The sequence below is a fragment of the Tachypleus tridentatus genome, chromosome 2, assembly GCF_004210375.1.
Source record: "Tachypleus tridentatus isolate NWPU-2018 chromosome 2, ASM421037v1, whole genome shotgun sequence".
NCBI lineage: Eukaryota > Metazoa > Arthropoda > Merostomata > Xiphosura > Limulidae > Tachypleus > Tachypleus tridentatus.
The window spans coordinates 112,582,941-112,727,119 of record NC_134826.1 but is presented as its reverse complement, the minus strand read 5'-3'; the positions used below and the strand labels follow the sequence as shown (position 1 = coordinate 112,727,119).

The 144,179-nt window shown below is 32.7% G+C and overlaps 3 protein-coding genes across 6 annotated transcripts in view; all 3 read left to right on the top strand.

Moving 5' to 3' along the window:
- The window catches only part of LOC143236356 (uncharacterized), a 14,090-nt gene extending 6,103 nt beyond the window's left edge, over positions 1–7,987 (top strand). Inside the window, exons 2-3 of the mRNA XM_076474630.1 lie at positions 5,253–5,475; positions 7,302–7,987. Of these exons, the coding sequence (XP_076330745.1) occupies positions 5,253–5,475; positions 7,302–7,620 (542 nt within the window). The 3' untranslated portion in view covers positions 7,621–7,987. The remainder of the gene's footprint in view (positions 1–5,252; positions 5,476–7,301) is intronic.
- A 36,962-nt stretch (positions 7,988–44,949) lies between these two features.
- On the top strand, positions 44,950–112,640 carry LOC143244864 (uncharacterized). Of its 3 annotated transcripts, none has more exons than XM_076490290.1 (18): positions 44,950–45,377; positions 53,485–53,555; positions 58,536–58,636; positions 61,457–61,590; positions 64,105–64,203; positions 80,271–80,393; positions 82,810–82,901; positions 83,724–84,729; positions 86,441–86,644; positions 87,364–87,560; positions 88,277–88,338; positions 94,434–94,714; positions 97,745–98,245; positions 100,035–100,264; positions 103,302–103,363; positions 104,652–104,851; positions 107,140–107,178; positions 111,863–112,640. In XM_076490290.1, the coding sequence occupies exons 1-18, from the start codon at positions 45,218–45,220 to the stop codon at positions 112,072–112,074; spliced, it is 3,774 nt and encodes a 1,257-aa protein (XP_076346405.1). In that variant the 5' UTR covers positions 44,950–45,217; the 3' UTR covers positions 112,075–112,640. The 3 variants fall into 3 exon arrangements, with proteins under 3 accessions (XP_076346405.1, XP_076346406.1, XP_076346404.1); XM_076490291.1 differs by having other exon boundaries at positions 44,951–45,377; positions 94,434–94,708; positions 100,032–100,264; XM_076490289.1 differs by having other exon boundaries at positions 44,951–45,377; positions 100,032–100,264.
- Positions 112,641–118,853: 6,213 nt separating this feature from the next.
- NdufV3 (NADH:ubiquinone oxidoreductase subunit V3) lies at positions 118,854–136,305 on the top strand. 2 transcript variants are annotated; one of them, XM_076490288.1, is made up of 3 exons: positions 118,854–119,294; positions 129,302–129,371; positions 133,760–135,960. In XM_076490288.1, the coding sequence occupies exons 1-3, from the start codon at positions 119,238–119,240 to the stop codon at positions 133,909–133,911; spliced, it is 279 nt and encodes a 92-aa protein (XP_076346403.1). In that variant the 5' UTR covers positions 118,854–119,237; the 3' UTR covers positions 133,912–135,960. The 2 variants fall into 2 exon arrangements, with proteins under 2 accessions (XP_076346403.1, XP_076346402.1); XM_076490287.1 differs by lacking the exon at positions 133,760–135,960 and adding an exon at positions 135,971–136,305 and having other exon boundaries at positions 119,146–119,294.
- Positions 136,306–144,179: the final 7,874 nt, after the last annotated feature.

Genomic DNA, 144,179 nt, shown 5'->3' with positions numbered 1-144,179 from the left:
TACGTGATCATGTATTGGTTGATTTGCTGATATTTAAGCTATCGAGTAGTACTAAGTCTCTGGGACGTTATACCAATATGCCTAACATTTTGTAATTATGTAAACATTATGTAAACTGCATGTTTTATTCACATTTTCACATTCACGTTTTATAGCAGAGGATTGTGAAAATAACATTTAAGATAACTATCTTTTGTTTCCCACAAGTCACTATGCAAGATAGCTTTTAGAACTTTTTATCCAAGTCCCCAACCCATTGATACACATCCCCAGCAACCAATTAGCAACCCTTACAGAATTCATTACCACCAAAACTAACTTTATGTTCAATAACCAAAACCACCTACGAATAAATGGCATAAATATGGGGAATCCTGGGTCACTTGTTCTAACCAACATTTTTATGACACAAACTGAATATAAAGCGATCACTTCAGCCTTACACTCACCACTATATCGGTACAGGTATGCTGAAGATACAATTGCCGGATTCACATCCAGAGAACACACACTTAGTTTTTTCAACCACGTTAACTCGATACACCCTAACATTAAGTTCACCTGTTAACATGAGAAAATAAACAAACTAACCAAATAGCATTTCTCAACCTCAAGATCACAATAACTAATACACAATTCCAAACAGAAATCCACGGAAAAGTCACCCATACTGGACTATACATTCCCTGACACTCAGCACATGAAACAAAACAAAAATTCGACATATTAAGAAACCAAATAAACACACCAATAAAACCACGTTCAACTGATAAAACTAACTATGAAATCAACAAAATAAAACACTTTATCAACATCAACAAGTTTCCTCTGAAAACCGTGGAACGTGGAAAACTTTATACGCACATACCAAGACCAACAACAATTAATCCCAAGATACAACAAACTACAAAATCTTACACTGTTCCATACCACATGTTTTCGACATCAGCGAAAAAATAACCAACATTTGGAAAAAAAAATTATAACAAACACAACATTCCAGTAAACACCAAATTTATTCAAAAACCAGGAACAAATCTAAAAGTCCATACTATGTAAAAACTACACTGACAAACATAACACCAACATAATTTGTAAAACACAATGTAACAATTGCCACGAATTCTACATTGGAAAAACAAGCACAAAAAATGGAAACTAGAACAAAAAAACAACAACACCTTCACATGTTTTTGAACACTGCAAGTCATATAAACATAACATAACCATAGAAAATACCCAGATATTAAGTAGGGAAACAAATATAAACAAACGCAAAATAAAAAAAAGCCCTACTTATTCAACAACTGAAACTAAAATTAAACTAATATAAAGGAATACCTTTATACCTATACTAATTAATAACTCAACATCAAACTGCAACGCCCCACACAATCCCGTACCTATTTATACTCTCGTCCCTAAGACATGTTCCCGGCAACAGTCAGTTGCAAATTGTCTCTTTGTTAATCTGAAGATGACCTTCTAGGAAGGCCGAAACGTTCTTTTCTGCTTGTCAATAAAGGTGTTAATACCCATATCAGTCGTTCTGAGATACAAATTAATAAAGTCTTTAACATAAGGAATGGCTTTCTCGGGTGGAGAATGAATATTATCATATAGTAAATTGAAAAGGATTTCGTGACCGTGAAATGCGCAGTTGGTGATTAATTTAGTGAACAGAAGATGTAACGATAAGATAATGTGCATGAATAAATACAAGCATGGATATCTTTGGTGGGTCAAGACAACTTAATATGAAATGTTAACCAAAGTACATAGTATTCCAATACCAGAAATTGATCCTAGTAGTATGAAGATGCAGAAATTCAAGCTGTGTGTCCCTTGAGTTTTTATTGAAGTTTTATTCCAGCTCTTCGGTCAAGAGATGTGACGAAACAGAAAATTTATTACATAAAATGGACGTGTAAGTATATCAGTTCATGAAGCCTTGTGTTTAAATGAAGTTATGATTTGTGAAAGAAGTTGACATGTGCTTCAAAAAAGTAGAACAAATTGTAGAAAAGCAGAAAAAATCATTCAGTCATCTAGATAAGTTATAGCTATATATTGTTTGCATAGGAATATTTACATGATCATGTATTGGAAGTAACATAATATACAAATTTAAGAAGTTGTGAGCTTAAAGCAAAAGTTTCCTCGGACGACGAACATTCTGGCTGAACACTCCATAAAACATTGCTTTGCATATTTCATGGAACATTTATGAAGATGTAAAAATACGAAAAATATTAGTATAAAGTTCCTTTGTAGGCCTAGAAAGTGTAGTGTTAAAAGCTATCCTTAAGTATTTTGTTCAAAATCCGCAAAGGAAATACAGAATTAAGGAGAAGCAAATATCCAAGCAGTGTAACAACATGTGATACAAAGTCGAACGAAGAACTTTAGTGTATAAAAGAGGGGTTAATTTCAACCCCAGAATGTTCCTATTAGATATGGCAAGAGACGGAGTTGTTGCGTGCCTTTGTGATTGAAAGCCATCATCTGGATTTTCGAAGTCAGATGTTTATCAAAAATGTCATTAGGATTATTAACTGTGTCAGCGAGTTGGACAGGAACGTTGTTAGTGTTGACATTAAAGAACAAATGGCTGCAACACAGACATTTTTTTTTTATTTAGGAGCAAACAGAATCACCTTGTTTTTGTGACGTTAAGGATAAAATACCAATGAAGACTAAGAAAGAAAAAAGTATTGAACGCGGTCCTGAAGAACTGAGAGTAAACATGTAATCTTACAGGTGCCCACAAGAGCAGTATCATCGGTGTATCACTATCAACGAATAGATTAAATCGATTTAGGTATCTCAGCAACAACAAAAAATATACAGAAACGGTAATAAAACGGAACATTGAGGAACTCTAGCACAAAGACTGAAAGATTGAGAAAGAATTATTTTAAAAGAGATAGCTGCACGTCTATCATGTATAAATGAATAAATAAGTTGGTTCTGTCAAGTTTGCGGTTTGTAAATTAAACCAGGGTGCTAAACAGTCAAAAGCTTGTTTAAAATCAAAAAGTAACATACAGGAAGGTTTAATAGTGCTAAAATGACTGGAGGTAGTCTAATAACATTGGAACTTAATCTGTCATTGTTCGATGTGGACGAAATCCAGTTCCGGTACACGGCAAAAATTGATGATCTGCAATAAATCTATGGAGATTTTCAACTAAAACGTTCTAGACTTTCATTGAAGACACTGGTTTAAGACTCTTTAGGCTTTAGGAAAGGTAAAATAGAATTATTCCATTAAGATTAAAATCGAGAAAAGAAGATAGCTATGAAATGTTGAAAACACAAGAGAAGGAGTTGTATTACACCTACTCTTCATTACGTGGTGGATAGCCTGTGCTGTTAGGTGTGTGTTCATATAACTATCATCCAGCATATGTGCTTTACTGTGAGTAAGTTCAAGAAGTGAATTATCAATCCATTCATGAATTTCTCTTGTAAGTTCTAAGACGGAAAGATGCTGTTTCGGGAATGTAAAGTAATTTTCATGGAACAAAAATATTAGACTTTATGAATGTTAAAATACCTTTTTATATAAATCTTAAAAGTTAAGATTTAAATACCTAAGCTGTCAAAGAAGTAAAAACGTAAAAGGTGTGATGGAAATATTGTAAATTAAAGATGTTTATTCGTTTTAATTTTCTTCTTAATTTGTCCATTTCGGATTATAAGTTACAGGTGTGTAAAACTGGCGTTTCGTTTAATGCCAGAACTTTTCAATATCACACTGTACCTGTAAATATCTTTATACACTAAGAGTGAGAATAAGTTGTAGTGCTTAAAAATATGTACTTAATCCAATTGCATTATGATGAATATAGATTATTATAATCACGCTTCTCCACCCAAAGCGTTCATACCATTGAAACTGAGCTGTGTAGTCGCTGCATGTGTTAGTTTAAAATATCATAATACCAAGTAACTCAAGGTATAAATCAACTACGTAATTATTGGATCATTATATATTGTACACGATTAGTATATATATTATCCAGTAATATTAGAAACAGTTATTTAAATATCATTTAAATGTGTATTATATACAATAATCATTATATGTATATTTTATACTTCTAGCATACTTCTGGTTCAATTAAAATATGAAAAAAAATTAGCAATTTTACGATAATTATGTATACTGCTTACAGCTAACACGACTGTCTGAAAGCCAAACGATGGAAATATAATCACTAATACGTATTGTTATTGTATTTGTGTTATACACACACACACACACACACACACACATATATAGCAGTACATTTATCCGAAACTCAACAGATAAAATATAAAAATTGCTAATTAGTGTGCATTTAATGCATATGCACTACACAGGACTACTATTTCTGCAGGTGACGCGCAAAAAACAGGTTATACTCGTATAGACACTTGATAATAAGGGCAGCAACAGAAGATATAAGTGACAATCATTAGGTATTTATAGTACTTAATGCATTAGTTCGTGTATTAAAGCGTAAGTTAAAAAATTGTAAGTCATTTATGTAATCGTTGTGTACATACTTAAAATTGTCAGACTGAAAAATTGTGAACTTGGTTTGGGATACTGCATAGGAGCTGCAATATATCCAACAGTGAAACATTAAAGTTGGTTTGTATCATTAATATCCTTCACATGATTCATAAAAACCTTATGGTCGGTTGGTCTCCTTACCATCCTCCTTCTAATGCATTAAAAAAACCTTAATGTCCATTGAACTACTTATTATCCTCTCTTTAAGTAACCATAACACAAGGAAATTGTTCAAGAAATACACTTATTTTTATTCTGGCTTTCAGTATTGCCTACCTATAGGCTACTGTTCGTAATTTTGAGTTATATTATAATGTATAATAATGCTGTTTCATTAATGCTTTGAGGACGAAATTAGTTATAAAAATTTGTGCCATAAGTTGCAACAATTTGACCAACCCTGATACACAAGTTCTGAACACGTAATTATTCTACACTTAGCTTTTGAACTACTACTGTTAGCCATGAAATAGCTTCCAATAGTGAGTGAACAGATTTTGTCTGCATGAAAGGTTACTTAAAACAGTAAACATCTGCTAAGGATATAGATGAGTAGAGCAATTATTCACAAGAGAACAATCATAATATTAACTAAATAATTTAGCTTAAAGAGGACTATAGATTAGCACTGGCTCGTCGGTAAACATAGTCATTTCTGGTTTCTGATTTTATTTTTTTTTTCTTTTAGATGCTAATGACAACATAAAAGCAGGAGAGACAAAATATTTGCCTAGTATTTTCAAGAACAAAAAAGAAAGGAAACCTAGAACAGCCTTCTCTGATTATCAAATACAAACTTTAGAAAAAAGGTTTCAAACACAAAAATACCTGAGTGTTCAAGATCGAATGGAAATCGCTTCGAAATTAAACTTAACTGACACACATGTGAAGACATGGTACCAAAACAGAAGGTTGGTGCTAGTATATATCTATTGTAGTTTTCATTACTAACAATGTAATTAAAATCAGATGTTCTAGTTCTTGTTTATAAAAGGTAACCGGAATAGATGTCTTGATACATCTAATATGAGAACAGCTATAATGAAAAAAAAATTATTTCCTACATTCTGTATATCGATATACTATGGTCAAAGAATAAAATTATTAAGTTAATATCCATCCTTTACAGAATTTTTTCCTGAAGAAAATATTAAAATATTGAGAATTTCAAATGGACAATCCTCCCCTATCTCACGTATATTTCTGAACTAATTCCTATAATTTTTACCGTTTTGATATTTTCAAAGACTGTCTTTAAGGACAACAGTACCAGACGTTTTAAAAGCAACGTTATTAAACTGGAGTTTTAACACATGTATTTAACTTATTAGTGTGAAGAAGCTCATTGAATAATGAGTTAAAAGATAACAATAAATATCAATTTAATTCGCAAATTATGTATTTTTGCTCATTTACCCAACATGATTAATGTACAATTATTAATTGTTGCTTGAAACGTCTTGCCTACAGGAAATAAAATTGCGCATTCTTTCGAGCACATTGCGTGAATATGTCCTTATTACTAAACACACATTCTTCTGAACACATTGAGTGCATAATAATAAGTTGCCCTTGTTATTAGTACATAAAAATAAATAAATTTAAGCTTTCTCCGTTACTGTTTCGGATAATTTATCATTACAAAAGCTTGGTAGATAATATCTATATTTATTGATTGCTTGAGTGTATGATAAACTTTATTTTATTTCAATAAATATCGGTATGAAAATTGTGGTCGTCTTTAATTTTAGATTTTTGCATATGTTACTTTAAATTTTACAGAAACAAACAAGAATCAAACTGGAGATATTTAATTTCTTAAAAAAAACAGTCTGATGCGTATAATGCTGTCTTAACTCCGTCTCTCCATAACATTCTCTTCTACTTAAAGAAGAACCAATTAACCAATTAAACCAATTGCTAGGAATGTGCTATAATTGTAATTTTCGTCTTTTCTTGTAACTTCTATCATATATTGCTTATAAAATAAATATGAACGAAAGACGATATTTCCAACTGGTTTAGATGTTGTTCTTTTTATGTTTTATCTGTCGCATTACACAATAGTGTATTTTTAATGTTCAGATAAAACAGCATACTAGAATAGGAGCAAGTTTAAGAATTTCTATTGTGTCAGTTTTGGTAAAAGAAATAATACCCACATCTTCAATGTGCCAAATATTTGGTTTTATAGTATATTTTGTTAAAGAACGTGTACTGTATTGTAGGGTATTCTAAAATTCTTGATGTGAAAAATATTGCCAGACAGGACTTGAAAGTAGAGCATGTTACTAATAATTATTTGTCTATGTTTGACAGAAAAAGCTGAAGAATACTTAGAATAATGAAACGTGTCTTTATAGATTTAAAATTATTTTTGAAGACGTACTATTGTTCATTTCTTATATATTGTTGATTTTAGCAAGATTAGATGTAAAGTAGAATATTTTGCTGTGTTTCCTTATGTCAGTGTAGATTTAGTAATCCTCAAAATATGAAAGTGTGATAGATAATAAACAGGGTCACAGTAGCCACTGTGCATTTATTGTTTTTCAGAGTAAATTGAAAAAAATATTTAAAGTGGCAAAATATTGACTGATAAGACTTAAACGTAAAGTATAACAATTTATACTGTTATCTCTTTGAAGTGATAGGTACTTTGTTGGGTTAGAGTTTTGAGTAGACACACGGCCGATAAAAACTGAATTTTGTTTTACGATATGCATGGCTATCACAGGACAAAGTGGAAAAGACAGACTGCTGTTGGATTGGAGCTACTTGCCGAGGCTGGAAACGTTGGAGCTCTTCACAGCACGATGCATACAACACCTTACTGGCTTCCTAGGCTCATGCCATCGCCTTCACAAGGTCTTATCACATGCCAAGAGTACTGCTTCAGGCACCCGACTTCTAGACTTTTTAAACCTTTTCCTTTTCGTTTAAACTCAACCGATGAGAAAAAACTATTATTGCCAAGCTCAATGAATTCCTCTTTTGTGATGTCACAAGGAAATTCCGAAAATCCAATTAATTCATTAGCAAAATCACATTCCTAAGCCAGTGCAAAAAAAATAACAAAACATCCTGGTGTTTTATTTAATAACATGTGAAAACAATGGTATTTCTGTGATAGTAATTCTGTAAAAAGTTACGAAAAACAAGACTATTATAAAAATCACTAATTTGAAATGGGTATATAAAAATGTTTTCTTGATGACGATTACTTTTATTGGTGCATAAGGAAAAACTCGTAGGTTTTTTGTTGTCTTTTTACTGCTGTTGTTTTTTTTAAATAATCTACAATGTTGGAGAAACGAATTCGTTCATTATAAGTAGATTTATATAGGGACGCAACGATTGTGGTTCATAAGAAGTGTTGCTTTCACAAGTGTATCATGAGAGCGAAATAAACGTAACTTGAATAATTAATAAACCGCCTTGGATTCTTTAATAACCTAGCATGGCTGAGAACTTCAACATAACATAAATTCAATATGAATCATACTTAACATTATTATGTGACTGGTATTAACAATGATCTCCTGGCACATGTTGCATTAACCAATCCATCCGTTAAATTACTGCACAGACATATGCACTATTGTGTACAGTTACAAACTAAACACAGAATTGTCTCTACATTGCACTATGTATTCTCACTTAAAAGGTTCATGACGTTGCATATCATGTAAAAGTATATTAATACACAGTTATGTATTTCTGTACATAATTCTAAATGTTTTACTTGTTGGAAAGCATATATAGCACGTTTTTTTTCAAACTATGCTCCGCGGAGTCCTTGGGCTCCGCCATAGTTATCTGAGGCTTCGCGAGGAAATTTTAGAATATTAATATTTTTTTCCTAAAACTATAAAATTGAATCAGAATACGCTGCACAAAAAAGTAAAATATATCTTTAATATAATACGTTTATCGCGTATTAGGCCTTTTAATATTTTATTATGCCTAACACCAGACAATTTTATTTAGGTTAAGAAAAGTTTCCGCGGTGAAAGTGTTAATACAATCTCAATTAACTTCGACAGTGGCACCACTGGTTGCTGGAAGATCTGGCACCATCTCAATATCGTATTCACCATTAGAGATGCAAGCTAGCCTAGTAATTTTCGAATGAAACATCTGTTAACCCTGGGTAGTGATGCCAACTGTCTTTTAAAAGCCAAATTTGGATTAGCGGCTAAATCTCGAACGAAATGAAACATGATGTCATAGCTAAAACTTGTCCAAATTTGAAATATTGTGATACAATTAGATGCGGCATCAATTGTTCCAATTTCAAAGTATATTTATATGAAGTATAATTGTGTATAATTATATTTATGACAAGTATAATTGGTAATTGATAAGTTAGGCTAGATTCGTTGCAAATTAATTAAATAAACATGGTACCAATGAGTTCTATGACATCATACACTCGCATGGCGTCATGTTCATTTCGTTCGAGATTTAGACGCACAACAGATCTGGTTTAACATTTTTTAATTTGGCTTAAATATTTCTGCTAAAAAACAAAAACATTGTTAAAATAATAGGTTACCCTTTCATTTAGAAAAATATATTATTTTTCCACAAATCTTTATTTCTGACTTCGTTATGGTAACATGTCATTGTATGATGATAAAACTCAAGTACTTGAACGAGTTTTCATTAAGAAGTTATTTTGTGTCCGTGAAAATATTTTTAAGTGCCAAAGATATAATAATATAATAATTACTTATCACCCTTATTGTCACTAATGAATAAGTGGCTGAATATCAGTAATAAATCAGATACGAGTAAAAATCTTCCTAGGCCTAATACGAATTCATTGGCGTTATAGTCGTGTGCATGCATTTCAACTCAGGATGATGCAAGAAGTACCGAAGCAAGAAAGAAAAAAAAGTACGATGAAAGTTTTATTGAATATGGTTTTGTATGGACAGGTAATGAATATAGATCAAGTGGGTTCTGTGTTGAATGTGGAACAGTGTTGAGTAACAGTAGCAGCAAAGTAAAAACGGCATCTAGAAACCACATACTACCAATTAAAAATTCAATTACCGAGTATTTCAAAAAAAGTGTTTGCAATTAAATGCAAGAAAAGCTACATTTCGTTCGTTTGTCCATCAGGACAACAAAGGTGCTCTTATCGTTTGCATAAAAATTTGCTGCTTCATACTGAAGTCCGATGGCTTTCTCGGGGAAAAGTGTTTGCTCGCATTTACGAACTGAGTGAAGCGATAGGTTTAATTTTTATCTGAATGTCATTTTGAACTTGCATACAAGTTAAGGAATAAATGCTGGATATAGAAAGTGGCTTACCTTTTGGACGTATTCGCATATCTAAATGAAGTGAATGCTACAATGCAGGGTACCAGGGTAATGTACTTCAAAGCTCAGAGTAAAAAGAAAGCGCTTCAGCGTAAGCGAAAACTTTGGGATGAATGTATACTTATGGAAGAACTTGATTGCTTCGAAAATCTCAATGGTTCTTTATTTATGAATGAAATTTCCTTAAGTGGATATGCAAAAGTTTCAGTCTTGCAGCGCATGTCTGACTTGTGTACAACTATTGGGGAATACTTATTGTGAATTCAAAATCCCTTTGTTGACTCTGCAAATACATACGATTTGCCTTTGAAAGAGGAAGAACAGTTTATAGAAATTTCAACTGATTACACTCCAAAAACAAAATTTCAGTAGGAAGAAATTACACAATTTCTTTACCAACAACATATCTTCGTGAGCAAACGTTTTCACTGCATACAACTATAAAGACCAAATTTAAAAACAAGCTAAATACTGGAGATGGCGCTTACAGGTAACAATTATAACTCCAAATATTGAACTACTTTGTGAACAAAAGCAAGCCCACCCGAGCCACAAATAAATAAAGCACACTACTATTACAGATATAAATTTTGCAAACAGAAACTTTTGAACAAATATGTAAAAGTAAACATTTTCTTTAAATATTGACATTTTAAATAAATTTATATTCTAGAAGATTGAAGTAAACTTGATCTGGTGCTAGTGGCCGATTATTTCTATTTTTAGTGTATTTTTTTTATTAAAGCTCCGAAATGTTTCTTCTTTCTCATGTGAAGCTCCGTAAATCTAAAAAGTTTGGGAACCCCTGATATAGAGCGTTAAAAAGTATATAATTAACTGAAAAATAGCTAGTGAACCGAGACTGAAAAGCTTGAGCAATCTACTATGTATGATTATCTATGTAAACACGTTCAGTACTCTGTACAGTTCCAAATTAATCAGAGAATTGCTTCCACAACTAACTACGAATGCTCTCACATAAAAGGTTCACGCCACTCTTTCCCTGTATTCTATTTTTACGTATTCGTGGATGATGTTAACGAAATAACCAAGGAAGTAAACTCCCAAACCAATCAAAACAAGCATCTTTCTTTCTTTCATATTAAAAAGTATAAAAATATAGAAATTTTCTAAAATATACAAACAAGTACATTAATCCATGATGCATGGCATTTATTTAACCATATTAAATATACAAATTTAGAGTTTTAATAAAAATAAATATTTACTTTCAAATCCGAATGATCCCCAATCGCACAGCAGTTTGTCTGGGGACTTACAACTCTAGAAATCGGCTCTCGATAATAGTGGCGAGCAGAGCACAGGTAGTGAGTGTATTTTATAGCTTTATTCTTAACTTCAAACAACAACAAACATGATTATCTTTGTATTTTCTTTCATAAAATTCCACGTTTTCAATAAAAATATAAGTTGATAAGGCTCTACTCTACAGTCAGCGAATTCCATTATTATTAAGTACGTGATATGTTTTGTTATACCCGAGCCACATCAGCGTCTCTGTTGAGTCTACCGAGGGGAATCGAACCTCCTGATTTTAGCGTTGTAAATCTAGACTTACCGCTGTACCAGCGGGGGACTATTACAAAGTGAAGCTGTACAAAAATATACACCCATTCCTTACACGTGTAATGTGTAATATTAATGCTGCATTTGGTGTTCTGTTACTCAAGGGCTATTTCGGCAGACTGTTTAAACAGAAAAAGTTAGCATATATAACTAGAATAAACATTTTATGTAAAGAATGCGAAGACAACAAGATCAAATGTCTACGGAGTGCTTAGTATAAGTTCTTATGTTCAGTGTATGCGGCGAAGTTTTTTGAAAAATGCGCTGTTGGAAAAGACGTGGAAAAATGTTATTAGAAATATGGACAGGTGGTTAAGGCACTCGGCTCGTAATCTGAGGAACACGGGTTCGAATCTCCATTACACCAAAAATGTTCGCCCTTTCAGCCGTGGGAGCATTATAATATTATTGTCAATCCCACTATTCGTTGTTAAAGAGAAGCCCAAGAGTTGGCGGTGGGCGGTAATGACTAGCAACCTGTCCTATAATTTTACACTGCTAAATTAGGGACGGCTAGCGCAGATAGCCCATGTGTAGCTTTCGTGAAATTCAGAACAAACCAAACAAGAGATATTGTAAAAAGCTAAAGCACACGTCTATCACAAAAAACTTTCTTCTGTCAGCTGAGTTTCGGGCACGCGCTCCTCGTCAAACTTAGCTGTTAAAATTATCAAATGTAATTCTAACAGCTTAGCTTTACGAAGGGCATATACATGAATTTAGCTAATAAAGATACATTTTTATGATAAGACATGTGATTTTGATGACAAAATCTCTTACAATGTCATATGATTGTTACCCAAACTTTCATTTAGAATCACACTGGTAGATACTTACTTATCTTTGTATAACAGTATGGTAAAATAACAATCATTATGCTTTACTTCTGATAACATATAAATGTATACACACTCTAGAGGTAATTTATATCATCTTCTTGATTAATTTTATTCTATAGATATTTTTAATAATCGAATTAATCAACTATAGAATACGAAGGACAATATCGCCTCATTTCTGTCGGTTTACAAGGAAAAATTTTGAATAAGTGAATAAACCTCTTACGCTTCCCTCTAGTACAGCGATAAATCTCTTCATTTACAATGCTAAAATCAGGGGTTCGATTCCCCTTCGTGTACACGGCAGACAGCCCGCTGTGGTTTAGCTGTAAGAAAAACACAAGCACAAACCTGTTATACAAAGTTATATTACTAATAAAGCAATACTTATAAATATACGTAGTTATAAAGGTTGTAAGAGCATAGGTTGGCTCAGTAAGAATTCACGCTAGAAGTGTAGCAACTTTTGCTGGGTATTTTTAAACACTCAAATATTGACATTCAAGCGCTCTTAATGCAAGTATACTTTCCGATTTTCATACGCTTAGTATGTTTTTTATTTATTGATTTAATTTCATTATATTTTTCAGAATATACTTGAACAGGAAACATACGTTGTTAACAATGTTTGTTTTCTGGTCTCTCTCTCTTTTAGTTAAACATAAGGACACTGTTGTTTCAAAACAAATGATTCGAGAACCATAAAGAGGATTTCTAGAGTATTGTTTATTGTACTGGACGATGTTTTGGGGTTAGTCATTCAAATAACATTTCTTCATAGTACTTTATACACCAGGATTTTAGTTACGAAATAGTAGTTAAAGGTAACTGATACATAATATATATATTCCACATAGACTTTATAATAAAGTGGCTTCATATTTCTATGTAGAGGCAACTTTTAGTATGTAAATTTTGTGTTTACTATCAATAGAAGGATTTTAATTTCAATATAATGTTTTAATTGCACTAAGTAAAAGATGTTCAGTAGAGTAGATAAACAGGCAAATCAGTAAATCAAAATATTACATGATGTTTTAACTCTGAAAATACAAGCATTGAAAAGTCACATGTTCTTGAAGTAAGAAATAAATCACTTTTTTATTTGGTAATCATAGAGTATATGTTCTATTTTTAAAACATCAAAACGTTATTGGTATATGGACTTGTATTTTCTCTACCATATACGTTATAAAAAACAACAACATCTTCATAAACGTATAGAAAAACAAATCTGTACTACAAAAGCAAGTTAATATAGCGTCAAAAATTAAATATCCAAACACAGGAAATGTGTTTTTGTTACGATTAAGTAATACTTTAAAATACTACCTCTAGCACATTACTAGACAAAATGAAAGTCTCTTTCAACTGAAAACTACTATTGCATGTCATTTACATTCTAAAGTGATTTAGAGGGGTAACTCATTTATAACGATTGTATTCCAAGTGAGATTCTCTAGCATGAGTGTCTGTTACATTAGTGGGGAGTTAAATTAAAGTTAGTATTGCAAAGTAAAAGAATCAACCATTATCACCACCCTTTTGAAGAAACATAAGCAGTAAATTAACTGACATCGTTCTGTACCTCTAGAAGATGTGAGTGATAACTAACAACACAAATTAACTGACATCGTTCTGTACCTCTAGAAGATGTGAGTGATAACTAACAACACAAATTAACTGACATCGTTCTGTACCTCTAGAAGATGTGAGTGATAACTAACAACACAAATTAACTGAGATCGTTCTGTACCTCCAGAAGATGTGAGTGATAACTAATAACACAAATTAACTGACATCGTTCTGTACCTCTAGAAGATGTGAGTGATAACTAACAACACAAATTAACTGACATCGTTCTGTACCTCTAGAAGATGTGAGTGATAACTAACAACACAAATTAACTGACATCGTTCTGTACCTCTAGAAGATGTGAGTGATAACTAACAACACAAATTAACTGAGATCGTTCTGTACCTCCAGAAGATGTGAGTGATAACTAATAACACAAATTAACTGACATCGTTCTGTACCTCTAGAAGATGTGAGTGATAACTAACAACACAAATTAACTGACATCGTTCTGCACCTCTAGAAGATGTGAGTGATAACTAACAACACAGGTTTTTGTCGAAACAAACATTTTCTACTACAAACTGACATCAATTAAGCCGGTTCCAAACCCCTAAAGCGTGTGGTAACGCTTTTCACCGGTGTGTGGCAATTTAAGGGCTAAATCACAAGTATTTTACTTCAGGACACAAAGCTTCTTCCAATTCTGCCTTTTTCAGGGTCAACACTCTTAATCAAAGAACGCGTGTAGTTTTCTTCGAAAAACAAATCTAAAAAGGTCTTGTTGAATGCCCATTTTCCATGAAATATTTAAGTCAATTTAAAGACGTCATTTTTATAAAAAGTGGTAGCGCGTTAAACGACTAGTACACTTACGTCTCTGACCTTCGTTTAAAACTGGTTTCTTGTGAAAGTTTATAATTATCTTCACCATTATGTTACCGTCACTCTTAACATGACATAAGTTTTGTTTTTTAAATATGAAATATTGTTAAAATTTATCCAAACAAATGCATATATGTAAATATGCTTATACATTAAACAAGAGGAAAATCCTCAGTAACCACGGTACTTGAAATTATTTTAAGCAGAATTAATCTACGAGGCCTTTGTTTCTTTTTTATTAGCTATATTTTTGTGTACCAGCAATAACAAGGGTGGAACAAGAGTATACTAATTCGATTTTATTACCCATCATCATCTCTACCACCCTACCCTCAAATTAAAATTCATTTAGGGAAAATTAGAGTGAACTAACCTATGAGAACTAGAAATCCAAAACCGTAATTAGATCTGAAATCGTTCAAGTGATGACGGAGCTATGAGATAAAAGTTTACACTTGGAAAAAAAAAAATGTTTCTATCACACTTTAAGACTGCTACTGTGCATAATACAAACATTCAATGTAATGAAACTATGTAAATAAGTTTAATTTTCTCTCGTTCAAACCTTGTTAATAAGTGAGAAATGATAAAATGTACCACTTTCTCATTAATCACCCAAGAAAATTCCCAATAAATATTAAGTTACTACCACTCACGTATAAAAAATGTGTAACAGTTGTATCTAGTTCGCCATTATTCGCTGTTACCCGGTCATAACTTTAAGTGCTAAACATTAAATTTCAGGATTCATTCCGTATGTTGTATACAGCTCAACTAATTTATTTTGTAGCTTTCTATGCTCATTCTTATCGAAATGTAACTACTGTAGCTTGTTGCTTGGCGTTGCCAATAACAAGAACTTGTTCTGGTATAATTTATATTTGTTTGTCTTTTTTAATTTGGCGCAAAGCTACTCGAGGGCTATATACGCTAGCCGTCACTAATTTAGCAATGTAAGACTAGAGGAAAGGCAGCTTAGCTAGTAATCAGCATGAATCCTCCACAAGATATCAAGGGAGTTCTGGATCAGATAGAAGAGTAAATATTATTTTTTAGTTTGTAAAACATTTCTATAGACATCATAATAACTTTGTAATAATCGTTATTATAAACTGAAGTATTATTTGTAACTTAAAACATATATCTACTAAGAAATAAAACTCTATGTATGAATGTTGTTGTAAATATCATAAATTCAATATATGGACTCTTAGTTCCAGGTTATGTGAAACAGTGATATATGTACCATGTATATATTTCATAGTAAATTGGGAGACCAAATTCGATTCACATTAAAATTCAAAGCATAATCTAATTTATATTTATCATTGTTAACAAGATTTGATATGTCTGATTATCAAGATCTTTTAATCGCCCTGTCTTGAACGATTGGAAAGGTTTAACGAAAGTGAATTGCTTAAAAATGCAAACGTTTTAGAACTGAAAGAGAATAAATGAATGAGAAAAATTGTCTAAAAAGCGCATTAATGAAATTCTAATTGATGGATTGTTGTATCAGGAAGCATTAGAGGAATAATCTAGTGTTTCCACTAGCCAATCACTAGCTCGTATCGAAGCTGAAAGAGAAAATAAACATCTCAAGGCCGAACAGGCTCGTATTGAATCCGAAAGAAAACGATCTCATATCGAAGCCGAAAAAGAGCAAACTCGTATCAAAACTGAAAGAGAAAGTGAATGTTTCGAGAAAGAACTAGGTCTTATCAAAGCCAAACAAATAGTCTGAAAGAAACTGAAATTAGACTCAACTGTGATCGGACAAGGAAAAGTGACAACTTTGAACGTCATCAATATGTTAAATTACGACCATACAATAAAAATACAGTTGAAAAATATTTCCAACGTTTTGAGAAATTTGTCTAAACCATAGAATAGCCCACTAAAAAAATATCATTATTATTAAAAAGTGTTTAGCTGGCAAAACAGAAGTTTATGCTACTCTCACTCTATTCTAAAGTATGCGAGTTAGTAACAAACACTGAAGTTATCTCAAGCAATACAATCAAACTTATATGGAATTCGCCCAAATAAAAGAGGTTGCTTTTGATCGCTGCTGTCATTCTATGTATATTGGCAGTAGTTTCGACAAACTAAGACAATTATATGTCAGTGAGAAATTTAAATGTTCTACAAGTAACGACCTCAAAACTTACTTGGATGTAAAGAAAAATGAAACACTACAGGAAGCAGCTGCTTTTCCAAGGATTACACTTTAACACATAATACCTCTTTTCACGAAGAAAATTGTTCAATCCACTAAAATTGAGGATTTGTCTAAAAAATACAGTTCTTCTAGTCAGGAAAATATACATCAAAATCATTTGAAGTTATCTGAAGCTAAAATGAAAAATGTAGACACAGGTGATGCTTCTCATGTGGGATAACTTTTCTACCGTGTAAATCCAATCAAGACCACTAAGATATGTAAAGAAAAATCTTATAATCTAGAAAATGGCATTATGGAGAACAGCAAAAACGACTAGTTTTTCACATTGTGTACTGGTTTCTAAACCTGATGGTTCACTTAGATTCTGTATAGACTTTCGCAAAGTAAATGTTTTGAAAAACAATCATATTCCTTTCTCACTCCAAAAATATGGGAATGTATTGATTGCCACGTACTAGCCGCATGAGCGTCCGATTTAATATGTTACATATTACGACTTCAAGTAGCCTAAAACTGAGTTAATTGTAATTGAGATTTAAAGTTAATTAAATATCTATACGTATTAAACTTATGATATTTGCTCACAAGGTTGATACACAGTTTTTTTTAGTAAAAATATATTTTGTTTTCCAACTGTAAAAATTGCAATAATGATTATTACAAATAATTATTTATATACAAAAGTTTTATAAATAATATTGAATCTTCTATTCGATCCAGAATTTCCTTGATATCTCGTCAAGGGTTCACGAAGAGCGAATTAATTCTGTGTTAATATAGATGTAATTCACTTTACAGGGAACTGTTTAGCTTTTCGCTGATCATACACGAGTTTTTCACTGTTGAAGCTATGTAAAGTTTTCGTAAAAATACTAACGTCTGACGTTAACTGCTGAAGTTAAAAGGTTTGTAATGTTAGAAAATCTAGTAACGTTCCTAGCCAAATGCCCATAGTTCCCCATTAATAAGTGTTTATCATGATTATAGCTTCCGAGGTTTATAGTTATATCAACTGCAACAATATAAACTGTATTTTGGCATGTCACGTTGGTTTATATATAAGCTTGAGAGGAGAAGTTCTAAAAATTTCAGTTACGACAACAATGATGGTATTTACATACATATAATTGTTGGTTCTTGCACTCGAGAAACTTCTACAAATTTAGTATACATGCTGATAGGTATTATAATTTATTTCAGACGAGTCTCTGCCTTATTATGTTATGTGTAGTACGTAATATCTCAAATAATCAGAATTTAATTTGAGCTTAGTAGTTAATTAAATGTTAATATGTATCAAATTTATGTTACTTGCCAACAAGACTGATACACACAATTTCCTTTTTTAACACAAATATATTGTAATATACAAATATAAAAAATAATACAATTTAAAATAACGGTTATTACTGATAATTATTACAAATGACAGTTTATATTCAAGAGTTTTACAAACTATACTGAGTCTTATTCTTTTTCATCACATATTAACTTTAGCCATCAAGGAAGAGAAACGATTTATATGATGTGATTTGTTGCAAATCGCAAAAAATAGACAAAGGATCATAAGGGACTGTAATTTCTCAGGAAAAGCACAGTTTTGAAACATTTCCCTAGTAAGCTGTCAGCAAAAATTCATGTCCCAAGATAGAAAGAAAAAGAAAATGATGAATGATCTTTATAAATGCTGTAGGACTTAAGTGTTTTGTAAATAAAACTGTATTCATTATTTCTTTAATATTAGTTTTACGAACAGTATTTTTCGTTTATTGTATACATTTATTTATTATGGAATTATTGTGCACTTTTACTTTAGTATATGAATTTAGAACGAAGCTAAATCATTTACGTTAGTCGAACTTCATGAAATATTATGGAGACCACAGCTATATGTATTACAGAGATGAGAGGTCCAAGTGATTTATCGAATTCTAACCATCATCAGTTTAAGTTGTATATTGCTTCACACTGTTAGTAAAACAAGTATGTCAAATTTTCTGTATTATTTATCAGGTTATTTTTATTATTTCTGTTCTAAGTAAGACATCTTGTGTATAGCGTGTGCACAAACATATCTTTGTGTACTAACAATATGTGTACAAGTTGGTTGAGCTTTATCATCACTTGTAAACTGTAATAGACTGAAAAGAGCCGATATTGTTATTACGCAAATAAACACACTATATTCTTTATATAAAACACACATACAAAACACTGATATATTTGCACGGATACTTTATACATCTGTCTATATTCACCTCACGACAATTTTACGTGATAAAGTTGATAACTAGCCCGAATATTTAACATGTTTCCATTCCTTACAAATGCATCATTGACGCATGGCAATGCATGAGGTTTTATGCAAATTGTGAGAATAAGAAATGTAAGAATAGTTTGTCATTATGATGTTAATTGACATCGTCATTAACATTTAGTTCTTTTTACACCGATTATTATGATGTAATATTGGGTCGTTTCAAAACTAGAAAATTTGAACGGTTTGCGACGTTCAATAACATTTTCCTTTTATAAATTATTTTGAGTGATGGTGAATGTGTACACAAGGCTTCTGCATTTCTTACGCAGCAAACACAAATGACAGTTGGAAGCTAGAATAATTTATTTTTGGTTATCTCTATTGTACCCACAATGGGTATTGTGAACCCAATTTTAAACGTAATAAGCCCTCAAACTTACCGCTCAGCCAGAAGGCAATATTTGGTATACAATTTTTTTTTTTTTTCAAATCAGCTTCCTAATATGTCTAATAACAAGACAAAGTTAGCAAAACACACAGTTATATATATTCTAAAAATAAAAGATAAAATTGAGAAGTTGTAGGAAAAGAAATTAAAATTTCGAATAAACATTTGTATTATTTGTAGCTTTGAGATAAAAATCATTAACGAAATCTGTGTTTTCAGAAAAACATTTTGCATAAGATATCGAAGCAGTAACAGGAAAAAAAAACTTAACGAACGATAATCAAGATGACAGAGTCCATTTGGAGAGCCCATATAAACCAAGGTTTTTGAATTGGTTTGATATAAAAAATGAAAGCGAATTTATACGGTTATGTAAAGCGTTTCTAGAGCTTCGAGGAACAAAATGCGTTCGTTTATAATATGATAAATATTTAGAACAAAGTTCCCCAGAAAACAATATTATAAAGTAGATAATGCATAAAAGTGACAGTTTTTAAACTTATGAATGAACGTCATTCATATATTTTAAAATAAAAGTGTAATTCAAGAAATGCATCTCTTTTAGATAGTTACAAACCTTCCTTTACTATAAACCGCTAAGAAATTGTACCACATTATAATGTCTATAATTATGTGCATAAAATTGGAAGAAATAATCCAGTTTATCATCAGATTAGTGTATTAACTAATGAGCCGAAGATATAGAAGATAATTTAAAATCAGACAAAATTTAAAGTTGGTAACATGTATCAGTCAATGGGCCGAAGAGATACAAGACTGAGTTTACTCAACTTTAAAATTTGTAGTAACATAAGGTCTACATGTTGAGGAACATGTAAGAAAAACATAAAGTAGGGTCTATCTCAAGGTTTAAACTATAATAAAAACAAATTTACTCTTTACTTACGTTCAACATTATACAAATGATATGATTATAGATAATATTAAAAGTATTTGATTTTGTTGTTGTTGCATTGTCCGCTGGTTAGTCTCTCACAAAACCGTCATGTATTTGTGTTTTGGTCAATCTTTTGGCACATTCTATAAAACAAACACTTAGATGTGTATTGCTCAGTTTTGCATAATTCTGGGATCAATATGTAATGTTGAGAAATCAGAGAGAATTCAGAATCAAAGAGGAATCACAGTAAGATCAAGTATATACACATTACTCTTAAATGTCCATTTAGCTGGTGTGATGTTTGGTAAATTATCACCAATATGTTGGTTATGTTCCATCAAACATTCTTACCCCTATAAAAACTGTTTTTATAACTTCGATATATTCTTTAACATATAATATTTATTAAAAACTAAATATATTGTACAAATATATGAATCATGTGGAAAATCTTATTTGGGTAATATCTATTTGAACTCATATCGTAACGAAGTTATACTGCCTCTTAACATCGTGCCGAAAGAGTAAACGTTACACTCTCTCTTAACATGCAATTGCAACTGAGTTGATTTACTTCGATTTTCAAACAGTTTATTGTTAAACAAGGGGCTATTGCAAATATATGCTACAACTTCTCTACAGACGCTTATGTATGAAGTAAACGCCTCCAGCTGAGGGTGCAAAATATAAGCGTTGAAAAATAAAATTTTAATACTTGTAATTCAAGACATATTTGCGCTTATTAACTATAACGTGTTTTATTTTTTCAATCTGTATAGCATCTTTCTGTGAAGGGAGAAAAAGCACTTCACAAAATAATTTAGAATATTTAATAAAATGAAGCAATTGAAATTAGTATAACTCAAACTTCAACGAATATGGTGTACATGAACACTCAATTTTTGAAACCACTGTTTACAATTTTGACGTTTACAATCATAGTTTTAAAAGTTGAAGCTTGACTCATCGGATATCTAGTTTGATGAGGAAAGATATTTAAGGCCTTACTGTCTTATGCGGTGAGAAACAATATATCATTGGGTTAAAATATGAGCTTGGAAGTTCATTTCGTACATTTGTATATTGACTATTTCCCTGAAGTTCTCGGTGCAGTCAGCGAAGAGCAAGTTAGAAGGTTTTTTTTGTTTGTTTGTTTTGAATTTCGTACTAGCCGTCCTTAATTTACCAGTGTAAGACCAGAGGGAAAACAGCTAGTCATCACCACCCATTACCAACTCTTGGGCCATTCTTTTACTAGTAAATAATTGAACTGCCCATCATAATATAACGCAACCATAGATGAAAGGGCGAACATGTTTGATAAGACGGAAATTTAAACCCCCGACCCTGAGATTACGAGTCGAGCGCTACAACCACCAGGGTAAAAGGTTTCGTCAATACATCAAGCATATGGAAAGGATGTGTCAGGGAAGGTGGAATGTCAGTAAAAAGGCTTATTACTGCTGGTCGTTAAAGCAAGATGCTCTAGATGTAATACAAAAGAAAGACCAATATGTATAACTTTCATAAAAAAAATGAAAATGAATATTCGATTGACATCGATGTTCTTTTTTTCTTCAGTTTGTTTGTATTGTTCTTAATAAACTTAATAATAAAAAATGCTCGTTGTGGTAAACGATATAATAATTTCATCTAAATAAGTTTTTTCTTCCCGATTTGTAAAAAAGTCCTTACTTGATAGAAATAAAAATATTATTTTCGAATTCAGCGTAGTTGAATTATAGAAAATTCGTTATTAAAAGTAAAATTTTTATGAAGTTTAATTCACAGACCCTGTGTAATTCAATTACAGAAGATTTGGAGAATAACAGATCACTAAGATAGTGTCTCACTTTAAGAGTGTCCCCTCTTTAGCTGTACACATCAAGATGGTTAACTGGAGGCTGATGGAAACTATTATTTTCACGGCCACTAGTCCTAGTCTATCTGTCGCCATTAGTCATATAAATGACCTGAATATTTATTTCAGTGAAAATATTCTCTGAGATTAATGTGAGAAAAGGACGATGTTAGAAGAAACTTGTTGTTAACAATACGAAGTGTCTTTCTTAGGCAATAACCTCGTTTACTATAGTTTGCTTGAGGCACAAGCGTACAATTGCAAACAACATAGAGTGTCGATACGTTTATTAACATCTTAGCTCACAGCTTCAGCTAATAGGGGGCAGCAGGTGCTCAGTTCAACAAGTATTTATCTGTTGTTAAACAATGCATACCTTTATTGTGACTGCATGTTTTAAAATATGAATATAAACATATTCAACAGCAGTAACGGACTGTCTATCACAAATTACCAGGTAGTCGTACGTTTTACGTTTTTATTCTGAGTATTGCTTTCCCAACGATTGTTACTAAGTGCAATAGTACTTAATAATAGGGATCGATAAGATTTCCAAATAATTCACGTGCCGAAAAACCACCCATTTTAATTTATAAGCGACAAAACATGCCATTCAAAGTATTGGTTACAATATATTAAGCACATATAATAATAATAAGTTAAAAAGATCTCTAACATTTCAAGTATAAAAATTCAAAATTTTCTAAAACAGTAAAATTTTCTTCGTCTATGACCTAATACCCTACTTGATAATGTCAGCGTGGCTAACCCCTAGAACTATCACTGCAAGATTTCTCCAGGTTATTTGACTGGTTTGTGAATATACCCTTTTGATATTCCGATAAATGTATACATTTTTTTTAAATAAATGCAAAACATATCATTAACATACTTAAATATATTTTAAACTCAATTCAATATTAAACAAGTGACACTGCATATTGATGGATAGACACGCGAGAGTTTGAAAAGGTAAAATATATACTTTAGAGATGCAACATAAAAAGTAAACAAATCAAGAATATTACATTTTATGAATTTTAAAACAAAGTAGGATCCTGCTACAAAAAAAAACAACGTAATAGCATAAGAATTAAAGCCATACTAAAAATTTAACAGTTTTATACACTTATCTGTAGGCAGAAGTAAAGAGTACATTTCATAAATTTGTGACTGTGATTTTAATTCTTGTTTCATTACATTTTCTAGCAGGATCCCTATTTTATTTTCCAATTCATAACTTTTAGTACTCTTGTTAACATAAGAGAAACTTTCGACAAGAGATCAGTCGTAGACATCAACTGCATTTCAAATCACTACTGTTACGTGTTATAATTTATCTTGGACAAGTCTTCGACCTACGTTATGTACGTTACGTATTAGGATATAAAATAGCAGGAAAGTTTAATTTTAACTTAAAGTTAATTAAATATTGACATGTATTGAATTTTGATATTTGCCAACAAGATTGACACACTTAATTTTCTTTCTCAACACAAATATATTTCAATATATTTGTGTTATTACAAGTAACAATTTATATACAAAAGTTTTACAAACACAAACAAACTAAATATTTTATCGATGGTCAGGTAGCAAATTATTTGAGTTAACACATTGTACACTTCTCTTGACGGATAGTTAGCTTGAAGCACATGTTATGTTTTTCACCGACAACAATATCTAATGCCCTCGTAGAAATACTAACACCCGAAGTTAATTCAAAGAAGTTAAACAGTGTGTCAGGTTCGAAATTTATAAACGTTCCTGGTCAAGTAACTGTAACTTCCGATTAATAAAGAGTTTATCACAGTACTAGATTTCGGAGTTATACCATACTAACTGTTTGTTTGTTTGTTTTGGAATTTCGCACAAAGCTACTCGAGGGCTGTCTGTGCTAGCCGTTCCTAATTTAGCAGTGTAAGACTAGAGGGAAGGCAGCTAGTCATCACCACCCACCGCCAACTCTTGGGCTACTCTTTTACCAACGAAAAAGTGGGATTGACCATCACATTATAACGCTCCCACGGCTGGGAGGGCGAGCATGTTTGGCGCGACGCGGGCGCGAACCCGCGACCCTCGGATTACGAGTCGCGCGCCCTATACTAACTGTATCAAACTTGCAATAATATTAAATTGTCTTACGATAGCTACCTTTTATCCTCATTTAGCGAGATTCTCAAAATTCACTTGGAAACAATATTCAAGATACGCTGATACTTTCGTAAAACATATACTGTTGATTCTTACACTCGACCCTGTCATACTAAACATGCTCGCCCTTTTAGATGTGGGGCGTTATAATGTGACAGTCAATCTCACTTGTCGTTGGTAAAATAGTAGCCCAAGAATTGATGGTGGGTGGTGATGAATAGCTGCCTTCCCTCTAGTCTTACACTGCAAAATTAGGGACGGCTAGCGTAGACAGTCCTCGCGTAGCTTTGCGCGAAATTAGAAACAAATCAAACCAACCTTACACTCGAGAACCTTTACCAACTTTAGAGAATAGGTGGGAATTGCGTAATTCACATAGGTAAATTGTTACCACAAGTTGTGAACAACTTTCTTTATGCTTGAAGATTCCTCTCTTTTACACTTTACGAATGTCTTTATAGTGTTTTACAACAGTCTAACACGAGATGGTCGAAAGTAGTAAAGATAAACACTATTTCTGTGGTAGCGATATATACTGAACGGCATTAAAAAGGCAACAATTAATAAAATGAGTTGTTTCACATAAAACTCATGTTTAACCTAGCGTTATTAAAATTGTTTAACTATATGTACGTTGTTGCGTTTTTAATGCCTTTCAGTATATATAAAATGACATTATTAAGGCGAATATAACTGGTCATATCATTTCTTGATCACCATATTAGCTTTTCCTTTCACCTCAGAAAATTCAGACATATTTAAGAAGAAACTGACACAATGAATCATAAGGTACCTGAAACAACTATTGTGACTGACCCCTGGAATCCAGAAAGTGGACGACTGGCTTTAATACAGCCTTGAAATTAATAAACTCGTAAGAGCTCGTAATTAATGCTCGTAAGAGCATTTTTCACAATGATGGTGATATTGACAATTTCTCCAGAACAATATGAAGAGCGTTCAATGCCCACATTCACAAGCTGAATTACCCGAAGCAAGCTCTCCTTGATACTACTTAGGCATAATTTATAAGCTAATCTTCTCTTTTATACATTCATCTAAGATTTTCTGATTACGGCATACAGTTTAATATTTACTTGCTGCCGGACACTGTTTTCATTTTCAGTACATTTTTATGATTCAAATGACTGTTGTTTATTTCAGTTTCTTCAGCTACGACCACCAACTTTGATTTTCTACGTCCAAATCGAGCGAATAAAACGTTACTAACCAGGTTCGCCGAAGGCTTTCGTTCAATAAAATATAACTCACTAAGTCTTTTCAATTTCGCCCGACATAAGATACTATACAACGAGGTGTTAAATGACTATGTACACATGGAATAGTGTTCAGGCTATCTCCCATGATTTGGTTCAGTTTTTAGCTTCACACACAATAAGGTGATTTTTGTGTGTGCTTTTCTCAAATCCGTTAGGCGACTATGTATAGAGAATACGTACTCGTATATTGATTGTTATGCAGCCAGAATTTTATGAGTTACTTAGGCTGTTAAACTTTCATAGAATGATACGAGGTCTGATCAAAAAGTTCTAAGACATTTTTTTTGTTACAGGTGCCAGTGCAGAGGCAGTGAGCTTCACTGAGGTATGTACGAAGTACAAATAGTGATCTACCCCACGAACAAGCCATATCTTCAGACCTGAAACCTGTGTTGCAAAAAACGTATCCAAAGACAGAAAAGAACGCACCTTCACAAACTGCTGTAGCGATTCAAGAATTTATGGCAGAAAAAACATTTTTGTGATACCACACATCCCGTATTCTTGCGATCTTGCTCCGAGTGATCTTTTTCTGTTTCTAAAAATCAAATTAAGTCGAAAGGAGAGAGATTTGATGACATTCCAACCATCCATAATAATGTGACAGCAGAACTTAGTCACATAACAGTTGAAGACTTCCAGCATTGCTTCCGAAAATGGCAGGAACGTGAGAACAAATGTGTATCAGCTAGGGGAGATTACTTTGAATGGGGTAGTATATAATACCGATGTATGTACATTATTATTCGGAATAAAAGTGAAGTCTTAGAACTTTTTGATCACATCTCATATATCCCATATTTGTGTGGAATTTGTCGTGAACATTTACGCACATCTAGTTTTCTATGAGATTGACATATAACAATTAGAAAAAAAAAAGAATTGTAGAAAACATTAGCGTCTTAAAAGATTTCAACATATGTAAGTAAAACAATGAGTTATTTCAACACTACTTATAGACAACCAAATTGTCTCTGCTTCTGTAACATTATATACCCATCCTAAATGTCACAGACATAACATTTTATACTGCCAGATTAGTACACTTTCTTTGATGTTATTAATAATTATGTAATTTTTCGTATTTGTTTCTAATCTATACCTTTGGTGTTATGTAATATTATAGAACATCGATAATATTGTGTTTCGGTCACTGCACAATATATGATAAGGAAGAAAATAATCATCTCAATACAGGTGAAGACAGTAATTATACGTTCAAATTGTACAACCTATAAATATGTGTTTACCAGATAAGACAATCATCCTTATTTGCTAGTAATTAAACTATCTTTATCTTCCTAAAGAAAAAATAACACTTTTTAAAAAGACTTTCTTAGCAAATATACATATTTTGCACAAAATAATAATAATACTAACGCCTGACAAATATTTAGTGCTAATCAAAACATACTAATCGGTCTGATAAATTCCAAATACCTGAGAGAAATGTACTTTCTCATTTTAGATGACAATATCACACAATAAACTTTATAGCTAATTCTTGTCTATACGTCTGGCTTTTGAGTTTACAAGAAGGAAGAACTGAAAAACCGTTAACCACTTATAACCAGCTACTCCATGCATGACACTGTTTCACTCAGAACCTTTCATGTGTTTATACTTGCGGCCCTCACAACGGATCACAAATTCTGAAACTCAGTTCGTTGACAATGCGAATAGTAGTAGATCTCATACTAATAATGCGTCTACAATTCTAGGTGATACTAGAAATGCAAGATCGTACATCTAGACTAATTGTTTTGGTCGGATTAAGTTACAAAGGTGTATAAAACGTGTGATTTTTGTGAACTTCACGTAATGAAATACTTGATGTACAACAGAAAAGTCATATTTTTTAAAATTATTTCTAATCTTCTCACGAAACATCTTAGATTTTCAAGACTGGAACAAGGAATCGCATATAACACATAAAATTCTATCTAATCCGAACCAATTTGGCTTGTTTTTTACAGACACTGCAATTTTTCATTTTTTGTCGCAAAAGAATACTTTATTTAATATGTATTAAAATAGCATAGATAATTATCATCTCACAAAATAACATTAAGTGGTTGACTAAGATCGTGTTAAGACAGAAATAATTGTTATAACTAATCGTTATGATCTGCATACACATAAAGGTCGTTCGATTTCAAAAACGAGAAGAGGGCAACAATTACATCTGACATTTGCAGCTTTCTTGTAATCATTTTCAAATTGTCTTTGACTTTTATTACATTCTTTTAAAGTTGCTGAACTTTGAAGATTTTTTTTTTCAAATTCGTAGTCACCCTCAAGAATAAGACAAACTGGATAATGATGTGTCTCTGTATGAGGAAAATGAAAGTTTTAATAATTTCACAATTACCATAAACACTAATGCTAATTTTTCTGAATTAACTGACTTAAAAAAAAAAACAATTCCGTCATTGTAAGTTACAAAAGTGATTACTTAAAACAACATAATGAATTAAATCGAGCATGAATCATAATTTCCTCCCCAATTCTATAGTTCTTCACGGCCCACATCAACTTTTTAATTCAAGATTCCTGGGAATCTCCAGTCCATTTTCTAATGTCATCGAGTCAAGTAAGACTTTGTCTGCCCATCGCTATTTTCTTTCGATCTTACCTATCAGAACATCTGCTAACAACTCCTCAGCTCTAGTAATATGCAGTGTATCATTTTCCTACATATATCAAGTTGTCTGCGCATTCCGATATATCCTCATGAGTATCATTTAAATACTGAAACACCCGGCATAGCCATGTAGTTAAGGGCATTAGACTCGTAATTTGAGGGTCGCAGGTTCGAATCCTCGCCATACTAAACATGCTCGCTTTTTCGGCCTTGGGGGCGTTATAATGTGACGGTCAATTCCACTATTCATTGGTAAAATAGTAACTCAAGAGTTGGCGGTGGGTGGTGATGACTAGATGCCTTCCCTGTAGTGTTACACTGCTAAATTCGGGACGGCTAGCGCAGACAGTCCTTGTGTAGCTTTGCGCGAAATTCAGAACAAAGACACAAAGAGATATTGAAGTATACCAATTAAAGTTCGAGTTCCTTTAAACACACATAACTTTGTGCTAAAACAACAAATAGGCTTTTACCCAAAGAAACAAAACCCAATTATTTTGGAATAATGGCCATTTTCTGTACTTTTACAACATAAGCAATTAATAAACAACACATACTATCCGGGAACAAAATTTGTGTTATATAGTGTAATCATAACGTTTATACCATACAGATAAAAATTTCATATCTTAATATCATGCTCTTATTCTTGCTCTGTCACTCAATAATAAGTTTCTGCTTTCCCTAACTGTCTACTCTGATGTGTCGTGGAATGTTTCTTTACATTTTCATTTAATTGGTATAATACTGCACCTGCAGCATAACCTGAAGTGTTTGTTCCTACGCTAAGTTCTTGACTAAAATCAAAATAACTCAAAATTGTGCCCATAAAATTAATCACATAAATTTTCAAGTGTTTCTAGTTTTTGTGTGCTCACTGAAACGCTATATTTTTCTTAATTAACTCAGTTAAAGGTCTCGCTAACATTGCAAAATTTAAGATAAATCACCTATCAATTCCTACAAACCCTAAAATGCATCAGTACCTTATACTGTTTTTGGCACTGAATAAGTTCTGCATCTCTAGTATCTTTATACCTTTCGTGGTTACTACATGACTTGAATATTCTACTTCTTTTCTTGGAAGACGAATCTAGGCTTAACTTTTAAATTTACTTTTCATAATCTGTCAAATACGTGTCTTAATATCAGTAAGTGTTCTTTAAAGCTCGCAGCAAATAATATGACGTTATCTACCTAACAGAAACATTCTGAATCATGTAACCTCTATAATATGACATCAATTAACCTCTAGAATGTCGAAAAAACATTATATTACCCAAATGGAATTATATTAAGCTGGTAATAACCTGAGTTTTAAATCCATCTTCCTCTATCTCTACCTGCCAATACACATTTTGCAAGTACATACTGTTATATAGTATATGTAGTGTGTTCTCGATATTAGACAATTGGATGTGACTTTATAGGTGACTCTTATTTATCTTCCTAAAATCAATAGAGAATCTTAATCAACCTTCCTTTCTTGTAACAAGTACATTTGGAGATGCGTATGGAGTACTTCTCGTTCAAGCATTTCCTCTACACATTCTTTTAATTCTAACCTGTGCTTCCCTGACACTCTATAGGGTCTCCGTATAGTCTACGAGGGCTGTTCAAAAAATACGCGGACTAACGTCATAAAACAAAATGTACTTTATTTAGAAGTTACAGGTCTGGGACCCCTTCAAAGTACTCTCCTCCCCAACGCACACACTTATCCCAACGGTCTTTCCACTTGTTGAAACAGTCCTGGTACGCTTCTTTTGTAATGTCCTCCAGCTCCTTCGTCGCATTTGCCTTAATCTAGGGAATCGTCTCAAATCTTTTCCTTTCAAGGGTCTTTTGAGTTTGGGGAACAAGAAAATATCTCAAGGAGCAAGGTCAGGTGAGTAGGGGTGGGGGTGGGGAAGAACAGTTATCAAGTGTTTGGTCAAAAACTCACGAGTTCTGAGGCACAAATTTCGCAGCAACGCGGTGCATCTTCAATTTTTCTGTCAAAATCTCGTAACAAGATCCAACTGATATCCCATACTCTTGAGCAAGCTCCTGACAGTCAGACGTCGATTTGCCCGCACCAGGGTGTTGATTTTGTCGACGTGTGGGTCGTCAGTTGACGTGGAAGGACGTCCAGGACGCTCATCATCTTCAATGGACTGTCGACCATCCTTAAAACGTTCATGCCACTTGAAACATGCCGTACGCTTCATAGCAACATCACCGTAAGCCGTGTTAAGCATAGCAAAAGTTTCAGTCGCAGAGTTTCCAAGTTTAACACAAAATTTCACAGTGAGTCGTTGCTCCTTCAGGTCATTCATTCTGAAATCCGACAAACTAAAAAATCGCACTTCACTTAAAACCGCGTAGCTAATACACAAATGAAGATATCTGCAATCGGGAAATGGCGTCGTAATCAGCTGATCTGTGCGAACCTAGCAACACCAAGCGGATTTCCCTGGAACCAACTGGAGCCGCGCAATTCAAACAGTCCGCGTATTTTTTGAACAGCCCTCGTATTTCCCCTAACGGCATCGTGGTATGTCTGTCATTCAACACTTTATTATGCTTTAACCCATTTGTACAGCCATTAAGATCATCATCTCCTACAAATATACTTCTGTACTCCTCTAATAAACTTACTAACCCTTGTTTATGAATTTTTTATGTTTGTTCTCTACCTTGCCTAAGATTCAATTCCAATTTATTTTCATTATTTTGAGCCTACTTTTTACAATTCGGAACATTATACTGTCCCACTGTAGCTATTTTTTCTCTTCTCTTGGCCTTGCCTAATACTATATGCTTAGACAGTATTACTTTATTCTAATTTATATTTAACACTTAAATGGGCATTGTATATCTTTGAGACATTTTATAAATACAAGAAGCTGTATGAACTCAAATTTCTTCTTTTTTACGGACTCAATTACTACTTTTCAATTACGCTTAAAGTCATCTACTTTAGTCTCTTAGGCATTTTAGTTACTCTAGCCAATCTTACATGTACTTGTAACAGATTTACCGTTGCACATTTGTTTTAGTGCCTACACTTTCTTCTGTATAGTTTTCGTTTTTGCATGTGACATATATTCTTGACCGTGTATTGCTCAAGTCCCGCCTATTCTCGAAATTTGTAGAGAATTTTTGGAAGTATGAAGCAACAATATTTATTTAATAAAATGCGTTAGATAATTCTTGCCAAACGAACTTTGGTGGAGGTTTTAGAGGCTCGCGTGATTTGTATAAAAGTAACGCGCCAAGAATGTTATTGGACAGCTACAGTTGATACCCTATAGACCTAGAAAGCTATACTTGTGATAAACGTCTATCAATCGGAAAACTGCAGAACTTGACCAATAACGATATAGATTTCGAACATTACAAACAGTTCAAATTCAGTGAATTACTTTGGCCGTTATTATTCCTGCTAGGGCATTAAATATTTTCCCTAGAAGGAATCAACTTGTAAAGGTGTGAGGCTAGAAAGACATCGTTAGCTTAGGCGAGATGCAACAATATCAACTCAGAATTAATTTGCTCAACGTGGATTTGGATTGTCGATGGAATATTTAGTTTTAGACTGGATATAAGACTCAGTATTGTCTGTAAGTTTGTAAAACCGTTGTATATAAACAATCATTTGTAATAACTATTAGAAACCACTGTTATTATAAATTGTTTTGTTCTTATGTTTTTATATTAAAATATATTTGTATTAAAAAGGAAATTGTGTATATTAATAACGTTGGCAAATAACATAAATTTAATATAAAACATTTAATTAACTGCTAAGCTCAACTTAAAATTCTGGTTATTTGAAATACCAATGCGTAGCAAACATAAGATAATAAATCGGAAACTTGTCTGAAATAAAATTACAACATGTAACTTGTCTTTCTCTCGGATCCACTTGTTGGGATGTTGCTTACGTCAGTCATAAATGTAGAGTCTTCTGAGGGGCTTCTTTATTTACTCACCTTTTCCAATTTTTCTTGTTTTACTTTGTCGTGTCTTACTATTATTCATTTGATTTCTTCACTTTCACTACTACTACTACTGCAATCAGTACCACTAATGGTACTCTTTCTGGGCTTAGGGCTTTTGTTTACTTCACTTGTTTGGATTTCTCTTTGAATATTTATTCCTATTATCATGCCAACTTTGCCATGTATTGCCATGCTTAGGAATATCAGTCCTTTAATGTTTGATTGTTGATTCTTAACCTCGCTAATGCCAGTCAAAGGCACTGAACTGTTAGGCTTAGTCAGCTAGAAGGTATCTTTTGTTGCAAATGTTGCATATACGTCTGAAGGTATAATACTCTCAAAACTTATATTCTTCATTTCTGTGTACAAATTTTCTCTGGTAAGGGATATTCCAGCGTCATGATTCCACAAGAAATCTTGCTCTAAAACACCATCTGTTTCTCGTGGGCGCCTACAGTCCATAGTCATGTGGCCTTTTAGTCCAAAGTTAAAATATTCTGTCTGCTCATTTTTTTTTTTTTTTTAACTAGCTCTTGTGCAGATTTGTGAGAAAGTAAAAAAAAGAAAGTTGTCACTCGTTCTTTAATATGGATGCAGATATCAGAACCCACGAACTAGAATGTATGGATACGAAACGATTAACTTCGGTCTTTTTTGGATATATTTTCCACTTTTAGCCTCCTGTTAAAATTCCCGTTTTTTCATTTTTCATAAGACTTTTTCCTCTAGCTATGGCGTCTAGTATAATGATAATTCATCGCTTACTTGCAATGGAATCGCATCTGTTTGACGCTGAAAAGAAGAACCACGAGTTTTCACTTTCAGGTTACAAAATGGAATGAATGTTTAATTAACTCTAGGGTTTTACTTTTAGGATTTTGTATCCTTATCACACGTAACTATTAGCATTAAGCAGTTTCAATACCTTATTTATTCAACCGTTCTTCTTTAAATTTCTATTATGTATTCGCTGCCACCCGCTAGTACAGCAGGATTTATAAAGCTAAAATCAGGGATCCGATTCCCCTCGGTGGGCTCAGCAGATAGCCCAATTTGACTTTGCTATGAAAAAAACACGCAAACACATGTATTTGCTATTATGTATTTCTTTACTCTTGTGTATATCTATTTTTCCAAAACTTCCAACATTTCTAAGTTAGCAAATGATTCAATACGGGAAAAGGTTTGCTTCTTGAGGATATTTTGTTAATAATTTATTCATATTCAATTTTATTTCTTTCGATTTACACTGGAAACTTTGCGCTTTTTTTTGTAACTGTACTATGCTTTTATCACACACCTTGAAGTATTTTGAGCACTCAGTCGTATTTGGTTCATTTGCATAATCTGTTGACAATACATGTTCTGCGATGATACCGTGTTTCTCCCGAAAATAAGACAGGGCTTATATTAATTTTCACTCCAAAATATGACACTAGGGCTTATTTTCGGGGGATGTCTTATTTTGATATATTAAAAAAATGAAGTTACAAAGTAAAACTATTAAACTAACCATTTAAAATAAACTATTATTAAACTATTAAACTAACTGATTAATACTTAAACAAACTAATTAACTAACTATTAAACTAGTTAATAAATTAATTTTTTTTATTTCTTTCCTCTTCCTGCCACTCTTAACTAGGGCTTATTTTAAGGGTAGGGCTTATATTAAAACTATCCCCAAAAATCACACTAGGTCTTATTTTATGGGTAGCTCTTATTATCGGAGAAACACGGTACCTTTCAAGTGGCACTGCTGTATGTCCAAGGACTTACAACTCTAGAAATCGGGTTTTGACACTCATAATGGGCAGAGCACAGATGGTCCATTGTATAACTTTGGATTAAAATTCAAACAAATTAAACAAGCTGAAATAGTAAGCCAGTTCGAAGTTTAAGGTCATCAAACAACGTTAAAAAACTGACAGAGTAATGCTGGTTTATAGTCGTTTTATACTTTCAAAACAATTATGTTCTAATGTTTTTTCAAAAGTCGTAAGTAGATCAAGGTAAATTTCCATTCCACAAGCCATGACATAAGTTAACACCAAGCGGGTTGTGAACTCACGAATCACCTATATTTTTATCCTGGTATGTTGTGGTTGAGAAAAACGTTCAAGTACACTCTCAAATGAATAATTTGAAATCGTCCTTGTACTCTGTTTTGCATGCATATTCTTTTCTGAAACTACAGCCGGTTTATTAACGCACCTGCATTTCACGCATGTATTAGCTGGATAGAAAAATAACTTCACCAATTCTTGTAGGCCTGGCATGGCCAAGCGCGTAAGGCGTGCGACTCCTACTCCGAGGGTTGCGAATTCGCGCCCGCGTCGCGCCAAACATGCTCTCTCTCTCAGTCCGTGGGGCGTTATAATGTGACAGTCAATCCCACTATTCGTTGGTAAAAGAGTAGGCTAAGAGTTGGCGGTGGGTGGTGATGACTAGCTGCCTTCCCTCTAGTCTTACACTGCTAAATTAGGGACGGCTAGTACAGATAGCTCTCGAGTAGCTTTGTCCGAAATTCAAAAACAAACAAACAAACCAATTCTTGTAACTCGTACGTGCGTTCTTACACACCTCAATGTAATATCTTATAGTTTCAGTGCATAAGCGGCAAGTCAAGTTCGAGATATATAAAGAACTAACAGGAATATCTTACAGGTCTAGAAGTAGTTTACAAATGAGTGCTTGATTGTAAATCAGACGCTACCGCACAAGCAGCATTGAAATGTAAGATAAACTAGTAACGGCTAATTAACTTTCGTCGCATTAATTTTTGTGGAAATTCTTAAAGGTCTGTTGTCAATAAAATAATAGTTTATTATTTTACAGTCAATATTCTCGCTAAACTATTTTCGTCAAGTCTCAAATGTAGCAGCATTTCTTTGCTATTTTTATCACGTTTATTTAAATACATTAAGCTTATAAATATACATATCCACCAACCCCTATGTGTTTACAAAATGTAGCCTACACTCTTGGCAAATAAAAAGAAAGTGATCATAACTTCAGGGAACATTTAAAGAAGTAAAGATTAATTTGAATGATCTTAGCATGCAAAACGGAATCATGATCACATCGGTCTTCTCCTTTGCAAGATTGCAAAATAGTCATACATGTAAAATATGTTACCACCAATCTCACGTTTTCACGAAAACAACAAGTACTTGCAAATTTAACATACAAGCTTGAATTTGGAGCCTAAATCACCGTTTAATTATAATTTGTAATTCTGAGCAAAATTCCACAAACTCTTATGAAATTGTAATCTATAACAGTATTGTCTTTGTGGTTTTTTTCAACCAATAATATTATGACAGATTGTATTTGCTTTGAAGTTTTCTACTGGCAAACCCTCGAAAACTAAGAGCTGTATTCATTGAATAGATGAGCAATTTTTAAAGTTTTAGAAAGATGACTGATTTGTGTGTACTACGTTCTATAATTTATAGCCTGTAAATCAACTAATATTTCTTCCAGACTGAGCTTAATATTTATTTTCTATTTATTAACTATTAAAAGGAACTGTGGTTTTAAATTTTTTCACTTTTCTTTATTTGGTTCACAACGTTCACCAGGTTTATCTCTCATCACCAGGTGAGATACAAAATAAAGGCCAACAGAAACTAATTTTAAGAAAAATAAACTAGTATAGTTACGTTATAAAACACTTTCAAAGTTAATAAAGTAATTTATCAGTGAACTATCAAATTTAGGAACATATAAATAAAGCTTTTAAGCCTGAGTATAAGTAATGAAATTCGAACTATATATAATCGGAGAAGGGCGCAATTGAAATAAATATATATGAGCTTCATTACATTTGTTAATAATAGGGTTGTATTTTTTTATTAACTGGGCTTTTTCAATTTTTTATTTATTTATGTTGTCTTCCCTGCTGAGGATTTTTATGTTAGAAGAATCAAAAGAATGATTTTTCCTAAACATGTGTTCAAAAATATGGAATAGAGATTTTAAATGTTTACGCAAATGAATAGAAAATTACCTGCTTGTGTCGCCAATATAAAAGCTTTTTGAAATTATACATTCAATTGTTAAGGCGTTCCACTCATAATACGAAGGTCACGGGTTCGAATCCCGGTCGCGCCAAACTTGCTCGCCCTTTCAGCCGTGGGGGCGTTATAATGTGACGGTCAATCCCACTATTCGTTGGTAAAAGATTAGCTCAAGAGTTAGCAGTGAGTGGTGATGATTAGCTGCCTTCCCTCTAATCTTACACTGCTAAATGTGTCAAAGCCCTCGCGTAGCTTTGCGCGAAATTCAAAACAAACAAGCCGATGCATTTCTTTAAGCATCTTTATTAATATACTTGAAAAATCTAGATCAACTGCTACCCAAAAAAACCGGCCAACCACCCTGTTAGAAAAATAAAGCTGTATTAGCTGAAGATAACTCATTTCCTGTCAAAATTTATATTCGTGTCCCATAGTCATATATTTTCACTATTAAATACTAAAAAAAAAAAGTTCCATTTTACAGCATTAATAACAGAAGTCCAAATAGATTTAATTACGGCAAGTTGTACAATAAAAATTTAAATAGAAATTATGATTAATACTTAAAATGAGTAATACAATTTTATTTGGTTGATGATCAAAATTGAAAGGCTCTACTTGTTTTGGTAGCTTTATGCTACCATTATCGGGAGTTAAAACCCATAGGACTAGTAAGCAGTTTTATAGAGGAGGTTTAACACACAGTAATCTATGACGGTGTTATGATTACTGTATATAAGAAGTCAATATTTTTTATTATCACCAGCTATTATCCACCTCTATATAGCGAAGAATTATTTAATTTGCAGCACAAATTATCTGTTAATTCTCTATTACTCATTTAACTTTGAATATTAGGTTCTTATGAAATTATTGTTTCGTGCTATTGTATTGAATGACCTGTTTCAACAGTGTTCAGCAAGAAGAGAAATTAGCATCTTATTATTACGTACATCACCTTTACGTTTATCGAAACAAAATTTCAATCTTCGTTCTGTTTGACCATTATATTCTTGTTGCACTCACACATAGTGTGATATATACGTTTTTATTTGAAATATATTTTCTATATTTGGTGATAGAAAGTATTGTTGTAATTTTGCCAGACTTTGAGAAGATGTGTGAATTAATCTTTGATGTGGCAGCACAGACTGAAAATGGTTTCAGATAAACAGGTGTTAAAATAGTTCCATTGTTTTTATTTTTTTAAAAAGTGCATCTGAAAACACTAAACAATAATCTTGTTAAATTTCATACATAAACTGAATAGGTTCAGAATGACCAACGTTGTTTAGATAATCAGCAAATGTTTTTAACTCATTATCTCGCATCTTACAAACTGCGAGCGTTCAACTCTTACACTGTTCTTAACCATTTTAGCATAGGAATAAAGAATACTAAACAAAATAGCCTAATGACGACTTTCATGGAGTTAAAAATATTACGATATTTTACCAATGCTTTATATTTTTAACAAAAGTAATTTAATCTATTTTTAAAATGAGATGTGTCAAATAATTAGTTTTTAGATTACATTAATGTAATGATAGAATTTATTTTGTTTCTTTCATAACTTAACAGTAACTGAATAATTTTACATTATACCTGAAGTGGCGTTTCACTCGTTGAGCCAAATTCTAGATTAAACATTATTAAACTGTTTATAAGCGTAATACAAAATCCTCTGCTAATAAATACTTCTACCGTTAATTACCAATGTCAGTACCGCAGCCATAGTCATAATGCATAATACGTTTCTAGTTACAAGCAACTAAATAATTTAAACAATTTATTATTCTATCAACTCTGAATTAGTTGTCAAATGGAAGTAGTTACTTCACTTTTAAGTTAAGCCAATTACTACTATTTATATTTCGTTTACATTGGTGAAAACTCTTTATTTCAATGTAATATTTACTTGTATTATCCTATTACCCAATACTAGTGGTAGTACAATACCAAAGAAAAAATATCTAACAATGTGGTATTAAGCCTAAATGTTATAGCTTTACATTTAGCTGTACCTGTAATAGTAAAACCTAAAGTGTCCAATCCAAACTAACTAAAACACACTAAAATTATAACTCTAGGTTTTAAAAATATTGGAATAACATTTATTTTCTCCCTTAGAATGTTATAATCTACAGCTACAATTATTTCTTCGTCTCAGAGTTCAAATTTCCTGTCATTTCTTATCCATAGCTTTTTCTACGTTTTTGGAAGTTAAAAACGTCGAAAGAAGCATTGATACATTAATCATTGCATAAAAAAGGATCTTCTAAGTGATTCAAACTACAGAATACTATGATAACTAATATTTCAAATTATGCCTTAACTAAGTTACACATTATCTATTACGTCTGATTAAAAATACTTGTAAACACTCTTCAGTGATGGAAATCTTACTGTTATAATCTTTATTTTTAAGTTAGCGGGTGGCTGATATATGATCAGAATTCATAAATTATTTTAGAGGTTACATCATGATGCGCAGTACAGTAAATACAGTTTATTTAAATGAGGACTTATAATGCTAAAAATCGGATTATATACTCGCGGTAGAAGAATAAAGACTACTGGGTATCTTTCAGTTTAATAACAAACAAAATAAAGAAAAATAGGTACTGTTTTTTTAAAAAAATTTCCTGCTTTCAACATTTTCCTTGTTTGTTTGTTATTAACCATAAAATTACACAGTGGGCAGTTTCTACTGTGTTTACTAAAGAGATCTGACATTAATATTTAATCGTTATTAAATTTCGAACTTTCTGCCAAGCGACTTTTACTGTCTTTCGACAAAAAATCTATTATTTGTGAAACATTCTGTTCATTTTTGTCAGCAATGTTATAGTTTTGGTATATACTATCTATTACCCATACAAAATGTAATAAAGTAGGAAGTAGACGAGTATTAATAATATTTTTTTTCAAATGTTCTCAGACATACTTTGGAATAAATCCAAAGCAATCTATCATGGTACCCAATCGTTCCTGTGAGCTAATTTTCTAGATATTTCTGTTTGTTACGCGGTCGATCAGCTATTACTGTAATCTCATTTACTTAGAGACTATACTAGTTATTTTTTTGTGATGGTCTGATTTCTAGAGTATTGGTAGATTGATTCATGAGAATAAAATCGGCCTTCTAATGATGTTTTCAGCTAAAGAAAACAACACACTATTTCTTCTGGAGCTTTGTTGACTTTAAAATTATCTAATAGTTTCGAAAAATAAACAAATAAGATTTCAAATATCAACTGACAGTCTTGTGTTGGAAGGGAAGCATTTTCCCATAAGATCAGTCGAAGTGAAATTTACTTCATGAGATTAAAATCCACCTTCTTACGATGCTGTTAATTAAGGGAAATAATACTTTTTATGTTTTGCTAGCTTCTAAACCGAAAGGTTGAAATGCCGGCTGACAATAGTGTTTTGAATGTGGAATATCTACTCATTAGGAAGTTTGAATTCTGATGTAAACTGAAAATACTTTTTAAAATCCACCGTTTTCTTTTATTTTTTGTGTAAACTCTCCAATTTACAAATTATCGAAAATTTTATGCAAATAAGATGTTATGGAAAACAACAACAAAAGTCATGTTTAGCCTTGTACATCGATAATATTTGCAACGAAGTACAGAATAAAAATAGAACAATTAATTATACACTGAAGAGTTTGGGTTGGTTTGTTTTGAATTTCGCACTAAGCTACTCAAGGGCTATCTGCGCTAGCCGTGCCTAACTTAGCAATGTAAGATTAGAGAGAAGGCAACTCGTCATCACTACCCACTGCTAACTCTTGGGCTACTCGTTTTACCAACGAATAGTGGGATTCCCCACACGGCTGAAAGAGCGAGCATGTTTGGTGCGACAGGGATTCAAACATGCGACCCTCAGATTACGAGTCAAATGCCCTAACCCACCTCGTCATGCCACACCATATTGAAGAGCTATCTTGAAATAAACTGAGAAACAATAAGTGACGAATTTCTTAGGTAGCATTATTGTGAACATTTTTGATAAGAAAATAGTGACATTGTTCTAGAGTTATACATATCTTTGAAATATTATAGATGTAGAGAATTAGAGAATACTGATGTTCTTCTGAAATTAAGATGGTAAATCTTTCAAAATATACTTGAGGTCAAAAAGCAAGAAAATTGGTGATCTGTTTAAGCACTTGCATAGATCTGTCAGGGATGGGAGAAGAGTATTGATAACTACCTGAAGATTTAGGTGAAAATAAGCTAACATTTTTTTAAATGTTCTGGTTAAAGAAAATCCAATTGCAATTTCAGTTAATTTCCTATAGATGAGAAGAAACTTAAAATGTTTGCAATATTTAATTGAGGTAGCTATAAAACACATTTTAGTAAGACTATAAAGCCAGAAGGAAAATTATGATATTAGTTACCGTTAAATAATAAAGTGAAGGACACAAAGTATGTAAATATTGATTATTTTCCGGCAATAAGCAAAAATTGGGAATTTTACAAGTACAGGAACAAAAACAAGAAATTTTGTAATCACTTAGTTAGTTAGAGAAGAAAAAAACTTCGGCAATCATTTGTAAGTCGAAAGAATATTGGAAAATAATGATATGACTTCAGTAACATGGCACATTGGTATGTCTGCGGACTTACAACGCCAGAAACCGCGTTACAATACTCATGGTAGGTAGAGAACAAATAGCCCTTTGTGTAGCTTTGCGCTTAATGATAGTTTTACCGATTTCTCTAACATAAACAGAAAAGGCAAAAAACTATTAATAATAACTTGACAAATTAATGCAAACAAGGACTTTGGAGATCTTATAGTATCAAAAGGAAGTTGAGAATATTTTCAATATTCTGAATCATAAAATCATATTGTCTTGCAATTTCTTAGAAATGAAGAGTTGATGTTAATAGGAGGTTAATTATACTTTATTTGAAAGTTTTATATATACTAATCAGTGCTGTGGCATAGCAGGCTAGGATCGTGGTATTATGGATGACATATGTAGCACCTGATTGTTCAATTCAAAATTCAAAACAAAATCGCAACCATTTGACAATGCAATAATGCGTCACAGATAAACTGCAGTTGAAGGAAAATAAAAAGATTTTTCAAAGATAAATATTGATGTAGCAAACTTGTTAAACAATGTTAAAGGAAAGGACAAGATTTTGGAAAAAAAAATGTTTCTTCGATTTTTGAATTTCGCACAAAGCTACTCGAGGGCTATCTGCGCTAGCCGTCCCTAATTTTGCAGTGTAAGACTAGAGTGTAAGACCGTCACATTATAACGCCCCCACGGCTGAAAGGGCGAGCATGTTTGGTGCGACTGGGATTTGAACCCGCGACCCTCGGATTACGAGTCAAACGCCTTAAAACATTTGGCCATGCCGGGCCCTTAAAATTGTTAAAAAAACATAAAGCTACACATTGACCTATCTACAGTATGTCTCCACACCGGTAAACCGACCCTCATATTTTAGCGACATAAGTACACAAACTTACCGCTGGCGCAAATTGTCTTGAATTCTTCTACGACAGTAAGGTTCTCAGGACAGTAAATTCTAAATGTAGAGAACACATGAGAATATTGTTGGTTTTTTGTAACTTGTAAAATGTTATCTCAAAATATTGGTTATTTCATAGTAGTAGTATAAAAATGTTAGTGATTTTTATGGTTAAGGAATAATGAGAAAACTGGAAATTTCCTAAAAGTGGTATTAAGGCAAAAGTAGTTAAATACTGGAAATAAAATATAATGACACAATATCTGGTTTATCAAAGGCTTTAGCACGATAAATATATTGGCAATCATCTGGAAGTAGACTAAATAAAATAATGTCATCGATTTCTTGAAACGTGAGTTGAAAGAAGTTTATATAATTGTTGATATGCTAGAATGAGAGAAACATAAGCAGAAATCAAATCATCGTACTCATGATCTCTTGGAAAGATGATATTATTGCTGATCCATTGGAGGGAGTGAAAATGCAAGAATTATCATGACTTCTGAAATTGCATGAGAAAAAAGCTTTGGTATTTTTGTTTAGGTAAAACAGAATATTTGAACTTCGGCTATTTAACGATGGAGTTTAAACAAGGCATTAGTATCTCCTTAGGAACAGAAATAAATTAGATTGTTGGTGAGTTCTTGAAAATATTTAAAATATTATTAAATTGTAATTTTCTTTCTGGTACTAGAAATAAGACGAGTACGTTGCATTACTTTGTGTGGTAGAAAAAGGATTAAAAGATTGGTCATCTTCTGAAAAAAATCGTTAGACTAAAATACATTGATCTTTTGATGTTAGGGAGTGAATGCAGAAAAGAGTTTCAAAATATATCTGTAAATGGAGATTTAAAATCAAAAGAATTTTAATTATCTGGAAATAGAATTAAGGTGTGTTTATTGATTACTTCGTTTACCTAGCTCTCCAGTGACACAGAGGCATGTCTGCGGATTTACAACACTAGAAACTGGATTTCTATACTCGTGGTGGAAACAGCACATATAGCCTATTGCATAGCTTTGTATTTAATTAAAAGTACACAAAAAACATCATTCTCCTAAGGAAACAATTAAAACATTAGAAATCTTCAGAAGCAGAATGAGGACAAATAGTTGAAAACATCTTTGGAAAAGTTTGGTTTGGTTATTTTGGAATTTCGTGCAAACCAACACGAAGGATACCTGCGTTAGCCGTCCTTAATTTAGCAGTGTAGGACTAGAGGGAATGTAGCTAGTTATTGCCACCCACCGCCAACTCTTGGGCTACTCTTTTACCAACGAATAGTGAGATTGACCATCACATTATGACGCCCCACGGCTGAAAGGGCGGGCACATTTAGTGTGATGGGGATTGAGACCCGCGAGACATTGTGATTGAGACATTGCGAGCCCGTTTGGAAAGAAGACTAATTATTTTTAAGGACAGAGAAGAAAGAGGACGAACATACCAATTTTCATCAAGAAATACAGTGTTATATCCTCGATATAGAGTAGGGAGAAAATATAACGATATTTTTTATTAACTCTGAAGTAATTGATTTATTGAAATTGAAATTGAAATATTGCATATTTTATAATAATAATAAGAAAGGAAAACTTCAGGATCTTAAGAAACTAGCACAAAAAGTAACTAAAAGTTGATACTATTGCAGCTATGTTTCATGATAGCGTATTAGTAACATCATTAAAGCAGGAAAAATGCTTAGAGCATGCAATAAAATATTTTGACCAAGATAATATTAAAAAGTTCATCATTACGGTTTATTAAAAAGAAGTAGATATAAGGTGCTAAATATCGATTTGTTATTGACATTGTAATACAATGAACTTATCAGCTGATAAAAATCTTCATTATAAAAAGGCAAAAATAATAATAATTAACCTACATTTCTCATAAAGTGTATGGAATTTACTTACGGCATAAAAACGGAAAACCATGTATGTAAAGTTCATATAATATATATATATATATAATGTACATCATTTGTTACTAGGGTTTTTTATCAGCTGAGAAGTTCATTGTATTACAAAATCTGATTACTTTTTATACTAAAGACCAGAAAATAATAACAGAGTTCCTCATTGTTTTGAAATACTAACTAATGTATCTTGAGTTCTAGAAGATATTTAATATTTGATGCATATGAATGTTTTTAAATTATGACTTGATTTTAATGAATGGTTATCTTTGCTTTAAACTAATAAGATTTTCGTCAAATTTCCTTAATAATTTATTTCACTGACTAACTATTTTGGATTGTTTTCTTAATATTCATTTTCCGAACATTAAAGTTTGTGCAATCAACTTTGCAATTTGGTCAAAGAGCATTTGTTTTGTTGTTAAGCAAAAGGCTACACAATGGGCTATCTGTGTTTTGCGTTATTAGGCCTCGATTTACGGCTGAGCCACTAGGAACGTCAAAGAGCAAAAATCAATACAACGAAAACACTTTCAAATAGATGTTACATTTCAAGTGGTAAATTTTAAGTATAAACATTACGGAAATTTTAATCAAAAATATAAAACTGATATTCTGAATATTTGTGCAGGAATAAAAAATAGCCAACGACACGAAATTGTGCAGTATATTACTGCGTTTCCGGAAATGGTAATTGCTAACGAATTACAGTTGGATACTACACGCTTCTGTATCTTGTTTACTAATCTAGTATCCTGAGGTTATTTTTATGACAACTTAAAGCATAAATTAAACCAAATATAACATTATAATACCTCTGTATATATATATATATATATCTTCAGCCTTATCTTGTTTCTTTTTTCATTTGTATTTTAATATTTCTGCATACCATTACTTAGATTATAATGCGCTTTTTTATATTTTAAAACCAGATAAAGTATTTAAGACGTGGTTCTATTCGTTTCAACGCTGATGCTAATAGCGTACTCGAATCGTATTGTGGGTAAGTAAGTACTGGCGTACCGCACCGACCAACGTTGTCCTTATAAAACTTGCGGAAGGAGAACCAGGACCAGGAGGTACTAGGCTTTTCCGCTGTGGCCTACTTAAAGTTGTAATGATATTATCAATGGAACTCCACAAATGTGAGAAAATCAAGTAAAAGTTTTTAACTAGAAAGTGAATGTGTTTAGCTTCCTCTTAAGGAGCTGCATTTTCTAACGAAAGAACTGAAGTGAACGATAATTGTTTTATACACAATTGTCTGATGAGAGGTGAAATGCAATGGATAGTGTTTTTGGTTTGGTTTTTCTCCACAAGTCACAGAGTTGTTGCTCATGTAGCTTTAACGTTTCCCCCAGCTAGAAAATATGACTTGGATTTCTTGGACAACAGTAGAACTCATTCGCCTTGTGGCATGCCTAAAAGTAAGAATTTTCTTTTTTATTTTCAAATTCACTTATTTTAATTTATGAATTTGTGTAAAATAAGTTTTATATAACACAAATTATTTACTTTAGTTTAATTTATAGCAAAGTTCTTATATCTTTTGTTCTAGAAGCTTCCATTTTGTTAATGCAATTTTGAATTTTATTGTATTTCGTCTTTTTACAGTTCTCTGTTTTTGTAAAATATCTTCAGAGTATTTCTGTTTATAGCTAGTATAGAGAGTTTTGGACAATGGTAATGACGACTTTGAATACATACAACAAAATCACAACATAATAATAGAAAAATAAGTATAGGAAAGGTCTCGAGATGCAAAATATTTGTGATTTCATTACAAAATTTAAAATTTAGCTTTCTTAAAGCATTAAATATGATGTATTATCTACCATGTATTTAGTATCCATTTTCTGAAAAATTAACCTTGTAAGCTGTAACTAAACAAAGAACATTTGGTGAGTCTATAGCTCGGTGTAGTTTTAAAAGCGATTTGTACTCCATGAGATAGTGATCGACGTAATGCCCCATACTAAATTTCGTGTTATTTTTTTTTAATATTTATTTACTTTTATTTTGTTTAGCACAAAATACATTTTTCAATGTAATAAAATACACGTTTTGAGACTTTTGAGACTTTACGTTAATTGATTTAGTGATTCCCTCCAGTTGGCCCGGCATGCCAACCCGCAATCCTGAGATTACGAGTTGAATTCCCGTCGCACCAAACATGCTCCGCCTTTCAACTGTGAGGACGTTATAATGTTACGGTCAATCCCACTATTCGTTGGTAAAAGAGTAGCCCAAGAGTTGGTGGTGGGTGGTGATGACGAGAAGCCTACCCTCTAGTCTTACACTGCAAAATTAGGGACGGCTAGCGCGGATAGCCCTCGTGTAGCTTTGCGCGAAATAAAAAAACAAACAAACAAACCCTTCAGTTTACGGATAGAGACCTCTGGTAGGCAAAGGAAAAACATTAGATACATTTCATCGCAGCTGCCCTTTCTTTAATATTTCTTTAAGTGCTTATTGGCAATAAAAACTTGGAAGATTATTAAATGCAACCAGATTTTATACTTATTATGTAAATTCCACTAATATAAATTTCTCATTACTTTTTGTTCTACAACAAACTCTAATAAATATTTCATTTAATGTTTACACTAATTAGCCTTTTTTTAAATTTTTGCAACAGTGTTGCACAGTTTTCCAGCATAATTAACGAGAACAGTAAGAAAGAGTTAATGGAACGTATTTCTCTGAACAGAACGTTAGCTATACGTAAAATATCACACGACACATCAAACTTGTCATGAAGATGTTTAATAGTACATATCAAGTAGACTTCGCAATAATTTTAGCAGTACCGGTCTTGTGGCTTTAGTGAGACTTCATCTTTTAACAATAAACGTAAACTCGAAGAAATCTCATTGCATCCTGCAGACACAAGGTCATTAAAGTAAAAATAAATAAACACAAAGAAATTCTAACTACTTAAATTCATATTTCAGGTCGTCCTATATCAATGCATTACATTCAATCACACAAATAAAAAGTAGCATCTTTATTTTTTTTTTTTCCCCCATACTTACCTATTCTTCTATTTGTGTATATGCGACTATATATATATGAGTATATGAAATTATCGGTTCTCTTGTGGTACTTTTGTGGTACGATAATCATAAGGAAATAGTTGTTATACTTTCAGTTAAACTGCGTTTTATCACCATTTTAATAACGTTATTGATTTTATTTAATAGCGAGAGGTACTTCTGAATTTGTGTCCATGGTATATATTATTTATTAACTAAAAACAACTACTTTCACGCCAAAACAGAGATCCTGATTAGCACAGAATGAAACATTGGATTCATGTCATTATAACTTCACTTTTTTCTTTAATATTTCTTTTAATGTCCATTGGCAACATAGGTTCACAAGGTTATTAAACGCATTGTCCTATATTGTAAACATTACTTTAACTGTGCCTTATGTCATCAACATGACTTTAACTATAACTTCAAAAGAAAGTACAAACTTATTATTTCATATGATTCATATGAGTGTCAAGAATGGCAGCTGACTCTAGAATACTATTATCAGAGTGTACCTTTACAAAGAAGAACATCAAAAGGCTTGGAAGTCCCAAAACAGCCACTTATACATCTAAAAAGTAGTGGAGCGTTTCATTTGCTGTTGTTTATTTTTCTTTCTTTTTTTCCGGGGGAGGAGGTTGGGGTGCTGCATAGATTGTTGCACATGTTGTGAAACAGTCAAACGAGGCAGATCAGCCCACATATTTTCTGCAAAAGAGTAAAAAGAAAAGAAAGTAGGTTGACAGGAATTTAAATGTTTCAGCCGGTTGCTATCTAGATCACACAACCTGACTGCTAAGCAACGCAGTGGTTGTTGTTCAGCCTTGACAAGGTGATGGTCCATAAAGTCAGCACTTGTACAGAGACTAAATGAGCAACAGCAAAACATTTGTTAAGAAACCCTAGCCCATTTTATCTGAAAGAGATATAAACTTCCTATTAAATCTAACTTAAAGTTTAGAAACGCAGTGAAGCTGAAAGCTTCTGTTATTTAACGTGGATAAATCACTTGATACGCTGAGATATTCATGTTGGTTAAATTCCTCGGACTTGACATCAAGTGATTTGTAGATCAAACTTCATACAGTGAGTTGAAGTCGACATGTGACAATTTGTTTTGTTCATAATGGTAACACAATTAGTACTTTGTAGTTTGCCAGATACGCTTGAAACACTAATGAAGAAATTCCTGCAAAGGATGTAATGAAAATAGCGCATTATCTGTATTAATGAGCGCTAGTGTTTGGAGAAATGTTGGAAAATGCAGATGATAATTTGTGCATAATTCCCCATACAGATCTCACAGAAATAGATATATCTTGGCCGCATACAAAATCGACTTAGTGATAAGATGAATCTTATGAATGACTGTCGTTTTGAACTGAAGTCAAATCAAGACTACTAAAGAACTTTAAAACGCGTTTGGCTTATGCTTCTTACTAATAACGCTGCAGCTTACTTATCAACATTTGCAACAAAATTATTTGAATTCACTATAGAATATTTGTTTATTTGTTTTGGAATTTCGCGCAAAGCTACACAAGGTCTTTTGGCGCTAGCCGTCCTTAATTTAGCAGTGTAAGACTAGAAGGAAGGCAGCTAGTCATCATCACCCACCGCCAACTCTTGGGACACTCTTTTACCAACGAATAGTGGGATTGACCGTCACATTATAACGCACCCACGCCTGAAAGGGCGAGCATGTTTGGTGCGATACGGATTCGAACCGCGCCCCTCAGATTACGAGTCGAATACCTTAACCCACCTAGCCATGCCGGGCCTTCACTATAAAAAACCAATATTTTAGTTCAAACCAGTTACCATAAGCATGCTTTTAATAATTTAAACATAATTCAGGTAATGGCTGACATATCCAAAACAGGACTGCATATTTATCTTTGATTCTCATACCAGTAACATAGGCAATAATCTCTGCAGTTTTACGAATGTAGGGTGGAGAAGAATGTGCTGATGCATACATAATCTACACACTGGACCGCTACTGAATTGAAACACTTCTGTACCAGGAAGAAGTGTTTTACGGTAATTAATGGAACGAATGATTGCATTCTAGATCACAATACTGTTTATGATTTAACTTGTTTGAGCAGAATACAAACAGTCTTCAGTATCTCATGACAGCTTATGTATTCATCCATTTTTGTTTATCCAGGTCACTGTGCTACTCAACAGGTTGCAGTGGTCTTCAGAAATAAGATAACACAGTGAGGAGAAGTACTGCATAAAACACCTAAAACTAAGATAAGAACAGTTGAATATGTAAATCTTGATTGAGTGTTGCTGATTAAGAGATATGGTGGCAAATGGCCACTAAAAGACTTATTATATGATTTAAGTACATATTTATATAGTCTTTGGTACTTGTATGACTAGATGAACGTATCAGATGATTTTCTGTGTCATCACTATGACACCACAGATCCATATTTATTATAATCATGTAGTTCCTGATGACTCGGTAACTTCAAAGAGTTTCTGGAAACTCAACCCAATTAAAAAACACACAAAATAAAGCTATAAAATTTTCTTTAAACCAATTTATATGTTTTTATTTGAATTGTCTTCTTCGTCATCTTAATTCTCATAATGAATTTTACAATGATTGCCCTAAATTGTGACTATGATTTCAAGGTCGATCTATTCTAGTACAGTTTTGCGGTTAAAGATAACGAGATCATAGTGTGATCCACACAATCATTCGATGCTGGTACTTGAGACTTGTTAAACAAATACGCACAAACACATATATGTGTATATATATTACATGCATATATCATTTCATTTATTTTGGTTTTTGTGTGTCGGTTATTAAGCTTATAGATACATAATGACTCTATACACTATGTCCACTATGATAAAGGGAATTTTAGATTTTAGCAGTATAGGATCTCAAACTTCTCACTTAACAGTCAATAGCCAATATTGATTTTGTAGTTTTGTTCAGCAGCTTGCAAAAATTTCAGGATGGCAAATCCACGTCTCCCCAAAGACATCATTGATACCTAAGTGTCAATTTCTGAAATTATAAATCAAATCAATCATAAGAGTGATGTCAACCAGTTAATTTAAAAAAAAAACAATTAACTATGGTGTTGAAAAAAAATTTGTGACAGTGTACCTATTATTATTTTTTTTTACATATTCAATTCTGAATTTGTTTTTATTCTGAAAGTATTCGGCAAGAGACAATCTAAAATGCCTCCTAATAGCACAGCAGTATATTTGCGGACTTACAGTGCAAGAAATTGAGTTTCGATATCCGTGACGGGTAGATCACAGATAGCCCATTATGTAGCTTTGTGCTTAACTTCAAACAAACAATCGATCCAAACTTGTCACAAACGAATAACTATGTTACTGTAATGAGTAATTTAAGTAGTCCACTTCTCTAATATTAAAATCATTGCAATTACAAGTTCAAGTGTTGGTTTCACCATTTCACATTGGCGTGCCATGAGTGACAAGAAAGAAGCTGGTGTTTGTAATATGTGATATTTCTTACCTATCAGAGACCAACACCAGGAATGTAATTTCTGGACAATTCACAAAATAAGGAATCCAGACTTTGGGAGATTACAAAAGTTTGCGACGTAAATATGAGTGAATGCTACTCATTCTACGAGTTTAATAAACAATGTTTTGTAATAAGTTGGAGAAATTCAGCTCCAATACTTTATCTTTAAAGGTCAGATAAATATCAGTAGAGGTATTCAAGGAGAGAAAAAAATAGATTTGGCACAATAACCGATCATTAAAATTCGGGCTGCTTCTTATGAAAATAATGATATAGTAACATTGTTAATGCAATGTATTTACCTCTTTTCATACAACGTGATGCTGCAACCTGTAACTTAAGTTTCCAGCAAAAAAGAAATAAATAAAACTAGTACGGACAAAACACTTAACCGTTTTTTTTCCCCTATTCTGAAAGGTTTCCTGAAATTGTATTAAAAACTCGACTTTCTTTGTTTCTATCCTCACTTTATCATTATTTATTCCAGTTAGTATCTCTCGCTATATATATATATTTATATCATAGAGAATGCCAGACCATTGGCACTAACACTAGCTACAAAAAAAGTCCACAACTAACTAAAGAAAGTATTTTGGATTTATGTGAAATAATGAATATCGCAACAAAAAACATGTAGCCCTATAATAGGTTGAATAATATAACGAGTTAAACATCTTGTTACAGCACACACTGACTGAGCAGTTAACCCCAAAGTGTTTGGAATTCACATTATCAAATCAGCTTCACCATTCACCCCAGTCATAAATCCAATTCTACCCAAGACACTGGATCTTATGACAAAGGAGAAATAGCATAATCGCTGTCAAGTCCCAAGGATCCATTAGAAGGTGCCATGAACAATATTTATATGAAAGACAAATTGTCATAGAAGCCAGCATAATGGAATTTTGTTGTAGAAGGGGATGGAATGACAAACAACGCTGAAACCCTAGGCAGAATTCAGCAATACTTCAAAAAACACAAACGCATTCTTGCAATTTTCTCAAATGAGTGTGAATGTATCACAGAAACATGGGAAAACGTTTTTCCCAATATAAAATAAAAATGTAGTAAATGTAGCATATTTTGTGTATCTTTGTTTCCATGTAAATAAATTTATATATTTTATTGATTTTTCTTATTTTTTGAAGGTTTTATATTTCTTTTTATTTATTGTTTTTCTATTTTAGTTAGTGTCAAAATATCTGTCTTGGGCTCCTTTAGCTGAATATACCCTTGATTACGTTCAGTCTTTTTTGCTTAGTTTAAAAATGCTCGTTATATTAATCATCTTTTATATTGTTACAAATTAGCATATCTTCTTTATTTTCTTTATTTTCAGAGATTGAGCTATACTTATATAATTTTGTTATTCACTTCACCAAGTTGTATTCATTTTAGCTGTTATTATCCTGGAATTGTCGTAATGTATTTGAACTATTCTACCCCTTATTATTTTATTGTTCTCAAGGACCTGGTTCAATCAGTCACGTTGGATATGCATAAAAATTAATTAGGAAATGAATTTTAACTTTAAGACTGTTCGAAAGATTTATTTTATTTTTTTTTTGTAATTAAGTACAAAGTTACACAATGGGCTATTTGTGCTCTGCCCATCACGGGTATCGAAACTCGGTTTCTAGCGTTGTAAAATCGATGACATACTGCTGAGCAACTAGAGGGCTCACTCAAAAGGAACTGAAGGGAAAGAAGGGAATAAATGAAATATTTAGGCCTACCTTTCTAAACTTGATCCAAAGATATTATTAAAGTTTCTGATGGGCACCACTCGTGTGTAGAAATTCTTATGGTGTTGATACCAGTTAGTTTCCAACAATTTCAGAGTTTGTTTCACTTTCTTGACTAGTATGTTTATCTTCTTTGGTCGCTGAGTTATTTTATCGATATTCTCGTTTAAATAAAAAAAAAATCATCTGCAATCCGTGTTTAGCTGAGATAGTTGGATAGCGAAATTTTCTAATTAGTTTGTTGTGCGAATTTTTTTATACCTTTATAGTATGTCTTTAATAGCATAATATCTCTATTATAGCTTATTCAAGTCTAGACCATTAAAATATTAATTGTGTCATTATACTTAGGTTTGTATTTTAGGTACTAATTACTAAATTAAACTATATGCTGTCTGTTTTTCCACATAGATGTAAAAATTACAATATCAAAAGTTCCACTATTATAAAATATATGACCCATGATGTCAATACCACTTTAACTCTCTGTAATAAAATCAGATATTACTATACATTACTCATTATCTCTTATAGGTTCTTTCAAGTTTTTGTTATTTTTTTCACAGTTCAAAATTTCTATTATTGGTGTTTATTTTGTTCATACTGCCTACGAACCACTGTAATTTATGAAAAAAATAATATTACTAAACTATGAAAACTTCTTTTTCGTTTCACATGTTGCTCGTAAAACAGTTTCTCTACTTTTTGTTTCATCTCGTTGTATTATGATATCAGGAGTCCTGTTTTTTTCCTTTAAAATGACTCTGTTCTAATACTATTAGCTTTATTTGGAAATGTTTCAATGATACTGGTAGAAGATATTAACTTTGATTCTTTTATTTTACCTGCTTGAGTTCAAAACTACAAGCTTTGTTCTTTCTCCTTCTCTTGTTACAATTTCTTGGTAATACTTGTACAAAAACAAAAAAGTATCTTATATTAAGTGTTAATTTTCAAACTAAAAGTACTGTTTGATTTACTTTAGTTGCTACTGTTACGAAAATTTCTGCTTTGTCTAATTTACTTTAATTATTTCTGTATGCTTTATCATTTTTAAGCTTTTTTTCTTTTACAACAAAAATACACATGATTTAAGTGTGTTAACTGAATGATGCCATAAATTACTCTTATTGCAGATGATAGTGCTTCTTTGATAGAACTGTTTTGTTTGCGTAAGTTGATTATCTCATGACAATATTTCTTTCTTTTTCAGGCAGCAGTGTGACAACGTTACCAGCAGGTGCATCTTTCAATGTGACATGGCACTTGGCTTATCCTCACAAGGTATGATTAGTTTTAAATAAAATACATGACTCTTGATAATTTTGTTTTCATACATATGAATGGGCTAGCATTGAATACTAGAACAGATGAGTACATTGTACATGTAAGGTGGTTACTTCCGTGGTGACTATAGATACACTACCTAGCCAAATGTATGTGGACACCCCTTCTAATTAGTGTGTTCGGCTATTTCAGCCACATCCATTGCTAACAGGTGCATAAAATCAAGCATCCATCGACAAACATTGGCAGTAAAATGGGTCGTACTGAAGAACTCAGTGACTTTCAACGTGCCACTTTCATAGGATGCCACCTTTCCAACAAGTCAGTACGTCAATTTTCTGCCCTTCTGGAGCTGCTCTGGTCAATTGTAAGTGCTGTTATTGTGAAGTGGAAACGTCTAGGAGGAACAACAGCTTAGCCACAAAGCGATAGGCCACACAAGCTCAAAGAACGGGGACCGCCGAGTGTTAAATCAGGTAAAAATCGTCTGTCCACAGTTGCAACACTCACCACCGAGTTCCAAACTGCCTCTGTAAGCAACGTCAGCAAAAGAACTGTTCATCGAGAACTTCATGAAATGGTTTCTATGGCTGAGGAGCCACACACAGACCTGAGATCACCATGCACATTGCCAAGCGTCGGCTGGAGTGGTGTAAAGCACATCGTCATTGAAATCTGGAGCAGTGTAAACGTGTTTTCTGGAGTGATAAATCACGCTTCACTAACTGGTGGTCTAACGGTTGAATCTGAGTTTGGCGGATGCCAGAAGAACGCAACCTACATGAATGCATAGTGCCAACTGTAAAGTTTTGTGAGGAGGAGTAATGATCTGGGGCTGTTTTTCATGGGTTGGGCTGGGTTCTTTAGTTTCAGTGAAGGGAAATCTTAATGCTACAACATACAATGACATTCTCTAGAATTGTGTGCTTCCAACTTTGTGGAAACAGTTCGGGATGGCCCTTTTTTGTTTCAGCATAACAATGTCCCCATGTACAAAGCGAGAACCATAAAGACATGGTTTACAGAGGTTGATGTGGGAGAACTTGACTAGCCTGCACATTGGTGTGATGGTCAGGTGTCCACATACTTTTGGTCATGTACTGTATCTGTGTGTGCTAAAACTTTGTCATCTATACTACATGGGTTGATTTCGTTATGTTAATACGTCTTTGAAGACTCATCAAATTCAAGTTCAACTCACTATGTCCGATCATGCTCTATCTGAACGACCGTGCATTTGACAATATCACTGCAGCGTAATTTTCATTGCAAAATATTTCGTCGTAAAGCTTTCACATCCAAAGCACACTACTAGTCCTACATACTTTCCGTAAACCATATAATGTATGAGAATGAGATTTCCTAGCTTTCGTTTCAACAGTCAGATCGCACACAGATCTCTAGATCCTGTGTGTAGCAACTTTTCTATGATCTCTTCGTATGTGGAAAACATGAATACCTTTTCATTCCACGAATGCTTGAGGTAGGTACCCTATGATAGGGATGTATAAATGGCAGTTTTATCTTGAATATTTTGCCTTGAGCACGTGGACGGTTTTTGCCACTGAACTTTGTCTTTGTGGATCTTCACTTGCTACACTTTGCTTTCCGAGACTGGAATGTGACTTGTTGCAGCTCATTTTTTTGGATAGTCTCGGAGTCATAAGTTGATCGATATTTGTTTGTTTTCTGATGCCTTAGGTAAAAAGGATATCCTAGTCTTGAAAATTCCAATTTTCTGAGATGATTTTTTTTTATTTGAGTGAATGAAAATTCTGTCTAAAGTATCTGTTAATTATTATTTCCAAAAGTTATCAGTTTTCGGTGTGATCACGATGTTTATTAAACGTCGAAAATGGTCAAGTATAATGATATTACATTCCAAACAACAGCGACTTTATATTGCCTGTAGTTTTCACGTAATTTACTGGTTTGGGTATTCAAAATAGGTTTAATATAACGTATTCAACCCTTTTATGTGCTAATATAAGGACTCATTTGCTATACCTTAAAATAGTGACTTCTGTGCTTTATGTAAAGGTAGTGAACTTCATACTATATGTTAACATAGTTAATTTTTTTATACGTTAACATGGTGACTTCGATATTAAATTAAAAATGTTGTATCTTGAATACGTATTTCACAGTTTGGTGTCATCAAGATTTTATTGCATATTAAGTTATTTCCAAAGTTAGCAGGAAACTGTACACTATAATATCTTACTTTTTGTAGAAGAAAAAGAATCACACGATCGGCTAAAAAATGTTTCGAATTTTTCTTCCTGAGAAATGTATTAAAAATACTGAATTCTTGCACTCCTGAATGATGACTGTTGCAGGTAGTCTGAACGTTTTTCTCAGAGCAAAGAGTACTACTAACATGCCCCTGAAACCTTGCAATCTCAACAAAATATATAGTACACTTTTCCTCTTTTTTTTGTACAATGCTAATAATAGTTTTTCTATGTGTTCATCTCGTAGCATCAAATACTAATCAAATCACGTTTATACATACTTGCTCTGTTTGACCACAATACCATTTGTCATTAGGTCATGGTTGAAAGTTAAACATCAAAATGTGTCAATGCATGGTTCAAATTGCATCACTGTCAGGATGTTAGTAAACGTGTAAAGGTAGCAAACATTAAAACATAAATTAATTTAAAAATATCCTTTTTTAAGAGCTTATCAGTAGTTGTATTCGCAGAGCATAAAAAATCCAATAAGAAGTACGTCCTCAATTTATTGTTTGTTTTGGAATTTCGCACAAAGCTACTCGAGGGCTATCTGTGCTAGCCGTCCCTAATTTAGCAGTGTAAGACTAGAGGGAAGGCAGCTAGTCATCACCACCCACCGCCAACTCTTGGGCTACTCTTTTACCAACGAATAGTGGGATTGACCGTCACATTATACACCCCCACGGCTGGGAGGGCGAGCATGTTTAGCGCGACGCGGGCACGAACCCGCGACCCTCGAATTACGAGTCGCACGCCTTACGCGCTTGGCCATGCCAGGCCCCTCAATTTATACTCAAAGGATTACCAGAAAACTACCATCGTTCGGTAACAGTTTTACCATTGCGTGGTTAATATATTTGAAAAAAACAAACAATATTTTTTTTCAAAATGTAAAGATCCAAGACTTACTTCTATCACTCAAATGTTAGCGTATTTAAATTTTTATCTCAAAACTTGTAAGCATTAAAACACGCTAAGCACTAGGTCTTGGGAGTTTAAACTAATGCTTTTAAACTATTGAATCATTTTTGTTGTTTTTTTATGAACGTTAAGTGGTTACGAAAAACATGCTTTATTAAATAACTTCTGTATCATCAACTAACGCTGTTAATATTTCATGTTAGAATGAGTTTTCTTTATTGGTTTTTACTTAAGTAGAACTGAGTCAGTACATGATGGGAAAGTTAAATTGTCTGCTTCACAATTTAGTTGAAACTAGAAAAAATGAATTCTTAAGATCATTTAAAGTGACCACTGTAATTAACTAAAAATGTTTAATGTATAAGTGGCAACTTGAACATTTAAATTAACAGTAGTCTAATGAAGAACAGCAAAAATAACAAATAACATATTTAGTAAATATTAACTTACCGTTTAGACAGCAATTAAGATGAAAAAATAATAACTTATGCTTTTGTTTGTTTCATAATTAAGCACAAAGCTACGTAATGGATTATCTGAACTGTGCCAACCACGAGTATCGAAACCCGGAATTTAATGTTAAGCTTTTAGGAAGCTATAAATGATTATGTCAAAATTTAATATTACGCAATCCTTACCTAAGTTAAAAAAATATTATATTTATTAGACATAACTAATGCAATTCAACCGTCAATAACGCTTAACGTTTTTAATTTTTCGTGAAATAACAAAAAAAAATGAACACAATTTTAGATTTTTTAAAGCCTCTTGACAAGCCAATATTCAACCTATTTGACGTAGAATAGGGTGTTTACCTCTTGGAAAAGCCATAAACTGATAGGCTGATTCATATTCACTGTAACAACACTGTCAAGATTGGTTTGGTTTGAAATTCGCGCAAAACCAGGCGAAGGCTATCTGCGTTAGCGGTCACTGATTTAGCGGTGAAAGACTAGAGGGAGTGAAGCTAGTCATCACCACCCACCGCCACTCTAAGGTCACTCTTTTACCAACGAATAGTTCGATTCATCGTAACATTATAATTAATGTCCCCATGGTTGAAAGGGGTAGTATGTTCGGTGGGAAAGGGATTCGAACCCCCGACTCTCATATTATGAGTTGAGCGTCCTACCCACCTGGACATGCAGGACTAACTATCACGAATTTTTAACTGAATTTCAACTCATCCTCACTCTTATCGTTAAAGTTACAAAGATTTGATAGAAAAATTGCATTTGATTAAAACCTGGTAATCTTCTTTAGTAATTAATCCAACATTATACAACAAATAATGTAAACAAGATAGAAATAAATCCTAAATTAATTAGCTCCCTTAATCTCTTGTAAACTTGTTTCTGGGTTCCATACTTTATTTTATTTTTCAAGTGACCTTACGTTTACACTCTTTACGAATCTTTCTTTTCTCCAGTGCGACGAATTATGTTCTCTACCAAAATAAATAACAAGACATTTACCATCAAGGCTCAGAAATCCGTTAAGAATAAATAACCATTTTGAGCCCAAACAAAATGTGAACAGAATTGTTTCTGGGTTATAGATTTTGTAAGGGCTAGTGATTCTCGTAGCGGTAAACTTACTTTTTATTTCTAAGATAGTGGTATTATTTTGTATACTGTCACTTAAATTAATACACTGGTATTGCTACCATTAACAACTATAGATAACAGTGCTACTTACAACATTACATCAGAACCACCCTCATGACCAACATTACATACCATTGTAAATTGTATGTGAAGCTTACATTTGAGAATTCTCGTATTTATAGATAAACGACGTTTTTATTCTTTATGTATAGGGAGGATTTAAGTTGGAGCTGCTGGACCAGAATGAACGTCTTCTAACGGATTTAACACCCACAACGTCAGAAACCAATTATGTTGGTTCACAAGACACAACGTGCGTATATAGTAGTAAAAGGGCATAGTATTTATTCATTCATTCTGATATTAATTTATGAAGTGTGACAAACAGTTGGTAATACTAAAAGACATATTGCTGTGCGTGCGCCAAACAGTTAATTTTCTCTTCAAAAACCTGATATTCACTGTGATTCTGAAATTCTGTGATTTGCCATTCATAATAATAAAAAGAAAACTTATTATCATATCACTTCGGAGAATTAAAAAATTCTAAATTCATGTCAATGTGACACAATTATTATTCAAAAATACTAACAGGTGTTTCGGTTCTAATCCCTCTTTCTCCGTTGTTCAAAGACGCTGCTGATCAGTAAAAATATGCTTTCGCGTAACAGCACTGCCAGATCTTATCACGTAATTCTATTTTAGTTGTTCAAGTATCTTTATTTTATCTATTTTCTTGCTTATTTCTTTGTTTTATGCTAACTTTTCACTATTTTTAGCTTTTCCTGTGGTACAGAGGTAACTCTGAGGACTTGTAGTGCTAAAAATTTGGTTTCAATACCGCGAGGTGGGCACAATGCGTATAGCCCATTGTATAGGTGTGAGCTTAACAAAAAACAAACATTTGTATTGTATATGCATATGTACCAAATATCATATATATTTATTTTTATTTGTTATATTAATCTTGCAGCTTACTTGTTTTCATCTGAAACTGCTGCAGATAGATCATGTATAGTCCGAACTGTCCCAAATAAAATATTTATTTTTACTCTCTATGCTCTGTCTACTTAGGTATAAAAACCAGAATTTTAGCATTATAATACCTCAAACATACCTCTGAGCCACGGAACCTATTGCCTTGACATAATTTCTTGATCAAATATTTAGGTATTAGTTTCTTTCGTGATATATTAAATGTAGTAAAGACCTACTAACGTTTGAATGCATTAAATAATTAGTAAATGTTTGTCAAATTATGAAAAAATAATACACACATATATATGTATTAATATTTACTGTAATGCATAAAAGCTGGAAAATTCAAGTACTGGATTGTTATTATATATTCGCAATTTTTATAACTTCACAATAATTTGTATATCTTAATATTAAGTAAGTAACACATTTAATTGACTAATTCTATTACAAAATTATTAGCTTCTAGTTTTAAAAAAATCCATTATATTTGTGAAGTTCGTCTATCACATGATTATTGTTTAGTTATCATTTTGTTTCTTTATTGATTGACAATTACCTCGTTGATATGTAGCTAATGTAGCCAACCATATATTACAAAGGGTTGATTGACCTGTATAATAACTACAGACATATGCTAGTACAGGAACGTAGCGTCGCTGATGTAAACCTCAGCGCTACTGGCGCGACATTCCCAACTGTTACACAATGTAATTAATATTAACTTCTGATCAAAGCAAGCCAAGTAGCTAGAGAGAAACTCAAAATCAACTTGACATGCAATATAGCTACTTAACGATATTTTTGGCAGTAATTCTGGATGATTACATCACAGAATTTACCAAAGAAGAATATTTATCTAGCAAAATTATTTTAAAAATACATGGAGGCTCAACGTACACAACATTTAAAAGAAGGTAGTTTTCAGTGATTACCTGGAAAACGGATTTTTTTTTTTTACATCAGAATGCTTATGTCAGTAACCATCTCTCAGGTCTTCCTCCCCTAATCAAAAGTGGTAAGTTTCTCTCAAATAAATATTATGAATAAATAAGAGAATCCTTAAACACACACGCGCGCACAAAAACATTATAATAAAGCTGAGTATATCTAGTGGTGCCTTTAATTTGCTAATAAACAAAAAATTTGAATTTAAAACAAACTTAGAAAAACAAATAAATTCACAAGCTTCCATCCACATTTGCAAATTAACAGCTGTTTTCAAGATGGTCAGAGAAACTGGATTCATATTCGACCACATATCTTTCAAGTTTCCTGATTCAGATGCAAAGTTATTGCTCTCCTCTCCGCCGTAAAACAATAAGTACTTGTTTGGTGCCAGACAATTTGAACATGTATTAGTTTGTAAAGAACAGATATCTGCAACCTAGCTTACTCTACTGTTTGTGATCTAATATTCATTTCAACCTTACGGTTTTTCACAAATGAGGTTTTCATACAGCTTCACGTTTATTAAGACCTCTTAGTGCAGATGTGTATATTATTGTTATCGAGGTAAAATTTACAAATGTGATTACAGCTATATCGATGACAATATCTATATTATATCATTGACTAATTCGTAAACAAATACCCCGATATATATATATTTTTAATATATGTTATAAAGATATTCGTTTTTAACTTTATTACTTTTAGCATTAACAGTGCCAATTTCAAATAACTTCTTAACGTCGTATTGAAACAAGGTGTCTTGTTACAATTTTTTTCACATGGAGTATTTTTGACCAATCAAATACTTGATTTCTACCTGATTCACATGCAGTATCCCATTGCTATTGAGTCATTACTAAAGGAAAATGCAACCACTACTACTTATGCACAGAGTATGATTTTTATAGGCTTTCTGCTACTGTGATACTTTAAGTACACATTCTAAACTACTAACAAGTTACTGCATACTTGTACAATTAATTTGTATTGCATAACGTTTTCTCACCGTTCGATTTTATATTTATTTCAGTATTGTATATTGTAATAAGTGGTAAATACCAACGTATAATAATTCCATAAATTACAGACACCCATAAACCTTAGCACAGAGCAATGTTAGCAGTTTAAAAGACAAAAAGTATGTGCACTAATGGGTTTTTTATATTTTACTTAAATTTGTGATTTTTTCCTTTTGTATTAGAGCTCAGAGCTACACAGTCACCATCCCTAAAACAGTAAGTTGTAAGGGCTGTACAATTCGCCTACTTCGTCAGGCCCGAGAATGGGGAAGGAAGTATTTGTTTTGGAGTTGTGGCGATGTAGATATAGTGCCAGGTACGTAGACGTAAATTATAATCAGTACCATAAATTTTAGAAAACCTGGATGATGCTGTTGACCAATAGGATAAATACGTACCAATAAATATGGGACCTTAACACAAATATTACTTCGATAGAGTAAACTAATGACACTTTTTAATGATTTAACATACAGCTACATAATGGGACATCTGTGCTCTGCCCATTGCAGGTATCTAAATCTGATTTTTAACTTTATCAGCCTCAGATGATAATTTTCGGATAAATATATGTGCACAAAACTAATCAGTACTACATCTATAAAAAATTTTGGAATAAGCTGAAGATGACGCTGTTGTCCAAGTTGCAATTTGAAAGAAAAAAATATTGAAAAGTACTAACAAAACATTTTCACTGATTTTGTTTTTTACAAAAATCCGTACTTAAATTAAAATGTTTCATTCGACCTCATTAAAAAACCGAATATTTGTAGAATTTCTGTAAGTTGACGATAATATTTCGTCTTGGGCATATTAGAAATCTTCTATGGACGTACTTATCTTTCGCAGAAGGTTCCTAAAATGTCCTAAAACATTATTTAAACGTATAATAAAAATATTTTATTATATTTTAATGAATTATTTACTTTATGTTTCATTAAAATAAAAACATTTTTTTTAAAATGTTCCTGAAAATATGCTTTCTATTTTTCCACCATTTTACGGATTTTCTTTATAGTGTAAATAAATATACATCAGCACGGGTCAAATACATAAGTATAACAACAATGGAGTGAATTAGTCATGATGATGTAGTACAAAGTAAGTATGGGTTATATATGTTATCTATATATGCTACTGTAAGTCCGTCGTGTTTGAGAAACTGATAATAGTTATAACGAAAAAGTCATCTGGAGTCATTCTGTTTGTGATGTGGAAAAGTACTTTAAGTACACGGACTTATTCTCTTTCTACAATTAGTTGGGCTAGCTCTCTTCTGGTAAATAATAAATTACATTAAAAGAGGTTTTTTTTTGTTTGGTTTTTTTAATTTCGCACGAAGCTACTCGAGTGCTACCTGTGATAGCTGTCCCTAATTTAGCAGTGTAAGACTAGAGGGAAGGCAGCTAGTCATCACCACCCACCGCCAACGCTTGGACTACTCTTTTACCAACGAATAGTGAGATTGACCGTCACGTTATAACGCCCGCACGGCTGAAAGGGCGAGCATGTTTGGCGCGACGGGGATGCGAACCCGCGACCCTAAGATTACGAGTCGCACGTCTTAACACGCTTGGCCATGCCGGATCATTAAAAGAGGAATGAAACGTTTGCAATGCTTCAAGCTTTACTTATTTCACATTAAATAAGTTGCAACTTGGAAAATAACTATCCAACGAACGCTGTATGTGTATGAGTTTAAACTTTTTCCCATTACTCGTTACAGGAAAGCTTCTTTGTCAAATTTTTCAACCTATTCAATAAACTAATTTACTAGACTGTGGAAAGTGTACTATGCTAAATACGTTGGGATATTTGAAAAAAAAAAGTTTATGGTTTGTGAATATTACAAATTTCATGTCTGAATTCATAATAAAACTGAACATTTTAAAAACTTCATTTATACATCCTTTAGATTAGATTTTCATGGCAACTCATATAAGTTGAAAACTAAGAAATTGTGAACTTTTATTTATTTATTAAGAAAATGGTACAAATAAGATGACATCAGCGCTTTCAGCTAAATAATTTTAAAATTATATGACTATGCATTAACAACTTAATATTTCTTTTCTAAAATGCTTTGCAGATACAGTAAATAATATTTTTGTCTCGACGTTCTTAATCCTTGAATTTTATTTACAGTAGACGTGTTTAATGTGTATACCTAACAGGTTTAGCAGTAAACCTGGAAGGTATATAACACGAAAAATCGTGGTTTTATATGAGCAACGCGCACATTTCAAACAGGCTGATTGCGTGACACTGGAGCTTTAAAACTTTAGTAAATTAAATGGTCAAAATTACTATCAATAACGCCTGAAAAAATGATAAAATAACTTAATTAAAATACTGTTTACTAAACACAGTGAAGCATATATTATCAAATCTTGTAAAGCTGAAATCAAACTGGAAAGAATTAAAATACACTCGTCTAAAATCTATAGCAATAATATTACAATAACTTGTTAGTTTAGTACTAAACTTTTATCAACAGCCTTTGTTGTTGATACTTTATCCATGAACAGGTGGAGAATTTTATTTTCAGCGAAAGTAATTATAATTTATCTTCAAAAATACGTACGTATTGTTCAAAAATTGCCCCAATGACTTTGCAAATATAAAATCTCAACAAATTATTTAAATATTGACATTAATACTTGTAGTAAGTCTCTGTCACTGGAATCATGTTACTCAGTAAAGCTGTTTAAGATACATAATTGAAATTATTGAGGTCATGGTGAGAAAACAACACTCTCTACATCTAGACCTAATGAATTACCAAGACCGATCTACAAAATATTATATTTGAGCTACTTTTATTTTACAGTATCGGAGTTCCAAACAATTTGTTCCGGTAGGGGAAAACTTGAAGAAGGGCATTGTTCTTGCAAAAGATTATATTCTGGAAATGTGTGCCAATACAGAGGTGAGTTTCCTGAATAAATATCATTGTTTACATCAAACCAGAACGCATTTGTTTACGCCTACTTCTTTCAATCTTGTTTTTTTAACATACATTTAAATGTTGTTTATTGTTTATTTAATTTTTGTGTCTTTAACTTAAGAAGTAAAACAAAAAAATCGTATCAAACTAATCAGTCTTACTAAAGATATTCTAATGAGTCATCAAAATATTTATTTCATTAACTTTCACACAAAAATATCAAGTGCTGCGCAATCTTTTAAAGCTTTCCTATAATCGTAATTTTTCCAAAAATTCTAGCTTCTTTGTATCGTATATGACATTGTTAAATAAAATTCAAAATATCCATATAAACCATGCTCTAAAAGCTCTAAGTCCCCAAGTGGTACAGCGGTTTGTCTACGGACTCACATCTTTAAAGACCGGGTTTCGATGCTCGTGGTACCCAGAGCACAGATAGCCGATTGTGTAGCATTGTGCTTAATTCTAAATAGACTAAAATCGACAAACATTTAAATTAGACATACAGACCAGAGTAGTGTTGTTATTTTATCTTGTGATAGATATTAACATAAACAATACGATGACAGTTTACAATCATTTATAGGTTCCATTGTTAGCTTCCATCATAATATAATACGAAGTCAAATCTTGGTGTTTTTTTGTTAAGAACCTCTGGCTATTGAAGGACTCCTTTTCTCATATTATATAGTGTCTTATGATATGCCATGTTTTCAAGGTTGCATTTCAAATGTCCTTTCCTTACTACAAAAATATGCCCCACTGCCTCAAGCTTTGTATACGATTTAGACATATACCAGTATCTGGTGGTGACTCACAATTTAATGGCTTTGGGCCACTCTCCTAAAAACAAACATACAGCCCCCATAATTATCAACTCCAAGCATTTAGAAAGAAACGTACTACGACAATTTTTATTATATTAACCCACTTACTTTTTTAATGAAAAATGTTCGCTGTATTCAATAATATTATAATAATAGAAATCTGGATACAATAATTCTTTTAATATTTGATTTTATCAAAATAAATATTTTGCAGTCTGATTTACAAAAAAGTTAGCATCTATAAGTGATTTATTTACATGAAAACATTGTACGACACGTAATGAAAAACATATTACTATCTTTATGAGATACAAATATAGATAGCAGTTGTTTTCACACATGTCGACAATGCTAATAAGCATTTCATCAATTACTGTTTGTATGGGAGGGAGAAAAAATAAGTCTAGCTAAGATTTTGTACACTGACAAGACTTTTTATGTGGTAGAAGAATCATGATTACTTGTTGAAAAAGTTTGGAGTCAATGTTTTTGTCTCTTAGTTCTAGATATTCTGAAGATGCTACCTTTATGTTTCTTCTTTTTATTACGTGGAACTTCTCTAGCTAGATTCTTAGATCCTTGTGCCTCGTCATTTTTCAGCATTGACAAAATTATTTTCTTGTATGATATCAGATGCTAAATTTATGCTTGATTTAACTGTCTGATTTCCTGATGCTAATTCTTCTTTTGACTCGGGAATGTTCTTTAAATCTCTCTCAACTGTAACTCCTTTGGAATAAATCAAACTTGCATGGGAAGTAACCTTGATGGGTATATGGCCCATGGCCTTCGACGTCAGTAGGAATTTGGTGTGCTGTGGTGAAGATGCTTCCACCAAAATGTCTCTGGAGCGCAGCTTTCTTACTAATTGGGGGAAGCCAGCAAGCTCCTCTAATTCCTACTGAATGAAAAAGGGGGACATTTGCCACAAAGATATCTCAGACAATGAACGCAGAATTGAAAAACAAGGTGTTGAGTCCGACTTTGTTGGTGACTGTATAACAAGCTTCCATACGTGGAAGTTTTCCGATAATCTTTTTTTTCTCTCTTTCATTGTTACTTTTTGTTTATGGATAGGGGTATCCTTAATAAATAGAATACATTTCAGTACCCACTGTCCCCACCTACCACAGAGCCCTACGAGGGGACGCAATGCAATGCCAAACAAGGACATTACAGCAACGCTAGGGATTTGTGAGCACTATCCCCAAACACCAGCAGCAGAGACAATGACCACAACACCTGTTGATAACGTCCAACACTTGTACTTTATTGACCCTAGCCCAAGATCACCCTTCTACAGAAATTCAAGACCAAAGCGGTATATAAGATTTGGGCCCTCAACCATCGGAATGCTATAAAGAGGTCGCCATGTACGGCAAACACGTGAATGGATGTTTAGATCCCAGAGGAGGTAAACTGAAAGTACAGAACCTTATCTGGGAGGTACCCTTACCACATGCAGGAATTCACCTCGAGGGGTTTGTTAAAGAATTATCAGTGTCTTGTTTATTGATATATCATTGAAATAAATCGTTAGTAAGGTCTGACCCAGTATCGGTTTGAAATTCTCAAGATTTTTGACTCTGTTTTAACATTTTTGTGAAATATTTTACATGTATTACATCTTTCTTAGCCGTGAGTAGAACAACTTTAGATATTTAGAAAGCACGTCGGTACGTGAAGAAATACTTAAACTGATTATTAACTTGATTTAAGTGAGAGAGATCCACCAATTCATCCTGCCATTGTTCATCGATCCCTGAAATGAAAACTCGGTTTCACAAAAATTTATACTTTACTAGTTTGTGGAAAGTGTATGTATCCTGTCGACTTAACCAGTCTTTAACCAGAATTAGATTTACGGGCTTACCTAGCACTGCTTTAGATCTAAATAACAAGTGTACACCACCAAAACTAGCAGGATATGTAGAATTATAATAAATAGTTTGTAGAACTTTGTTAGACATAAGCCACACCGTCTACTTTATATTTAATTTTTTACAATCGAATTTGTTTCTAAGAATAGCAATAATTTGACCTTTACGACAGATGATGTTAGTTCTAAGACGACTTAAGACGTTACTGAGTTTGAAAGGCTGACAAAATTCCATGACCCCAGTCAAGACACAAATGAATGAATAATATAATACTACTTTATTTAAAACGATCACATTTATATACAGTACGTTTAAGTCTCTTAACAGGTGTATCATATTTTATATACTTCCATCTCTCCACATTTCCAACAACTTCTTGGGGAATATTCACATTTGATAATCGTTCTGCAAATACAAATTCTTACGCCCGGCATGGCCAGATAACTAAGGTGCTCGACTCCTAATCTGAGGGTCGTGAGTTCGAATCCCCCTCACACCAAACATGCTTGCCCTTTCAGCCGTGGAGACATTATAATATGAGGGTCAATCCCACTATTCGTTGGTAAAAGAGTAGCCCAAGAGTTGGTGGTGGGTGGTGATGACGAGTTGGCTTCCCTCTAGTCTTACACTGCAAAATTAGGCACGGCTAGCGCAGATAGCCCTCGTGTAGCTTTGCGCGAAATTCAAAACAAATAAATTTTTAACGATCATTCCATGTTAGATCACCACTGGAACTATAAAATTTGGTACAATTTCAGCTTTCATTTTTTTATTTCTGAACGGATTTCATGGCTTGTGAATGAAAGGTCTGATGATGTTGTTGCAGTTGGTTTATCATCTTTGCTTTATCGAAGGGTAATGCATTATTTTGTCTGACTGAGTTCATGTCATTATCTGTGAGTTTAATATTTTATGTATACACTTTTTATCAACCTTGGATTCATAAAAAGTATGTACTAGTTCTGCAGGCAAGGAATCTTTCGTTTTGCCATATTTTTATATTCCAGCAGTTTTACCGATAGGTTGTTCTGCCAAACCACCAAATAATGAAAATATTGGTGCTATAACTAACGTAAAAAAACCTCCTATATGTACTGGCAAGTTTCTTTACTTTTTAACAGGTGTTTTCTTGTCAGAAGCAAATCTCACAATAATAACTTGTATCGTCTATGTTACTGCTTTTGTATGTTCATCATGGAACATTGCCCTTTACAACATTTAAAGTACATTCACAAATACTCAAGACAGTCATTTTTAGTTTCGGCAATTATTCCACTAATTTGTTTACGTGTAGCTTCAGGTAATGCATGAGAAACCTTTGATGTTGTTTAATTCTAAGTGTCATGATATGTAAATGTAAAAACACCGGGAGTACAATATATAAAAAAAATATTTCTTGAGACATATTTAGATATAACATCAACTTTTTTAGCAAGAAATGAACATGACATAGTAGATTTTGAAAGTTGGTCAACCTTGAGGCATCCAAATAATTCCAGATTGTAACTAGAAAATTTTCAGCAGACTTGCCAATATCTAGACTTTCTCTCTCTCTCCTTTGTGGGCCTGGTATGGCCAGATGGTTAAGGCACTCGAATTGTAATCCAAGGGTCGCGGATTCGAATCCCCGTCACACCAAAGATGTTCGCCCTTTCAACCTTGTGACGTTATAATATTACGGTCAATCCCACTATTCTTTGGTAAAAGAGTAGCTCAAGAGTTGGCGGTAAGTGATGATGACTAACTGCCTTCCCTCTAGTCTTACACTGTTAAATTAGAAAGATTGTAATGCGACTTACCTTAACCTTATATAGATTATGTTTAAGCGCACTTGGTAACCATCCCCAAGACCCTGTACATGCTTTCTTTTCAGTATATAGACCAAAACGAGGAGTTAGTTCGATGGGATGCAAAAAAAGTATACATGTGGAAGGGTGTTAAAGTCGGGAAAGATATTTAGTGTAAACTAATTGATAGTTATTATTTTCTTCTTTACTGTAAATGGTCTTCATTTTTAACTTTCTTCAAATTTTATTATTATTCATTGTTATAGGAGTGTGAAAAGGACTGAATATATCAGCTATCACACATTTCATTGATAAAAAATTTAATATTTCGCTATTGATAAAATTAAGGATAAATCCTCCGATTTTACAGCAAGACTTTCAGTAACTGCATAAATAATCGTAGTTTTTTGAACCACCACTGACCCACGATGCTATTTAGTGTCCGTTCAGCTTGGAAACTTTTCAAGATAATCTTCTAGAGGCGAATCATTAAATCCTTTTGAAATTTAGACAATAATGTCTTTATCATGATACAAAACAGACGAACTTAATTCTTTGATGTATCATATAATTTCAAACAAGCATGTACTGTTGCGAGCGATGCCAGAAGATGTTGATTGGTTTGATCGTTCTGGGGTGGATATTCATGTTTATATTTCCACTGAAGAGCTATAAGTTATTCATTAATTAAAGTAACATTTATTGCAATTTTGGTGCTACATAGGTAAGTTGTGATTTGTCCCAAGACATCCCCCAAGGATCCAATAAAGAGTTAAAACAGAGTTTTTTTAACTGACCTTCTGTTTCAGAAGTAATACGGAGTAGTAAAGCTTTCTCAGGAATAAAACTTTATATTTAATAAATCCATAATACTTGTTTAAAGTAGAAATATTTGTCATACACGAGGAGTATCTGCGCTAGCTGTCCCTAATTTAGCAGTGTAAGACTAGAGGGACGACATATAATAAATACAACCCAGCACCGACTCTTGTGTGACGAGTTAAAAGAGTTAAAATATAGTTTTGCAACTGACCTTCTGTTTGGATTGAAATTTATGTTTTCAGGGGTCAATTGCAATCCTTCCTTTGCATCATACTGTTCAATACATTCCTGTTTTGATAATGATGTAACACAGTGAGAGAATCCTTCTGATCTTCTCTGTTTTACTTTTAGAAATGTGTCTATATAATTTCAAGAAAATTGCAAGTTTCATACATCTGTATTATCTTGTTGGTACACTCGATTGCTTTTCTCACCTCCTCTGTAAGCCATGTACCGATGAAAGCTCTCTCATCTTCAGAGTGATTACACGTTGGTGATATTCTTAAGTTTACCCACGTTTCACACAGAGGGAAGTTAGTTTCCCGTTACTTCTCAGAGGTAATACTGAGTAATAAAGTTTTCTCAGGAATAAAACTTTATATTTAATAAATCCATAATAATTGTTTAAAGTAGAAATATTTGTCGTACACGAGAAGTTTCTGCGCTAGCTGTTCCTAATTTAGCAGTGTAAGACTAGAGGGAAGACATATAATAAACACAACCCAGCACCGACTCTTGGACTACTCTTTTGGTAACGAATAGTGGAATTAACAGTCACTTATAACGCTCCCACGACTGAAAGAGGCGAGTATGTTTAGTGTGACGGAAATTCGAACCCGTGACCTTGAGATTACAAGTCGATCGCTCTATCACATAGCCATGCTATGTGCAATAGCTGTATAATTTCTATGTAAATAATAATTTACAGAATTCGTCGAATGAATTATGTTATTTGAAAACTATTTTCCTGCCGTTTAAATCATGGACCACACAGTAGTTTACCTCGTGAATTTGTTTCCTGATCTTTCTCAAAATAAAATATATATATATATATTTATTTATTTGACCGATGCTAGAGATCTTTTTTTGTCATGGAGAAAACATAAATGATTGTTTAAAACTTATGATTCACATCCTACACAAGTGCATGCACCACAACGATGACATTCAGGATTACTTTTCTTTTTGTCAATAAGGATAAAACAATTCTTGCACTGATAAAATTTATCACGTAAAGATCGTTCATCTACGTCCCCCAGTGGGGTATCGGTATGTTTGTGAACTTACAAAGCTAGAATCCGGGTTTCGATACCTGTGATAGGCAGGACACAGATAGCCCATTGTTTAGTTTTGTGTTTAATTACAAACAAACAAACAAAATCATTTGTCTACCTGTTATTTGAAATATGTCGATAAAAACATTCGACAGATTTACTAATTCTGTTACAATCAGAACAGACAACAGATTGACCTTTAAGACAGTCATTAAAATAACAAACGACACAGTGCTCTGAACATTAATATTTATTTGAATACTCAAACTATTTATCGCATTTTGAACAGCAGTATATTACCCCGAGGAAACTCTTCTTTGATTTTGTAACGTCAAAATGGTGATCATGATACCATAGAATTTTCTCTGCGCGTGAAGAACCTTCATATGTTACACGGTTAGAAACTACATGTAGTTAAATATTTAAATGACGTTCAAATTTACTAATATATTCTATGCCGCATGGTTCTTCTGGAGCATTAGCCTAATAATGTAATTCTTAGCCATGCAAGTCAGAAATGATCGTCGTTGATCTCTAATACATTTTGGATCCTTTCCGAGAGATGCTAAAGCTAGTACTGATGCTTTAACACAGTAAAGATCGTCGTTGCTGTTAACTGTAGACATAACTGATTATTTTCTTAAGTCAGTCAAGACTGATATTTGATAATTTGTAACTTCAATTTTGAATGAGTCATCTTATGGTATATCTTTTTTTTTTACTCTGATTTAATTTACCAACTATAGATAAAATCATTTCAGGTGCGAAAATATTCTTACGTTACAAGCATGTATTTATTGGTTTGTCAAAATTATTTGAAATACATATTCTTACTTTAGCTTTACTATATATACGTTTAGTTGTATCGTCTAGTATATTTTGAATATTACTTTTGAGAATGTCCATATATTTATGAATCCGCATTTTTTAGGATTAAAAGAAATACAGTAACTCGTAGAAGCTTCGTTATACTTTTTAAATCTCCCACTTACAGAATTTGTAACGATAAATTATTCGTCATTCTTGTGAGGACGTTTAGTAAATAGCTGTAAAAGAAAGAGAATATTACTAAATGTAATTTTTAAACGAAAATAATTTCAGATATGTAAATTATATATAAGTTTTAAAACTTACCTCGTTAGACAATCTCTTGACACCTCGAAAAGTTTGTTTATCTTAGTCAGTCTGTGTCTGTAAAATAAAAAAGTAAATGATATAATTTTTTGTATAGAAATCCATGATTAATCAATAAATAGTACGAAAACAACTAACATTAGTAAGAGATTCGGTATCTTTAAAAGATAGAAGCCACAGAAGAAAGTAAATTCCACCTAATTATTGGCTCATATTTTTCTCTCATTCGTCGATATTTTCACTGCTGAGCGATAATGGAATCATTTATTATATGAATATACATTTTTGTGACAGTATTTATGTAGCTCAGAAATTTATTTAAAATAGATCTATAACGGTGTTGGTTTAGAAATATATTCAAAAATCATATTTACATAAACTGAGTTGTCACTGGTAGAACTATGAATAAAGTATTAGTATAAATGTTGAATTCAAAGTAATTGTAGACTGACTAACAACTTTTTATATGTAGTCAAGTTAGCAGGTTTAACTGGGTATTGTGAAATAGATTTTGTCAACTTGGAAGTGACCTTTGTCATCATGTCAATGCCCGGTTCAATGCAGCGTTATGTTTCAAAACTGTTTCATAAAGTTATAGTTTCTCGATGACGTCTAGGCTGTTGAAGAAATATTAAGCGAGCAAGAAACTGGTAAAAACAAACATTTTGTAAAATGGAAAAGATATTGTCATATATTTAGTAACTCGATTGATCAAAAAGATCTGACTCACCTGCCTTCATAAACTGCTGTGTATAACACAATTTCTCGTATTCAACTTGGACTAATTTGTATGTAACGTTACCTAGCGACAGTTCTATAAATTATTTTGATAATAACACTCATCTTCCGAGATCTATTAACTTTGATGGTTCGTGGAAAGAGGTCTTGGTCGAATCACGCTATCCACATAGTTGGCATGACGTGGCTGATGGTACAAGATGGATATAATAATTTTCAGGTTCTCACTCTGTTGCCATAATAAGTTATATTAGACCAGATTATTACAAAAAAAAACAACAACATAAGAGTAAATTAGAAATTTAAAATAAGTGGAAGATATACTTCCTAAATCCAACAATGAACGTATATTTATTTACAATTCATTCACCCTAAAAGTAACCGCGAAGGTAAATGATGGAACCTTTATAACACTCGATCTTGTAGTATCGGCTATACTAGGATTTAATAATAATCACATGATAATGTAGCCCAATGCAATATAGCTCCATATAATCTTAATATGCATAGTGGATTTTATTCACCCTCTATTTTCTCAGATATTGTGGAACCCAATATTGTTGGTGATGCACATATACTACAGGTATGAAATGTTCAAATTAAAGGCCAAGGTGGAGACATTATCACTGAAACCTGTGTCTAAACAAAATTGTTAAAGCTATAGAGATTGATATAAAGGATGATATTGGTCGAACTATTTCATTTGAACAATGAAGAATGAACGTAACACTCCACCTTCACAGCCATGAAAGTTCGTTACAGTCAAGAATCACACATCTATGATGCATTTTACCATTACCAAGTGGGAAACGGTTTACCTTATACTGCTAGTCAATAGCAACGAAGACATGTATTGGGAGATGTTTTAAAAAACATACAGTAAAACTGTATGTTTTACTGTATCATTTCTGATAAAGGAACATTAGCCTTAGAAAAATAGACAGTTAAATCAAGTATAAATTTAGCGTCTGATGTCATACAGGGAAATGATTTTGTCAGTGCTGGAAAATGACGAGACACAAGGATCTAAGAATCTGGCGAGAGAAGTTATACATAATATAAATAATAAATATAAAATAAGCATTTTCAGAATGCCTAGAGCTAGGAGACGAAGAAAATCCACTCTAGGCTTTTTCAACAAGTAATCATGGCTCTCCTGCCACATGAAAAGTCTCATCAATGTGCAAAATCTGAGCATACTCATTTTCTCTCCATCCCATACAAACAGCAATTGAGGAAGGTAATTGGACTGAATATTATTTTCTATCTTCAATGACCGACAGAGGACCTTTCGAGTTTTCTATATCAGGATCAAGAGACGGACATTCAGATCCAGCCCTATCATATTTTCATGTAAAGGGAAAGATTATCAAGCCTGACGGTACTGATATTATAAAAAATGAAGTTACATCAGCACCTGTAAACTTGTTGCTTCGTTTTCTATTTTCTCAAGTCGATGTACACCTCAATGATAAACTAATATCTTCATCTCATAAACTTTATACATATAAGACTTGCATAAAAACTTTAGTGTGTTATAATAATGATGAAACTGAAAGAAGTCATTTGACATCGTCCATGTGGATAAAAGATACAGCAAGTTACTTTGACGATTTCAATTTTAATGATGGTGAGAATGATGAAATATAAGATCAGTACATAGATATACGTGGTAATAAAACAGTCGACATGAGCAGCTGTATACATACATTCAGATATATTTTATAGAACATGTTCTCACCTAATGGTGTAAGTTTAAAACACTAACTCATATAATGTAAATATTCGTTTTCTATTATGTCAAATGATGAATGTTGATTCAAAATTGTACTACAACATGTTTTTATATTTGCTAGAAAAGTCATGATGAGCCCATCATTCGTTCTGGCATATACTGAAACATTTGAAAAAGGAATAGCTAAGTATCTTTTGAAATATGTAATGTAATGTTTAAATATTTCTCAATTCTCCAGAGAAACGTACAAGCATCTATTGATATTGATTAAGTTAAGCACCTAAACATCTTGTTGTAGGATGTGTTAATAACGTAGCATTTAATGGATCTTGGGAAAAAAATCCATACAATTTCAAACATTACAATATCAATTTCATGGCAGTCAACACGTATTGAAAACAGATACTCCATCGACCTTTGTAATCATATTTTGAAGTTGAGCTGTATGCATTAAGCTATGAAACATTGTTTGGTGGAACTGGAAACAATTTTACGATCAAAGAATTGTTATTGGGATGATATACACCCTTTGCCTCTGATCTTTCACACATATATCTGCTGGAAATTCTTTCTTTAACTTGCTAAAAAGGAAAATTTAGTAATTGAAATACGTTTTGGTTGTGCTTTACCTAACACTATGGACGTTCTATCATATGAATAATTTCATTCAGTTCTAGAAAGTGATGAGTCTAGCTTGATTGGTTGCAATTAAGCACAAATTTACACAATAGACTATCTGTGCTCTGCTGCCTATCGAAACCTGGTTTCTTACGATGTGAGTCCACGGACATACCACAGTGCCAGTGGGAACAATCAGTCTAAAAACATCATAACAGATATTTATGAAAATGTGAATACATTGAAAATGTTGAATTTGCGTATAAGAAAAAGTTCGAAGGTGTGTTTGCCACTGATCAACTACCTGACTATGTAGAAAAACAGTTATACATCGTCAAACCGGATCTAAGTTATAAAGCTGGTAGCTACTGGGTTTGTATTTATCTTGATCAAAATGAAAAGTGAGAATATTTTGATTCATCAGGACTACATCTACATAATCTTAATATAAGAAAATTTATCAAGAAAAGTGTCGAACATGGACTTACAACCAAAAAGTACAGCAACGTCCATATCTATCTGTGTGTGAACAATATTGTATGTATTATGCTTATTATCATTGTCGACATGCATGAAAACAAAAATTGTTATTTAATTTGTATCTCATAGAGATAGTAATACGCTTGTTCATGAATTTGTTGTAAAATCTTTTCATGTAAATACATCCTTCATAGATGTGCCTTTTTGCAGATCAGATTATAAACTCTTTATTGTGAGAAAATAAAATATTAAGAAGAAGTATTGTCTCCACATTTATTATAATAATAATATTACTGAATAAATAAATTTTTGTTAAGACATGTTTAAAAACTACAGTGTGGTACTCTTATGTAACCATTCAAATGGCGGCAGCAATATGGCCTTGTTAACAACTTTTGGAACTATGATATTATGTACAAACATATTCTCTACTATGCGACGTAATCATCCATCATGGCGGCATAATAACGCCGCTCTAACGTCACGTCATTTGGTGACAACCTTTGGCATCGTTGTCGCTTATCATTGTGACCCAGCAACGCATCCCTAACAATACGCTTTCTGATGACAACGTTTGGAACTATGGCCCCGTGATCTTCGATAACTAACATCAACCCTCTCAACTTCCGTATTCATGTGTCGTGTCGTGACGTCACTTCCTCTTGTGAAGTGAGGCCCTTCCTACTTCTGTCACTAGAATAGTATCCATACTTGACCTTCAAGCTGTCATTTCCTTATTCGGGTTGAATGAACAGAAGCCCATCTACCACGAAAATTACTTTGCCTGACAAGCTGGTCATTATCATAAACACCTAAAAAGTTCTACTCAAGAACTGTGATTTCATGAGTAGCATACCACCAACTGGGTCATTCAGCTGTCCAAGTGACGCCTATACCATAACAGAAATATCGCTGTATTTTGATTTGGCTTACAGATGATTCAACGAAAATTACCCAAGGATAGTCGGCAAACAATACTATTCAATACATGGGAAATCTGCAAAATATTGGTGTCCAAAAAGGCAGCAGTTTGTGAGGGTACCATGAGATACTTGATACTCATAGTGTATACGATATTACCCAAAATAAGAAGTGGCTTTCATCTAATTACTCTTTCATTGTAACATGGGTTATGAAGATAAATCCTCATGGTGTTGGAGTACACTTCACCTGTCATAGTAGCATTCCTTTTTCACAATACACACACAAAAAGTCAATTTCGTTGGGTTCAGGCTTTCTTATCTTACAGAAGCTGTTTGACGACATCATTAGAACTTTGTTACCATTATCCCCTGCAACAACGGTAATGAAAATACCTGATGATTTCTTACGAAGTTAAATTGTCCTTCTAACATAAAACTATGTGACATCCAGAAAATACCTTTAACAGATATCCTTCATTCGTAGCATGGTTTTGTGTATTCAGTGACTTTCAAGCTGCTCCAGTTCTTCAGAATAATTTTCATATGACGATATGGAAAAGGTTGATTTATACTCTTAGATGTGTCTGTTTAATTATTGGTAAGATGGATGAACTTATGTTATCTGATTACTAAAGTGGTACATGCTTCCTATAAACTGAACATTATATAACCACAACATTTAACTTCCCAGTTGTGAAGCAGTAAGACTGAAAGTTTATAGCACAAAAAACTTCTGTTCGGCATCCATGTTAAGTACAGCATATATAATATATTGCGCAGTTTTGAGTTTAAACATAAAAGAAAGAAAAAAATGACATGCACTCTCCGGAAACAATGCAATCACGATAAACGCACTCTACATATATGGTACAATATCCATTGCTCTTTATAAATGTAATATACTTATACCTTCTCTTTACCACATACTCAGTGTGATTGACTCTTTATTTTTAGCTAATGTACACACTCAATAAAAAAGGTAACTTATTTTCAGCTATGATACACATATATTCCATAAAGGGTACATTCTTTATTTCCGGAATACATTCTCCGAAAGTGCTAGTATTTCTGTGCCCACTATTTGGTCTCTTTAAATGGTACTTTGCTTTTAGTGATGACAAACGCTATCTACATAAGGTAGACACATACCATGTACAAACGGTTGAGTACAGCCTTAATACCTGCTATGTTTAAGTAATAGACTATAACAACATTAAACGATATGTATAAATGGTAGAGAAATATCATACACGCTGCAAATAAAAGTATAGAGTATGGTCATGGTGTACGTTATCAATAAACAGTAGACTACAGTCACAGCACATGCTGTATATAAAAACGTAGAGTATAGCCATGATACAAAATACATATAAAAATGTAGAGTACAACAATGGTACACGATTGTATAAACCAATAGCACACAAGCACATGGTATTCATAAACAGTTGAGTAGAATCACAGTACATGGTATGTGTAAGGAGTGTAATACAACAGTACAGCCACAGTACACGCTGTATATAAACAGTGGACTAAATTAACAGTACATGCTATGTATAAATGGTACAATAAAGCAATATAGCCACAGTGTACGCTATGTTTTAACAGCAGACTACAACCATCATACAACGTTTGTGTCATACCGGCAAATTCCTTCTACCCAGGATACACGATGTTTTAAATAGTGAGATTCTTTTTAATTTTGCAATAACTAAGCGAAAACTCTTTAATGAACGCGTCTTTTAATTTTATAAGAAAAGCATGCATACGAGAAATCAGCTATAGTAACTGAAAATCGGAGACAAACCGTCGGACGATTTTAATACAATAATGTTTTTCTCTTTATAAGGTGTTTTTTTAACGCATTGTGAAAAAGTTGTAACTTTCTCCAAAATTCTTTAAACCTCTTTTATACCACAATTTATTTAACTGTAAAGTTAAAACAAAAATATCTCAGAAACAGCATTGTGTAATTTTGATTAACTTTTGACTGGAAAATTATAAAAGCGTATATTATGAATTACCAATAATGTGACGATTTCTGACAAATAAATTTAGTTTTAGCAGACATCGTCAAAATAAAAACTAAACAAACATTAACGTAGCTAGCAAGTATAAAATATAAACATTCAAATAGTCAAAATAAAAAAGCAACTTAAGCACCAATGTGTTTAAAATGTTATGATTTTATAGATATTAGAATTTTTTGACTAAAATATAACTGGATTGTGTAATAAAGAGTTTAGCTTATATTATTTTGCCTTTTTTCTTTCTGTATTTCATCAAAGACGGTCCTGGCATGGCCAGGTGGTTAAGGCACTCGACTCGTAATCTGAGAGTCGCGAGTTCGAATTCCCTTCACATCAAACATACTCGCCTTATAACGTGACGGTTAATCCCACTATTCGTTGATAAAAGAGTAGCCTAAGAGTTGGCGGTGGGTGGTAATGACTAGTTGCCTTCTCTCTAGTCTTACACTGGTAAATCAGGGACGGCTAGTGCAGATATTCCTCCTGTAGCTTTGCGTGAAATTTAAAACAAATCAAACCAATCACCAAAGGCCTTACATGTTTGTGATCTCAAGTGTCTCACTTGTAGTATCAAGTACACAAGTATTTTAACATCAAACGCTAATGGAATTTTCATTACAATTGCATGAAATAAGTTGTAGATGTGTATCAGGTTGTAATTGTGGGTAGTTATCGTAGCTTAAGTGTGTGTGAGAAGCAGTTACTGTGTCTTTTCAGTTAGTATCAGTAGTTCGCTGCGTACGATTACCCATTTTTTTTTGACAAGCATTACAACTGTTAATTTGATTTTATGTAATATACGAGGTCTGTTCAAAAATACGCGGACTGACGTCATAAAACAAAATGTACTTGATTTAGAAGTTACAGGTCTGGGACCCCTTCAAAGTACTCTCCTCCCCAACGCACACACTTATCCCAACGGTGTTTCCACTTGTTGAAACAGTCCTGGTACGCTTCTTTTGTAATGTCATCCAGCTCCTTCGTCGCATTTGCCTTAATCTCAGGAATCGTCTCAAATCTTCTTCCTTTCAAGGGTCTTTTGAGTTTGGGGAACAAGAAAAAATCGCAAGGAGCCAGGTCAGGTGAGTAGGGGGGTGGGGAAGAACAGTGATCGAGTGTTTGGCCAAAAACTCACGAGTTCTGAGGGCTGAATTTCGCAGCAACGCGGTGCATCTTCAATTTTTCGGTCAAAATCTCGTAACAAGATCCAACTGATATCCCACACTCTTCAGCAAGCTCCCTGACAGTCAGACGTCGATTTGCCCACACCAGGGTGTTGATTTTGTCGACGTGTGGGTTGTCAGTTGACGTGGAAGGACGTCCAGGACGCTCATCATCTTCAATGGACTGTCGACCATCCTTAAAACGTTCATGCCACTTGAAACATGCCGTACGATTCATAGCAACATCACCGTAAGCCGTGTTAAGCATAGCAAAAGTTTCAGTCGCAGATTTTCAAAGTTTAACACAAAATTTCACAGCAAGTCGTTGCTCCTTCAGGTCATTCATTCTGAAATCCGCCAAACGAAAAAATCGCACTTCACTTAAAACCGCGTAGCTAATAAACAAATGAAGATATCTGCAATCGGGAAATGGCGTCGTAATCAGCTGAGCTGTGCGAACCTAGCGACACCAAGCGGATTCCCCTGGAACCAACTGGAGCCACGCAATTCAAACAGTCCGCGTATTTTTTGAACAGCCCTCGTATTTATGTATTAAACTTCGAGATAGTAGTACGATAAAATCATAAAGTAATTTAAAGTATATTGAAGGATTTGATGGATTTTTAATATTTACAAACTAGATGAGTGCTGGTCAGATGATGACTGTGGCTTGCACGGTAAATGTATCAATCTGAAGTCAACAACCTTCCCTAAGATGCAGTGTTTCTGTGAAACAGGCTGGTTTGGGGAGAAGTGCGACAAAGGTAAACTCTAAACAAGTAAATTTCTTATACACTGAAAATAACATTTTTTTGATATAACAGTTATTTCTGAAATTGTCTGGATCTCTTCTTATTAGTTGTTTATGTTATCTGTATTAATATATCTTTTTGTTATTGTTATTTGTAAATGATATTTGTATTCTTCTATTTTTATTGTCTGTGTAGGTCTTTCGTTTCCTCTTTTTTATTTTAATTAGCAACATTTTATTACCTTGTGAAATTTAGACAACTTTTTATAAGATTATCAGGTTTTGTAACAGTGGATCCTTTACAGTAAGTGTCTGTTATTTGTTCGCAAAGAAACAGCATCACATTCTACCTGTTTTAAAAATAATATGTTAATAACAAATTAGGCCTGGCATGGTCAGGTGGGTTAAGGCGTTAGACTCCTAATTCAAGGGTCGCGGGTTCGAATTCCAGTCCCACCAAACATGCTCGCCCATTCAGCCATGGGTGCGTTATAATGTGACGGTTAATCCCATTATTCGTTGGTAAAAGAGTAGCCCAAGAGTTGGCGGTGAGTGGTGATGACTAGCTGCCTTCCCTCTTGTCTTACACTGCAAAATTATGGAGGGCTAGCGCAGATAGCCCTCGAGTAGCTTTGCGCGAAATTCAAAAAACAAACAAACAAGAACAAATTAAACATATACACAAAAGTTCGTTAAATATTAGTTATCTTAGATTTATACAAGCTTTAAAATATTGTATTTTTTTGTCAAAATCAACACGGTCTGCTTTAGTTACTTTAGAACACAACTGACAAGAAGAATTCTTCTTCTTTATTTTGTTATTACCATGAAGTTTATGATAATTTCATTATTAGAATCGCCTCTGTATCCTCTTTTATCGCTAAATTCACGTTCAGAACTAGAACTCAATAATGATTTTTTCTATGCCTAGTTAACCTTGGACATTCCACGAAATACAAGATATTGTTATGCACTAATACCCAATGAAATAGATGAGAGACTTGGATATTTTTAGCAGCATAATGCAATAATTTCATTATAGGAAAAATCGTTAATTCATAATAATTGAACTACACACCATATGATTCGTAAAACGTTACATAAACAAACTTTCCATAAAAAATTGCTTCTAAAAATAACAAAATATGCTACTCGTAGTTCTCGCATTAAACTTAAATTTAAAGAGTCGCGTTTATCTAAAATAATTTATCATATCTATTGCAAATATAGCGACATTTAGAACAGCAATTTTCTCCTTCCTCTTATGAGATACAGACTCTTAAATTTGTGGTTCTTATCTGTCACCAGGTACAGTACAAGCTTCAAGAAAATGTAATTTCTCCTGTCTTCAGCAAATATGTCAGCTTTTAGAACAAAAGTATGCAATACAACATTTTGCACAATACTAGATATTTTGATGCAATAATACTGTGTTAAACCAAGTAAAAACTCAGAAGGCTGTAGCAACATGATGTAATCATCTTTAATTCATAACAATTGAACTATACAAGATGTAATTCGTAAATAGCTATATTTACAAACTTATCATAAAATATCGCTTAAGCGGTTGTGTAGATCTAATAGAAATTATAGAATTTTGAAACTGTATCTTGAAACATAACTAAACAATTTTCCTGTTGAGCTGAAGCTGTATATTTAAGCAATTATAAAGACTTCTGTATAATTTCAACCTAAAAGAAAGTACCATGGTGTGAAAACCGTAAAAGAAAGAAATATTTGAAAACCAATAGGTCTCTGAATTGTTGTAAAAATGAGTTAGCTATAGATACTATTTTACTAAATTTCTCTTGATTTGTTCATTGTGGCTCAATAACACAGATGTGTAAAAATAGCCTGTCAGAAATTACTCTTCCATAAATCACTGTCCAATATCATTTTGTTCAATACCGGAAACCATTAATTCTGATACTGAAGTGTCTACAGTTCACTTGTTTTTATAGCACATTTTAGGCCTACTGTTTTTTTTCAAATTTTCGCCAGTTGGGCATGTAATATGTAACTTAGTATTACACTGAAGACATAAATATCTTCATAGAATCTTTTATTTCTCATATTCTCGCCGCACCGCTGATGATTATAACATTGACAAACTGAGAAAAACGTGATGAAATTTCGTAGAATGGACGGCAACTGCCTGTTGTAGAGACACAAGTGTAGATGACGACGTTTCTAAAGTCTTCCGCCTTTCGTTTTCAAGGCGCGTCCTCTACACTTGTGTCTCCGCAACAGGCAGTTGCCGTCCATTCATCAAAGTTTCATCATGAATACTTTGCCTAAACAATCTGTGAAATAAAAATGTGGAAAGAAACATCTGCTCTTAGCTTGCTTTCGTTAAAAAATGGCCAATACCTAATTAAATTACAAACCAATTAATTTTTGTTTCTAATTTTCTGTGACCAATTTAACAGAATCTTCCGTGAAAACTACCAATCTAGACTTGAGCAAACATTTTCAAAAAAACTTATCAGACGATTACACCCTCTATTGGAGAATACTTCAGGTAAGATATTTTCGCAATCTCTTTATGTGCGAAAAAAACTCACAAAACTAAGTTTCCAAAATTTTCTGTTATAAAAAACTCGTATGGGTTCTAAGATCACTTAAGTTATACATGCATATTTAGCATAAGTGGAATACATATTTTTTATAATAGGCTTCAATACTTGATTAGATAAGTATTTCTTTTCTCAGTACGTAATTTTCTGAATAAACAGTATAATAGATACTGAACAATATGAAATTATCTTTAACTTTGTTATTTTCGGATAACAGCATTGTCCCACGCATTAAAATACTCCTGGTTTATATTTATATATATTAAAACATTTACAAAACTCCAACATAACCTCTAAGGATGTTGATAGCGCTTTTCACTTCCGTTGACAGAAAGATGTTTAAATTACACCTGTATCAAACGTGTATTTTTGGTGGTCTTTTAAGTAGTATGTACAGTCTGTTAGGGCATTTACAACTAATTCATCATCTTTACTTACATACAAATGTTATAATCACATGAATAGTTTTTGAAATGTATTATAGTCTTAAAACTATTATTTTTAAAAATACCCCCCAGACATTTAACTTATTACTTTTATTCTTATGGGGGTAACCAAGGTTTTCATTACTCAAGGTTCTAAATTTTGCTATTGAACTTTGATTTTAAACTAATGTAATTTCTTTAGTTAAAAACAAGTAAATAAATCAATAAAATAGTTATATATCTTATAAGGATTGAAAACGAATGTGTATGTATATACATATGAGACTTTCTTATTCGGTTGTAGATATCTTGCTACATCTTTTGTTTATTGGTTGTTCATAGGATAGAGAAGAAATAGAAATTATTCTTAAGGTCAATGGAACAAGTTACGCTGCTCTTGGGTGGAGACCTCGAGGTATGAACGCTGGTTGTAAAGCATTTCCTCTGATAAGAGAAATTCGCAGTACACCATCCGAACCTGAAACAAACGACAAAACAACTATAGTGGAATGCATTACAGCTGCACCCGATACAACAGACATTCCTGAAGATGGTAGTAAAATACGACCAGAACCACATTTGGTGTCATCTGCTACACTTACTACTGAAGTTCTTAAAACCAGTAAGGATACTACTACAATAACCCCTCACGCAGGTAGTAAGACAGTCAATCCTCACACGTCTAAAGCTAGACATCCTTTAGATGTAGATAAAAACGGAGATCGAAAAATAGAAAGAGTTTCTACTGCATCGACAGTTTTACCAAAATTCTTTAAAAAAATATTTGATTTTGAGGTCCCTACACAACCTAGCGTAAACTTCTTACACATGCCTCACTCTCTGCTGTCAGATCGTTTCTCTGGCCAACCATATTATTTCCGACCTGCAAACATACCATTTAACCAACATTTTCAACCATCATGGAGTCGAAATTGGCCATCGTTATCTCAAAGTTTCGAACGTAGCTTTGGTGAAGGTGGTAATATAATTGGTATTCCAGCAATTGATAGTTCTCAGAATGGTGCGTACAATCGTAATTTCGCTTCTAAAAACCGTTTCAAACGTGAGATTGCACCATCTTTAATAAAACGCAGTTTTTTAGAAAGTGCTGGGAAGTATCCACCAAAATCTTCTTACACACCTCGCCATGACTTTCATCCTATGGACTGTACAGATATGGTGATTGGGGCCGTTCGAAGAGGAACTAGCCGTATTTTTGACAGCTACACACGAGACAGGTCCACTCCACGGACTGATTCCTATTACGGAGGAACTGACGACTTGACAGCTGCAGTGGGTTATGAAGAAAACGGCTTGACCACCATTGTATTCAGAAAGAAGCTGAAAGGTAGCTTAAAAGTTATATATCTTATTTGTATATCACAAAGTTTCATTTTTACTACTCTTTTTTTAAATTTTACTTCAGATATATTAATATATGGCACTTGATATTTGTGTTTCGACTGTTGTTTAGTTTTTATGGAACTATTACAGAGGGTTGAACACGTTATATTAAAATGATTTTAAAGACTAACCACGTCAACATATCCATTTTTGTTCTGACAAAATTGCATCTTGAAAATATCCTTGCAACGTAATTTACACTACAAAAGATTTCATCATAAGACTTTTTACGACTAAAGCACACTATTCCTCTTTCTGAGGCCCGGCATGGCCAAGCGTGTTAAGGCGTGCGAGTCGTAATCTGAGAGTCACGGGTTTGCATCCCCATCGCGCCAAACATGCTCGCCCTTTCAGCCGTGGAGGCGTTATAATGTTCGGACAATCCCACTATTCGTTGGTAAAAGAGTAGCCCAAGAGTTGGCGGTGGGTGGTGATGACTAGCTGCCTTCCCTCTAGTCTTACACTGCTAACTTAGGGACAGCTAGCACAGATAGCCCTCGAGTAGCTTTGTGCGAAATTTCAAAACAAACAAACATCATCTTTCTGCTTTGATAAATACACTAAGTGTATAAAGATGACCGTTTCACAATGCTCGTTTCAACAGTCCAATGCCAGAAGATATTGCATCCATCACTGAACGTTGTTGTATAGGGCAGTGTAAATACTACTTTGATTCTTCAACTGTTTTACGTATGCAACAGTTGAACAGATGTCATGGAAGCAACTTGCCGACATATAACTTGTGTCAATTTTCTTCACAGAAATCTTTTTTGCTTATATTTTGTTCTGTCGCTTCAAGCAAGATGATCACATTTGCTATTGTCCTTTATATAATAAAACGTTGTACTTTGTTTATCGTGGTTGGAATACGATTTGTAGTAAATATCTTTTTAGATATTTTTGTTTGTTTGTTTTGGAATTTCGCACAAAGCTACTCGAGGGCTATCTGTGCTAGCCGTCCCTGATTTAGCAGTGTAAGACTAGAGGGAAGGCAGCTAGTCATCACCACCCACCGCCAACTCTTGGGCTACTCTTTTACCAACGAATAGTGGGATTGACTGTCAATTTATAACGCCCCCACGGCAGAAAGGGCGAGCATGTTTGGTGCGATCGGGATGGGAACCCGTGACCCTCAGATTACGAGTCGCACGCCTTAACACGCTTGGCCATGCCGGGCCTCTTTTAAGATAACATTGATGCCTATTTGATCCACATTAACCTGTTTTCCAATACATTACGTACATAGGTCCGTCTTGGAAAGTCTAAAAACCTAGCCCGAATACATCTTTATAACATGAGTGTACTACTACTTTCTATCAGAAAAGTCTGTTATATAACCTTTTGAAAAGCGATTACTTTTCGGAGGCATCACATTACAGCTTACGAAACTTTAAACAACGTCCAAATTTAGTTCTATTCTCCAAAACAATTTTATATCGGCTATGATTGACACGAGTTGCTGATTTACATATTCTAAGCCGTTTAAATATAACTTAATCAGTACTGTATTAATCATATTCTGTCATATTCTTATATGTTTTAATTACCTTTTTCCCATCCAATAATACTGGAAATATTAAAGGTTTTCATTTATAAAAACAAAATGAACAATATTAAAACTCAACAATTATTCTTATTTTATTTAATGTTTTTAGGCAAAGAACTCACTGACCATACAATTGAAAACAGTTTCATGGATGTCATCTGGGCTCGAGGTCAAGAAATTGGAAAATACATTCATCGACCTAAAACTGGACTTGAAGATTGTAAAGTAAAGACACCAGACTTCTATCGTCCTGATGAGATTAAGTACCATGGGCACGGAAAACAACGAGGAAAAGTTACTATGAACTTTTTTGGTAAGCCTAACTATATGAGTAAGTTCGTATTGGAATTCATACATATATTGGATTTATTAAGATAAGACCTAGTGTTACAAAATTAAAATAATTGTTAAATTAGATTACCATATTCTGAGTTTAGACAACTTTGTAGAAAGTTCTCTAAACGTTTTGTGATTATTGATTTTATGTTGAAGCAAGAGTGAAATTCTTGATATACAACTCATCCATTAGGCATTATAGTTTTATTGATCAGCCAAGGCTTTTAGAAATGCTTTTGTATGTAAAATCTCCTAGATCTTTTTTATAGCTAAAAATAATATCTAGATATTTTTGTGTGTTTATACAACTGAAAAGGTGTCAACTGTGTCAGCTAAACAAATATTAGTTTAAAACATGAAATGAATATATAATTTGTCATTTTGTTCGTTGGCAATATTAAAAAAAACTTACTTTCCTTGTAGATTTGGAAGTATTATTATTATGAAACTAGTGCCTATCTAATAATAATCAACAGTTCTAATAACGTAAGCGTAATCCTATTATAACTTGCAAACATAGTTTTGTCACATTGATCACAAATTCGACAAACTGAATTATTATATAACGGGTAGTAATAGCAATTATATGTTCTAAAACTGTGAACATTATTCAGTCACCTTTATCACAGGTGCGACAAGTAGAATCATTAATGTAGTTATAATTCAGAGACAACCTTATTGTATCCTTTATCACAGATGCTAATAGTAAGCCTATAGGAAAGGCCGTTTTATCTACTGGAGAGTGGAAGTATCCGCAAAACTGCAAAGTTCACAGCTGTTTATATCACGTCAAGTGGAAATTGCGTAAGAACAGTGATGAAATAGAGTTCATAATTTATAGTTCTAATATCAATAAATGGACGGGAATTGGCTTCTCCAACAATACAAAAATGGTAATTGTTTAACACTGTAGTTTCGATCATCATCCATTAAATCGTTTCAGTTATAAATACCAGGAAATACGTTTTAGCTACATTAATTCTCGTTTTCGAAGAATAGGATTTGTAAGACAGTAGAAACAAATTAGTAATATTAATAAAAATCTATTTAGTACACTTTATTATTATTTTAGTTCTCTTTCAAATATTGTTTTCGCGCGTTATTAATATTCAAAATATTTTGAAGTTGTAAAACGTGAGAAATTAAAAACTTTTTATTTACATTTTAACTATATAAACTTAAGAAATATAAAAAATACTGTTTTAAGTTAACGCCTGCTGGGTTTGTGAAATAAACTACTGTTAGAACTCACTAAATAGTTTAATGCATTCTAATCAGAATATATATTTTCGTTAATCGGTGTGTTCATTTAAGGAATTAGGTAGTTCTGGTCACCCTATTATATAGAAATGAATCTATTAAATAACAACTTATTTCTTGTTCCAATCATTATAGTTTACTTCGCTATGATTAAAATATCTTATTCCTTAGAAATGAATAAATGTTTGACCTTTAATCTGAAATTCTCTACAAAGTATATCATACAAAACATTTTTATCTACCACTATAACTTGTTAGAAAACTGAGAGTAATAAACGATCTTCTTACTTGCCTATGATATTGATTAAAATATCTGAAAGTTAATTACCTGTCTATCTTTTCTCAACAGACTAACAGTGATGCCATAATAGGATGGGTCAATGATATTGGCCAAGTGACTGTCATTGACACGCAAGTATCTTTGTCTCTAAATTAATATTCATCATTTACATTATTTTTCTATTAAAATTTAAGTGTGTCATTCCTTATTATTTCATTTTTCTTGAGCCATCTTTATAGACGAGCTCGTTTTGTTTATTTTTAATGAATTTTTAGTATGAAAAGAAATTTAAAAATAGCCACAGCATTTATTTTCAGCGCCCACCTTACAAGTATTGTAAGTATAATGTTTTTCAACTATTTTGAATAACTTAGATGTCATTAAAAATAAATATGCAAAAAGTACTCATCTTACATCAACACACTATATTAGAAATAAATTCTGCCTTGTTGTTTTTTTTTCATTCTTTTAAATCACCTTGCAGTAACATAAATTAACTTAGGTGTGTGAATAATGTTATAAAATTGCGCTTAATTCATTATTCGATATTATATAGCGGACCAAGTACTTAGTTATCATATATGTATGTATGTATACAAAGTTTAGAGACGTCATTACTTTTTTCATCGAAAGCAAACTTTGTGGCGTAGAGGCCTAACGCATTTCTTGATTGTCTATAGTCTATACCAGGGGTGTGCAACAGGCGGCCCGCGGGCCACAACCCGGCCCGCCAAGCCATTTAGTGTGGCCCTAGTTGTTGTAATCTAACCATGTGACCTGATCTGTAATCCAACGCAAATGGAATATTTTTAAAAGCCGATCCTACGGGATTCCCAGGCTTCGACTCGACAAACTTCTAAAATTATCTTTGCTAGAGAGGAGCAGGCCGAATTCGATTGGTCGGCCTCCTTAGGGCATGAATAGGTGACGTGCACTAGCACTATTGTCTACGACTCAACGTCATGTCCTGAACCTCGCCTTTTATTTCCTTTTACAGTTACTACAAGAGATTGAAGGTAAATTGATTATTATTTAGCATATTGTTGTGACTTTACTGAATTTATTAAAATTTTTGCTTTCAGATGCATCTGATTCTATGTACAGTGTGACCTCGTTATTCGCGGGGGTTACGTTCTTTACCCTCCCGCGAATAGCGAAAAACCGCGAATATTGGACGCAGTTTTAAAACGTATATGTATGCGATTATATACTATATGAAATGCTTCCCAAACACTAATGATACTTATACTCATTGATGCAGTAATAATGTAGCAATATTGCATCCTGTTATGTATTTCACTAAATTGTACCGTGCGTTACCGGACTGTGCTTTGCCGTTTGCGTTGTTGGGGAAGCTGAGGCAGTCAGCCAATAGCAGTCCAATCTTGTTTGGTGAAGACGACAATTGATAAAACGGCTTGATTGAGTAAATACAACAGAAATCTCCTCGAAAAGCCCTTTCAGTCTCTGTGACCTACAAAACGCAGTTCGCGCATAACCCTCGAATATGCGGGGCCGCGAATGGCGAACCGCGAATAGGCGAGGTCACACTGTATTTTGCTATTCTCAATTAATTTAAGTACCGGAAGGCTATGATCGGGATGCCAATTTAGAAATATGTGTTTCTGTCCATAAGAGGTTCCATGTGTAAATAAATTCTATGTTTTTTCTACTTTGCTATTTTCGTGAGAATAATTTTTGTTTTGATTTCAGGGCTAGTAAAATGTCAGCAGTTAAGAAACGAAAAATTGATGATGAGGGAAGGTTATTCAACAGTGAATGGTGCACAAAATATCTTGTTGTCCCACATAATCAAGGTGTTGTCTGCCTCGTCTGTCAAACTACAATTGCAGTCATGAAAGAGTACAATATTAAGCGACATTACGCAACTAAGCACTCCTCCCAGTTTGATGAAATTGTTGGTCAGGCACGAAAGGACAAAATTGAACATTTAAAAACATCCATTGAAAAGCAACAAGGTGTTTTTACCACTTTCAAGAAAAATTCAGAACTGGTGACAAAACTGAGTTTTAAGCTTTGTGAATGTATGGCAGAAAAGGGAAAGCCTTTCAGTGATGGAGAATTTATTAAAAATTGTTTAACAATATTCACAGAATATGCATGTCCAGAGAAAAAATATTTGGTGGAGCAAACTAGCCTTTCCAGCTTTACTGTCTCACGCAGGACAAAAGATCTTTCAGAGGACATCAAAGAAACTTTGAAAGAGAGATTGAATTCGTGTGAAGCTTTCAGTCTGGCTTTGGATGAAAGCACTGATATCAATGACACATCCCAACTTGTCATTTTCATCAGAGCTGTTACTGCAGGCTTTGATGTTTTCGAAGAGTTTTTAGATATGGCAAGCCTTTCCTCCACAACCACAGGACAGGATATTTGTGAACAAGTGCTTAAGGTTGTAGAAAAGTTTGAACTGAATCCTTATAAATTATGTGGTGTTACAACAGATGGTGCTCCTTCCATGACAGGTAGGACAAATGGATTCACCAAGAAATTTCTAACTGCAATTGGAGCACAAGACGTAGTTGTAAGCCATTGCATTATTCACCAAGAGAGCTTGTGCACCAAAGTTCTGGATTTTGCAGAAGTCATGAAAAATGTCGTCCAATGCGTAAATTATATTCGAACACGAGGATTAAATCATCGACAATTTAAAACTTTTTAGATGAGCTGGACAGTGAGTATTCAGATGTTTTGTACTTTTCTGCTGTACGTTGGCTTAGTAGAGCTGCTACTTTGAAGAGATTCTGGAATCTGCGAGAGGAGATTAAGTTCTTCATGGAGAGCAAACGTCAGAATGTGGACTTCTTGAGCAATGAGAACTGGCTGAATGACTTAGCATTCCTCACAGACATTACACAGCATCTGTCTGATTTAAACTTAAAACTACAAGGGAAAAGTCAACTTGTGAATAAGTTGTTTGAGCATATTTGTGCTTTTGAGAAGAAATTGGAACTTTTCCAGGTTCAGTTGAGAAGAGCCATATTGACCCATTTTACATGTCTTGCAACCAGGAAACTGGAATTTCCTAATCTGGATTGCACCAAATATGGAACCAGTGTACAAAAGCTGCGTGATGAGTTTGCAAACAGATTTCCAGATTTCAGACAAACTGAAATTAGATTGAAATTGTTCGCTCAACCTTTTGATTTGGCAGTGGAAGACAGTCCTGATGATTGCCAAATGGAACTCATTGAACTGCAGGCTGACATGGACACTAAAAGGAAATTCTCTGAAAACAGTTTGCTAGACTTTTACAAACTCTGTGTACGTGAAAAGTTTCCCAATTTGTCCCGTCATGCACAAAGAATTGCCTCCCTTTTTGGTAGCACCTACTGCTGTGAGCAATTTTTCTCCAAAATGAAGCTCATCAAAACCAAATGTAGAAGTCAGCTGACTGATGAACATTTGACCAGTCAGTTAAGAGTGGCAACCACTTCTGTCAAAGCTGATATTGACAAGCTCTGCAAGGACTCTAAATTTCAAGTGTCGCACTAAAATGATCACTCATGCAAAAATATAAAATATTATTGCTTGCATTTTGAGAATTTTTTTTAATTTATTGTGCATGTACACGAATAAGCTTGTTTTTTAAGTGGCCCCGCTTGATTGATGAAGTTGGTTATATGGCCCACCGACGAAAAATGTTACACACCCCTGGTCTATACCCTCTGCTGTAAAGTGCAGTTTCGCCTATTCAAGGCTCATCGGCACAACTTCGGCTATAAAACCAAAGAAATACAAGTATGTCACTTATAATGTCGATGTGTATATATATATATAATACCTATTAAGTCTTTTCAGTCCTTTTAAATCACTGTTATAAGATGCCTAACTGTATTTATTTCGTTTACTGACCTAAGCTGTGCTGATGATCCTTGAATAAATGAAACTGTATTCCACGGTAAAAGAGACGGCTAATTAAGGAATACATTAGATCTTTACGTTACAGATTTTCTTTTATATTTTATAGATTTATTTAATTTATATATATCATATGCATACATAATTCAAATAAATCCTTTTTATACTAAATTACATTTCGATTATAAAGTCAAAATCACTTCAAAATGAAATTTTTCCTGCAATTATTTTTTTGAAAATCTATTTTTATAATTTTTGTTTGCAACTTTGGTTTTCTTAAATAAACATTTACAATTTACTATAAAATTTTATTTTATACCATTTTTTTTCAAATTTTAAACATTAATTCTGGTTCTTACTTCAAAACTTTGTTCTTTTAATTTAGAAAATTCAGTTAATTTTTATGAAAATGTTCTTTATAGAAGATTACAAAACAATTTTTCTGTAAATTAATTCATCATTAGCGAGCGAAACTTTCTTAGACGATCATTATTGACTATTTTAAGTTTGTAACGTTTTGCAGTCGCTCAGAGAAAAGTTTAAGGACCTATAAATCTTGATTGATTGTTTGACGTCAAAACTGGACTGATTGTCACCAAACCTGACATGTACCCTTAAAGCTCCTAGAGGAATAACATAGGGGTCAGCATTCCATTCGAACCTTACCCCCTTATGTTTGCTTGTTTGAGCTTAAGGACAAACCTACACAATGGGCTATTTGTGCTATGCCCATCACTGGTATAAAAACCTAAATTCTAGTGTTGTAAGTCTGCAGATATACCGCTGTGCCACTGGAGAGCACTTATAAATCTAAAAATCGGGTTTCATACCTACTACCTGCAGTAAGTAGAGTACAAATAGCTCATTACGTTGCTTTTTGCCTAAAACAAACAAAACACATTTTACAATATTTGTAAATCATTATTTATTATTAGTGATTTCATTCTTTTTTTCACAACTTTGCTGTCCAGTTTACTATGAAGACTGTTAGCTTAGAATTTCGCACAAAGGTAAAAGAGGGCTACATGCGCTAACCATTCCTAATGTAGCAGTGTAAGTTTTGTTTGTTTGTTTTGTTTCTGAATTTCGCGCAAAGCTACACGAGGGCTATCTACGCTAACCATCCCTAATTTAACAGTGTAAGTCTAGAGGGAAGGAAGCTAGTCATCACCACCCACCGCCAACTCTTGGGCTACTTTATTACCAACAAATAGTGGGATTGACCGTACATTATAACGCCCCCACAGCTGAAAGGGCGAGCATGTTTGGTGCGACAGGGATTCGAACCCGCGACCGTAGAATTACGAGTCGAAAACCCTAACACACTTGGCCATGCCGAGCCAGTAGTGAAATACATGGGAAGGCAATTAATCATCACCATCCACCTCCAACTCCTGGGATACTCTTATACCAACGAATACTGAGATTGACCGAACATTATAAAGCCCTCACGGCTGAAAGGGTGAGCATGTTTAGTGTGACGGGTATTCGAACCGGCGACCCTCAGGTTACTTACTAGTTGAGCGCCCCAGCTACATAGCCATGCCTGGCCTTGAAATGAACCAAAACATCGCTTTCCCTCTCTTTAGGTGTTATTCAATACTTGTTTATAGGTATCAAATTGCACAAATACGTAAAAAATAAATATAATATTTGCACTTAATAGTTCCACAAATGCAAATGATTTTGAATAAAAAGAAAACAACTAGAGACTGTAATAGTGCCATTATAAAAACAAAACAAAATGGGACACGAAAATAAATTCATTGCACTCGAAAATCAATTTATTTTTCTTCATGTATCTGAATAGACTAGTGTTAGGTGTAAGATTGGACAACAAATAGAAGCCTGTAAGAGTCAATAACACTAAACAAGAGTTTACATTGAGCGAACACATGATTTAATTGTAGTTTAGCAAGATAAAGGCCCTCGATATTCATTCATTCTGAAATTATGATCCAAACTTCTGCATCGTAAGCAAATTGTCTCACAAAATCTTTTTGCAACAGGTTTCAATTCAAATTTTCATTTATTTAAAATACACACTGTTTCATTTCTATTGCTTTATTTTGTGTTTCACTTTGTTGCATCATAAAACTTGTTTCTATTATTTTAGAATTATTGTTTATTTTCATGTCTTTTGTTCTAGAAGGATTATTTTCTTCAGAGATATTGTTTTGCTTTTTTTTAACGAATTATCTTCCTTTCTTTCAGAGTCGTTTTATGTTGCCTGAGAAACTTTTTGAAGCAGCTATATTATCTATATATTAGATTTCTTCAGCACAGATCTTATGTTTGTTGTACATACTATAGTATAACTTAAGCTTAAAAAATTCCATTTCAGCTGGTTAACAGACTATGAGCATCCTCAGTATGACGTGAAGCAAGATATCCACAAATTTTCTGGAGAAATTAAAGATGGAATATTCAAATTACAGTTTAATAGGAAGATAAATACTGGAGATGATTTCCAAGATCTCCAGTTTTCTTCACAGAACTGCCTGTATTTTTTATATCCTGTGAAAGGAGGAACGTATAACAGTAAAACTCGAAGAATAAATGTTCACGAACAACCTCCTATGATTTCTACTCAGAAGATTTGTATCAATCATATTTCAGGTAGAGGTTAGTAGGTTTCTTTTTTATGCTTTACACTTCAAAGCAATATCTCACATACTAGAAATATAGAGGTAACTTACTGATGGTTGAGCGAAAATTTTAAGCAATTTGCTGAACTTGGATGACAAGGAAGAGAATCATATGCTAATGTTATTTTAGTTGCATTTTATTTTTGAAAAAATTAATACACATAAGAATATTCAACAAAACACATACACACACATATATACCATTTTATGTATCAAAAATGGTGTTATTTAAATAAACTCTATTGTTGTTAATTATTATATTTATAAAATTTATTTGTCAATTTTTTTTATTTTCTCACTTCATAATAAAATACAACAGGATATGACAATATAAATTTTAAACACTGTGATATTAATCCTTGGGATAAAACTTAATCTAATAAAGTTTGAAACAATATAATATTTGCATTGATGCAAAAACAGGCATTATATAGAATTACATTAACAACATATTTTTCGTCTTTTACTATAATATCAGGACTATAGAAATAAATCACGTAACCTTAGTAGGACGTCAAGGGAACAATTGTTTTGATAAAGCTTTTATTTTGTTATAAATCGAAACTTTAGAATTATCTGCGAGCATAATTTCACGAGTTTATGTTTCCTCTTTGTCGTATGTTAATGTTACCAAAATTTCTTTTGGAAAATAAATCTTAAAATATTGAGATATAGCACTCTGCACAACTGTTAGAACAAAGTCAAGAACCCTATTTCAAGAAACTTTCGAACAACAATGGAAGGTGAAACATCAAAGTGTTATTAATCTTCATATTCAGTTCAACAAAAACTCGGTGGAAGTTCTTGAGTTCAGCATACAGTTAATACTTTTTGTTTGGGGAACATTTCAAGTCTGCAACAATTTGTCAGAACATGATGTAAATGTTTTATGCAAATTCTTTGTTCTATTGACAGTTTTGTAAGCTTTTGGGGCTGTGGTATGACAAAAACTTAACATACAGTGTTAACACTGTTTTATCAAGTAATATTTCTGGAGTGCTATTGAACTGATTTTTTTCTCGCATATACTGGTACTATATGCTAGTTCCTTGTTAGCTTCTTTCCATATAGTTAAGTCACTGCATGGGGTACCATAAGAGTTATTTTAAACCCTAAATTTGGTCAGTATGTTCATTCAAGCAGAACCATTATGACCTATTTTTGTACAAGTGTATGGGTTTTATAAAGTATGATAACTATTCTCATCCTGGTTCATTCTATTGTCAAAAAAAGATCATTGAAGCATTACAATAGTGTTAAAATTTAGTCTTTATGTAATGGCTTGGAAGAATTTAGCACCATAAAATGGAAAAAAAAAAACAATATTCTTTTGCCCTAACAATTTTGCACAGTACTGTACACCAAACAGTTTCATAATTTTTCTGATTTTTATAATTATTTTTGTCTTGAAAAAGTAACTAGGGATTCGACGTCTGGCAATTGAATATCATTATATCTAGTCACTATAAAAATTCTATTCTCACTGCAATGCCATCCATATAATCCTGATTTGTATATATCTTTTATGGAGTATAACATATCTGAGTTTTCCATCGGAGAAACAAAATTATCTAGTAGTTGTAAAGTAAAACACTTTGAGGGTCATAAATTATTGGATAAATATACTCTATTTATACAGTTTTGAGATAAGTGTACAAAAAGTAGTTATGGCTTTTTCTATTTGTGTAAATAAACTGTTGCTAAAACATCATATTTCTTGTAAATACTTTCAAAAATATCACTTTATTAGTAAAGATAATAATTAGTATGTAACACCATGAAACATTTTCATTTTACTTTGTTATGTATTACAATTTTAAGCAGCTTGAAATGAATTAAATTGTAATTTAGATTTAGACGGTAAATAAATGTCGATATGTAACCAGTTTATGATACTTGCCAACAAGATTGATACACACTGTTTTTTTAATATAGCTATATTTTATTGTACGAGCACAAGTTACAATAATGTTTATTAAAAATAATGATCTACGTAAAACGTTTTATAAACTTATACACAATATCGAATCTTTTTGTGATCTCAAACTTTACTGATGAGCGAGATAATTTTGAGTTCTTATAGATTTTTACCGCTGAAGTTATAAGGTTTGGTTTGTTTTGAATTTCGCGCAAAGCGACACGAGAACTATCTGCGCTAGCCGTCTCTAATTTAGCATTGTAAGACTAGAAGGAAGGCAACTAGTCATCACTACCCACCGCCAACTCTTTAGCTACTCTTTTACTAAGGAACAGTGGGATTGACCGTCACATTATAACGCCGTCACGGCTGAAAGGGTGAGCATGTTTGGTGTGCCGGGTATTCGAATCCGCGAATTATATAATGTTTTCGTAAAAATACAAACGTCCGATGTTAATTGGCTCAATTTAAATCGTTTATAATGTTCAAAATCTATAAACGTTAGTAGTCAAATATTTGAAGTTCCCGATTAGCAAGCACTAATCACAACTATAGATTCCAAGACTTATTATATACCAACTATAGCAAACCAATATTATATAATGTCTCTTGGCGTGTCGCGTTGTCTATATTTATAGTTGTGAGGAGAGTTTTTCGAAGCTTCAGGTTACTCAACAATATAAACATCACACAAGTATTTATGTATACACACATATATTATTGATTCTTACACTCGAGAATCTTCTACAACTTTCGTGAATAGGTGGGAATTTAGGCAAAACAGATTTAACAAAATAACTTATTTATATTTCTAAATTTAAATAAAACTCAATTAAGCATATTGAAATAGATATTTGATAGTAAATCTGTCACAACTTGCTTGTATTTTACTAAGATATTTAGTATTTAACGTATTTTATTTTATATTTTCAATATCCTGAATCACCGTTTATGTTTCTTGTCTCAGATTGTTTCATTCATCGTGAAAAATATTCTTATACCATATATCTTACTATTTACACTCTTAAAATAATATCAGTTGATAAACTGTAGAAGTAAAGTGTCTTTTTTCTCCAACATGATCTCTAGATGCTGATCAAAAACCTAAAAGCGAACTGGATGTTAAATCTGAGCCTGAACCTACCATTGTAACAGATGTACAAACTGAGTTTGAATCCACCAGTGAACCAGTTGTAAAACCTGAGCCTGAAACTACTAGTGAATCAAATGTGAAATATGAACCTGAGCCAACCAGTGAACCAAATGTAAAATCTGAGCCTGATCCTCGCAGTATATCAGACGTCAAATCAGAGTTTGATCGAAGTAATGGACCAGCAGTAAAATCAAAACCTAAAACACCAGGTGAAGAAGACATAAAATCAGAAACCGAATCCAATGTAGAACAAGATATAAAATCAGAACCAGCGTCTAGTGACGAATCTGGTTTAAAAACAGGTTCTAAACCTAGTAGTGAACCTAGCATAAAATCAGACATTAGCAGTGACTCTACGCTTTCTCCAGAACCTACAAGTGAACCCGAACCTGTTCCCCAACCTCCAACTCAATCATCTATAGAGAAAGAAGAAACAGGTTAATTATTTATAGATTCTACACACAAACATATATATTTATTTAAATTTTCACAAGATTATAATTGGTGAAAAACATACCAAAATTGACTATTAGTTTTTGCTAAAATCATTTCCTTTTCGCTTAAATATTTTTCAAAATTGCCCAACGAAATAATTTATATTTCGACAAGCAAAACCACTGGCTTATTTACATATTTGAGTTTTAGGTTAACTAACTGTACTTTAACTGTTATATGAGATGGATCTTTCAGTCAATATCAAACTTTCTTATTAACAACAAAAATAATACAAGCAGTGTTCAAAAAAGTACTTCGCTTTTAACACCCGCCTATATCAGCGATTCAAAAGCGGAACAAAAATACTTTAACAATTATTTTGTACTTCTATCATGCCCGGCATGGCCAAGCGCGTAAGGCGCGCGACTCGTAATCTGTACTAGCTGTCCCTAATTTAGCAGTGTAAGACTAGAGCGAAGGCAGCTAGTCATCACCACCCACCGCCAACTCTTGGGCTACTTTTTTTCCAACGAATAGTGGGATTGACCGTAACATTATAACGCTCCCACGGATGAAAGGGCGGATATATTTGGCGCGACGGGGCTGCGAACCCGCGACCCTCAGATTACGAGTCGCACGTCTTAACACGCTTGGTCATGCAGGGCCTCACATGTAGCTGGTAGTTTCGTTTTATAACGTACAAGATACATGATCAGCGCTATTGTTGATGAAACATAGAGGTTAATTTACCTAAATGTGTGGCATGGTATCAGAGTCATTGTTGATGTTAACAAAATACATGATCAGTGTCATCACTGGTAAAACATAAAGGTTATTTTATCTACATGTGTGGCAGGGTAAACTTCGTCACAGCCGGTTGCAAACCTGGATAATGTCATCAATATATTGACATAAATGATGAGCAGTTCTCTGCTTGCCACTCAAATCATTGTTAAGTAACATAAAATGAAAGGTAAAACAAACAGTATATGAGAATTGGCATCTTAGATATTCTTTACTTTATTTATTGATTTTATATTGTCTTCTTTCTTATGGGATTTATTATAACCTTACAACTTAAATTCTTCCTTAAGAAAAATTGTATTCCGGAAAAAAGTATTTTTCAGGACTTCAAAAAAAAAAAAACCAAAAGTGAACATCACCAAACGAATGGTGTGTGATAAGGTAAGATCCTTGCTCTTGAGGCTCTAGGTAAGTATTACCATTAATTAGCACGTTGCCTATGCACATTGCTCACCAATAGCTAAGTAAACGTATTTTGTCTTTAGGATGTTTTTTTTATTTGAACAAGAAAAAAACAACATAATTCAACAGAAATACAAGACTGCAAATCGCCCTTATCCACCATGCACTGTCATCCCTACCAATTGCTGGCACCCAAAGTGAGCACTGGCGCCGCGGGTAACCGGCTAGTATGAATAATTAACTTTAATGATAATCTTCAGATACATATATTTAAAACATATATTTTTTAAGACGTACATATATTTAAAAAAAGCGTTTAATGCAAACATTTTATCGTTAATAAGCGATGAAATGTTCATAAAAAATACGTGTAGAATAAAGAAGAATAAAATTATGTTAAAGAAAGATTAAGTGTGAAAATATAAGCCTTATAAATTATTCTAAAATATTTCAAGGGTTGTATATAAATTACATTGAATCGAACATGTTTCTAGATTTTTATCTTAAAGCAGGTTTTTGTTACTTTCAAGAAATCTCTCTAATTTCATGTTTTCTGACAGTTTGTTTTAATTAATCTATTAGCAGAAAATACGCATGAATTCCCTTCTTCTTCAACCATTCCTCACCAATCCGTTGGCTCATCCAGCACTTCTACAAGTACAACTACAATAATCACTACCAAAACTACACCTAGAACCGCCCATCAGGAGAAGAAATACAACGTACAATTAAAGCTGGCACAACCTTGGAAGAATGAGCTAGAAAGAGTAGATTCAGATGAACATCGCAGGCTGAGGGAGGAAATTTTAAATAAAGTTTGTTTCTTGTGGGGGAATTTAATATCTCGTTAGTGTATAGGACCAACTAATTACTCAATATTTTCTTATGCCTTCTATTTTATATTTAATGACATGAGTTAAATATATATATTCTTTATACTGTACATGTTAAAATCCTAAACTCTGTTTTTAGTCTCAGATTTAAATTTTCAGTTTTTTTTTTATTCTACACCAGTAGTTTTTAAACCATTGGTCACGAGACTAATGGGAAAAAATAAAATGTACCAAAAAAGTTCAATAGGTCGATTGAACTACTTTTTAAGCACATGGAATCGTGCTGATTTTGAATGTCTAAAATGGTGTGGGAACCGTTGCTCTACACTAAGAATTCTACACTCTGATTATTAAAAGTTCACATTCTTATTCAACAAAGCTTAACTCTGGTTCTCAAGTCTTTACATTTCATTTCTTGTACTTTTAATTTTTAATTCTAATTTGCAACATCGTAAGACCTAATTTCTCAATCTTATAATTCTGTATATAACAATCCCAACATCTTGATTCTTAGAATTATATATCCTGATAACAGTTCTTCCTATAGGATATTAATACTATGCTCTGATATTTTATATTCTTAGGTTTTAGTTCTCAGAATCTCACGCTGGGTGTGTATGTGTTTTCTTATTGCAAAGCCACATCAAGCTATCTGCTGAGCCCACCGAGGGGAATCGAATTCTTGATTTTAGCGTTGTAATTCCGTAGACATACCGTTGTACTAATGGGGGGCTCTCTGGGGGGGTCAGGATCTTACACTTCAATTTGCAAAATGTTATGCCTAAGAACTCTAACTACTGATATTATTTAGTATTAGACTATTTACTAAAGACATTAACTTATATTATTTTAAACCATTTGTTTCATAATAGTTAATCATCAGAAATCGGAACTTCATGTTCTTATTTCTTCCATATATTAAGTTTTAATCAATTAAATTTTGAAAAATCATTAACTTCATAACTCATTCTAATATTACTTCTTAGAATCTTCATTTATCTTTCTATATAATTCTGCTATGATATATTTTACTTGTTTTTGTTCTGTTTGAAACAACTTAAATATATTGGTATTCAGTTGATGTCAAGTTTGTTTATTACTGAAAACATTATTATATTCGATAAATGCAGGGTTTCGAAACTACTACCATAAATATATAATATACCACTGACAAAATACAGTACTGTGCAAAAGTGTTAAAACAATAGAGCATTTGTTATTATTTCGCTTTTATGAGGTTAATTCTTTTATGCCATTACAGAATGTAAATTTCAACACTATGACAATGCTTCGCTGTTACATGTTGACTATTGAATGAACTAGAGGGAGAATACTTATCATTCTTTAGAAGTACCATATGCTTGTACCAAGGGCATGTCATAAGGGCTCTGCTTGAATGAGCATACTGATCAAATTTATGGTCTGAAATAACTGTCATGGTACCCCATGCAGTAACTTAATATACAGAAGGAGGTAAGCAAGAAGCATGCATATGATACTAGTATATTCTAGAAGAAATAAATTTAATAGCGTGTGTGTTTTTTCTTCTAGCAAAGCCACATGGCGCTATCTGCTGAGCCCACCGAAGGAAATCGAACCCCTGATTTAAACGTTGAAAATCCAGAGACATACCGCTAACTATCGGGTAGCAAATTTAATAGCACTTCACAAACATTACTTGATAAAAACAATGCTTAACAGTATATGCTAAGTTTCTTTGTCATGCCACGGCTTAAAAATCTTAGAGAATTGTCAGTAAAACAGAGAGTTCGCATATATGCTTTACTTGGGCTCTCCGACAAATTGTTTCAAATTTGAGATGCTCCCCAAACACTGTCAAGCACACAAGGTAAATTTGAAACAACGAAAGAAAGAAGCAGAAAACCTAAACTCAATAACACTGATGTTAAAGTTCTTCGTTTATGCATCTTTCCAGACAGAAAAAAAGACTGCCAGTGATATCAAGCATGAGATGAACGGCCATAAGCCTAATAAAATAAAAGTGTCCAGATCTGCAGTATCAAAAAAATCAATGAGAATGGAATATTTGACCGTGTAGCAGTTTAAAAACTTTTATTTCATGCTCCAAATATTGTAATGAGATGAAATTTGCTAAAAAATAAAAATTGGACTGTTGATGATTGGAAAAGGATGTTATGGACGGATAAGTGCAAGTTTTAAATATTTTTTAAGAACGTAAGTTGTATGTCCGGTGTAAGAAAGGTAAAAGATACTTACCTCAACGCATTAGCACCTACCTTGAAGCATGTGGGAGGCATGGTAGTGTGGGTGTTTTTCTGCTGATGCGACAGGAGATATTGCAATTTTGATAGAACAATGGACAAGCGCATGAACCGTCATGGTTTAACCAGTGGTTTGCGTATTATTTGCAAAGGATACTATTACCAAGAGAAAAACGACCACAAACACTCATACAACCTAAGAAAAAATTACTTAGCTGAGAAGAAAGCTGTTATGGTTATTCATATGATTGAATGTCCCCCACGGAAGCTCCAATCTCAACCCAATTGAGCAAATCTAAGATTTGATAGGTCAAAAACTTGATAAATCAAAAGTTACTTCCAAAAACACTTTTTGAGAGAGTATTAGAGACACTTGTAGTAGAATCCCAAAAGACACTTTGATTAAGTATGATGCAATAATGTCACCAGTTATTAAAGCAAAATGGGAACACGCAATATATTAACTGTTTGCTGAAGTTAAGCACTTCCACTGAGTTACTGTTGTACTAAAAATGAAGATAATAAAGTGTTGATGTTTCATCTGTGATTCACCTTCTTTTGTTCTTTCAAAGTAGCCTGAAGTCTTATTTTTCACTTTGTCATTACACTTTTGCACAGTACTCCATATATTTTGTTTTGAATCGAACATATTCCTAGAATTTTTGTTTTGAAGCAGTTTTTCTGTATATGGTTATGTAGAAAGAATAAGCTTGAACAAATTTTAAATAGTTACTCTATACAAACTATATATTCTTATTTTTGAACCCTTGTTTTAGGTATCTTCCACTTTGAAGTCTATAAAAGAATTTGAAGAGATTAAATTTGATATTTTTAAGAGGTGAGTCAGAAATAATTTTAATTGCTCAAAACAATTAGCTAAGTTTAAATTAAATTAATTATAAGCAGCTGCTAATGAAACAAGATAATTGTCAGGATTAACTTTTTTCAGTAAAAGAAAAGTGAATAAATTCAAAAACAATCCACATTAACTCAGAACAGGTAAAAAAAAACTTCGAAATCTTATGACTACTAAATCACAAGGTGAAAACTGATTAAAACAAAATGGAAAATTTCACCGTTTAAAATATAATCCGGAAAATAAAAAATATATATTCATTTTACAAATTATGGTTTACTTATACAGAATTATTAAAACTTTATTAAAGTATTAGAAGTATGGTTTACAATATTTAAAAATAAATCAGGAAAGTGAAACTCTTAAATAAAAAGGAAATTAAATTTATTTCAAAGCATGAGGGTTACAAATTTATTACTGTAAAGGTAAATTGTAATGAAAAATTAATATGAGTAGGTTAAAATTATTGATTTAAAAGAAAAATACTTTCATTATTCCAAAAAGAGGGCACTAAATCGCATAATTATTTTTTACGTGGACACAAGTATTAAATAAAGAAGGTACCAGAAGATTTTATAAGCTTAAATTTATTGATTATAAGAATTTAGATTCGATCATAACAAAGGAACGGTACGGCTGTTAATTAGAAATTGTACATCCTTGTCATAAATAAATTAGAATTAAACATAAACTCAGAAACTTACAATATTTATCTAATTTATTTAATGATGGAAATGGAAAACTGTGTGTAGTGGGAACTCTATTTTAGTATTGAAGCTATTGATAAGAAACTTAAACTATTCACGTTTCATCTAACATAATGGTGGCACTTTCGATGTTGGGGCCAGATGAACAAGTTACAAACCTGCATGAATAAGAAACTGAAAAGGTCAATAAATGTTCACAGTGTATAAATTTAAGAGTGATATTTCAAGAGTGAAAAAAATTAAACCTACTCATTCTTTCAAAATATAAAGTTATTAAATTTAAGAAGTAAGATTTAGTCAAAAACTCAAAGTTCTTGACTGAGGAAAACAATTCAAAGAATTAATGATATTTCAATACTGTTCTCTTCACTTCGAATTGTCACAGCAAACTTTTAAAATATTTTAGATTATAAATGGGGAAATTATTTATAAGATGAAGTAAATATTAGATAGTAGTCTGTAAAAATTATTTCATTTAATTAACATTGTAAAAAATAAAGTCTCACTTGTCAGACATAACTTTTAGAAATATTCAGTCGTTTAACGAATTTTCATTTCTTCAGCAACGATGATGCAGAAAATAAAACAGTGCTAGTAAGAATGGTTGTCACCATGCTTGGCAAGAAGCCAGATGAAAATGAATGTAACTTGACTGCCCATCATCTGTCACAATTAAGTTCTGCACTTAGTGAAACCGTAAGCAAAGGATATATTGATGACTTGAGAGTGGACCCCGCTTATTTGATAATTCAGCCTGTTACTGGTAAGAAGCTTAAGTACTAAGTACATGTATTTAATCTGGAACAATGTGTGTTTGTGTGTGTTTTTTTTCTGATAGCAAAGCCACATCAGGCTATCCGAGGGGAGTCAAACCCTTTATTTTAGCGTTGTAAATCCGCATACTTACTGCTGGGATAGTTTGGAACAATAGGGAAGAAAAAAGGTGTGTGGTAGGAATCATTTTTCTTTAGAAATGTAGTCTACTATCAATACAAAAGTTAAGTAATGCATATTTACTTAAATATACTGAAAATGGAACACCAATTTTTTGTTTTTGAAGTCTACCTTTTTAATGATAGGAATCTTTAAACCATACACATTTTGCCTAATGCTCTTAGTAGCACAAAAGTAAGTTTGCAGACCTATAACGATAGAAATGGGTGCCTACCAGAGGTAGGTACAGCACAGAGAGCTTACAGTGTAGCTTACCTACAGGCAAACGTCATTTAGCATAACAGTAACACATTCAAGGTTGGAATCAAATGATTAAGTTACGATTGTCTCTAATTTAGCAGTGTAAGACTAGAGGAAAGGCAGCTAGTCATCACCACCCACCGCCAACTCTTGGGCTACTTTTTTTCCAACAAATGGTGCGATTGACCGTACATTATAACGCCCCCACGGCTGAAAGGGCGAGCATGTTTGGTGCCACAGGGATTCGTACCCACGGCTCTCGGATTACGAGTCGAAAGCCTTAACCCACCTGGCCATGTCGGGCCAGCAATTTAATACATGAGAAGGCAGTTAATCATCACCATCCACCTCCAACTCTTGGGATACTCTTATACCAACGAATAGTGGGATTGGTCGTACATTATAACGCTCTCACAGCTGAAAGGGCGAGCATGTTTGGTACGACGGGGATTCGAGCCCGCGACCCTTATATTACGAGTCAAGTGTCTTAACCACCTGGTTATGCTGGGCCATTAAGTTACGAAGCCTGCATGATGAAGAAACTGAAAAATTCAATATATATTTTAACTAACATTAATAGTGATATTTCTAGGATTTGGGTTGTCTTTATTTCGTTATCTTGCCTTCCGCTTGAAAACAAAAACAGAAACTAGGTAATAAATGCAAATGTAATTAATTTTTTGTTTCAATTGCTTATTTTATAACTTATTATGACACGAATAACCTATAAACATATTTGATATTTTCCTGACATCTTCCAGGGTTAAACCGCTTAGGTTTTCTATGTAAGCGTATCAACAGCTAAGAAAACTTTGTTTTTAAAGCGAAATCTCCTTGGGCTATCTGCTGTGTCCATTACGAAAAATTGAATCCCTGATTTTGTTTTTGTAAGTCCTTAAACTTACCATTATCCCACCAAGAGACCAAGAAATCTGAACTTGCTATATATATATATCTTCTTTATGTGATATTATGAAGTTATAGGTGGAGTTAGATTCTTACGAAAGTTTTAATTTAACTTAAAATGCTTTTTTAAACTGGACTTCGGGAATTTTGATAAGTTAACTTCTAAAGTTAAAATAATTCGCCTTGTTTTATTTTGCATTGTATTGATTTTTAAACCATCGTCGAACGTATAGAGAACTATGAGCTGTATGTTTCTCACAGAACCGTATTTCAGTTGTTTTGTGTACTGAAGCAAAAAAAAAACAAACAAACAACAAAACTACATAATAGGCTATCTTTGCTCTGCCCATCACGAGTATCGAATTCCAGTTTCTAGCACACCGTTGTGTCAGTGTGTGGCTACATTTCATTAAAATGAAATCATATGTATTACAATCTCCACCAGACCTCAAATTAACATTATAGTACACGTTAAAGCACTAGACTAGAGGAAGAAGTAATGACAAATTTAGTTAACTCATCCGAGTGTGTGAAAATATGTGCAGTCTTGAGTGATTTTTCCCATCGCACCAAACATGCTCGCCCTTTTAGCCGCGGGGGCGTTATAATGTTACGGTCAATCTCACTATTCGTTGGTAAAAGAGTAGCCCAAGATATGGCGGTGGGTGGTGATAACTAGCTGCCTTTCCTCTAGTCTTACACTGCTAAATTAGGGTCGACTAGCGCAGATAGTGCTCGTGTAGCTTTGGACGAAATTCAAAAACAGAGTGATTTTTATTGAAAATGTAAGGTTTATTGATTTCTACTGCTTTGTTAAATATTTAACACCCTTAAATAATTGAAGACTTTTGTTTGTGATGATAATACAATGTACTTTTTTATAATAACACATTTTTTACTTCACTGACATACTTTTCTCTCAATCAAGATATTTTTTCTTTTTACTTTCAGTTGCAAATGTTGGATCTAATGGAGATGCTACTGATGAAGGTAAGAATTAGAAACTAACACATAAAAAACACTAACTAAATGCTATTTAAAATATATAAATTATATATCTTAACATTTCTACTTAATAACATTAAAAACTATTGCAATGCTAAGAATAAAATATTACTGTTATTTTGTGTTCACTTAGGCTGAATATCACAATTCGAAACGAAACGAAACTGAATTGATAGCAGTTTGTTTGTAATTAGTCATAAAATGATGATGATAAAAGTTCATTTATTAGCAGTTATAAAATGATTCTTGGTAACAGTATCATTTTGTGAATACTTATAAACACATTGTTTTACTAACACCTTGCGACGACTTATAGACAAAATACTCCCACCAGCACTTTGTGACTTCTTTAAAAAAAAAGTTAACATTTCGTAACCACTTAATTGGGCGTTGTAAATCTGAAAACTTACCGCTGTACCAGCGGGGAACAATTCATTTTCACCCTGCTAGCACAGCGGTAAGTCTACGGATATGCAACGCTAAAATCAGGGGTTCGATTGTCCTTTGTGGGCTCAGCAGATAGCCCGATGTGGCTTTGCTATAAGAAAACACACACACACAAACAATTTATTTCGGACTAGTCTCCTATTCATTTCATTACGCACTTTACGTATTATTTCAAATAAGTGGAAGTTTGAATTTGAATTTAGTAGTTAATTGAATGTTAATATGCATTAAATTTATGTTATTTGCCAACAATATTTATATACACACAATTTCCCTTCTATAACACAAGTATATTTTAATATACAAACATAAAAACAATATAATTGGTGATAACGGTTATCACTAATACGTCGTTATTACAAATGATGATTTATGTACAAAAGGTTATAAACAGTGTTAAGTCCGCACTAGAAATGATTATTTTATCCACGATCGAAGTCCACGACGAGCAAGTTATTTCCATGTTGATATGTTGCACCTCACTTAAATTAGTAACGTCTTTCTTGGCAAGCCTCACACCGAATAAAATATTTAATGTCCTTGTAGAAATACCAACGTCCGAAGTTATTCACTGAGATAAATGGTTTGTAATGTTCAAAATCTGCAAACGCACCTAGTCAAATTCGGTAATTTTCCGATTAATAAACGGTAATCACAATTATAACTTTCTGACTTCAGCTGTATAATAATATTCTCCTCCGTCTCTCGGACTGGTCGTTTTTTATAGGAATCACGCGATTTTCTCGAAGTTTAACAATATTCTAGTGCGTTTTTGTAAACAAATATTATTGATTCTCACCTTCAAGAGCGTTTTACAAATTTGAAAAATAGGTGGTGCTTGCGCAAAACACAGCCAAAGATACACTTTACATACAAAAAAAAAAATCAGAAACAGGCGTAGGCACTAAATTATATGTACAACAGTAAATTCGTTCAATTAAAAATGCATGGGCAGTGTTTTACTTTTAATAAAATGTATGTGTACCACTCATATTCTGTAGTTATTTATGAACATTGTTTTACGAGTGAAGGTTAATGGTTCAATAAGTAAAATTGTGACTTTTTAATTTTTGTCTATTTTTGATAAGCATCATTTTACAATTTTGTACCTGCCTCATTCAAGTTAATTACCATTCGCAATTTATCTGCAAATCTTACTATGTAATATCAAAATAGTAAGATGAATTGACATCTTTAAAATCAAGTTTTAAATAGAACAACATATGATAATTTTATGAAAAATTATTGACTAAATTTAACACATTGTTCAGTTAAAAAGAAATCGCAGCTTTCAAACAAAGTATATTTTTAATGGAATTAATCCCGAGAAGGAAAATTTAATTCAAAATCAATTTCATTTAGTGTAATTCAACAGTTATTATTTAATGGATACTGTGATTATAAACATCAAACACAGCTTCAAACCTAGGGAAGAAAGGTCTTTCTGAAAATGTATTGATATTTGTTATTCTTTACAATTGTGGAAATCTTATTTCAAATATAATGAAAAACACCTGTTGTACTCTTCAAGACAATATGGACACGTAACATAATGTTTAGGGACAACAAGGGACCTGTTGGTCCATCTCGACAGTCCCATCCTCTAAAAAAATAAAGTGAAAGTTAATCCTTATCACTCATCTATCTATCTAGCTTTATTTTAAAATCATCCGAACTAACTGCTTTCACAACATCCGAAAACACCACATCCCATAGACCAAACACCTTCGGTGAAAATAAAATTACCTTAGCTGAAGACGGCTTCTACCTTGTTTGAACCTAAATTTGTCCCCTAGTTCTATAACTCTCGCTATTATGTATGGAGAATGTTGTTTTGTCGACATTATCAATTCTTTTTGCTATATTAAAACACTTCTATCAGATCTCCTCTAATTCTTTTTTCAAGTGAAAACAATTTTTAGGATCTTAATCTCTCCTCATATGACAACCCCTCCATCTCAAGTACCATTTTATCAACCCTCATCTGAGCCCGTTCAACAATTTAGTGCAATTCTAAAGTAAAAAGTCAAAGACTGAATTCAATACTACAAATGGAGCCTAACCAGTGACCTATATAATTAAATTAAATCTATTTACACTTGTGTTTAATATTTCTGTCGAAACAAACTAAACTCCTGTTTGCCCCACCACAAGCCACAGCAAACAGCTTAATGACTTCAAAGACTGACCAACAATTACTCCAAGATCCTTTTCTGTCATGCCGTTGTTATGGTTATTTTCATTCAAATTAGACTTTTAATTCAAATTATAATAACCCACATGCAAAATTTTCTATTTATCATAATTAAAACCCATATGCCATTTATTTGCCCAACTCACTAAATGATCCAAATCCTTTTGTAAAGCAGCAGCATCCTTTTCAAAACCAGTAACACCCATTCCCTTAATATTATAAGAAAATTTAAGAAATTTATCAATCATGTCTTCATCTATATCATTAATATAAATCAAAATGAGCAGTGGTTCTAAAACTGAACTCTAAGGTACACCACTTGCAACATTAATACAGTTTTACTGAACTCCATTTCTAACAATCCTCTAATTTCTTCTATCAAGTCACTCTTCTATCCAATTAGTTAACATATCACCACACCTATAGAGGTAAATTTCTTTATAAGCCTTTTATATGACACTTTGTCAAATGCTTTCTGAAAATCCAGATACTACCTTACCCTGATATACATACGTGTAACACTTTCAAGCATGTCAAAATATTTGTAAGGCAAGATTTTCCCTCAGTTAAATCATTTTGACTATCAATAAAATTCTAAACTTTGTTAAATTACTTCGCAAAGTATCTTTTATCAGATTTTCAATTTTTTTTCCACAACTGACATAAGACTAATAAGCCTCTAATTACTGGGACAACATCTATCACCTCCCTTGAATATTGGAAAGACATTAGCTAATTTCCAATTTCTGTGACCCCCGCTAGTACAGCGGTATGTTTCCGGATTTACAAAGCTAAAATCAGCGGTTCGATGCCCCATCGGTGGGCTGAGCAGATAGCCCGATGTGGCTTTGCTATAAGAAAAACACACACACCAATTTCTGTAATATTTGTTTTTTTTCTTTACGTGTTTAAATATATACTTTATTTAGCGATTAAAATATCATAAACAATTTATTACATTTGCAATGTTTATTTTTATTTTGTTATCTAGTATTTGGTATTTTCAATCCCAACGAGACCTTAATGCAACAGATTGGCTAAAGTCAGAAACCCCAACGTTTAGGTATAGCCATCACTGATTTATAAATACTGACCACAGTGAAGAACACCAGTCAGCAGCACCCGACACACATGTGACCACTATTAACAGCATAAGAGAATTTACTATCACGATCATAGTATGATTAGAGCTTAGAATCTTTCGCAGCTCAATTCTTGGAACTTCAGATTCCCAACCCAGCATGTAACTATTAAGCCATGCTCGAGTCCCTGTTACTGAAGCCAAGACATAGACATATATAAATATAACTACAATTATTATAGAAAAATTTACTTTCTTGTCCATACATAAACATACTTTTGTCTGCTCTAATTCGAAATATTATTTTAACTTGTGCTGTGGCCCTGCATGGTCAGGTGGTTAAGGCGCTCTACTCGTAATCCGAGGGTCGCGGGTTCGAAACCCCATCGCACCAAACATGCTCTTCCTTTCAGCCGTGGGGACGCTATAATGTGACGGTTAATCCTACTACTCGCTGGTAAAAGAGTAGCCCAAGAGTTAGGGGTGGGTGGTGATGACTAGCTGCCTTCCCTCTAGTCTTAAACATTTCAAAATAGGAAAGGGTAGCACAGATAACCTTCGAGTAGCTTTGCGTGAAATTCAAAACAAACAAACTTGTGCTGAGGGCCGAGCATGGCGTGGTAGGAGTCGTGGGATCGTAAGCCGGCTCCAAATTTGCTTGTCCTGTGATCCATTGGGGAGTTATAATGCAACCATCAATACCACTTTTTGTTGGTAAAATAGTAGCCCAAGAGTTAGCTGTAGGTGCTGTTTACCAGTTGCCCTCTCTTTCGACGACAGCTAAAAATTAGAAACAACAACAAATAACCTTAGTAACTTTACTATGAAAGAGAAACAAAGACTTGTGATTATTCAGACATATATAAAATAGTACTGTTTAATAATGTTCAAATGTAATTCAAAGGGTTTCGGATAATTGTTCTCCATTTTTATTGCCTTATGAACAGGTACGGGACCGATGGAATTACCTGCAAAACAAGACATCACTGTATACATAATTGTTGCTGGTTTTATGGCGTTACTGTTCCTAATAGGTCTCCAGGTTTTCGTTATGTTTTGGAGAGATAGAAAACGAAGAAGAAGGACTAAAACTGATAGACCTAAAGATTGTCAGTGTGCTGGTTGTAAAGGACTTCATCGAAAATGTATTCAAATGTGAAATTGTGTCTTCCGTTATCTAGTTTAAATCGTTGTTGGTATTTCTTAGTACAAACTGTGCAAATGTTTGCAACATAATATGCCATTTATGCAGCCAAATCTGTTTATTTTGGAGAAGATAATGAATTCGAATTTTTTTTTTATATATATATGATTTGCTTGTGAAGTTACATAAGTAATTGATTCTTATTAAGTATTCTATGTTCTACATTTAAAGTTTTTTTTTTTTTGGAGGAGGTGAGTTTTGTAAATAAAAAGTGTTTAATTTTTCACAGCAGCTGAGACAAGTTCCATTAAATTATGCATCTGCGAAAAGTAATAACTTAAAGAAAATTTGGTTTGTTTACATGTAATATATTCATATTTATATTACAAGATATCAACCAATTTATCGTCAAAGGTAAGTTCTATGGCTAACAAAATATATCGTGTGAAATGTATTACAACGTAAAAATTGTGTATGATGGAACATACGATGTCACGGAGGTGGAATATATTTATTGAAAATACTTCGTGTACTTTTTGTGTTTCTCAGCCAAGGAAACTTTCTTCAGAAATAATACAGGTAGCCTATGTCGTTTTATTTTCATAAGAAGATATGTTTCTTTATAAAGGGCTACCATCCTCCTTTTAGGAAACAAAAATCCTTTTTTAAATAAAATTTAATACTGCCGTCCTTCTGCATTTTTTTATTCTTGATTAATTAAGGGGATTTTGTTTCAGAAGTCAAACGCGTGACATTTTTGTTCGACTGGTAAATATAATAGCCAGTACAATGCTTGGTGAAAGATTTTTTTTTCTGAAATATTCTAGTGGCGATATGAAGAATGGAAGTACACAAGGATATAATTATTGACGTTTGCCTGGGCTATTTATTTAAATAACACTCAATTTTCTACTTTTGTTTCTGTTATCAAAAAGTAACAAGTTACATGTGGCGTAAAAACGTCTGACTTGATTCAAGTGTATTTATCTTGAAATTAGGTATCACTATCATGGGGAAAAGAAATTCCTTAAATTGTTCGTTTGTGAATTTCGCGCAAAGCTACACAAGGGCTATCTGCGCTAGCCGTCCCTAATTTAGTAGGGTAAAACTAAAGAGAAGTCAGCTAGTCATCACCACCCACCGCCAACTCTTGGGGTACTCTTTTAACGGTTAATTAACTTCTAAATTCGCGGTTTTAAAATAGCATTACGTTAACATATGTAACATAGTAAGTCAGTGACTCGTCCGAAATAAATTATAATACATAACAAAATGAACTAGGAGCTGATGTCTGAGATCTTAATCAGAGAAAACATTTAAATTATTATATGATTCATATATTTATTAATGCCAACAATATTTGATCATGTATCATGTCTGATTATCAAGGTTTTTCAACAATTACCCTTCATCAACAACAAGAAAAATATAACAAAACTGAATTGCTCGAAATTGCCAAAATCTTAGAATTAGAGGCTAAAAAATAAGTAAAAAAACCTAAAAAGTGCATTGTTGAAATATTAGTTGATGAAGATTTGTTATCCGAGGAAGCATTTAGAGAATACTCTAGTGTCTGCACTAGCCAACCAGAGTTGAGTGACAAAGATAAGTTAGAAATCCAATTAAATCCCAAGTAAATCGAGCTTTAACAAGCCCACAAAAAAGCACATATCGAAGAAGAAAGAGAAAGGAAGTTAAACCTTTTGTGCCTGTTGGTTCTGTATTTTTGACAAATGACACTGTTAATCCCATGCCCATACGTATTCTACTCCATAGTGGAACGCTCAATAATTGTTATTAGAAGGTGTATTACTTTTAAATTCGAGTTATTTCACTGGTTAGTCTGTTATGGCTCAGGGTATTGAGTTTGTAGAGGTCTGAGGCCAGCCAAGAAAAGGCGTTATTAGCTTAGACGAGGTATAACAAAATTAACTGAGAAGTACTCTGCTGGTCGTGGACCTGAACCATCGATAAAATACTCAGTCCTAGACCAGATGGAACATTCAGTGTAGCTTGTAAGTTTATAAAACTCTTGTATATAAACCATAATTTGTAATAACTATCATTAATAATCGTATTTATATATTTTTATTTTAGTTTTTATATAAAAATATATTTGTGTTAAAAATATTGTGTGTATCAATCTTGTTGGTAAATACCATAAATTTGATACACACTAATAGTTAATTAACTTATAAATTTATGGTTTTTTGAAATAGTAATACGTTAACACACGTAACATAATAAGTCTTTCACTCGTCAGAAATAAATTATAAGTAACATAATGAACTCTTTATTGAAAGAACTAGCAAACTTCCGTGCAAGATGAGATTGACATGACAACAGCTTTAAGTTGGACGAGCTTACTCTCTTTAAACAATTTCTGTATCTTTAAGTATATTATGATTTTGAAGATACACTTTGAAACACTGAAGTGCTCTTCTATTATTATATATTGTTGTGTAGCCAAAAAAAATTAAAATGACACGTTTGCATTTTTATCGACAATCCACACAATAAACTATTTGTGCTCTGTCCACCACTGGGATCGAGGAATGAATTTCATCGCTGTTAGTCTGTACACTTACAGCTACCTCATCAAGAGGCAAGTATCTGACTAATTAGTCTAAAATTGAAACTATTTTCTTTTTATTTTAGAACTTGTTCTATTCTCAGTAAAACTTCACAAAAATTTATAAAAGTATGCAAATTGATCCTAAGGGAAGTTTATCTTCTTTAAAATGACGTATTTGTAAAATATCTCAAAATTAGAGGAAAATTATGAAACGTATTATAAAACGATTCTTCCTTAAACGAACTACCTCGCATAACTAGTGAAATTCAACTTAGTTGTTACTGAGCGAAATTACCATATTTTATTAATTTAGGCTATATAGCTCATTTTTTGAAGTGCAAGCATTATGGCAGAAAAGCCCTGAATGTGATTTGGTTGCAGAAAGCAAAGTACACTGCCTTTCATATTTACGATATTGTTTGAATTCTTTGTATGTTTAAATCCTGTGAATTGGCCCGGCATGGCCAAGCGTGTGACTCGTAGTCTGAGGGTCACGGGTTCGCATCCCCGTCGCGCCAAACATGCTCGCCCTCTCAGCCGTGGGGGCGTTATTATGTTACGGTCAATCCCACTATTCGTTGGTAAAAGAGTAGCCCAAGAGTTGGCGGTGGGTGGTGATGACTAGCTGCCTTCCCTCTATACTTACACTGCCTTAAAGGACCGCTGATTTTTTGGACAAGACATTACATCCATGTGCATTATAAAATACAGCACATGCACCAATTGAAACTAAACTAATGTTTGTTTCAAATTATAATAACGTAATTTGCCATGTTTATGTAGTTTATATCACATTTCCATAATTGTAAAAATATAAGACTTATGCTAATAAAAAGTAATTTATAAAGCAATGCAGTAATTTAATGAATAATAATGAGCAATATAATTACATTTACGGTTAATATTTGGTCTACATAATTATTCTTATGCTTTAGTAGAGTATGTATAATAACGTGACGCAGATATAATAAACTTAGATTGATACTATTGAGTTATAACGTACCCCGCTGGTACAGAGGTAAGTCTACGGAGTTACAACGCTAAAATCAGGAATGCGAATCCCTTCGGTGGATTCAGCAGATAGCCCAGTGTGACTTTGCTATAGGAAAACACACTCTAAAGGATTTAAATATTAATCTCCTAAAGCATAAGCTACCGAACCTTGGTTTGTTGAGGCTAACCTCAACATAATTTTCCTGATTATTTTTCATATTTGTCATAAATTTATTGTTGTCGATTATTTTAACTGTGTAGTTTCGAATGTTAGGATAAAATACCAATCTGTGTATCAAAAGATGCTAAGCAAAATGCATTTCTTTTATTTTGGAATTATTTTTATTTACTTGGTCGTTTCATTGGCATGCTGAAGACAAGCATGTTTTTATGTGAAGTAATTTTGGGGGAGGGAGGGACAAATTCATTTATATACTGTTAAAGTTTTAATTTGTGATTTTTTGTGACTGATGAATTAGAAAAATGTTAATTTAATGATGATGTATTATTTTTGTATTCGTCTATATTGTGTGAAAAAGAATATCTAACTATTGGAATTTTAGCAATAAGCCTTTTGTGGATCTGTTTTTTGCATTGGATTTAATTAAACTTGCAGATCTTAGTAATAAGTGATAGAAATGTTCAATGAACCTTTATGGTATGCTCATTTAGAAGATAAGTCACATGTCTGACTTTGGTGATTGAAGCTATTTGAAAGATTTTATGAGGTCAAAGACCAAACAACAGAAAAATTAACTAATTTTTTATTCTATTTGGACATATTTACAACAATCAAGATGAAAAATTACAAAATATTTTTTCATGATCCAAACACATTGACTTACAAAAATGTTGAGTTTGCCTATTTTAAGTGTTGTTTTCCTTTTGGTTCACATAAAATGATATTTTGGAGATTTTTATTCAATAACTCAGGAATATTTGACCAATTTATATGGAATTGAGTACAAAGTTACTTTTCTACAGGTCCGACACATTTTCAGACAAAATGGTGGACATACCCATTCTCATTAATTAGAGAGATCAGAATGCGATAAAAAGCATAATTTTAGGTGTTTTTTCTATTACAGTTATTCTGCCATATTTCAGCCAATTTCCATGGGATTTTATATGTATATACGGTTTATATGCCCCATGCACATACTTTAAAGATGCATAACATGCCTATTTTGGGTCATTTTAGGATGGTCAAAAAGTTTAATAAACCCATAATTTTAGGGTTTTACTTAATTAATTAAACTTGTCTTGATCGAACATGGTACAATGATCAAAATGGAAATACAGAAAAATCTGGAATATTTTACTTTGCTTTATTTTTTATTGAGGAAAGCACAATTTGATGTTTTGGTGAACTATATATGTGTATGTCAACGTATTTACATGGGATTTGGCATGGAAATAGTTTCTTGCAGTGTGTAACCGATTTACTATTACATATTTATTTAATATTTATGTTTGTTTCAGTTAAATATATATTTAGAAACGCGTGTTACTTATATTATTAAATGTGTATTGTGAAAGACCTTTCTATTCTCTAAATTTCTAAAATAACCTGGAGTGTAAAAATCAACAATACGTTTTACAAAAGCACTGGCGTATCTTCGACTATTGTTGTCAACTGAACTTTCAAAAATCTTACACTATAAGTTTATAAATCAACGCGCCGAGAGACAGTATAATATTGTTGGTTTAATACAGTATGCTATAAACCCCGGAAGCTATAACTGTGATAAATGCTTATTAATCGGAAAATTCTATATATTTGACGAGGAACGTTTATACATTTCGAACATTACCAACTGTTTAACTTCAGTGAATGAACTTCACACGTTAGTATTTCTACAAAGACATCGTATAACTTCAGCGGAAAAAGCTTACTGTGAAGAAGCTAGCACGCTTCCTGTCAAGAGAAATGTGCCCTTACATCAACAAAGGCTTGTTTTTGTTGTTTTTTACTTTCGTGCAAAGCTACACAAGGGCTATCTACGCTAGCTGTTCCTAATTTAGCAGTGTAAGACTAGAGGGAAAGCAGATAGTCATCTCCACCCACCGCTAACTCTTGGGCTTCTCTTTTACCAACGAATAGTGGGACTGACCGTGACATTATAATGCCCACATGGCTGAAAAGGCGAGCATATTTGATGTGATAGGGATTCGAACCAATGACCCTCAGATTACGAGTCAAGTGCCTTAGCATAAGAAGTTACTAGTGCGCTTTCGATATTTGTTAGTTTCTTATTATGCACAAAGTTATACAAATGCTATCTGTACTCTGCCAACCATGGGTATCGAAACCCAGTTTCTATCATATGGGGCTTTAGAGGCTTCACTTCGTAAGTCGCTTAGTAATGATGAATTATATTAGATCTGTCTTCCCCTTTTCAATAATTGTCTGTTGGTTCTTGGAAACTTTTTATCATTTTGGTAAATTGTTAGATTATGTATATCTCAAGATAGAAATTAATATCTTCATTTTATCTTTGATAGCAAATGGACGCTCTTTGACTTTGTTGAATACAGATTACAAAATTCTTATACAAACATGTTAGTTTACCTGTTGTCTAAAATGATAGCCAAGCTGATTTCTCAGGACTCAAAATAATTCTGATTAATGAATTTATTAAATGCATTATAAGGCCCGGCATGGCCAAGCGTGTTAAGGCGTGCGACTCGTAATCTGAGGACCGCTGGTTTGCATCCCCGTCGCGCCAAACATGCTCGCCCTCTCAGCCGTGGAGACGTTATAATGTGACTGTCAATCCCACTATTCATTTACTTTCACAAATTAAAACCATCATTTCAAGCATTCTGGGAAGGTGTCTATGAGCAATATGTACAATACATAATGATTTATTGTGAATACTTGAGACTTCTTGAATAATCTCTGTCTGCAACATAATCCATCCTCAAGACGTTAATATAATCTTTTAAGATCGTATCGTTTATGTTTTCGAGATAATGATTTTAACCGAAATTGATTGATTTAGTTAAATGATGCAAATTCTCAGACAACTGAAATAATTACCCCTGTTTGTAGTTGTAAAATGTGAATAGTATTTACTTGTTATTATTACAGTTTTAAAACTTTATGTTAAATCTCCGTATACTATTTGAGAGAAATAAAAAATTACATAAAAGTTAATTCACTTTGCAACTTAATATATAAATAATGAGGGCCCGGCATGGCCAGGTGGGTTAAGGCATACGACTCGTATTCTGAGGGTTGGGGGTTCGCATTCCCGTCGCCCCAAATATGCTCGCCCTTTCATCCGTGGAGGCGTTATAATGATACCCACTATTCGTTGGTGAAAGAGTAGTCCAAGAGTTGGCGGTGGGTGGTGATGATTAGCTGCTTTTCCTCTTGTCTTACACTACTAAGTTAGGGACGGATAGCGCAGATAGCCCTCGAGTAGCTTTGCGCAAAATTAAAAACAAACAATAAATAATGAGTAGAGTAAAGAGAAAAAAAAAAAAAACGTTCTTAGCATCCTTGGTTATATCTGACCCCTGAAGTTTGACATGGGGCAAATAATTTTAAACCGAAATACTTGCCACTCTTCTCTTTCTCGTCAGAAGGCACTTTGGTAACAAAATGGCACTGTTCGTTGCACGTAGTAATCTAAAATGCTTTCGCCAACAAATTGTATCAGTAAGTTTGTTGTTGTTGTTTTTCTGTAATTATGTTAATCGTTAAAAGAAGATTATTTCCTTTTTTTCCAAGTTAGTAAATATCGTAATATTTTACGTATGGTAGTGTAAATGTTGGTCTTTAGTAGTGGTGTTGAACACTGTTATAATGCTACTACTCGTACTACTACAATTACTAGTGCGTTCGTACCAATAGTACTAAGTGATACTAATCCTGTAGGAACAGTACTAACTTTCGTAACCAATATTCCTGGTACTACTAGAATTTCCAGTGTTGAAGTCTGTGGATAGGGTTGTAAGGTGTTTTTTTTCTCAAATGGCCATGCAGGACAAAAAAATTTTTCTTAATTTATTTTTGAGACCAAATCTTTTTTTTCAAATTGAATTGAAATTAGATTTTTTCAACTGTTACAACAAACAAAATTAGAAAAATGTTACTGATGTAATGCTTAATAATTAAACATTGTGAATAATATTGAAATCATTATACCATGACATTATATATAATATATGCTAATATTTTTCTTAACTTTTAATCTTCAAAATATAAGCTTCATTTTCTGAGTATAGGTATGAGTGAAATTCCATACAAATCACAGAAAAAGTTTCTTTAATCATGTGTTTTGATTCTAAATATTTGATGAGGAACCAATTTGAATATTTCATCCAATTAATTATCAAGCTGAAAATTCTTTTATACACAGCATTGGAATGACAAATGGAAAATATATGTTCCAAAATAAATTGAGATTTGCAGATGGAAAGTTTAAAAAAAAAATCACCCATTGCTGATCCAGATATAATGACTTATCAGTATTGTTTGAGACTACAATGAATGTTTTGAAAAGTAGATCACCATTTACTTCAGGTTGAAAAAGTTCCACAGTCTCTTCAAATTTTGGGATTTCCTTCAAATCTAGACATATTATAGCTTGAAATTTTCTTTCCTCAAAAATGTTTCTTTAAAAAAATTGTGTGTGTACATTTTGGATAAAAAAGTTGGGTGTGGAATTTTTGGATCAAATGTAGGACATTGGCAACCTTATCAGTGGTAGTTTCAACTTTTAAGCCTGCAATAAATTTAGACATGATCAGTTTATTTTAAACTTATGTTTATCATGTATAAACACTTAAAATCTGAATGTAAAATAATGAACATTCCAATCTTGGATCTTTTGTGAATTAAAATTCCACATTTTTTTCTTCCACTGGTACACTAGACTTGTAAATATTTTTTTACTGTTTTATATTTTGTTTTTCTAAATGCAAGGTCAAAGTTTTAATATACTCTAACAGTCTTTGAAATAATTTTCTGCCCAGTTGTTACCACACTGTATTTCTGCATAAATTTAAAAAAATGTTTTCAAAGTAAATTTCAGGCAACTTACTAAACCGTTGGTTATAACTCTACATATACATGTCCAAGTTCAAATCTTTGGCCTCTTGGATAATATTTTGTACACTAACAATTGGATTGCTATTAAGGCTGCAATCTGTGTCACGTGGACTGAGTTTAGTGTAGACTTTAGCTATTTTGTTGATTTTAAGTGGTGTTTCAAGCTTTTCAAATGAAAAACAGAAAAATTTTTAGTGAATTCATATCACATGTTAAACAGATTAACTAAAATCACTTAAAATACAAGTATAATATTAGTGTGTGATTTACTTAGGGTAAAAAAACAACAAAACCAAAACATAATTTTGTGTGTCTTGGTGCACCCAGAATTTTATGTAGCAAACATAATAAAAGTGAGCAGTGGGACAGAAGGTCACTTACAGAATAACAATTTAACCCTTAGCATTTTTTGAGTAAACATTAAACACTGAAACTGAGTGTTTTGACACCTGTAATAAATTTGTTTAGCTGTGAAATGTTTGTTTAGATCCTTAATCAATGAACATCAATACTGAACACTCACAAAGTAAGTTTTTAAACTTTTAATCATTTCACTTACATACAAAATACAGACAACAAAAGGCCAATTGCTCTTTGAAAGCTGTCTTTTTACACCCACCACTGAGAAAAAAATTAAATTTTAAATCCATCTTTTATTTTCCTGGAAGTAACCTAGTCCCCTATTCAAATACTTGTGAACCTTTACTGATGGTGATAACTCATTCCATAAACCAATCAACTTTTAAAAATTACTGTCTTAACCTTGTGTATGTAATAGAAATAAATTTTAAGTCTTTCTACTAAAGATTTATATAAGTGTAAGATAATTTTTTATGGTAAGAATAAAAATAGTTCTATTTGTGTTATAGTTTTCATATTTCAGGCTTAATACAGGCATTGATAAATACTTTCTGATTTAGGAGCCAGCCCAAAAACACAGGAACCAGTAGTGCCTAACCTAGTTTTACTACTGTTTGTACCAAGAAATGGGGGCTACTTTAGTGCCTCAATTATTTGCAGTTTTTGTCTTTTCCCAAACATTTCTGAAAATGATTGTGCTATTACAACTCTGGACAATAAGTTACATGTTTTAAAGAAACATTTAAAAAAAAATTAATTTTGGTTGCAACAGTTTAGATGTTACATGGTATATGAAGTTTTTGCTTGCAGGATGTGATGTGTGTTGAATCGTAAGTTTGCTGGCTCAGATTTAGTCGTGTCATTTTATCAGTTAAGAAAGGAATACACAATATAGGTAGCTTATTTATCTTTCTTTGATTAGTGATTAAAAACACAAAATGCAAATTAAGATGTCTTTAAGATTTCACTCAATTTCAGTTCTCATCTGCTATTCTTTGATGTATGTTCAGTTTGTTGGGGTATTTTCCAATTATGCCTTGTCTTCTTTGCTACATGTAATTGGTATCTTCAGTCTGTTTTAACAACAGATTTTTTGTAATAATTTCCAAGCATAGATTTGCACTAATTTTTGAATTATTTTTCACTCATGTCAATAGAATAAAGATTCACTTCCATACCTATAATAGAAAGAATGCTGTAATTTAAAAACTATTTATGCCTATGTTGCCAATAAAGTCAAAATTGGAAAAGGGAATGAAAACAAAGTATTATAAGAGAAAAGCTAGAGTTGAACTTGTGCAACTCAAATTCTGAATAAATCAAGATGACTGACCATTTGACACTAGGCTTTTATGATTATGACTGTGATGAATTTTATAATTTTTATGATAATGTGATTAAATGGCAGTGAAAAGATTATATAATAATTTAAAACAAGTAAATTAAATATATTGAAAAAAGTTATTTACATTAAACTCATTAATGTCTCACTTATTAACTTTCTATTATCCCTGGTTATTTGCTTTCCTCTTACCAGCATGGATACTTAAGGCACCAGTGTATATTTATTTACTTTCAAAACAATGAGTGTATGCCAACAATCACACGGTATCAACAACCATTTGATAGTATTGCCTGAGTTAACTACCTTTGGCCTTATTTGAGTCTAAATGTGCACTGATTGGTTAAATTAAAAGAAAAACAAAATGTTGTAAAATCAGTAATATACTGTGCAACTACTGTGCTTCATTTATGAAAAGAACATGAAGTGCTGAAATCTGCCATTAAGGTCTTGGAAAGGAAGTTCAGTATAGGACCCTAAGTGTGAAAATATTTCTGTACTTTCATGAGTCCAGAACTGTTCTAGCTTAAAGTTCTATTTGGCAGAGCTCAAAGTGAGAATAAAATGGGAGAAAATATTTTGTACCATAATGAAATTTTAGACATTGTGGTGACCTGGAGATGTGCCAAATGAATATTTGTATTTATGGGTGCCAAAACAAATTAATTATATAAGGAATTTTGTAAAGAAAAAAACTGCCCTTTTCATTTGTTATAAATAATCCAATTAAATAAAAGGTTGAACAATCATCAAGTTTTTATGTTTTTATTTAAAGAAGAATGACATTTTCAGGCTATTGCTCTTCATCAGATTGTACAGTTCCAAAATGTAAATAATCTAATAACAATATGGTAGAGAAATATTGACTTTTTTGAAAGGCAGAATCAGATGGGAGATATTTCTATTTGTAGTTTAAAATTTTGTCTCATTAAATTGGAAGATTGGAGACTTAAGTTTATTTTCTAGTTTGGCAGTGTTTATAATGTGTTTATAATTAGTCAGATAATCAAAAATCATATAAAGTTAAAATATTTAAATGAGCGATTAGAAGACACACAGAGAGGCAATAGATATAGAAACTGAGAATTTATTTAAATGTTTCATTTTGAAATTAAAGATAAAAATTTAATTGCAAACTAGTTTTGACCCCAAGGTACATTGGCAATAAAGCTTTTTAATTGCATTTTAAATGTAACTATATAAATAGGTCATGTGCACTTTGTTTTTTCCTTATGAACAGGGAGTTTTGCTTGTATTTTTCAAATTAAACAAATGATGTCTGGGCGTGGGAAAGAAGTTGGCTTATTAGGTAGAAAAAGAAGTAGAAGGTGGTTATAAAGAGTTCAGTGAAACTAGTTTAACATTGTGACTCACATCTGGAGTGCTTCATTACTTACTGTTTAAATTATAATTTTGATGGAAATAGCATTAACAGTGTTGTGGAAGAAAAGGACCTTAGTGGTTTGAGTGACCAATCATTTAAGCTGTCTAAGCAGTGTACTTTTGCAAGTGTTATGTTAAATAGAATTTCACATTTTATCAATATAAATTTTAAGTATGAATACAAAGAGTTTTTAATTTCATTGTGTAGGCTGCATTTGGAGTATTGTATTCAGTTTGTACATTAGAAACAACATTTGAATATTGAGATATGGGTCAGAGAACTAGTAGGATGATATCTATGATGGAAAAGTTGTCATATGAGAATGGGTTAAGATTTCTAAAATATTTTCTCTTCAGAAATAAAGTTGTAAGGGATCTGATTTAGATGTGAGGTAATTGCATCATTTTTTTCATGTTTACTGGAAGAAATTATAGGATTAAGAGACATTGGTAAGTTGGGCATCATCTTAACCTATGAGTTTGTTTGTTTTTTTAAACATCATTGGCTTTTAAAATGACTTGCTTTTAAATGTGATGAATATAGTAAATGTAAGGGAAAGCTTGAAAAATATTTAAGTTCTAATGGCATGTTTTTTGTTGCTGTTTTAAGTTAGTTTATTAGATAGGACAGATTAAATGGGCCAGCTGGTCTTTTGTTGCTATTAAATTTTATGCTTTTAAACTGAAATCTTGTAGTCCTATTGTCTTCAGAATATTGTTCATAGATATCAGAAGCTTTTATCATATCAATTCTCTAATGACTTCATAAAATTTAATAAAATCAACATTCTAATAGCTCTTTTCTGAATACTTTCTCAGTATTCAAAATTAGGCTTAACTTTGCATAGGTTCCCATCTGTATTAAATGTGAAGAAAAATTATGATAATCCAAATTCATTATTTTACACTTACTGTAATTTAAGGTAATTTGCCAAATATTTTTCCATCTAACTAAGTGTTCCATGTCATTCTGTAGTCTGCATCATTCTTAGTACAATTTCAAACACTCAAAAGTTTTGATATAATCAAATGTTTTCATTTGCAAATTTTCTATTTGCATTTGTTTCTTGCTACTAAATATAGGAGATTTTAGTATGAATTCAGAATTCAGTGTCTCAACTATGGAAATTCCTGTTACAGTTGAAAACATTACTGGTAAATTTTCCTAGGAATTGGGTTGTACCTACAGAGAAGGTACAAGCCTTAATTCTCAGGGAGTTAGATTCATATGTGTTCAGAACTGGGAACACCTCAGCCTTTGCCATACATTGGTACACCAAATTTCCTTTTGGTCTTCTATCCCACAACCACTAACTTACCAGATATCTTCCATTTTTTTCCCAGTTTCATAAGGTTTTGTCTTCCCCTGTCATTTACCACCTTTTCCAATCCATTTGAGTTGTATCCTTCATGTTCCTTTTAATTTACCAGATTGGGGTCTCATTATGATCTTTTATATTCTTTTGAATCTGTCTGTGTTTTACACATACAATTTTCTTTCAAATCCTATTGCTTCCAGGTGCCATCAATTAGATAGTTATACCTTTTAATGTTACCTGTATCCTCTGCTATTTCTCTTATTTTATCCTGTATCTTGACAGGTGCTTTCTTCCAAAGTCCTATTCTGCCTGTAAAAGCATTTTGGCTTTCACATCCATTATCTTCCATTTCCCATGTGTACTCCCTTTCCAATTCTATTAAGTCTCTTTGTCTAGTTCATTCCTTAATATTTTATGTGACACCTACTGTTTCCTTTCATACTTCACATTCATGACTTTTTATTCCCTAGAATCACTTCCTTCCCTGCATTTCATCTTCTGTCATGGTCACTGGTTTGGTTAAGCTGACATATTCTGACTTACACATGAAAGAGTGCCAATTCCACAGTATTTCTCTTCATCAAATTGGTAATTTCACCATGTCTTTTGACTACTTGGTCTCCATGTCCTTTGGAGAAGACAATTCATGCCTGAACATGATTTTCTCCTAATACCTTCATCGCTCTTTATTTGCATGATATGACTGCATCTTTTTCAGGTAGATATTGTCTCCCTCCTGTGGCAGTTCTGCACACATTCTTTGACTGGAATAAGTCTTATCTTTTTCTTTTATTTATGATTTCTTTCCAGATACTTTTTCTTTAACCACTAATAATATGATACTACTATGTGGTGTTTCCTGATTGAGTTTACTTTGCCTCAAGCCACCACTATTTACAGATTGAGCTGTAATGCTCACTCTAGATATGGGGTGTTCTGCAAGACTGGTGATTGCCTACCTAGTGAATGTGTGTGTGTGTGTGTGGTAAGGTTTCTCACTCAGTGGTAAACTCTCACTCATGGACTTTAGGAATAAAGCAGAAAGGGATTTTTGCCCATCCCTGTCAGCCCTTTGACTGAATAAATTGTGGTTGATCTGCTTTTCAAAATGAAAAGTTACAGACACCCATTGATTGTTCTTTCTCTTGTTTGGTGTTTCTTCAGATTCACCATTGCATTTACTCCCTGCCTTCCCTTTTATTTTTCTTCCAGTGGAGAATGAGTCCTTACCAGTTTCCAATCACTGAGAATGTAGACCATGGAGGCCTCCTTATGATTACATTGTAAAATTTTAATTTGGCATAGATACTCATTATTTTCTGTCTGGTGGTAAGAGGACAAAGCTGGCTGCCATTCACTTTCTGCCCTTAATGTTTTTCCCAGATGGATAACTGTTTGTTGGAGCAGGATCTTCTCATAATACTGGGTTTGGAAAGATATCACTATGTTCATACAGTTGTATGTAACAGAGATCCTTTTGTTTATTCTGATTGTAAGTCATGTGCTTTTCCCTGTTCTTATGGTTGAGTTTGGAGAACTTTGCCTTGTAATACCAGACATAGGATATACATTCACTGTTCCCATGGTTGAGTGAACGTTCCATGTCCTCCTTATGAATTTTGATGTAAAATATTTCGTCCCTGCATTTATGATTGATTTCGGAATACTACTCATAATATAGGCTACAGTTATTGCTCTGTTCCCATGGTTGAGTTGAGGTAATGCCAAGTTCTGTTTCTCATACTTCTTGCTCCTACATTGGTTTTGGGAAGCAAGTACTTACTGGAAATACATTTTCAGTGTAAAAAAAAATTAAATTTTGACTAACAAGAATCTTAGAGTCAACATTTTTGATATCCAAAACTCTAATTTAGCATTGCTTGCTTTTAACATATTTATGAATTTTCTTGCTGATGCTCCTTGAAATTTTATAATTTTTGGCTTTCTTATAGTTGTGGAAATCTTTCATTTTATATGTTACTTGAAACATCATTAACTTGTGTTTACCTTGCATGTGACAGACTTGTCCTTTAAACCAAAATAATTTCTAAGTTTTGTTTTTTTCCCAGTTTCTTCATTGCCTTACCTATCCTCTTTGATTATTTACAATTTTCCTTGTTCCATTATCACTAATCAAGCTTAACTGTCTTTAATTTTAGATCTTCAAACATTTTGCTGACCTATCCTGCTAAGATTGAGCCCATTTCTAATACATAATTTAACCTTAAACTTATCCAACATGTCCTACCAGCCTATCTGTTGCTCTAGATATGTCCTTGATGATCTTTCTTAATGACTAAAAACCAAAAGTACAATGCAGTTATTCAATCTTAGAATTGGAAACTGAGTTAATGGCTAAATAATCTGACTCCTAAACAAGTATTTAAGTTAAAAAAATAAATGTTTTAAAAGTCTATTTAAATACAGTAATATGTTGAGTAACCATTTAAAACCTCAAGAAAATGATCAAGTAGAAACTCAGTTATACACAAAATGATCTTAAGGACAATTACCAAATACCTTGGTTGCTAGAAAAGCTAATTTTAACATATAAAAGTACAAAACAAACTTTTAAATGCACTGAAATTTTTAACAACTATAGTCTGAATACTTGCAAGGTCATTCAACATAAACATGCATTCAAACACAAACAAATATCTGAAGAGCATTTTGGTAATTGATATGCATTGGATTTTGAAACTATTGATAAAGTATTTTGTGGAAACTCTTCCAAATCATGCTTTTTTTTTTCTCATTTCCATTTGAAACAACATAACTTTTATCTTATGTTAAACACACAGGTTCAAGGAATAAGCATTCAATAGATGGAGCATTTTTATCCAAAGGTGCAGTAGTAGTGATCCCCAGTTAAACATTCACCTTAAATATTTTTCTACTTCATGCTATAAACAGTGTGTGCATATGTGTACATGCACGCACACATGTGTATACGTATAAATCTTGGAGAAGTATATGAACTACTACTATTCATGTTATATCTTTTGTTGTCAGAAAATATTTGTATATCCCAAGATAACTAAAATGCATGAAATTCAAAATGGCTGGAATACATAGTGTTAGTAGCATGTTTCATTTTGGAAAAGATAAGTTGAAAATTGATACTTAACTTTTACAAATGATATTTTTTTAACATTAATAAAATTAATGTAATTATTCCTCTCTAGGTGTTATTAACTGCAAAATTATCAGAGAGTGTGGTATGTACATGTTATTTATAAATAGGTATTCATATTACTGCATTCTTAAGCACTTTAAACACTTTGATGACCGAAGAAGGTCGAAACGTTGTTCGCTCTTCTACGTAAAATATTTTCTCAACCCAAATGAGCCGTTTTTGCACATATATTTCATATATCATGTTTATGGTTCAGACGAGTAGCAGTGGAATAATCATGACGAATGTTCAACATCCCATTCCAACCAATGGAGGGACAAGTAACATGCTGGGAATAACTGAGTATCATATTAAGTCAACTGCAGTCATGAATGCTTTATTTTTACTCCAGTGGTGGTAATTACTTTCAGGGTGAAAATACTATCATTTATTATGGTGAATGTATGCACAGTTGACTTGAAAGAACATGACACAAAAACTCCAATTTTTCCCATAGCTACCACAGTCATGATATCTCAGTCCCATTCAGAATCCCTGGAATGTGTTGGTATGTGCTGAAATGAAAAAAACCCTTGAGGAGTAGAAGTTCAGACTGCTGGATGAATGAGATAACATGAAATTGTATGTCCTCCAACATCTCAAGAATTTTATGCCACAGTGCACGAGCTGTTGTTAATATGCGTATTGACTCAACGTAATATTGAGATATTTTAATGTTTTTGTCGATTGTGTTTTTAAGCTACTTTGTTTAAAATGTTTTTGATAAAATGTATTAATTCTTTTAAAGTTTGTATATTAAAGTTGTGCTATCACCAGTTTTTATATTAGGTAAACTTTATATTTGATGCTTTTGTTCTGTAACTGTAATAATTAACATACAGTTTTATGTAATGAGAGTTGCTTTTATGAGAACTAATATTGACTAAAATTGTAGTTTTCAAGTAAACTTGGTTTTCTTTTTTTTGTATAAAGTGTATATTTTGACTTATTGCAGTTCATGTTGTTGACAGTTTATCAAATACCACTCTTTTAATAACTAGATAAGGATTAAACAGTTTCTTTCTTTTTTAAGATTTCACCTTTAACAACGTCCCTACGACATAAACTTAGTGGGAAAGCTGGAGCTGAACCTGTAAAATCTGGTAAGGTTTGTCATCTATCTGGAGAATTGGTTGCTCAAATTTCAAAGGTTTAAGTTAATGGTTTTACATTTAATACTTGTATTTAATATTATATATAGTTAAAAAGGGACCATTTGGTTCTTAAATGTAGGCTGTCTTTGCACATTTATCATTAGGAAATCAGTAATTCTCTTTTTAAACAGTTGTGATGTGCCATTCATTCCATAAACAGGTGACCCTGATATAAAAATAATCTTTACTGGAGCCTTTATCCTGTTTTTTTCAGATCTTAAATTTGTTTTATTTTTTATTTTTTTTGTGGAATACGCAACAAAAAATGTTGGGCCTTTATCTTTAAATCCTCAGGATACTACTGTAAATTTCAGTAATGTCATCTCTTACCCTTCTGTTCTCAAGAGAAAATGATTTAACAGAAGTTAACCTTCCAATTTCCAGTACAATCCTATTAGCTCTCCTCAGATTGCTTTCCAGCAAGTCCATATCTGTTCTTAGATAGAAAGCCCTAAACTGTACACTGTATTCCAAGTTAGGGGTACATTGATTTAGATTTTCTTGGCTGATTCCAGTAGATAATGACAACCTGATTTTTTCTTTCTTTATGGTTGTATTTAATTTTTTAAAAAATGCAAATAGTATATGGTATGTTTAGTTAAGGAAATGAATAAAAAAACAACTGCCATAAATAAAAAGTTTAAAAAACATTTTGCATTTGTACTTCTAGAAATACTTAGCAATATAAACACTTGTGCATATGCATAAAATTTTGAAATGTAACTCTAAACTTTGTTAGTTTATAGTAGAAATTTTTTGCATGTAAAAGTAATTAACTTCACTACAAAGACAATATAAAACCACTTTATTTATAAAAGATTCTTTTAGCTTCAAAACACAGCTTCAATACATAGGAACTATTTCTAATATAATGACATAACCTCAAACTTTTATGTACTAAGTCACCTATAAATATGTCTCCACACATCTTGATAAAAGGTCAGCCTTTTATCACGTCTTTCCTTTGGTGTGCAGTCAAGTACTACACCTATTAACCCTATTGCTATGAGTTTTTTTCTGTGGCCAGAGATCAAAGGACATATCACATTTGTATACTTGCATTAAAATTTTTATTGAACTTTCATTTTATAAATGCATGTTAATAATTTTGGTATCAAATTGTAGGTTATAATTCAAATTTTAATATCATTTATTAGTTAATTTCTTAATTTAAAAGTAGATTTTTAAACAACATTCCAAAATATCAATTTTTGTGTCATTTGGTTTGTTGAATGCAGATGTGGTTTACATTAGATGTTTATGGTGTCCAAATTCAAAGTCTGTAGTTTTTTTGTGAATTAGAAATCAAATTACCAATATTGACAAGCCAGATATAAAACAAGAACCTCCTTTCTCTTCTGTTTACTGATATGACTACGTTTAATGAATAAAAAAACATGGCAATCTCCTCCACCTCTTCCATTTTTAGAAATACTTGCTTATATATATACATCTGCTTGCTGTATCATATGCTTATAACCAATTAAAAGCTCAGAATTTCTCCCATGTTGTTGCCTCAAGCCTTTTGAAGGTACATATTTCCCAAATTTGGTCTTTTGTTTCCAATTTCAGAATGAAATAGGAAGAGAAATTGGAGTTTGAAAAAGTGTACTTTTTAGGCCCAACTAAACATTAGTTAGTATGCTTGATAAATGACAGTGGAATTCTGTGATATTGGTTGAGTAACTTAATTATTTTGTCTTGCATCCTCTAAATGCAAAATTTGGCAAGGCATGCAAGGTATGGCAAGTGAGTACAAACTTCTTTACAATTATAAGTAGTAGAGATCATTATTTTATATATTTCTATATTTATTGCTCTATACTTTAAGAAAAAAGAATTGAGATTTAAAAATTTATTTGTAAATAGTAATTATATATATTACGTCCCACTCAAAAATGGTTGTTGTCCATGTTGTAAAGCTCATCATCAAACCTACAACTTTGTAAAAAATAACTGACACATTTTCTGACAAGCACAACCAAAGAAACTTTAAAATATCCAAAGAAATCACTTTGGAAACAAAAAACACCATTTATGTCATACAGTGTAAAAAATACAATCACCAGTATGTAGGACATACACAAACAACCCTTAGAGAACATTTCAACAACCATAAATCTTCTATTAACACCAAAAGGATTTCCCTGTTACTCAACACTTTAATCACCTCAGTCATTCTATTAATGATGTGACTTTCATTGGCATTGAAACAGGATTCGAAACTAAAGCAGATAGAGAAATAAAAGAAGCTTATTGGATTGATAATCTAAACACACTATTCAACCTTTCAGAATTAATCTAGATACTGGAATTGGTGATCTCAGCTCATTGGTTTTTATCTCTGTTGGAAAATAATTTATTCTTTGCTTACTTTATCATGTAATATCAAAGCTGAATTTCCTGAAACTTACTATTTGTTTAAGATGATTTTTCATACCAGTTTTTATAAATTGATTAGTGTAATATATCTTTCAGTCTCCATGCATTACGTTTATATTACTTAAACACCTAAGTATAGTTTTAAATATATGTATATTTAGTCATTTTTAAATTAAAATATCCCTTACACCCTCTCTCATACACTGTCAATATCAGCTTATAATAGTACACAGATAAATAAACATTTCCTGGAAAACTAGATGAATTTCATGATGTCACTAAATTCCTTATATGTATCACTCATTTGATTACACCACCACTCGCAGTTTGCCCCTGAAAAGAAAGATCCACTTTTTGAAAGTGTTTGCTCAAGTTATCAATTTATTTCATTTCTGTATATATCTAATTATTATAACCAAAATGACTATATTTTACAAAATACTGGTCTACCAGAACAAAGTCAAGTTGACCTAAAAAGGTGAAAACTTTGTTCTGTACTTTATTTTAATTAAAGTTTTAATATCTGTACCAGCTGTCTTGAGAATACAAAGCCAAAAAACAACATTTTCTAAATGCCAATGTTATGCTATTGGATATGGCAAGAAATGCACATGTGCTATGATTGTAGTTTCTGTAATGTTAGTTGGATATGGCTGAAAGGTCAATGAAATAAAAAGAATAGGTATAAATAGATGTATAATGCTATGATATTTAATCAAGCTATTTTTGATATCATAAATATATATAAATACAAATATACATGTGCATACAATTATACATTTGTGATTTCGTGTTACAATTTGAAGTCATTCTAGAATGAAAATGCATAACTTAAAGCTTGTTTCATTATTTTTTACAATGGTCAATTTGACCAAACCTGTAGAAGGATGAGAGAGAGAGAAAGAAAATAACATAAAATATGAAGATTTGTTTTAGATAAACATTTTTGAATTTTATTAAGAGGTTGGAGATTTTACTAATGAAATTTGACAAGTTTCTGATGCACATAGGTATTTTAATATTAACATTACTTTACATTTAAGATGGTTACCATTCAAAAAGAAAAAATTCATGAGCAAATCTTTAAAAGATCTCCAATATCTCTAAAAAACATATTTAATAATAATCCACTAAATTTTGTGAAGATATGCATACTGTATTAAAAGTTATAGTATGAAAACTTATAAGTACAAAATGATTATGAGGTTGGTCTCTGAGACCAAGCCAGTAGTGAAAGGATTATTGTTGCTATGTTTCACTGACCATTCTTTGAAATAATTTTCTACATTATTTTGTGTTTTAGTTTAATCTTTCTATAAGAATTTAAGGATCCATTGATGTCTTTTGTCTGGTCCCTTGTGAGGTGATCTGGATTCTCTGCATGTGTGGCATCCCTCATCTTCCATTCTTTCTGTCCTTCTTTCTTTGTGGTCTGTAAGAGAGAAAGGCATATTTTGCCATTGATCTCTGCACTATGGTTTCTTGCCTTCAAGTTCTTGTATTCCTCACCATTCCATGTTTTGCTTTGTTGTTTGACATTAATCTGTTTGTCAACTATTGCAGACTATGGATGACTTTATCCTTTGTCTTCCCTTTTTCCCCATTCATGCCATGTTTTTCATATCATATCATATCATATTCCTTTCTTTTGTGTATCTCTTCCCATTATTATAAGAGAATCCTTGTTTTCATACCAATATTTCACCTTTCTATTGCTGTTAAAATCTATATCATTTCCTCCATCTGTTTCATAATCTGTGATGTTAATTTTCATGCTTATCTTACTTCCACAGTTCCATTTCCCACTGCCTTTTTTTTTTTTTTTTACTGGAATTCTTCTTCCACCTAAGACCTTTTCCATGTAACCTTTATTGGTTGCATTTACCAACTCAATCAATTGGCTTAATTTTCCTTTCTTCAGCTTCCTGTTGTATATTTATTGTCTTTTCCTACAGCATCTGTTGGTCTAGCCCCATCACTAGTTGTTCCCTTTACTTCTGGTAATTTTTCAGACTGGCAGGTGGACCACATTGCCACTTTTATCCCACATTATTTATTTGAGATACTGGTTGCTGCCTATTGCCACAGTTCTGCTTTGAGAGTGTAAGTTTTCATTTATTTATTTCTCCTATAGTTACCCTGTGCTTTATATATGATCTTTTTCTGTGGCAAATTGGCTGGGTAGCTCCCATCCTATCATCTCCTGAATGGCAATTTTTCAGGTGGTCTGTTTTTTTTTTTATTCTAGTTAGACCAGCCACCAATATCTGTACTGTATAACATATAAGGTCTTTAAAGCCTACCATTGACATAGTGTTCCACAAGACTGCTAGTAGGCTCATCCTCACATTATATTGCATCATAAATATGCTCATCTCAGACTGTTCTAACTCATGGACACACATGCACAAACTAAATTCATGGACTTTCAGAGATGCCACCCTACTAGTGGCTGTTTGTGCTAGTAACTACTAGTAAGAGTATTCATACCTAATTGAAAGAAGTTTAGAGAAATTGTACATTTTCTAAAAAAAAGGATTTTTCTAGGAAATACTGCATAGAAAAAAATTTCAGATCATTCTAATACAGAGATGCCAACCATTACGATTTGAGTGTAATCATTACGATTTTGGTGTATACATTACGACTATATGCTCATACAGACAAATATTACGACTTGTTGCAACTCCCAAATTATTATATATTATATAGGCTTATACAATAAAGTGATAAATTGTCCCCCCAGGGCTTGAAAGGGGTGAAAAGAAAATTTCTAGTAAGATACAAATAAATTTTGATAATAAATAAAAGACATAGTTCAAATGGCTACTTGCAATAATCATGTTTGTGCTTGAAATAATAAAAAAAATATTTGTATCTCCGACATCTACCAATAGTTTGAGTGAGGTGCTTCTCCATAGTGGGTACATGGGGGAATTCATAGCTACTTCATCAGTGCTTGTCAGCCAATCAGCGCTCGCATAGATGGGTATTTCTTATTTTCTAAGCAGCATAGAAACATCAATGCGATCGTTCACAAGATGGGAAAAGAGGCCTTGTTCACCAGATTGTCTTGTTTCTGGCAAATCTTACAGGACTAAAACTGTGAAAAGGCTCTGTCTACAATCATTATGCTCAGTCATTTGAAATAATTGGCATCTCTGCTAATATAAAATGTAATGGGTTTTACATATTAAAAATGTTACCCTAGATTGATAAAAATGACATGTTTTTAAGAACTCCATTTTTCAGAACTAAATTGACAATTTACATCAGTAGAGATACAATAAAACTCTCTAATAGTCCTTGTGAAAGTTATTTGTTTTGTGAGGAGAGTACTTTTATATAAAATTGTGTTCTGTAATTAATAAAAATGGTTGTTGCACATATCATAGCTATTTTTCTAATCGTCTAAATCTTGAATACACTGTGATACTGTGTATGGATTCTTATGGTGCAATTCAGTAGATGGAACTGTATTGGATTTGTTATTTCAATCATATACATAGATACATGCTATTTCTATTGTAGTAAGAATCTGCAGAAATAGTTTTTAGATTATTTTCACTGCATATTTCATTTACTCATTCATAAGTTGCATTTATTATTGTTATATTGATCTGTGTTTTTTTAGAAAGAAAACCTCCAAAAAACTTAGTCTGCTTTTAAACTCATACTTTCAGACTTCAAAAAGGAAAATTGTAAAAATCGAACTAATTAATATTACTATTGTAACTAGTTAAATTAAATCTAGCCATGATTTATTATTTTGGAACAGAAGCCAAGAGTTTTCTAGCAATGAGTGAAGTGAAATATAATCATTTACAATTTAAATGAAATGGTTTAGTTTGTTATTAGTTTAACTCTTGTATAATTTATTTAGAAATCATGATGTGAATTTTGTCAATATTTTAATGTGATGTTAATTATTTGTGTTTTTTCATAAATTGTAAGTGTAAAAAATGGTGATAAAACTTTATATTTCAACTGTGTGCTGTGCAGTTAGCCCTCGTGTAGCCTTGCAAGAAATTTGAAAAACAAATCAAGTTTATACAGAGAAAATATCTTTGCTTACACAGTAGTTTTTCTTAAATATAACTGCTACTTCTAAGATATATGTACACTGTTTTTTTCAAAGCATAATCTCTGCTTATTTACATTAACAGTTAGCAAGAGCTCAGAACCAAGCAAACCCCAAACAGAGGAAGTTATTGGAAAGTATAAAGCACCAGAGTATTATAATCACAATGAGTGGAGTTTCAATGATATGATGATTGATATGGAAAAATATTGGCAACCTCAGCCTTCTAGTAAGAGACCTAACTAGCTGTCCTTCATATAACAAATGTTTTAAAATGAATGAAAAAATTAGGTTACCTGTTTTGTTTTTGTAGATACATTAATATTTAGCAAAACTGATGCTGCTTTGATTCCTATGAATTATAGTTGTGTATGTTTCATAGACAGACTTGTAAATAGAAATAAAAAAATGTGAACATTATACAGACTTTGTTTTACCAAGTGAATTTTTATACAAGTAAGTATCCTGATTTGTTTTATATAAATTTTTTAAATATTTTTTGGTCAGCTTATACTTCTTCATTACATTTGTTTTTGTGAACCAAGCTTTATCAATTGCATTTGAGAGTTGCAAAAGTAAAATTCTAAGTTGTAATAACACCAGAAGGTGCCTTCTCGAGCCACTGAATATTGTACTTAATGTAGCTTCCAGGAGTTTATTGAAGTTATTGTACAAAGGTGATTTTTGATATGGTTTCAAGAATTTTTCAGTTTCAGGTGTATTGTGTAATCATTTCAATATACCACAAAACAAGCTTATTAAAAACAAGTTATATCACTTTGAAAACCCTTTCATTAGATGCCTTGGTATACACAATACATTATATAAATCATTGAGATAAAATGGTGAATGAACATCGATAAATTTTCTTATGCTATCTCTAAATGACAACTAAAATGATGAGTTGTTCTTTACTTATTTCATTACCACAAAGTCACTTGCTAAACATTGTAATCTGTCACTTTTGGAACTTGTGAAATTTCAGGATGATGTAAAAGGTATGGAATCTTGAAAATAATTTGAAAAACTTGTTTATGACAATATTTTAAGTAGAATACATATTCTAAACAAGCATCTTTCTGATTTCAGAAGAAAAAGAATTTTGCAGAATTAGTAAAGCTGTCCAATATCAGGTGCATCTTATGTTGCTTTAAGTAAATATTTTAATGCTATGCTTTCGTTTTTATTTATAAGATATTATCGTAATTGCAGATGGTCCAACAGATAGTACAGAATGTCATGACTTTAGTATTGTTCCTTCAGAACCAGCAGTGATGCAAATGTTTCTTTTGCAATTTATACTAAAATGTATATCATTTGCAGAAAAAATTTTAAACACAATTAAATATAAGTAGTAACAATGAACAGATTAGTGTCTTAAAGTATTTCTCTTCAATACTTTCAGTGTGTGTGTGTATATTATAATTAGTTTGTTCAAGCAAAATATTAGTTTTAAAATCCCTTATGATTATCAGGAGGCTGACTTATTGAAAGCTTGAATGTTTTATGAGAAAATGAAGGTGGTGATACCACAGAAATAACAAGGAATGGAAGCTGAGTATAAGTTTGGATTATCTTCTGAGAACTCTGATAGTGATATATTACACCTTGTTCAAATGCATCACATGAAATGCCTGTGTTAGGAATGGCCATGCCACCAAGATGTCTGGGAACAATTCCAGAAGAAATTGCTCCTATTTGAAAAGAATTGTCCTGAAATAGCCTTTAGTTTTTAATTTCTTATACTTATTATGGAGTAACTCATGTTGTTTTTGTTTTACTAACAGTAGTCCTGTATTTTTTTATGGTGTACATAATAAGATACATAAATAACACATCTTATACTTCTAATAATACGTGGATGTCTTAACCAATGATTATTTAGTTTCAACAATTTCATTGCAATAATATGTAGCCCTAGGTATTCTTGCTAATTTTGTTCATTGATCTTTTATTAGATAACTTCTACCCACAAGGATACTCTAGTTTATTGAGGTTAACTTAGGTTAAAACTAGTTGGAATATATATTTCAACAAGTCTGATGTATTTAAGGTCATTAATCGACTTGGGTTCAGAAAGTATATAGGGTCGAAATTCAAATTTAGAAAAATCTTGTATTAGCTAAACCTTTACTATTAGAAAATCACATCAAATGGTTAAGACAAATTTGACCTTGTGTTCATCTAATAGTTTATTATGTAGTAATACTCTAACTGACTTTTCTAGTGTAATTTTAGTATGTGTGAATAACATCTCATACTTAAGTATTAAACATACCGATGTGTTTGTTAACCAAACTGCAAGATAAACTAAATATTATTTATAAAAACATATTAGTTTATAAAATACTGGTTTTTATAGTACAATACTTACAATATATTTTTTAGCATGTTATTAGTCACACAATAAATCACCACAGTACCAAAATTGAATTAATAGTCATAATCGTAAAAGAACCTTTTGTTATAAATGAAGTGATTATTTTTCGAATATTTCAAAATAGGTATTTCCTCATGCTGATTTTAAATTTCTCACTGTGTCATGAAATATTTTTCATTAACACTTTCTAGTTGCATACATAATATGTTAAAACTATCACTCACAAATCATTGCTCTGTAAATTTTATGTCAAACTTGCTTCTCATCATAGACAGTAATATAATATTTTTAGTATATGGAAGTAAAATCTCAAACTTAAAGTAACACTTACTGAAGCATTTTTTAACAAAACATCAAGCTAAATTATGTACAAAAATATCTTGGTTTATAATATACTGTTTTACAGTTCAGTGCAATAACACTTGTGGTATACATTTGTTCTAGCACATTAGTCATATAGAATGAATCATCTTAAGTGAAACATAAGGTTATTCCCAAAGTTATCAAAGTTTATTTATTTAGAAACGATACAAAACATTATGCACTTGAAATCTGTAATGAAATTGACGATCAGGAATGTGAAAACAAATCAAATTGAGATGAAACATCACTCTAAAGATATGCTACTACGTAAATGAATCAATGCAAATTAATTATGCAAGACTTCAGTTAGCAGGCTTAAAAAACTAGTTCATCAACTATTTCAATGCTTATATTTCCACACATAGATTATGATACTGTTTCAGTAACATTACTTTTCACTAAAACTTTTGAAATCAGTTTTGTGATTTTATGTAAAAACACTTCTCATCCTAGCTTAATACACTATTTTTAGTACATGCAAGTAAAATCTGTCTTAAGTATATATCATATACTGAAACATTTGAAATAAAACTTCAACATGTACTAATAGGCTATTTACAAAAACATGTTAATTTATAAATTACTGACTTGCAGCACAATTTAATAATACCTGCAATATGTGTACCTGTTGTAGTATGTTATTATTCAAACAGAATAAATCACCATAAATGAAATGTAAAGGCATTCTCCAAAGTAATCATTGCTTCTTTGTTTCATAAATTGTACAAAATGTACCATGCATTTGAAATCTGTGACTAAATTAACTGTCCCCTCATGCTGAATATTAGATTTAAGCCCTCACATTATATCTGTTATAGCTCAAAACTGTTGTGTTTCACAACATGCTATCTTCAATATACAGGGTATCCCAAATAAATGTACACACACTTTGAATGATTATAAATACAGTGTTTATTAAGATATATCTAGGTTTTATAATCCAAGTTTAAGAAGACAAGAGTAGAACCTTTTGAATTACTGCAGGTGTTTGATTTAATGACCATTCTGATTCAGGTGCTGCTGATAATGCAAACAAATGGAATTGCAAACTTCATGAATAATTTGATTTGGTATTTGGGTGCATTCTCTTTCAATTGCTGCTCTCAGCTCACCAATTGTTGCAGGTTTCGTGCTATAAACCTTATCTTTGATGCATCCCCATAAAAAAAAAATGTACAGAGGTTTGAGGTCTGGTGAATGTGGGGTAAATTCAGTGCTACCTCTTCATCCAATCCATCTGTTTGGCATATTTTTCGTCAAGATAGGCCCTCACATTATAATGATAGTGGGGAGGTGCTCCATCTTGCTGGAAATAAATCTCATCACCAAACTGCTCTGGAATATGTGGCATGATAGATTCTTGCAGCATGTTCAGATAAATGAGAACAGTGACTGAGTTTTTGAAAAAGAATGGTCTATTTATGCCCAATGCTGATAATCCCACCACACTGTAACCCTGGTAAGTTTGCGTGGTGTTTAACCATAACATGTGAATTCTGAGGTGCCCAGTTGGTAAAATTGTGGCAATTAACTGTGCCATTTAACTTAAATGTGGTCTCATCACTCCAGACAATCTTGTTTGTAAACTGTGCATCCTCTGCAGATTTTGCCAGGTACCACTTGCAAAATTCAACTCTCAGGTCAGGATCATCTTCATTGAGGCTGTGGACTAATGCCAGAATAAAACTTTTCCAATGAATGTGCTTCTACATGCAATGGATTTTTTATTTTGGGATTCCTGTCTTATGGGTTGTTTGCTGAACAGATTTTCTTGGAGATCAGTGGAGACTTTTCAACAGCTCTGCTTCTCATGTGGGACTGGTGGATGACCGTGGTCTTCCAGAATGCCCTTTATGGACGTCTTGAAGAGTTCCATCTGTTTCAAACTTATCTCTGGTGCATGTAATGGTAAGTCACTTTGGTGGATCTGTTTGAAACTCCCTTCTAAACAGTCTTTGCACTTAAGCTACATTCTCACACTTCCAGTTGCATTTTAAGATAAATTTTCTTCTCTCAAAGCTTAGTCTTACTTCTGCCATTATTTCAAATTAGTTGTACCTGTAAAAAAAAAAAGTTTGAGTGAGTTATAATCATTCAAAGTGTGTAAACATGTTTTTGGACATCTTGTATGTATGTAAAGATTTTTAAAGGGTCTGTATGCTCAAACATTGGGGACATTTAAATGTTTACACATATGATGGCATGAATAAAACAAGTATCTTAGACACATAAATAGGAAACACAGCAGTTGTATAGAGATGATGATGACATTTAAAAATATTCTACACGAAGTATGTTCACATAACATCTGTCTGTAGCTATGTTTACTTTCATACACTTGTATCATTCAGATCGAAGGAACTCTCTAAAAAGCGACACTCAGAGTAAAACACTGTAACTAATGCTTTAACCTTTGTTCATTATTCACAGGATCATTACTTGAAAAAACAAGTATATCCTTCAGAGAAACAAACAAGAAATTCTATTTCAGCATCTACCAAGCTTCTTGCAATAAAATACAGGGTTATACGTATCTTTTATATTTTTTTAAATCTGGTATGTTTACAAACCAACTAGTGTTATGCTTTCTGTACTTTAACTCTGATAATAAATAACGGATTTTTCTATTCACTGAACTTAACAATAAGTAAACAAAAATTATTTATTAATACACTTTACATAATACAAAAAGTTAAATGAACAATATTTAATGGTACATTAGAAAATTTATTTTCCACTTCTGAGTTTTAAATCTAGAATTAATACATTAGTCGTTTAAATATAACACACCAAAAAATGTACATTGTCTAACTTGTTGAAAATCTGGACTTTATTCCTCAAATTTATCTGAGGAGTAATTTCCTCTGAAAGGTTTACAGCTCGATAACACGTATTATTTACAAATAATCATAAGCTGAAATATGTAATGATTATCAAGGTTAAATTAACCTCACAAAAATGTGCTACAATCAAGTTAGTGCACAATTCTTATTTCGCTTCCTACTGAATTAAAACTTACTTACCTTTGTTCTGTAGTATGCTGGTGAATGGTTGCCTCTTGAGGAAAATTGAGTTTATATCGTAATATGATACAAAGAACTGTTATACTTCTTCTGACATGTAATGACACACAACAATGAGTGTGGATCTTGTATTATATAAAATACGGAGAATATTTTAATTAATTTGTTACATTACTCTCTCATTGAAACATTAAGAGTCGCTAGCATTGCCCCTCTTCCCCCAGATTTCTACAGACTTACAATACTAGAAATCAAGTTTTTGCGCTCACCTACGAACATTCATCACTAATATTAAAATAAACGTTTTTCAATACTGTGATACATTTTTTAACTTTTGTAATCTTACGTGAAAAAGTATGGTCTACAAGAAAATACACATCTATCATTTACATGAAATCACTTTATACAAAGAGTTACTATAAGATTTACATAAAATATCATCCATCAACGCAATTGCATTTCTAAGTATCATCGGTCAAAGATCATGCTTTTTTATTATTAAGATAGTATTGTTCTTATTGTACGACACAGGGTTTTTACACCTTATGTGTCAATGAAGTTGTTGTAAGATTTAAAAGAAAATTTAGTAAAGTGTAGTAACAAGAATAAGTCATAACACATTATAGAAGTTTCGGTTAGCTGGCCAGATGGGTTAAGACTCGTAATCTGAGAGTCGCGGGTTCGATTCCCCGTCGCACCAAACAAGCTCGCCATTTCAGCTCCGGGATGGCGTTATAATGTGACAGTCAATCCCACTATTTGTTGGTAAAAGAGTAGCCCAAGAGTTGGCGGTGGGTGGTGATGACTAGCTGCCTCTACTCTAGTCTTACACTGCTAAATTAGGGACGGCTAGCGCAAATAGCCTTTAAGTAGCTTTGCTCGAAATTTAAAACAAACAATCCGGTTAGCTAAGTTTAGAGATAAATGTTATATACTTTTATAGCAATCTTGTCACCACCGATAGAAACGTTCTTCTGACTGTAAATAGGCGTGAAATATTGAAAGCATTCCTGGTACAATGTCATTTCTACCGGTGAAAAGAAAAAGCTGGAAGACTGGGTGTTTGAAGTCATCCTCGAGTTCTCATGCTAGATAAGAACTCAAAATACTGAGATAAGTTTGTATGCGTCCAGAACTATAAAATTTTACGTTTAATCTACATTAAATATACGTCGACTCTCTTCTTTAAGTTGCTTCTGGATGAGATCTAATGTTTGTACTCGAATTAGTGTTTTGGCTAGAAAGAGTGGTATCTAAATATATTAATAAATAACTTAATATTAATAACTGATATACCATTCAACCGATATTTTGAAGCATTTGAGCCACAATGAAAACCCATTTGCTTAAGCTATTTTGCATTTATTTAAACTGTCGGTGATTGTTTTGCTTGTATGCTCATTTATGTCTTAACATTTTTACCTTGTTTTCACGATAAAATTGGGTCATTTTAAATTTTAGCACTATAGCTAGTTAAGGAAACAATTGAAAAGGTACAGCATGTTAACTGGTAAAAATAGTAATCTGAAACACATGTATACGTTAATTTTTTTTCCTCCAGTGTATTTTAATATTTTGTTTCCAAACATCACTTTTTATGGGTTACCAAAATTTCAAGTAGAATAATTTATTCATTATAGTCATAATTTTGTTGCAAGTGTGAAACTGTATAGACAGTATAAAGTTAAACTAGTGAAAGTGTAAGCTTTGATTAATTCATAATATTTCATGATATCGCCCTTTTAGGAAATATAAATGTTAAGAAAATGTAACTAATGATTTAGTGTTTTAAACTGATTGCATTAGATATAGTAATGTTGAAAGTTGAAACAACAAACGATAAGTTGAAACTGTTTCATGATATCGATTTAAATGGTCAGGAAAATTAACTAATTAATTAGTGTTTTATACCGATTGAATTAATTATAGCCATGTTCGGTCTTGTTATACTGGTTCAATGAACTATAACGTTGTGATCGCCAGTTTCGGCGGCCTGGCAGTTCATGTCATATCTAATAATGTGCTATCTGGCTCCAATCTTCGAAACTATGACATTATCATCTTTCATGATATTATCCCACCATTCCCTTCCTTACACACATGAAGAGCCCTCTGGTGGTGTGTTATGCTGCTGGTGCACTAAGTATTGTGTTATCAAGCTTATTTGCTGACATGCAAAGGAAATGCCTTTGTTCGGCTGAATGCTGATAAAATACGACTCTATTGAGACAAACAACTCAGCCATATATCCAAATCAACTTGTTCGTTCTTCCTCAAGATGCAAGCAAAAGAGAGAATTCACATTATGCCATTTGCAGACACGCCATTAAATTACCAGATGTGCTTCCATGGATTTTTGAACCTTTGGATTACTTAGACAAACCCGCAGAATAACAGCAAGATTCCACAGGAAATATTTTAAGAAAGGATTCTGAATTATTTTAAAAAGTTAAAACAAGTTGGAAGCAAAGAAAGAGACTGGACACAAGTTAAACTCAATGAACTAATTTTTACTTCTAACAAACATA

Coding starts and splice junctions, on each gene's coding strand:
- LOC143244864 (XM_076490289.1), top strand. CDS start 45,218: ATGAGAGGTGAAATGCAATGGATAGTGTTTTTGGTTTGGTTTTTCTCC. Junction 53,556..58,535: donor ACTTGGCTTATCCTCACAAG/GTATGATTAGTT, acceptor CTTTATGTATAG/GGAGGATTTAAGTTGGAGCT. Junction 103,364..104,651: donor AAATTTGATATTTTTAAGAG/GTGAGTCAGAAA, acceptor TCATTTCTTCAG/CAACGATGATGCAGAAAATA.
- NdufV3 (XM_076490287.1), top strand. CDS start 119,238: ATGGCACTGTTCGTTGCACGTAGTAATCTAAAATGCTTTCGCCAACAA. Junction 119,295..129,301: donor TTCGCCAACAAATTGTATCA/GTAAGTTTGTTG, acceptor TTCTTTTTTAAG/ATTTCACCTTTAACAACGTC. Junction 129,372..135,970: donor AGCTGAACCTGTAAAATCTG/GTAAGGTTTGTC, acceptor TTACATTAACAG/TTAGCAAGAGCTCAGAACCA.